The sequence below is a fragment of the Amblyomma mixtum genome, chromosome 1, assembly GCF_055824585.1.
Source record: "Amblyomma mixtum isolate Tamu chromosome 1, ASM5582458v1, whole genome shotgun sequence".
NCBI lineage: Eukaryota > Metazoa > Arthropoda > Arachnida > Ixodida > Ixodidae > Amblyomma > Amblyomma mixtum.
Window position 1 is genome coordinate 305,436,448 of NC_143012.1, and position 124,208 is coordinate 305,560,655.

The window sequence follows — 124,208 nt, forward strand, 5'->3', positions numbered from 1 at the left end:
TAATACAGTCGACGCGCATGCTCAGTTCAATGTGTTCAAACAAACACATTACTGCCATCTTTGTCACATCTTAGGAAACAAGAAAAAGTGTGCTTGGCGTTCATATACTTATGGAGTAATATCTGGTTGAATGCTCATGAAGTATTCCCTTTCATGGCGAAGCTAACTATACCGTCTTCGCCAAAAATAACCAAGCAACTGGATATTGCTCCTCAGAAGGGAGCCCTTGTACTCGTCTTTCTATAACTTTCGGACTTTGGAGGCATCGCGAGGGCTGCACTATACTCGTATATATACGGCTGAAAAGGAAGCCCCGTCGCATGGTTACTTTCGGCTGTGACGGTATCCTTAGTGGTCGAAACGGCAAGAAAGCAAAAAGAGAGATGAAAGCAACAAAAATAAAACAGAAAAAGCGCGCGCGCGTGTGTCTGTGTGTGTGTGTGTGCGCGGGGGGGGACTCACAGCTGACGTATAAAAAACAAACGCTGCATTTTCTCCAAGGGGTAGAAACCACACAACGCTGTGTGAGTACCGAATGGGAACTACGTGTCCACGTCAAGTCTGTTGAGCAACAAATAAATGGTCACACGCACAAACACAAAATGGTTAGGCATTTTTTGTATATAACCGCATTGCACACTCCAATTCCGTTTTACGTTTTAGTCCGTAAATAAAGAAGGCTACTTCCTTGCTGTGTTCCAAAGCTGTTCTAAAGCGATTTGCATATAAAGGGCCTCAGGGGGTTATGCACCTACAATAAGAATGGCAGAAATGGTCCCCGAGTGTACACTTCGCAAGAGAGCAGAGCCCATAGAAGCTCATGTATTCCACAGTGATTATGTACTTCTTTTTCTATACTTATTCCCCTTCCTCCAGGAGCACCTGATCGATAGCATTGCATCCTATCGAGACAACACTGAGCACCCACCAGGAAAGGGGTTGCCCCTACATGTTCTATGCATTCAAGAATATTTCAAAATCTCGGAACCGCTCCGTGTCACGCACTCGTGACCTCCTCAGCGCACCTCGTATAGCTTTCGCAGCGCTGCACGGTTTTCTCGGCGCATAGCAGATGCGTCTCTTCGCTGCTCTCCCTCCAGGCGTCCACGGGGCCAGGGAGACGAACAGCGGGGCTCGCCCAGCGTCGGCGCTACGTGTCCCGAAGGTACGCCGTAATGTACGCGCGTCGTGCCTGACTTGTTGACGGCGCGCCAGGAAGGACGACCTCTTCATCGCGGGTTTCCCGGGCCTCGCGACTCCGCGAAAGCGGAAGCAATGCTACCGCGCCGCTGATGGGAAGCTGCTCCAGAGGCGTCTATCACGGCCCAGCGCAAAGCCGCGCGCGAAATAAAGAGAGAAGCTGCAGAGGCGCGCCGCCCGTGTAAGCTTCTTCGTTATAGAAGGAAGCGAGCCTGTGTTGCCCTTTGCTCCCAGTCGGCAAAGGAGGGCAGTCTTTTTTGTCCGACGACGTGCTTCGGTACTCTTTTTCTTTCAATATACTTTCTTTCTATGACACGCTTTCTTTCAGTACAGCTCTTTCAGTGCTCTTTCTTTCAATACCATCTTTCGACATAAGCATTTTTCGAATTCATGCTATCAGTATCTTTCAGTATATATTTCTTCGAATATTATCTTTGTTCGGCTCTTTCCCTCAAACCATTTCTTTCCCTGTCAGTTACGCTTACGTGCCTAAACAATTTGTTGCCACACTATATACGGAACTGAGCTGCAGGAGTCCACGGTACGTACAGCACCTTGTGCAGCGAACTCTACACGTTGGCGCACGGGTGCAATGTATTGTGCGATGTCAGTGCACGTTAAATATCCGCAGGTGGTCGAAATTACTCCGGAGCCCTCCACTACGGCACCTCTTTCTCTCTCTTCTTTCACTCCCATCGTCTTCCCTTCTCTCACGGCGCAGTTGATGTATCCAGCGAGATATGTGACACAGTTACTGTGCCATTTATTTTCCACAATAAGCACTAATAGGTCTCTTCGCTTGTTCCTGCCGCTAACTTACACTTAGGTTCGTTTTCGCTTGCGTCATGGGAGTTTAACTGACTTTCAAGAAGACCACGGCTGTCGGCAATAAAAGCGCATTCTCTATGCAGTGATCTTTGACATTCAATTTCCTACACTTCTCTCGTTCCATATTTCTCTCCCCGAATCCCTTCCCCACGCAGACTAGCGGTCAGCGGATTCAGACGCCGGCTAAACTGTCTGTTTTTCAATTAAAGAGCTTGTCTCTCTCTATCGCTTAACCTATCGCTAGAAACAGCCTGCACGACTACCTGTAGCATTTAAGTAGTCTCAGCATATTCCGTATAAATAAAAAAATTGCCAGGACTGCAGATCAGTATCAACTTTCACTGCCCTATTTGTGCTGAAGTTCTCTGAAGTTGCTGTAATCTATTTATCCTGAGAATTGCGATAACGTGACAAAGGTGCGCCAAAAAAGATCGCTTTCAGCAAAGGAACTTATTTGGATGCATTCGGAAATGATGGGAACTATTCTCATGAGCTTCTCTCATAGCTGCAGTTTTCGCGTGCAGCCATGTCATGCCATGCCATGCAGCACAGTACAAGCCATGCAATACGCACACATCACGTTGTGTATAACAGTGAAATGAAGTGCACGGTTCTGAGATCAGCTATACGCTATGTAGATTTCATGACGTGTTATACCTACAAGACTTCCTGTGTATAGCTCCCAAAAAATTTGTTCTTGTTGCAGTGATTCCAGCTCATAACCTCTCTCCCTCCCCCCTCTCTCTTTCTATATATATACACCCGCTAGAAAACTGAATTTAAGCAATCTGCGTCAACTGCAGATATTCTAAGGGGAAGTTTGAACCGCACCAGACTTATTATAACTGGCTAGTACCGACACCACGATCGGATTATACAATACAATACAATACAATACAATACAATACAATACAATACAATACAATACAATACAATACAATACAATACAATACAATGCAATACAATACAATACAATACAATACAATACAAATACAATACAATACAATACAATACAATACAATACAATACATCTTTATTTTCCAGAAAACATCTGGATGGTCTCTTGGGCTAAAAGCTACACAAAAGCTTGACGAGGCCCAAGAGACCATTACAAGGCAGCAGCGTAATGAATAGATTGGAAAGTACATAAGTAGACAGTAATAAGGAAATAATAAAACAGTTACTGTGACAAGTAATAATGATGTCAATCACATAAAGCAGCCAGTAATCAACTGAAACCAAAATAAAACAACTGAAAAGCACATACGCGGAAACAACAAACAAAAATTAATGGATCTCAACTGCACGAAATAGGAATGTAATTGTTTTTTGTTCAAGCCCTCTGTGTGTCCATATTTGTTTAGTATTGTAGGGAGGTTATGGGTAAGTGACTGATATTTATAAAATGTACGAAAATGTAAAACAAATCGTACTGTGCGCTACACCGTTACTCTTCAATTATTGTTATTCGGTCCACTTTAACTTTTTTTGCAGTCACTGCTTAGCGAACTACGGCTTATCAATGCGGCTACATTGGAATAAGCCTCGCTGTGCATATACTTGGCGCGTTTAGTTAATTTGTTGGCTTTCATCATAATCACATATATGTGATTGATGTGTATGCATATTTGAGTATATTGCGCAATCCGCCGTTACAATGCGCTGTTTACCTACGTTTTCTTCTTACTTTTAATAGCGATCCTACACGAAAGTAGTGAAGCGATCCTTTACGACCTGTGGTTCTGATAAAGGCTGTCGCGCCAAAATCGCTGACCTATGGGGTGCCTACAGCATAGCAGGGCCAGCGCGCTCAGCCAAGTGCTTCCGCGCTTGCCAGTAGTTCACCCCCGTACCTCCGCATCACCAACAACATTCAGCGCGGTGATTGATGGCCGAAATTCTCCCGGGAAAACGCTCAAAGGCGTCCCGATCGGTGTTGCGCAAAGATTAGCGTGAAGGATTGCTCCCGCCGGCCTGGCCTCCACATCGACGAGGAGCACGCCTGCCCTCCGCCTCAGCGTTCGTTTAGTGCGGTTATAAGGCTGAGGCTGTCGTCACCCAGTCAGGAAAGCGAACCTAAAAAACGTGCACTGACCCTTCGCGGGTTGCCTTTAAAATGTATAGCGCTGCATGTTTACGTCCATATACGGGGTGTATTGCAAGTGACTGTTCAGCATCTAAAGAATTTTTAAGCGTGCCCACGTTGCATAAATGCGCCGAAACTACACGTCTGTGCGTCTGAAGGAAGACCAAGTTCATCTGAATCGGTATGCTCCCTCTGGGCAAGGGATGTAGGGACAAGCGGACGCCACGTATTAGATTACTGCCAGCTTAGATAACCATGCAGCTTCTCCCTCTCAGCAGGGAATTATGGGTACCTGTAAAATTCCAGTGCAAAACGTATAGCCTGCGGTTTCTTCGGGTGCCAGAGCGGACAACAAGTGAACGAATACCAAGTGATTGGACACCACGTGATCGGACAGCATGCTTACATCGACCACCAAGCGACTCAAGGACACTCGGAGTGAGGCGGTTCGGAAGTCTGCTGACTGTGGTGACCGTCGACGCAACCCGACAGCGGTAGCTGAAGGGCACTAGGAAGACTGATAAACTGATTGATTGACTGATTAAGTAAATCATATTGAGTACCGAGGCAACATGGCCGCCGCGAGAGACGAAGAAGAGAGCTTCAAATTAATTTCGGCCACCTGGGGTTCTTAAACGCGCGGAGAAACCTCATTATGAACGGATGTTTTCGCGTTTCGCCATTATCAAAATGGACTCTGAAGCCTAGGCCGGAATCGAACCTGCGGTACTAGGTCCACTAACATAATGCAGCAGCCATTAAGAGAGGCCCATGTTCATCATCATCGTGAGCCCGTGTGGCTCATGGTGATGATGATGGAAATCCTAATGCTAGTGTAATATTCCAACAATACGGCACTTGCACGCACACCAAGAAAGTTCAATATATCAGCTACAGACTACCTCGCAGAGGACAGCCATGCTAATTCGCAATAGCGCAGCCAAACACTTCGTTTTTATCAGCATAAATCTGAGATCTATACTCAACATTCTGCAACAGCGAGGTTCTCGGCGCTATTGTAGGCTTTAAAAGACGCTCCAGTATCTCTTGATGGCATGTGTCGATGTGTGTGTCCAAGACATTAACTTCACGTGCGTCTACTCACCGCGATGCGAGTGCCAGCCAGTGTGTGTGTGGACATCGCCCATGAAAACCATTGTATTATGCCATCATCAACCTTCATTCGCACTTTCCCTTTCCTCCCCTTCCCTTTCCCCAGTGTGGAGTAGCAGGCCAGGGCCATGTTTTATACCGGCCGACCTCTCCACCTTTTTCTCTCATTAAAATTCCTATCCCTCTCTTTAAAAGACGGTCGCGTGCCCTTCGCAATATGTGTGCACGATTTTTTTCTTCCAAATATGGAAGAACTTACATTCAGTTAAATTATGTGACAAATAATAAGCGACAGTAAATAATGCAAAGTATATTTCAGGAAGATGCGCTCGATGAAATTCACAGGTAGTCAGGCGACTTTATTACGCCGTATATATTTCGGTCATTGACATATTGGCAACGGCAGGAACGCCACCATACCACACCACACCGCCCCGCACCGCACCACTAAAACAACAAAAGTAATAATAATACTAGTTATTGTAATTATAACAACAGATCTAGCGTCCGAGTCGATGGCGGCAAAGAGGTAGTGTCCACCAAGTATCAAATGGTCGTCACTTATGTTAAAAGGAAATCAAACTAAGATAACAATGTAGAGGGTCAGTCAAAAGTTTCAAGGCCACAGGGTTTGCATTTGAGCAGCACAGTCGGGAGTTGAGATACCCTCGATGCTCAAAATATCTGTAGAGAGTACAAGAAGGATCATTCTACGCTCTGTGAACCTTGATAGATTTATCGGAATCTTAAGTGCCAGGATATGCCGACGAAAGGCGGACTATGTGGCCTGGGAAATTTTGACCAACCCTGTACGTAAACGCACGCAGCAGAAGATAAAAAAAAAAGAGTGAGAAAAAAAAAACGCTTCCTTAACTGGCGCCAAGTATAGCGGCTGCATTCGGAGACCCCGACAAATTCCCCGGCTAATTTCATTTCTTACCGCGCGGCCTCGCATTTGAGGAGCACTCATCGAAACGCACCAACAGTGCCGTCAACAATACAACCGGCGGGGACAATCGTGTGCCATCGTCATTGACAACAACATCGCGGAAGCAAGAGGTGGGCAGCTGTTTACGCATACGGGCTACCACGCTGCGCGCAACTTTCTACGCGCAGCGCAGATAGCGCGTCTTCATCGACCGAAAGGACACGCCCATGAGCGCGCGGTCGCCGAGAGAAAAGTTACTGCACGGCCATTTTCGCGCACGAGGAAACACTCTTAGCGCACTCGCGCTTTTGTTTGCAAACTGCCGGCGAGGGCCGCCCCGCGCACGCGTTATTATACTCCACGCCACGAATGCGTGCGTTGCGAGCCACGCAAGCGTGCGGGGAAAACTGTAGTAAGTAAAAAGAGCGGCCCAAAGGTTGCAACTGCACCGGGTTTGCGCTATGCTATTCAGGAACCGACCAAGAGGGGTATTTACGTGCCTACCCAATACACAGTAGTAGCCACAGAAAAGTCAGTCAGCTATGAAAGGGCACATACGCTTTGAAAGAAGGAACTTTCGATTGGAGTTCCCCCCTTGTTTTTTCTTCTTCCCATAAACGCGAATCGAGGGACGCAACTCCCTCCAGCGTATACAAAGGGTGCTCGCAGTGGCCACTCCAGCCGATTGGAGCGAGCCCTCCTCGCTACATTTGCATACGGAGTGCCATGCCGTATTTTTGTCGTTGTTTTCTAAGCTGTGGTCCGGTTTAGCAGAGAAGCGCGCGTCCTTTGGCAAAATAAGCCGGGGCAAACAGAAGGAGAATGGCTTCTACAAAAAGCTTAGTTTACGCAATTCCGCAGCGGCTATAACGCTTGCGTGCGCCGATTGTCAATGCAGGCTAGCTTTAAAAAGGTCAGCGGTGGTTTTCTTCTACTTGTTATCTTATTCAATTCAGACCAGCCTGTGTTCACGGCTAATAAGCCCAGCGCCTGAGAAGAACTTTTTTTCTTCTTCTTGTACTTGCAGCCGGTATATCATGAATAGCAGTAGCTTGTTTTTACGCTTCCATTACTGTACCGCATACTTAATATAGATTCGTTTCGAAGCCAAGAAGCTAACACTCACAAATGAAAAGATAGATTTAAGAAATTCTGCAGTGCACTCAGGTTGACTATAATTTTCAAGATATGAATACACGACACGAAAAGTGAATGGCGGTTGGTATTAGCGGTCTCGAGATTGAAAGGCCAAAGTCGAAAAAAAAAAAAAACGCATATCGAAGAAAAACACGAGAGAGAAACACATTTAGGGTGAATAAATCATTATGTACTGAACCGATTTGTTCACATGCGGAGCTTTGCGCACGAAACATGATCACCACGAAGCTTAGTAGACAAGAAATAGCGGCATAAAACTGATATCATGGTTTCCACGCACGACGTGGGTATTTCTGGCAACACGAAAACACCGTTCAGATTTCCTACTCTGGCCGCATCTGTACTGAAAAGCTTTTCTGCAATGTTCAGGGTTATAAAGGCAAAAGGACGTGAGATTAATGTCGCACTCTATTAACTATACTGTAGATGACCTTCTGACACTGAAACGCCTTGGATGTGCTCAGATCTGAGCCGAAGCCCAGAAATGTGCATGTCAAAAAATTTTGAAGGGATACGTTTGAGTTAGTAAAATGCAAAAGCCGCTTGTTTGTTAGTTACATTTATCACTTATTTTTAACTTCAGCGTTACAGGCGTTCCTGCTTCCGCCTAACGAACGGAAGCGTTCACCGTAGATGGAGCGGGAAAATAAAATTAGTCTTTTCCACAGACGTGAAAGGTTTGGCACTATGCGTGGGTTAAATACCGGGGTTAAATACTTGAAATGTAATATATGCCTCTGGGCTGCTGTTCAGTCAAACTACGCCTTTCTCCCTCTCTCTCTTCCTATTTCTACACGCATGACTGCTGTTTCGATGGAGGCGAAAATGCAAAGGGAGCACGTGTGATGTGCAGTGTTAGTGCATGTTAAAGATCCCCAGGTGGTCGAAATTATTCCGGAGCCCTCCATTACGGCGCCTTCTCCCCTCGTCCTTCTTTCACTACCACTACCAAGTGAGGCAGTTACTGAGTCTTTCTTTTCCTTATCACCAATTTTCATATTTTTTTCAACGTTCGAAGCCAGCCCTACATACAGGACTCACGCTGAACATCTGCGTACTTCAAGAAAATGCACGATACGAACGCCTGCGTGGATTTTGAGCAGCGAGATCTAGAACTGCATACGCATTTTCCTCATTTTACTTATTTCGGCGTCCTCATCAGAGATAAGGACACTGAAATCCCCAGGTTCGGCCGCGCTACGGGTAACGGGGCCGAAACGTCGTTCTTAATTTGAGCGATTCGTCGGCGCTAGGCACGGCCAAAAGCAGTTTCAGCTGAAACCACTGCACTACGAACATACGGATGAATCTATGCGTAGGTTGCGTCTACCGAAAAAAAAAGAGAGAAATGAATCAATAAATAAAAACAGCGAGAAATAAATTTAGGGGAGTAAAAATGAAAGAAATAAGGAAGGAAGGAACAAAGAAAGAGACTGAAGAAAGAAAGAAAGAAAGAAAGAAAGAAAGAAAGAAAGAAAGAAAGAAAGAAAGAAAGAAAGAAAGAAAGAAAGAAAGAAAGAAAGAAAGAAAGAAAGAAAGAAAGAAAGAAAGAAAGAAAGAAAGAAAGAAAGAAAGAAAGAAAGAAGGAAAGAAAGAAAGAAAGAAAGAAAGAAAGAGTGCGACATAACACGACAAATATAAACATTAGTCGACAGGAGGGTGACTACGCAGGTAATATATGCCAAGCGGGCACTCTATTTTTAGGAAATGGAGGCATCGTTCCCCCCCCCCCCCCTCCCCCCCGTGCAAGAAAGGCTCAGTTACCGCGGTAACAAAACGCGCAGAAAGCGGATCGTGCGGAAGAAATGCACTGCCTTCGCGCATTCCTGCGAAACGAGCCGTCTTGCATACGCATGTATATAGCGACCGAGCGCCCGGTATAAACACCCATATCGCGTGTCTCTCAGAAAGCACCTCGGCCGCAGGTTTTGCGGAAGGAGGTCTAAATAAGGCGTCATTACCGCGTCACGTAACACTTCGGTGCGCTGCTGCCGCAGATAAACACGCTTCGTCAGACTAGGCGTCATTATAGCCTACGCGCGTGCGCCTGCACTGCCGTAGAAACAGATCAAGCCACAGAGGGAAAATCCCAGGAGGGTTACGAGTGTGTATCGCGAATGTTTGAGCGTTCGCTATGGTGTGACAGCAAACAAAGAAGCCGGGCGCCGGACTGGGCGACGCTTGCACGAGCTCGTGCCCATCCTTGTCCGGTGGTGGGTTTCCTCTCCCCCTCTTTCCACTTTCTCCTCTCCCCTCAAAGTGAAGAGGGGGATATCCCTCCCACCATTTTTCCACCTTAAGTGGCACGTGGCGTCGCTTCGGGTGCCGCCAACTGGGGGGGGGGTTATTGGGGTTTAACGTCCCAAAGCGACTCAGGCTATGAGGGATTGGGGAATAAGCTAATAATAGCTAACGCTCTAAAACACAGAAAGGCTAAGCATAATAGGAAAATGAGAGAGGGAAAGAAATTAACGCAACATGCGATGAAGCAATTTCACGAATTTCAGAATATTCTTCCGAGAGGCGATTCGGTTCCTCTTAGCAGGACGAATACATAAGAGGTTGCGGAAACCAACAAACTGAAGGAGGTCCTCTAACCCATCGCTCCAGCACCAAATCACCAGGACACCAGCGCACTGAGGACGAGAGGGCAACGAGGTCGTGGATATCATATAGCTCGAGGACATGCAAACCGAGCAGGCTACACACAGACTCACGCCGCCCAACTAGACACGGCACCAACACCTACAGCCTACAACACCAGATCACAGTACTTTCGATCAATGCGTCAATCCCCCCACACCACACCCGCAGCAGAAGATTTCTTCTTTATTTTGAATTGTCACTACTACTGCTACTACTACTGCTTGGTTTGGTTTGGTTTACTGGGGTTTAACGTCCCAAAGCGACTCAGGCTTTGAGGGAAGCCGTAGTGGAGGGCTCCAAAAATTTCGACTACCTGAGGGCCTTTAACGTGCGCTGACATCGCACAGTACACGGGCCTCAGTAATTTCGCCTCCATCGAAATTCGGCCGCCGCGGCGGGGATCAAACCTGCGTCTTTCGGGTCAGCAGGCGAGCGCCGTAAGCACTGAGCCACCGCGGCGGGTCTTTTTCTTTTTTCATTCGTTTCTCTAGGTGTCTACCAAGAAGTGAGACAGTTACAGGTCATTTAATTTCCTCAAAACCAATTTTATATTTCCACGAGAAACGTTGTACCAACAGCTACAGAGGCGGAAGCCCGTCTTATTCTTCCGAGAGAGCGTTGTTAGCAAATTTTTCATAGCAAAGCCACTCGTCCTCCAATTTTTCATGATAGAGGAAGAGAGATAGAGAGAGAAAGAGAAGAACGGAAAGGCAGGGAGGTTAACCAGGCGATGCCCAGCGGGATACCCTACACGTGGGAATAAAGGGGGAAAAAAAGGAAAAAGATAGACTTCAAGAAACGCAGTGCGCAAATGGGGCCGCCTCCGACTACCCTTCCCTTACCTCATTTACCTCATACAAACGTCGTATCCATGAGTTGGCCATAAATCTGGCTCTGAATCCAACCAAAACCTACCCTAGCTTTGTCAAAGGGCTCGAATACAGAAATATGCGTGGTGTGTATCCGCCAACCGGACCAACCACAGAGAAATGGGTCATCCGACCAGACAGCGCCGGAGGGCCGAGGACAATCCGAGCCGCTGTTTCTCGCGAACACCGAGCATCGGCCACAGCTGTATTGACCGGAATCGCGCGCACGGACGCCACGAATATAGCACGCGTATATATATACGTGTATGCGCGGACAGGACCGGTGCTCTTCCCAGGAGCTGACTCCTCCTCCTCCTCCTCAATGCGGCGTTGAAAGCATCTCAGGCCGGCTTGGGCGTCGGCGGTGGGAGCACCGGTCAAGCTCCACATATCGATCAGAGAGGTGGATCGAACAAACGCGCTGACTCTCTCAGAGAGCCGCGGCCGGGCAACCTGCGAGCATCGCTCGACGGCGTGGTAGCAAGCAGCAGCAGCAGCGGCGGCCCAGGCTCGATCTTCTCGGCGCTCGGTTGATTGCGTTTGCGACGAGGGACGCGCGCCGGTTGTCCTCGGGGGATGTCCTGCCGGCGGCGAAATTGCGACTTCGCCCCTGTCTGCCGGCCTCCTCCTTGTTTCCTTTTTATTTTATTTGTGCGTGCGTGGCTGACGCCTCCCCCGGTCTCCCAGGGGCGTCGGGGAGGGAAGCAGCGAAGGAGAAGAGAGAAAGGAGCTATAAAAGAGAAATTAAAACTGCAGTGGGCGCTGGCGCCCCAGGCTTTTGTGCTCTGGCTTCGCTCGCTCGTTGTTTCAGGTGTTGCCTGTTACGCGCACTGCGTGCTCGTCAAAGCAATGCCACTGACCCCCGGCGCAGCACGAGGGAAAGAAGAAAAGGAAGAAGGAAAATGAATGAGAGAAGGAGAGACAGAAAGAGGGAGAATAACAAACGCGAAAGAAAGTGCGAAAGCAAGAAAAGATAATTAAAGAAAGAGAAAGAAATAAGGGATTAAAAAAAAGTGTAGACTAAGGAAAAAAAGAAAGACAGAGAGTGATAAAGCAGGAGAGGAGGAGAAAAAGACGAAGATTACGGGGACTGCGAGCCGCGCGCATAGCTCGAGGCCATTCCTTTGTCTCGCCGTCGGAGAGGGCGAAACTATGGGGCGGGAGATCTCTTTTCTGCGCGGGTAAGCAAGTGATCGCGGAGAACGCAACCCTCAGTGAAAGAAGCATATAAACGCGCTGCCTGAACGGAAACGTTCTAAGAAAATACATGCCGTTCTTTCTGTATGTAAGTTTAAGCTCGGAGTTTCTCGTCTTTGGTCCCTGCAGTTCCGCCATTGAAGTCCTTGATTTCTTTAAACTTAACCAATAGCATGACGCAAGGCTCTTTGGATGCTTCAATTTATTTTCCCGCACTGTACCGATGATATTAGAACAGCTTTTGAACGCTTTTACGTTCGAGAGCTCAGGCAAGTAAAGACGGCGGCTCGTTGAACGCAGTCGATATATCTTCTGAATTTCTGAAAGAAAGGCATCAAGAAAGAACTGCTGTCCTCTGAGAATCTTTAAAGCTCTTTTTTGGTGCTCGTTACCTAATCAGGAGCTGCCTCCGCCCGTTTCAATCCGCGACCTCATTACTGGGATACGCGATTGAACCGATCGAGTCATTGACCTCTTTTTCACACATTAAACGTTCCTTTCCTCCCTTTGATCTGTACAAAAGGACTACTGATTCGCGTAAAAACCAAAGAATGTTTTGACAGGTAACTTGTCAAAGGATAACCAGAGACTATGTGGCATAAAGAAAAAAGGAAAATAAAACTCAAACAACAGTTGCGGGTTTTTGACGTTTGAAAGCACCACCTTTGCCTTTGCCCTGAGGAACTCTGTGCAATGAACAGCTCCGGTTCGATTTCGATTACCACGTTCTCTTTTTTTTTTTTTTTTGCATGCATAGAGACCTCGGCACGCAAGCGCCTTTGCAGCCCTCCCTCTTCCCAGTCGATATGCGACCGGATATTGAACCGGCGACCTCCTGCTCGACAGCAGAACATCCGATTACAGCTAAATCGCCACACTGAGTAAAAGGAGGAGGCAGAATATATTTCGCTAGCTATTTGTAACTCTGCGCGTATCATGCTACAGATCTGTTACATATTTTTGACTTCGCCGTTCCCTCAGCAAGCGAGAGCGCTAAACTAAAAACCTTTTTTTTATGTGTGCGTGTGTGAAGCTGGAAGAACAACCTTTAATCAGGTTCACATGACGCTTTGTCCCATGAGGATATGCTCAGCACACAAAAGAGAACAATCTTTATTTGGCCATATTTGTTCTGTATGCCTCCCGAGCTGAGACAGAAGGGGGCAGGCAAAGCATGCCGCCTGAAGATGTGTATAGCCCGGCTTACACACTAGATTATCAATGACGGCCCGTCCACTAAATTTCGACTATAAAACTCATAACTCTTCAAATATATCAAACTTCGCCCAATGCAGAAAATCACAACTTAAAGTAATAATAAACCAACACAACAAAACGCACGCCACGAGACAGCAGAGCCTCACAAGGCTCACTACAACCAGATCATCCTGCCCACAGGAACATTCCCCAGCACAGCACTCATTTCCCACAGCCAGTAACCAAAAACTTGCACTCGAACCAACATTTCTGCCCACGTCCACGTCCGAGCAGTCAGTCTCCTTTTATGAACAAAAATTGGAGGATACACTTAAGCATGGGTTAGTCGGTTATTCCCGACTTTTCATTTATAGATCCCTGGGAATCCCCGTGCCCCTCCAGGCGCAGTGGTGCAGCGGTTAAGCGATGCGCCACTGCTCTGCGATGATGGTAGGTGCTTCCAACGGTGGGGCCTGTGAGACCCAGGTTCCTCTTCCCGAGCAATCTTTCCCGACAAATGATTAATTTAACTGTTTCCCGCCACGGTGGCCAGTTTCCTCACAGTCCGGTGGGCAGGTTTTGATGACGTCACAAGGTCACGTGACGTGACCCATTTGGCCTACCTAGGTTGCTTCCCCGGGAATTTTTTGCTCACAACGGCGACGACGGCGCCGATGACGACGATGGCTGTGGATTCTCTGCACAACGGGAGACTCAACGCTGTAGCGTTAAAAGATACCGTTCACTGATCGCAACCGCGCCATCATTCAATTCGACAATAACACTCACGCTAACCAAAATCATAGGAAGCTATAATACAAACACCCATATAATCAAATTCCATACCTGAACTACAAACAAAAACAATACAACTCGTAAATTTAGCAAAACACCAGAACAGTCATGTGAATTGCTCTTTCTAGGCAAAAGGTAAATCAACATCAACAAACAAACATAACGGGAGGTGAAGGGTAGAGAAGAAATTATATTTTTAGATTCTATTCCAGAAATGTTTAACGCAACAGTGTTAAAGGCCTCGTTACGCAGAAAATCCAACGTCGACGTTGTCGGCGTTGTAAGCGAAAAATCACGAGCCCGACTCTGGCAGGTGGCGCTCAGAGAGCAACCTGGAAGACAGGTGGTCCACCTGTGTCACGTGACCTTGCGGCGTCACCACAACCTGCCCGCCGGATAGTGAGGAAACCGTCCACTGGGGCAGACGGCAGTTAAATTAATGACTGGTCGCTCGGGAAGAGCAACCTGGGCCGCACAAGGCCCACCGCTGCGAGCACCTGCCATCGCAGAACAGTGGCGCATCACTTAACCGCTGCACCACTGCGCCATAAGGGGTGTGAGGACTCCCAGTGATCTATGAATGTAGAGTAGAAAAGGACCAATTCTGCATATGTGGGAATTAACCCATTACGCTATCGCGCCACACCCTTAAGGCGGAACTTAAGTGTCCCCCCCCCCCCCCCCCCAATTCTTTTATTTCAGACCTTCGCGACAGCCAGAAGAAGGATTGAAAAATGGACATGGTGGTAACTGACCCTCCGGAGCCTCTCAAAGCCTCTTCGAGACAACCCACCAGGAGTGGGCAGCCGAAGCTAGGGTCAGCAGCACCTCTGATATGTAACTAATTTAATGTCAAAAGCTAGGCCAACAAGAAATCTGCGTTCTCAATATTGCTGTTTTCTTTTCAAATATTCCCATAGAGTCCTGTCCCCTCAAACTGGGTTGGTTTGGTTTATGGGGTTTAACGTCCCAAAGCGACTCAGGCTATGAGAGACGCCGTAGTGGAGGGCTCCGGAAATTTCGACTACCTGGGGTTCTTTAACGTGCACTGACATCGCACAGTACACGGGCCTCTAAAATTTCTCCTCCAAAGAAATTCTAGCCACCGCGGCCGGGATCGAACCCGCGTCTTTTGGGTCAGCAGCCGAGAACCATAGCCACTGAGCCACCGCGGCGGCATGTCCCCTCAAACTGGTTTTGGCGCCGCTGTATGTAGTATATTATGTTTTATTTTTACTTTCTGCTATGTGAATTTTTGTTAGCTAGAGAGTTTCTTATTTTTTTATTGGTTTGAGTCCATTATACTTAAGTGGGGACTAAACAGCAACGCCCATACAGAGCTATTAGGAACATAATAAAACGGTTTTCAAAATGAACGCGGGACGTAAGGGTAATCTTCACACATAACGAAAAGGCGAATCATACCCGGTAATTCTGGACAAAAGCATTTTTGAGCGGCGTTTATGAACGCAATTTTTTCATATAATGTAAGATTTCACTATAAAAATCAATAAACCAGCAGATCACCCGACGGTAGTCTTCACACATAACGAAAAGGCGAATCATACCCAGTAATTCTGGACAAAAGCATTTTTGAGCGGCGTTTATGAACGCAATTTTTTCATATAATGTAAGATTTCACTATAAAAATCAATAAACCAGCAGATCACCCGACGGCAGTCTTGTATTTTTTTTTATTAACGTTTTTGCTGCCATCAAAAGCTTTCTCCGTTGGTTTTCTAAGGCAGTCTTAAATTTTCGATGGGATCGATGGAAACGCTGTGAAAGAAATATTTTGGTACATATCACAAGAATGGACGATTACCTTCGATATTTACATAAGAGTATCTTACAATTTTCCAATTTTCAAAATTTTTGTTCGAGAACGCTGGACATGAAAGGACAAAAGGGTAATCCTAAAAAAAAATAAATAAAAATCAGCATAACGGTTGTACACTCGCAGTACTCACACATCAAGCTGAAACTTGGAGGCTATACAAAGAAGCTCGAAATTTAATTCGAGATATTGCTTCAGCCTAAGAAAACAATTTTTTTAAGTGGAATACAATATAGTTTATTAGGCTGCTATACAGTTAATATACGGCTATTATACGGCTATTATGCGGTAAGAGACAGAAAGATGACGGCTTGGATTAGAGAACAAACTCGAGTTAACAGTATGCTCTCCGAAATCAAAAGGTGGATTAAAGAACTCGAGTTATCAATATCCTCTCAGAAATCAGGAAGAAGAAAAGGAGTTTGGCGGGAAATATCTATACAACGCGAAAAAAAAATGGATTCCACACGGGAAAGGCTTAGGTGTGGCAGGGCATGACAGCTGGCTAATGCATTATCATTGGGATAGGCCTTTGTCCTGCAGTGATGTAACGTGGATGGTGACAATGATTATGATTACGATGGTAGATACAAGATGGCTGACTGGATGCACTTTTCATGTAACTGACAGCACAGCTTTCTGAAGGGGCATATACGTAGGGCATCTGGTTAGATTAATTCGAACCTCACGTAGGTGTTACATGTATTTTAGGGTTACGTGTATTTTCTGCAGTCGCTTTAATGTGCGCTAATTTGTGACACTCGTAGCAAGAAGAAAGTGGGAGAACAGTGTTAAAAACACTGTCGCTGACGGCGATGAAAATAATACGTTTCAGTGAACCCTATAGGCCAAGAGTGCGATCATGGCCAGCGTTTCCGATGACTCTGCCGTCATCGTTGTGGCTTAGCGTCCTAGGTGGCGGCGTCTCGAGATCGACGATACGCAACAAGTGCTCAGTAGAAAGTCGAGATCGCCATAACCTAGTCTCAGACGTCTTCACTGTCGAAAACAGCGCAGACTTACACATACGTTGAAAGAGAAGGAACGCTCATTATCACGTTATTATTGTATCATTCGTATTTTTGTGGCGAGCCTCGGTCACATCATTCGCACTCTCATGTATCAACAAGCCGAGAGAAAATCCGACATATCTTTATTTCTAAAGCGATAGGCATACGCGAGACATTTCCAGGCGTAAACGTCATCGATATCGCGGTCCATACAGCTATCACTGTCAGTTCTCGCCGCGAAATTGCGCAAGCCAGACCCCTTCTTGTTTACTTTTCATTGCCAAATTCGATTTAAAGAAAAGGCGAAATACGATAGAACAGCGCAACGGAAGACGAGACAAGAGAAGGACAAACACCAGCGCTAATTCAGCGCTAATTCAACGCTAATTCCAGCGCCAATTCCAGCGCTAACACCGATAATTTCCATGTCATTTACGTTCTTCAGTTTCGGCATTATGACATTTTTAGCACTAGCGGGATACACCACTTCAAAACTGAAGTATGAAGCGAAAAAAAATAATGGCGTTTTAAATTTTAGTTGGCAGTAAACTGTCGGTCTCCCTGTCAAAAGACCGATAATAGTGCTCGGAGCTGCATGCTAGCCAAGAAATACTAACAATCTCGCGCACCGACATATTGTGCGATCATCGAGCAAGGTATCACGCATCTGTGCACGCGTCATGATTTTACGTACTTCAGCATGATCTCTTAGCACCCCTTCTGTCAGTATACAGTCATCCTCTGTCTCCCTTTACTATGTCCTAGGAGTAGTGGTTATGTGCCTGTCGTAACAGAAAACCTTAAAGAAGTCACCCCCTACGGATCACATCACCACGCTCTGACCAAAGAGATTGGAACCGTGTTCTTCACCTGGCCAATAAGAATGAGCGATCTGCGGCCATGTGACTAAGGTATGTATAGCCAGTGATCGTAGGCTATAGGGTCCTCTCAGTGCGTGTTGGTGCATGGGCGTTACGGCTACTGTTTCTTCTGAGCTCCAGGGCAGGCTTTCATATACGCAAGGGTACTAAGGTTTCGTACCCTTAAATACCGATGCGTTGAGTTGCAACGTCAAGCTTTGCACATTATTGCCCCCGCAAGAGTAAAGAAACGATGTCGCTCGCTTCGCCCACTCCGCACACAAGTTTCAATGTCGCCGCCGCATTCGAGCAACGTCGTCTCTCATGACGCGTAGATGCATGCGCAGCGTTCTGGGTTGCTGCGCTGTAGACAGAAAGGGTTTAGGTTATAGGAGGTGTAGTCAATCGCTTTGCGACAACGTTGCGCTGCTTAGGAGAGCGCTGTTTCCTTCTTTCACGGCCTTTTCGAGAACGTCTCATGCCCTCGAGGACCGGTGGTAATGGTTGCTCCTCTGGTCGCTCGAAGAAGAGAGGGCTGGTTAGAAGAAAAAAAAAAGGGGGGAAGGAATAGAGAGCGGCGAAAAGGTTTCTCGTCCCCGCATCTCGAGGAATTTCATCTCTGTCTGAAGAGGAGGCGGCTGCAGCAATAAGCCGAGAGGAGAGCGCGCGAGCGGCGCAGCGGAAGCAGTAAAAGTAAAAAAAAAAGGAAAACAGAATGTGGAGCGATTCACATCAGTCAAGCGGTGCGTGAGAAGAGCAGCTCAAGCTCGGCAGAGTGAGCTGCTCCTCTCCGCGAGCTGCAAAGTTCGCAGAATAAAGACGAGGAGGAGGAATGCAAAACCGAAAGAAAAAAAAAGCCAGCTACTAGAAGTTCGGGAAACGAATCAGAGCTATTCATAAATTTCGCCCTCCCTGTACCTCTCTTTATGCGCGAGCTGCAGGGGAGAAGACGAAGACGACGACGTCACTTCACCGTGAGGGCGACCTCTGCTGGAACTCTGGAGAGGGCTCTCCCGCGGCCCTTCTGCGCCGAGGATCGGGACTGTCGTAACCTCTTGCACAAGTCGCGAGACGAGACGACGTTCCTTATTTTCTTCTTTCTTATTTCTTGATAGGGAACGCCGCTTCTCGTCTTTCACCCTTCTTCATCTAGACGCCTGCGTGCTATCTTATTTTTTTTTTCGCTTCTTCAACTTGATAAAGAATCTCGCGATCCCGAGGGCTGCACGCGAAAAAAATACGCGCATTCCACGCGCACGCGCATGCACACGTGATCACACCTGTCTATACATATGCAGGGCAAGTCACTTACTTGGCGCTCACAACGTATGCACAAAGGACGAGCAGGAGCGTGGCGCAATTTGGAGATGAAGCGAGAGGGAGCCTGCGCTAGGAATTCGTGCGAACAAACGTGCGAACATTCCGCGCGACTCATGGACTCCGCAGAATGCCTTGCGCGTAACAGGTGTAAGATCACGTGCATGTCTCGCCTAGACGGCGCAATACATCCTGCTGGCGCCTACAGGTTAAGCTTCTTCTTACCCATTCAACGCCGACGCATAACCCGTTCCAAGCACGAGCCAGTCTCCGTGGAGAACGGGCGAGCCCTACAGAATATAATGAACTCAACAGGCCGTGCGTCAAGCGTGTGAGATCCTTATCTACACAGACTCAGCCGGCATTGTAAGCGCGCCAATCGTCACTAAAGTTAATGTTTACCTTAAGGCCAGTCGTAAATTACAGCCAACCGCACGTGAGCCTCGAGCAGGAAGGTGAAGGTGACGGCGCGCTGCTGCTGTTGCGACACTTTGCGCGGACTGGTGCCTGCAGCTCTGACGTATTGAGATTACGCTTTTTCACGTATGACTATACAGAAGAAAGCAGACCGCGTCTCGTCTTTAACTAAAGAAATAGGAAGAAGTTTCATGACTTCGGCCGCTTCTTTCTCCGCCTCGATAGCTTGGAAGATTCCGTTGGCACTTGACGGGATGGGACCGCCCCGGATGAGTGTTCCGATAAAGCTGCAGTGTGCGGCTTCCGAGATTAGCGTTATTCCCATCAATATAGTTTCGAAGTAGGTCAGGTTCACGTATGTGCTCATCCCTTGAGGGCGTGCCTGTCGCAATGAACGAACGAAGCAACGCTGGCGACTGAGACATCAACGACTGAGCACAGTTTTTTTTTTTCATCACAGTATCTTGCGCGCAACTGTGTCGGCATAAACTGGTCGCTCCAGTTCAGCAGCCCTTTTAGATAGAAGCCGGAACCTTGGGCTTTAGGCCTAATAAAGCAAGACGATTCCCCACTGCAGCGACCACTGCATAGCATGGCGGTCATCGTGCGACTAGCGGAACAGTAGCAAAGAGTTCGTTCACTTTTTTGAACGCATTAAGTTCACAGCAGCTGAGAGGAGTTACAATAACTCTCTCTTTTTGGCAATCCAGCGGTTTTGAAGACGCTTGCATGCCCTTCTCTTTAAACGTAATTGGCCTCTGTGTCGTTCGGGGATAGTTCGTAGAAGATTTCTGAAAGACCAAGTGGAAGGATAGGCTGAATACGGTAGTGAAAGCGCGTGTACTAGTGGAGAGCGATAACGCGCCAAGAAATTGTCAGAGGACGCCGCTGTGGCTGCAATCGTGAGCCGCTTGACTCTTTCTCCCTTCGATACATTCCCTGCAAGTGCTGGGCCCGCGTCTCGAGATTCACGGGTGATTACCCCGAGCTCTTTCCACAACTTTTCCGAGCGGACGGCGTGCCTCCAGCGAGCGTCCGAAAACACGCGACTCGATCGTCGCCATCTTGTTCAATCTCAGATTGTTTTGCTCGGCTCGGCCGTTAGCACGGGCGCCGCGAAGACAGCGACCATGTGGCGTGTGTGTAACAGCGAATGTACTACAGGCACGCAATACAGGCGCAGGCTAAATGATTGTGGTCACGTATACCGACTGTACGGCATCCGCGGAGGAAGGTTGAGTGGGGTCGGGTCTTAATGGGGCTAGAAGACCTGTGTATGCACGGATTCATATGGAGTACTTCGCGCATGACAAAGAAGAAAGGTCGATGAAAACATTAAGATGTTTTGTCCACAGAGATCAAGGAACGCTTCAAAGAAATCGAACTGTATTTTCGTTAAAGATATCCTTCTTGTGTGCAACACACCGACTCTTCCGAGACTGTAAAATGAGCGCAAGCAGAACGTAGTGAGCTCTTCAGTGGTTAAGTTCAGTATCACCATGTATGAACGTCTCGTTGAGCTTGTGCAAGGTGTCAAAAGCAGGAAACAAGATGCTATGCCGAGCCGTTTCCAGGGCCGCTCCTTGAAGAGGTTCTGAAAGGGTCTCTAATAAAGTTGCAGTATGCCTGGGACGTTAAAACACTCCACTTCACGAGTGTTGTCTACCAAGAACTTTTTTAATGCGCTTTGTAGAATCTAAGTCAAAATTTGTACTTCAGCGTCTTCGCGCCTTTCCCACTCCTCTCGACACTTTTTGCGCGCTGGAAAGTCGGCGCTCCTCCGCTGGCCTCACCTCCGGGGGCGGAGCTTCCTGATCTGGCGGAGCTACGCGGCTTATTGGCCACGGCCATTAAAGCTGTCCGTCGTCTGAAAGAATCTAACCAATAGCCATCTCTCGATTTCTACACGCAGAGGCGAGCGACGAAGGAAAGTGCGAACATGAAAAAGTCGCCTGGAAGGGTTCGCCAACTTTCGCGCGTGATTGTGGGTTCTCTGCTGCGTGTAGAAGTGCATTATCTGGCTCAGGAGCTCATGACAACACAATGCAGTGATTGAGTGAGTTGATGTGCTCTACTCAGAAGGTGTTTCGACCCTCGTTAAGTTGTTCTTCCATATCGCTTTCAGAAGCTGTTCAGCTATAGGCATGCATGAAAAGCGTACGTATAGAGCAACAACGGCACTCACGCTCTGAAAAATAGTACGACGTATTCTGCGGCGTCTTATACAGGAGAACTTTTCCAACTTTCGCACCGGTGGGACCAGTGCTGAATAATAGTGTTCCAAGGATGGTTTTGCTAATTTTTTCGAGTTTTCTTCGCCAAATAAATTGGCTGTCTCGCCGCCTTGGTTGAATAGCATTTATAGTTAGGGGCAAGTGAATCAGGTGAGCGATGGGCCGACTGGCGTAGAATGTGCTCTCCACGAACGTCGTCAGAAAATTTTTAGGAAGCGGCGCCTCGCTCACGCATCGCTGCTCCAGCTCCTTCGAGCTTCGTCTCGACGGCGCCCGCAACATGGCGCCGACAAGTATACGAGCTTCTTCGTAGACAGGCGCCGGCCAAATTGAGTTTGCAGACGGCAAATTCTCTCGGGTATACCACGAACTCAAGTCGGACTCGCCATCGAATTCGCTAGTTTCGGACGCACTTCGTTTGAAAACGTCTGGTCGCCGCCGCTACTTGCGCAACCTCGTGGCAGCAAAGCTTTCGAGTGCGCATTCTTGCTACATACCGAGTCAGGCTTCCCAAAGCTCGAGTTGTAAAGTTAATTCTAGGCGACTCTATCTTAATTTTTTTCTTTTCGTTGCAGCGGCAGACAGCGCTGCTCCGGACGCCTCTGGGTGCCGAAACACGGTCGAAACAGCCCTTTCGCTACCGCCACCGCCATGCGGTTTGCAAACAAGGCCGCCTTTCGTCGTCGAAATGGGCAAGTTGGGCAACTCCTCTAAGGCAGGAAAGAGCCTACTCGACCCGTAAGAGCCGAGTTAGGATGCCACCAAGTTTGAGGCGCAGAGGCCACAGTGACCGCCTGTGGCAGCCTGCATTGCGTAGACTGCCACAGCCTAAATAGTGTTAAATGCTCTTCCCTGTCGTTTCCACTTTACCTTTTCATGGCGCCTTATTCCCTTCATCCAATACACAGCGGTGAACACAATTGATTGATTGATTGATTGATTGATTGATTGATTGATTGATTGATTGATTGATTGATTGATTGATTGATTGATTGATTGATTGATTGATTGATTGATTGATTGATTGGTCTATCGATCGATCGATCGATTCATTCGGTTTTTCCTTACAGGTTTCTTAATTTTCCAGATAGGGACCATACCCAACAATTGTGGATAAAAAAATTTTTGAGCGGGAAACAGTTTATGAACGCATTTTTTTTTATATAATGTAAGATTTCGCTATAACAATCAATATATTCGCAGATCCCCGGGCAGCATTCTTGTATTTTTTTTTTCTATTAACGTTTTTGCTATTGTCAAGAGCGTTCCCCTTCGGTTTTCTGTGGCAGTCTCAACTGTTCGATGCGATCGACGGAAACACTTTAAAGGAAATATTTTTCTACATATCAGCAGAAAGGACCATTACCTTGAGTATTTCCATAACAGTGCCTTACAATTTTTTTTTTAAATTTTGTCTGTGAATCTTGGACATGACACACAAGGGATGACATATGAAAAATATATGAAGTGCGCGTTCAAAAAAGCCTTTTAACTGGCTTGCAATGATAGCGAAGGTTTAGCTAAATGTTTCCTCATTTACAGTGATCAGGAGAGCTTCCACTAAGCCGCAGACTTGATTACGATGCCTGAAAACGGCGGTTGCTCGATTATAGCATCGAAATACAATATTTGCAATTTATGCCGTGTAGCGCGATATTGGAGGCGGTGCATTCTTCAATGATGTAAAGTGTTCTCTGAGGCGCGTGTTGAAGCATTTTTCTGTTTGTGTGAAGTAGTGCTTGCCATATCAAAGCGGCATTTTATAAACGACCATCTTCTCGCAATTCTAGTACTGGATCTCCTGCGATGTTCTGCAGGACCTCTGACTGTTGCGCCCTTATTTTTCCAGGTTATTTCTTACGGCAGCTCAATCGTTGCCAATATTGTTTTCAGTTATGAACAATACCTGCACGTCAAACTTCAAACCCAGTTTTTTTCAATCGGTATGAGCCCAAATTTCCGTTTTACTGAAGAAAGGCTGACTTGGTGAAGAGCAAGCGACGACTCCGGCTTCAACTTGTTTCGCCCTCGCCCCTATCATATTGCCGCGAATCTTTGTAGCGTTTGTTTGTTGTTTTTATTTGTTCATGCTTCAAGGCTGCCGGCACACCGCTTCATCGGTTCGTTTGTGACGCAAGACGCGCCTAGAATTATGTCGATTGATCGCATCCAGGCGGAGCCGATTCTACTTTGTGCCAGAATGTTCTAGTAACTTCCCAAGCTTCATCTCGAATGTTCGCTATCAGCTTTAAAAAGAGCACGGCCGACAGCGGCGGGCATTCTATTCGACGACCGCCGAGCACGTTTGTTGCTACGCCGCCGCCGATTGATTCAGTTCTTTGCCGGCGCAAGTCAGCCCGAATAAAGAGTTTCGTTTCGAAGACGTTCTCGCTGTCTTCCTGTTCGCCGTACTGCAGCCGCAGTACCCCAGCAACCCCGTACCACCTCTAAACACGTGCACTTGGACTGCTGTGAGCGCGTGCTCAACACTGGCCTTACTATTTCCTCCTTGCTTACCCCCTGTGCTATGCACTACAGCTGTAGCAAGAAATATGGCCACGAGCAGGGATCTCTATCTGCAGATGTCTTCAGCTCGTTTTCTGCGAGCCTCGCGGACGGCACAGCTTCGCTTCCCTCCTACACCGAAGCATAGCGCCCGTCTTCGCACGCGAAAGACCGCCCGGCAACAAGTGAGCAGCTCGGCGAGCCTCTTTGCATTGTCGCGAGGCAACGAGCCATTACGCAGACCATGCACGACGAAGCGCGCACGGCCGTCTCTTCTGCTTAGGCTTGCGCAAACACAAACAGGCCCCTCTTCCGTCGCATGCCCAGCTCCGAGAGCGTGCTGCGGCAGCAGCTTCTCCCGGATAGGACAAACATCGCACGGACGGCGGCAATCGGAGCGCTCTGCTGCTGAGCCGCTGACTGCGCGCCCACGACGTCGGTCTCCGGGCTAACAACGTAATTTGTGTCCCGGGAGGCAAGATGCGTGCAATACCGGAGGGGGAAGAGAGAGAGTCCTGGCTCACTGTTTGCTCCCGCATTAGCGGCGAGCATGCCCATCGCACGGCTCAAAATCAGGCGGGAGCGTGCGCACGCCATCCCGATGCATGATGCGCTTTCCGTGTTGAAGGGGACGCCCTAAAGCCCCTTTGTCAGCTTTTTATGCGTGTTTTGTTTCTGTTTTGTTTCTGTGATGATGTGATCGATGCCTCTCCGCTCTTTGTGGTTTATGCTGGGTTTTATTCTGTACGCTGCAGGGCTTGTCACCCGGATGGAGGTAATATCAGTCTTTGAAGGGCCGTAGGAATGTGTTTGGCCGCGGGAACTTCGTGTTTTAACACAGCCGTCGACGAACAGAGTCGATCACACTTGTCTAGAGTGCTCGGACGATGTGCTGCGGAGCAAATAAACTGAAATCTTTTCGCAGCTGCTTCGCTAGCGGTAAGGTACTGGTGCTCGCGCGGTTCACGTCTCTATTCAGCATTATCAATGAAAGTCAATTCCTGCTTCGTAATTTCTCTTCATTCCCCCCGACCGGCACATTTCCAGCGCTCTAGACAAGTGTGATCGACTCTGTACAGTCTTTGTCAAAAATGTACAGCATAAGGGGTTTCCTTCCAAGCCGTGTAGCGCGGCTCTTTAGCACATCCGACAGTCCTAAGCCTGGGACGGCTGAGGACTTCATTTCTTCCTGCCTTCGTGAGATTACGGCCCCTGAGTATGCAAGAGAAGCCGCGCTGCAGGGCTCAGAAGTAGACCCCTTGGGCTGTATACTTTTGACAAAGACTGCACTTCAGTGCGTTCCCGTTTCCGGTCAGATGCCCCGAGGAGCGAAGTGGGGATGCGCGTCTGCAATACAATTGCGCATGCGCCGTAGGTTTCCGGCTGGTACAGCACTCGTGTCCATGCTTTGCTATAAACTCTTCCAATGTCCCCCCCCCCCCCCCCCTTTCTCCTCTCTTCCAACTCTGATTACGTAATGGCAGTTCTATCGCCTCAACAAGGACATGCCGTTTTAGCGAGGCAGAGTTTAGGATGGCAGTTGTGACGCCACTTGAAAGAGAACGCCACCACCGGCCAACTGCGAGTGTTTACGGGAATGTTCTCGAGAAGCAAGTACAGGTGTAGCGCAGCAAGTGGGAACACGATTTATCCGACGTCGGCAGCGTTGAACGTACTGCACACAACTGAGCCTCGGCACGTTTCAGCATGCAACCACAGTGCCGAGAAAGAAAGGAAGGGCTCGTAAACAAAAACACGGCAGCTTTGGCGAAAGATAGTTAGAGAGCGTGCTATGGGCGCATGAAAGGAACAGGAAATGCCCGTAGACTAGCTAGCACTGTTTTTCTATAGAAGGCAACAGACATCACAAGAAAAGCAGCAACATAGCTGGCCATTTTCAATAGAGTTTGGTTTGGTTTGGTTTATGGGGTTTAACGTCCCAAAGCGACTCAGGCTATGAGGGACGCCGTAGTGGAGGGCTCCGGAAATTTCGACCACCTGGGGTTCTTTAACGTGCACTGACATCGCACAGTACACGGGCCTCTAGAATTTCTCCTCCAAAGAAATTCAACCGCCGCGGCCGGTTTTGAATAGAGTGCTCAGACATGCTGTTCTATAGGAATGAACGACACGACGTTTGGAATTCAGCAGAATGGACAAATCAGTCTCACACTTAGTTCGGTAGCATCGTCGCTGCGAACGAAGGTACACTTGAATCACGAGTTCGATACCAACCTGTATACGCCCTATTACCAGGTGCGGCTTTGGAAATACAGCCCTGCTAGCTGCGAAGGTCTTCTCGCTTGCGGACATGCAAATTATTTAGGTCGCTCAACAGGTGCGCTTGCATAAGGCACACGCGGAAGCCTTCTTGAATGCTTGGCGTAACCAGTTGAATTCAAAGCTCGCCGCCGCTCTCTCGAAATAAGCTTGGTTTGATGAGAGATGTGGCTCCAGCTGGACCGGTTCAGCACTACTATGCTATCGGCGTGCGCTGACATGCACCTCAAGAGAATTTTGGCCTTGGTTTATGCTACATAGAGCCACCTTCATGCACACTCACACCGCGCACATGTCAATGGCCGAGGCTGAGCAATGGCATAGATTCACTCACATGGATTCACCTCACATAGATCTTGATCACTTCTGCGCTCTTTGTAGCGAGTATTGCTTCATATATGTTTAATGAATGATGTATCACCTGCTGGGAAACCCTGATGTGACTACAACCCCTTTTATGTTTGTTTGTATGTCTGTTCTTTTTATTGTTATGCATGTTCCCATCATCGCCGTTGTAAACCAAAATGCCCCCCCTTATGTAATGCCTTCGGGCCTTTAAGGGAAAAATAAATGAAATGAAATGAAATAGATGCAAAAGAACGAAGAGTGAAGAGAATCCTTGCAAGACACGACCCCCCCATTGAGTTCGTGTTCGGTTCAGCATGGAGCGTGTTCCTTGCGGTTGGAAACCGAACCACCGCGAATGGAACACCTCGTCATTCAACTCCAATTACAAGGTGGACATGAGTTCGCAGGATTCTTCTGGTGGCAGCGTCGTGGCTGTAATTCAAGGAGAAAACAGAAGAAGAAATTCCCCTCACGAGTCTTCGTTACACGGGGGCACTGCATTTTGAAGGGGACGCGGCAAAATGAAATGGCCAATTAGGTGAAGACTCATTGAAAGTGTACCCCTCCCCCTGTCCTTTCTACTGTCCCCTCACCACTTTCCTTTTACTTCTACTCTCTGCCTGCTATCCTTTACTTCGTTGCCCCAGCTCAGGTGCTTCCTGTCGCGATAGCAGATGCCGGGGCAGCAAACACTCTTTTACCTTCCATATCAAATGCAAAATAAATAACCACTTAATAATAATTAGGTCAAAATTTTTTATTTCTCAGCCTATTTTTGTTCGCAATCCTCGGCTCTCCATCTGTCTCGTGACGAAAAATTATAGCGAAATATGGAGTATAAATGTACAAAAAACAGTTGTTTTTTTCTGTGTCATGATTTTTTTTTTCATTCATTCATTTCAAAAGCCTCATCCTACATAATGGCGGGTCGTCAAAACTTGTGAGTGAAACCCGCTTCTGACGGTCCCGTTGTATCGCGGAGTCCGCGGCTTTCCAATGATGGAACACCGCCATCTTAGTATTACCATGAAGAGGAGATATCAGAGCTTCCGCTTGTTGCAATGCCGCCTTTATCTGACCAAAAGCAAAAGCGAACGAAGAAATAAACGAATTAATCAATTTTAATTTTTACAGGAATTCAAACACACACACAAAAAAAACTAAACAGAGAGCTCAGGTGAGTAAGAACCGCATATTAACTATCTGCTTCCGCTGATGAGAAACATGCAGACGGATGCCACTTGAAAGGTGAAAAACCGTGCTCTTGGGCGTTTGTACCTGAAAAGATAGCAGTAGATAACCGAGGTATCACTGGAAAAAAATTGGCGCACCTTTTCATTGCGCACTTCTTGGATAATGATAAAACTCGCTCCAATACATCAGTTCCTGATAATGCGGACGAAATCGTAAGAGAAAGCTTGTTTCTCGCACCCATCGGCACACATAAAATCTGGACATTATTCCTTTGAACAAAAGCAAGGCTTTAGACATTCATGGCACGCATTTTCAACCGGTGAAGTACGTACTGGAATTGACTGCCAGGACCATCACTTGCCCATTATATACAGGGTGTTTCGCCTAATACTTTACACAATATTTTAAAACAGGCCTTTGGAGCTAGCGCATTTTTCGGCATAGCATTGTCAGCGGTGTAGTACATCAGAATACAGCTACTGCGTGCTAACTACATGCCAGGCAGGTTAAATAATATTGAATACTTAACTTTTTAACTATTACTGCAAGGCACCTTAATTAAAGAGAGGCGTGTAACCCGTCGTAAGTAATATCCATTAATCTTTAGAATTTCGAAAACTCGGTTACCCTCGCTATTGTCGCCCAAAAAATTTTGGCTTCGTCGTGCCAAAACACATGCGCTTTCGAGAAGCTTTCAGGTAAAGCAACCTCTCCAGTGCACGTAACTCGTCGAAATAGGCAAAATTTGTTGGGCCACAGCGTCGAAGGTAGCCGCATTTTCGAAATTCTAAAAACTGATAAGACTATTACTTGCGGTGGGCTACACGCCACTCAGTAATTAAGGAGCCTAACAGTAACAGTTAAAGTTAACTATTCAATATTAGTTAACCAGCCTGCAAGTTAGGAAGTCTTAGCTGTATTCTGATGTACTACACCGCTGACAGTACAATGCCAAAAAAGAAAACCTTCTTCTAACTTAAAAAGTCTATTTTTAAAATTTGTATAAAGTCTTAGCATAAACAGCCGGTATAATATAGCGCTAGAGTTCTTTATATTCCCGATACAAAGGAGGTGACAAAAATTTATTGTCTAACTCCAGGTTAATATTAGTCCTCATTTTTTCTAAAGGCCCTGATATATATATATATTTTTTTATCGTGTAACAAGTTGTCCCTCAGTAATCACATTCTGTCGAACTTTGGATTTGGTTAAGGGCGGTCAACAGACACTGCGCTTGTATGAACTAAAGAAAACATACTTCTGAATATTAAAAGTAAAAGGGTTTTCATGCCGGGGCTCTTTATAAATTGCAGTGAGGCTTTTGAATGTTTAATCACAAAATTTTGATTACAAAGTCAGCGCTGTCCGGTATTCGTGGAACACACCTGCAGTAGTTAAAATCATACTTGAAAGAACAGACACAGTCTGTGTTCCTTGGCAGCAATCAGTCGGCTTATCTTCCTTTTTCGAGTGATGTACCTCAAGGAAGTTTTCTGGGCCCTCTTTTATTTGATTTTTATAGTAATGATAGTGCGAACATTTATAGAACAGCACATTTATATCAGTGCTGATGACAGCACTGCGTTGCTTTCGGTACGTGATATTAACATGCAATAATATGCTTTCAAAGCGTTCCTCGTGATCTAAGTCTAAACAAATTATCATTAATCAAAAAAAGAGACAAAGGTCATGATTTTTCGGTCTAGAAATAAGCCAAACAACGTACTAAGTACTATCACATTTGGAGGAAAACTTATTGATATTTTAGAAGATAATAAGATACCAGGCGAAACTTCTTCCTCGTACCTTACTTGAGATTTGCACATGAGTCACTTATGCAATAAGCTTTTTTCCGCCACAGGGGCATTGTCAGGATGCAGAACCTATCTTCCAGCGAACATTAAACTGCAGATTTAGAAAGCATTGTTTGCATCATATATTAATTATTACAGTCTAGTCTGGATTACCGCAGCTGAACACAATGCCTATAAATTAACTGTTTTGGGAAAGAAATTGGGCTATAATCGCTAGCATTCCATATTTGGCATCAACACGTACGTAATTTCAGAAATACCAATTGATAAAGACAGAACACGTGTGCAAGTGTCTTATTCTCTTTTTTCGTTCAAGATCAACAGCCCCGTCACAAGATGGTCGGCTAACGGCTGCTGGACAACATTAATTATTCTAGAGCCAAAGTTCTATTACTACATGTCTCTCAAGGTCAATCTTGATGCGCGCTTGACCTCGAGGCCCCGGAGCGCAGGTAAACCACGTGACTCGCCAAGAAGAGGCCCATCTGCGCACGCTAGCCGGCTTCGTCGCTATGGTACCACGTGAACAGGAGAGGTGTGTAACAGCTGCTACGTCGGCGGTTTCTTCTTCAGTTTCGCCATGGATGTGGCGCGCGCCGGACCGAGCGCGTCAACCCTTCGGCATCGCCGTAAAGCCGCCTCCGATCATCCAGTCGATACAGCTCGCCGACAAGGTGTACTGCTGAGGGGGAGCGAGCGAAACGAGCCGCTGAAACCGAGAAGCAACGAGAAGCTAGACTTGCGAAGCAATGGAACATTGCTTTCGCTCTGTGTAGCTATGTTCAGAAGAGGTAAACCTCACTATTTTTTTTTTTTTTATAAGGTCGGTCTGTCCGTGCGAGGTGCACTTGTGGCGATGCGTCGGCTACGGCGAAGGAAACTAGGGAAGTGAGGTTAACAAAATAAACATTGAATTGTCTACAGATAACAACAAAACAAGGCTGAAAACAAAGAGCAAAAGAATCTACACAGTTAAAAAAAAACAAAAAAAACAACAAAGAACTGCGAAAATAACGAGAAGGAACACTACGACCAATGAACTTCAACAATTTTGCGATTAAGCGCGAACTGAACAAAAGGGACCCAAGTTTACAATGTTGCAAAATAAGAGAAGGAAACTTCGGGTGGCTAGTCGCCACCCCGGCTCCGGATCGGGTGGTCGTAACTATGTGTTATGCTTTCCTTCTACTTAACTGATTGATAGTGAATTCAGTACTATGTAGTTCCTTTATTATGTGTTTAAAGATAACCTTTGTTGATGCTAATTTTTAGTCTCGAATCTAAAAGTTATGCATTATGAAATATATTGTGAAATTCGCTTTGTTATTTTCTATTATGTGATGCTCACTATCAAGTTTGTCCTCAAATTTGCTGCATACATAGAAACTCCATTTATTAACTTTATTGTTACCTAATTCAAGGTAACCTAAGATGCACTTTGCTTCTTTGCTTTTACGATTTGTAACATATATATTTTTATTGTTCTACCGTTTCTGGAAAGCCAAGTAAGGGTTTCGGAGGTCACGTCAAACTGCCTAGAGCAGTTTTTAGCCGTGAAAACCCTCCAGTCTGTTCCAGAACATAAAGGTGAATGAATGAAGAAAAAAAAAAAGTGGATTTCTCAGCTTTCACTTTTTCTGCGATTGCTATCACTCATCCCTTCGGCGTTTCGTAACGAATAACAGTAGAATAGTTCTGTTTTCTCGCGCATGAATCCTGAGACGTTGAGGAGTGCAGTAAAGCTCTCGATTTTTTTATACATTCGGGCAACAGTTTTTGACAGCTATTTTTAGACGAAATGTTTTCGTGTAAATACGCATGCTGTAATTTAACTTCTGTTTTCATGAGAGTTGGGCAACTAAAAAAAGGACTGTTAGCTTTATTGCATAAAACACGGCTTTGCGAACATTCTGACATAAAAGAAACTTGTGCACTTCTCCTCAATTATTTAACGCCTCAGCAATGACGTCTTTGGGAGACTACATGTTAAATATATTTACTTCACAACTATAGGAACTAGCTTGAAATAAAATGCAATTATAAAATATGTATAAAGTTTCATATATAGGCCAAACTGGGTTACATTTCATGCATAAATAAAAAAAATGGTTTTAACCGCCACGTCTCACCATAATGTCATGGCACCTTCATCCCTCTTTCCCCCCAGCCGCCAAGTATTACCTAGAGACGAGAAAGCTAGCCATTGTACTGGGAGTCACTCACCGCATGGTGGTGAAGTCTACGTGTATAAAGTTTAGCTGCCAGAAAAGAAAGATGGAAGCTTGTGGCTAAAGGAAGCTCAGACTGGGATGACTGACCACGGAGCGCTAAACAGATGAAGTGAGACGCATGCACGTAAGGAAGATATGGTACAGTCAGATGGCTATAGCAGGCGCTGTTCGCCATTGGACGAGGCACTTTCCTCGCACACATCCGGCGTCCACTGCATCACGTGCAAAATAAGCTCGCTGAGAACAAGTGAAGCGAGATGATGAATTGGGGGGAAACAGGATGACGAATGCCTTGAAATGAGTATTTTACGAACAAGGCTGCGAAGGGAGGTTCAGAAACGGCGACTTGAGTAAACAAGCGCATATATTTTATACTTGGTGCAAAATATAGAGAACTTGTGGTAGTGGCTTACGTGCACGTATTTATTTTTTCGGTTTTTTTTTTCGCTTTCTTGGGTTCGGTTAGGGAAAGGGAGAAAAAGGAATGCTGTGTACAAACACACGTTCGTGCATAACACCTGCGTGCATAGCACCTTTCGTAAAAGAACACGTCATTTCTATCCTCATGAACATGTAGATAGAAGTCGTCTTTACGTTGCGATGGATTCATTGGAAAGATACGCTATAATACTTCACAAAGAAATCGAACATATACATTGCTACAAAGTTTTTCCGGCGCAAGCAAAATGAAAGGTTCTGGTATACCATAAAAACTGAAATATTTTAAAATTCTGGAATCCTTTGACTTTAAGGTAAGGATACATAAACTTTTAACGTGAATATAACTGAAAATGAGATGACTGAAGACGAAGATGACTTGGTGATATAAGACAGAATATATTTACTTTGAAACGCAATATGGCAAGCGAATTGCGCCGCGGTTGAGGAGACCGCAGAAGATGGAGGATATATAAAACTTCGCTTAGTTATAACACCTGAGCAACTCCCCTGATTGTGCGCCCTGTTCACAGCGAGCAAAAGCGAATTCCACCGCAGCTACCAACCGCGCTACTTACTGTAAAGCGTCTCCCTGGTGGTACGAAGCTCATGCATTCTTAACAGCAAAGAAGCATCCACAGAGAAAACCGAGCACATGTCTTTAGACGTGCAATAGCGTGTGCATCTCTGCATCTATATAAACACTGGGAGAGCTATTTGCACGTATATGTGAGCCAGAAAGAGACCTCTTTCCCTCTCCTCCTCTCTCTGACACCGGAGCGGGAGATGGAACGCGCCGCAGTCATCGCGCTCGCTCTGACGCCATCGAAAAGGCCGCCGACCGAAAGACGACGAGTCAGGGATGATGAATAGGGCAAAGAGGTTGACGGATTGCTCGACGGGCCACCGCCTTGCGTTATAGCTTCGCGGCGCACTGTGAGACGACGACGGCAGCTCAGGAACGGATGCACCGCAGACACCTAAATGCGTAACGGGCCTCCCAAGTTGTATATACGTCTGTATACATGCGCACACTGTGCAGGAGGAGGAATGCCTGCACGCTGCTGCGACTAGAGAGATAAGGGAAGGCCCGGTGCTACTGCACCTCTCCCTTTTATTTTTTTATTTTTTGAACGAATGTCTGTTACGAGGAAATGGGTTCCTCTCTCGAAAGCAACTTCATCTCTTATTTCTTTTTTTCAGCGTGCTCCGTTTCTACAGGCGAACCGAGGCCCATTCTGGAGCCGCTGTGCATATAGAGTTTCATGCAGAAACTACGTGCACCTTTAAATGAAAAAACAAAGAAATAACACGAGAGATAAAAGAAAAGAATGCTTGCACTATGTGAGTGCGCTTTCAGCGACTCGATCTGGCCGTATAGAATGCGCACAAAGTTGGTTGGTCGTGGAATGAAGTCGGCTGAGTGCTTTGAATAGGAGCTCGGGTAAGAGCTCCGCAGGGACAGCGTGCGAGCTTTGAGACTCAACGTTTCTTTACTATAGTGTGCCACAGATGTTATGTAGGTACGGCGGAAGAACGCTGTAGAGTCAAGACTGCGTTTTAAACTGCGTGGTGCCTAGGTGTATCGACCGTTTGGACCGCGCAGCTCGCCTGTTGCGTATACGGGCTCGCTGTGTCTACTACGGCGGAGGATACGGTACAGCCAGAGCTTCTAACGTGGGACTTAAAGGAGAGGGACGACATCGAAAGTACCAGCCAAACGATAGGTTTCATTTTCTGCCCACAGAGACACCAGTTTGTATATAAAGTGACCTATCTGCGACATACAGTCGCGCGCAATCCGTATCCCACTTCCTTCACTTCACTAACATGCCATCCGAGGGCGTGCCGTTAGCGCATGCTTGTGCCACCGCGTGCGTATACTACTGAGAATTCAAATATGCCCCGAAAAGACAAATGGAAGGTCGTCTAGAATGGTAATTGTGTAACTTTAAGCGAAGGGATCTATAGTCGCATATGCGTAGGCAATGAACAGCAAATTGTATATGCAACGCGCTTCCGCGCAGTGTAACTGCATAAAAGGAGGAAGGAAAAAAAAAGGGGGAGAAGGAAAGAGCATTTTTATTTCTGAAAAAGTCCTTCCATACGTACAAAGTTTACGGGGCACGCGAGCTGCGGAAAACGTAAATTTCGTGGAAGCCTCTATAGATGTAACCTGAAATTAAAACCTCCAGCCCATGCTTTACGGTTGGAGGAAGTCTGCAGAACCCCTGTCATTTTCAGGCAATCTCTCCAAGCTACGCGGAAATAGCGATTTCCGGCTGTTCTTGTCTTCCGCAAACTTTTGACGCCAGGTGTTACGTAGCATAATTAAAGGCAAGCCTGAACCACCGGAATGCAGTATACATTTCTAAACCACTATGAAATAAAGGTTTGCACGTGGTGCAAATACGCATCGCCGCATGCAAACAAGCACTCTTGTTAGACTTTACTTTCAGCACTGTTAGCGCACTGGCTACGGAGGACACACCGCGGGAAGAGTAGCCGTGAAATGCAGGGCGCAAAGATTCTGTAAAAGGAAGAAAATAAGGATAACGATGGACACCGAACAAATAAACACATTTTCATAGTTTGAGGCACACGAAATTGTATGGATCCAAACCTCGCATAAGATATGCCTTAAAAAAAAAACGCACATCATACCGTTCACATTGAAAACTATACATGATGACGAGCATTATCATTACAAAACAACCGGATGCCAAGTGTAAACTTAGCTTTTTTCTTAGATAGAGAGTTGTTTGTAATAGATTTTATGTTATTCTTTATTGTACCTCCTACTTATTTTTGCTTGTTATGTATTTTTAATTGGTCGCCTTACTAAGCATGACATGCTTCTAGCTCTCATCCGAGGCAAATTAAGGCGATCATCATCTGGAAAACGCGGTGAACCTGAGGCCGAGCCGAGGCCAAACATAAAGCCGAACATTTACGAACCATTCGGAGCGGAAAACAATTGTTCCGGGTGCCCTAAAATGCGGGTGCCCTAAGTTTCCCTTTTTCGGTACGGAGGCCACGAGTTCAAATCGAATGGCAGGAAATTTTTTTAATCCAAATTTCTTGGCAAAAAAAATGCATATTTTGTTGCCGGACAAACATCAACAGAGCCAGAAAGACTTACCGCATCAATTTTTATCGGGAATAAAAGTTGGATGCGGAAGTCCTAGATTCCCTTTAAGGCTGAAGAAGAGACTGGGCTTTTCCAACCAGAGCCAGCCATCCAGAACACCAGGTTCCTCCCAGACCGCACCCAGACTCTTACGCCATTACGCGTGGGAATAAATAGCATCTGGCCACGCAACGATAGAGGGCTACGGAGACCTGTACAGCTTCCATTTCTGGCCCGACTTCGCCGGCGGCGGTCCGGTTAGGGCGGGACAAGAATGGCTTACTTTGGCCGTTTTTCCGGTGGTTGCCACCCGCAGCCTCCCGTGCGTTGACTTTACCTGTACGGCTATGAAATAACATCTGCCATGACCCAGGGGCAGAGAAAGCATCCTCGCGTTGTTTCTGCGAGTGGAAGCTGCACAGACATTCACCGTGCAGTAAGGGTTCTGTTTATTATCTTGAAGGAAAACCCTGCGGCACCATCTGTGTTCATCGATCTGCCAGGCTCTGCGTTAGCGCCGCATTGTGTCCGTATAAGATGCGGTATAGAAAGAGGACTAGGTAAACTATAGTAAGAAGTTGGATGACAAGAACCATTACGGTTGCCATTTTTTTTTTTCATGGCTGGTCCGTTTCCACAGAGCCAGCTCGAAAAGATCTCGGGCCAGCCAGCATATAGAAGTCTTGCATTCAAGACTACAGAAAAAGTTACCGATTCTCCACCCCGTACCCTGCCACCGTCCGTGACAGACTTTGAGAAGGTATGCAGTCAACCTTCTTGACGTTCTTGTTGTCCAGCCAGCTTTACCGACCAACCGCAAGTTAGGGCAAATTAGGGTATACATATAGCGTTCTTTTGAATTGAACTACGGGCTGCCGCCTCGTCGCATTTCCGTACGAACGAAGCACTGAGCACGTAAACCTCTGAGGTAAGGCGAGCTCAGGAAACCACCACATCATTATCCGAGTCGTTTACTCTAATACTGTAACAGTTGCTCTGGTAGCACCATGCATCAAGTGCACTTTTTAAAGTCTGTTTTGTTGCAAATCATACACGAATTGTAGACAGACATTAGTTGTAGACGTAGCAGCAGTTAATTATTTATAAATGTTTACATGAATGCGTATCAGAAGGTACATTCGTAGCGCTCGAAGAATTAGACTAATTACGGAGAGGATATGCACGATAACCAATGTGGTAAATGTGCCCTGGTGTCCTTGTGGTGTACAGCGATTAGCACGTACGCTTTCTAATCCAGCATTTGAGGCCCGGGGGATGCACGCTTCTCGATGGACGTGCTGTTGAGTTGTTGATCCAGAGAGAGACAGTGAGCGCTCCTTTTCTTTCTCAACAGCCTAGATCCTACCTCCGGCAATTCTCTGCCCGGCTTATCGCTGGGAAAGTGACCTTCATTACCAACAAAGTTTCCCTCATACAAATATCGCTTAAAGACCCGCGGCTGAATGCAGCAGCTCGCCGTATAGCGTTTTGTCTCTGAACGCAGGTTTGGAGGTTCAATACCCAGCCGCGGCGGCACACATATCAATGGGGATGACCGCCTGTGTACACTGAGATCACTAACTGGCCAACATACGTCGGGACCAGTATCTTCTCCCCAGAATACCTCGTAGTTCTACTACTACCACTACTACTGCACGTCAAAAAATCGAATATGATCGAATTCAGCAGTCACAAACGCCCGCATATAGCCCCGCCGCGGTGGCTCAGTAATTACGGCGCTCGGCTGCTGACCCAAAAGAAGCGCGTTCGATCCCGGCCGCGGCGGCCGAATTTCATCATCATCATCATCATCATCATCATTATCATTAGCCTGACTACGCCCACTGCAAGGCAAAGGCCTCTCCCATGCCTCTCCAATTAACACTGTCCTTCGCCAGTTGCGGAAAACCGTATTCCAGCAAATTTCTTAATCTCATCAGCACACCTAACTTTCCGCCGCCCCCTGCGACGCTTGCCTTCTCTTGGAATCCACTCCGTTACCCTTAAGGACCAGCGGTTATCTTGCCTTCGCATTACATGCCCTGCCCAAGCCCACTTATTCCTCTTGATTTCAACTAGGCCCGTGTACAGTGCGATGTCAGTGCACGTTAAAGAACCCTACACTCTTAGAACTAAAGGAGTGCAGAGGAGTGCCCAGAACACACTTTGAAGGAGTATTCGCTTGTCCCATATTCCACTCCTTTTTCCAGAATAAAATTACTCCCTCTGGACAAAGAGTGATCCAACACCTACTCAAGGAGTACTGTACTACTCCTGCAATAGAGTGGTCTGAATTTCCGGAGCCCTTCTCTACTGCGTCCCCCACAGCCTGAGTCGCTTTGGGACGTTAAACCCCAATAAACCAATAAGCCAAACAAACGCCGCATGGTAGAGGACTCGTTCGTCATTGCTGCTGTGTAACGCACAGCGATCTGGAACATTGCGTTTGTACTTTCAAGATGCAATTGAAAAAAAAAAAAAAGACGAAGATTACAGTTACACAGTGATAAGAGACCGCACAGGACAAATAAGCACTCGAGCTGCCCTTTTCTCTTCCATCCTTGCCTAACACCGCGCTCGTTCAGTCATCGTCTGCTACGCGATCAAACTATGTTCCAACTCGGCCAACAGTCCGCATCGCACAGTGACTTTCCAGAAAACGGCGCGCGGGGGCGCTGCAATTTCAGTGTGCATTAGGGGGTGAAGTAGAGTTGTTGCAACGATGTAGCCACAACCGCGTACACACGCGTCCGAAGTGGCGGCGAGCGCGGTAACACGCGTGGGAACGAGGAGAGGAGGAAAAGAGGGGGATGGACGCGAGAAGCAATCTTCGTAATTGGCCATCGTTGGCCGGGAGACGCCAAAGGGGGGCGCGCTTGAGCGCCGAGTGATTGGCCATTATCTTGAGTGCGCCCGGCGGCGGCGATGGAGGCGGATGGACGCGTTTGCTCGCGCGAGCGGATGCGACTCGGGCGATTGAGTACGTCGAACGACGTAGTGATACATTCCTGCATAAAATGCGCGGCTGAGACTGCTACAAAGGGCTGCCCGAGAATAGAATGTGATGCCGCGGAAAAGGAAAAAAAAAAAAAACGAACCGGTAACGAAAGTAATGCCTTGCATGAAACAACCCAGGACAACGAGCTCCTCATTTATTTACTCTTGTTTTCGTAATAGCTTAACGAGGGTCGCAATTCTGGCTATGCTGATGTTCATAAGAGGGTTCTCGTGCAGCTGCCACCCTCACCGTTCGATCACGTTCCACCTGACACTCGCGGTAATATAGGAAGTTCTATGTCCGCCACTACGGCCGAGTGTGGCGCTGGTGAACACTCTCAAGGTTAGGTTGCACGAAACATAAGTACCCCCGAAATTAAAAGACTGGATAGCTACCGTCACACATCAGTTGGCAGAGCACTGTACGTGGCATACGGAGGTCGTGGGTTAGGAATCCCCAGACGGAGTGCAGTTATTGTTTTTCTTCTTTCTAATCAACTATCTTTGAGCCATAAAATAATTACACAATCAGTTTCCCATTCATCAACACCGCAAATCAAAAGCAGTATAGAAACATTCCCATGTGCTTTCATTGGTTTCGGTGACCACAACGCGGTATATGCTACAGCATGACACGATCGATACAATACGATAAGATTCGTTGCGATTTGATAGTTTCAACTCTATCAAACAATGCGACACAATTCGAAACTATAGGATATATATATATATATATGGAACAATAGGTTACAATATGATTCGATATTATACAGTACGACGCGCTCTGTAATACAAAACGGTGCCGCGCTAAACGGCATGGTTTTTGATACAACACATATCTAAACAGGATATATGGAATTCGATTTATTTAGATTCCCGCTAGGTGGCGCCGCCCTGGTTAGCTGGCTGCCTACCGTGCTCCGTTTTCACCTGCCCCTGGCATAGTCCAGGGCTTCGCCCGCCCCTGGATTTCCTCTCCATCGATTCAGGAAGGCTTCCGAAGCACGTGGATACCATCGTCATCACGGCCCGCTGCCGAGCTGGCCCTCCAAGCGCCTCCAAAAGTCTGATGCGGCGCGGCGCCTCGCTAACCCTAACGCGCCGCGCCTGCACCTCTGCAATGCAGCGTCTGACGAAGCCCCTGCAGCCCAGACCCACTGATGCCGCCACCGCGCGGCCTACTCCAACCGCCCACGTCACCGCGCAAAATCCTGTTGCAACCAACACTGTGAGCGACGCTGGCAGCTCCGGATCGACGGCCGCGGCGCAGCCGGCAGCGTTCGTCGTCGCCGCAGCGTCCACTGCTAGCCAACTCCACGCTGTAAGGGACGCCAACACCTTTGGGCCCATAGACGCGTCGCAGCCGCCTGCTTTCGTCGACGCCGCCGGTGCCGCCGCGCCTACACCTGCCACATTACCCGCTGACACCAAGACCTGCAGCCCGGCACCAGCGTCGCAGATTGCGCCTCAGGCTGACGATTCGTCGGCAGACATGGACTTCATGGCGTCCCCGGTAGACGACACTCCATCCCCGGAAATCGGCTGGAGCACCATCGGTGCCAACCGTAAGCCTGCTTCCGCCACCCGACCCCGCTCCGAGCTCATCACTGTTGGAATACAACTCCCTCCTGGTACCCTCAATCCCAAGCTGCCTCTCTACGACGTGCTCGCCGCAGTCACCTCAGCTGCACAACTTTCCTCCAAGACTAGTGCCGACATCACCCTTCAGGCCAAGCCAGCCCAAAGCCTTGTGTTTTTAAAAACTCATTCTCCTCTCACCGCCCACCTCCTACTTTCGATCACGCACCTTCACCTTCACGGTAAGCCTGTCAGCATCAACACTTATTCCCCCCATCCTCCCATCTCATGCCTCGGCGTCATCCATAACGTCGGTGGCCACTTCTCTCCTGATGAGCTCATGCATGATCTAGAGTCTTTTAAAACAGATATTCTCGCTGCTCGCATGATGGGATCCACTCAATCAGTGCTCATTACGTTCGCTGGTACCGTCATCCCCCACTTTGTTTATTTCAAACGCGTTGCCTTCCGGTGCCGTCCTCATAAACCTAAGCCTCCCACCTGCACCCGTTGTCTCACTCTAGGCCACCGCGCCCACCAATGCCCCCAGCACAGCGTTCCGGCCAAGTGCCGTCGCTGTGCTGCTCCTCTACCCGCTGACCCTTCCGCTCATGTGTGTGCCCAGCCCTGGTGCGTTCATTGCAAGGTGAACACCCACCCCTCCCTCGACCCCACTTGCCCCTTTCTCCTTGCTAAACAACGCGAGTGTGCTAAAACTGCATACCTCCGACGCCTAGCTTTGCGCCGGGCCACTCAACCCGCCACCCCCTCCTCCTCCTTCTCTAATCATGAATCTCCATCAGCTCCGATCACGTCACCACCAGGCTCCTACGCCGCCATAGTTAAAGGATCCTCGGTGCCAGCGTCCCTCTCTTCCACTAAACCACCCTCTCCATCCTTGACTGACGAGAGACGCTCCTTCGACCTCCGGCTGGCAATGCTGGAACGCCAGCAGCGAGAGCAGCAGCGCATTTCCCACGATCTACAACAGCAGATACATGCCTTGACTCAAACCCTCCAGACAACCACCTCCTCTCTTACCTCCCAGCTTAGCAAGCTAAATGAGCACCTTGCCACGTTCACCACTCCTTCCTCCAGCGCCCAGGTCGCCCCTTTGGCTGACCTTGTAGAAACCACCACACAGGCCCATCACACTCGCTTGGTTCAGCTGGAAACTTCGGTTCTCCAGATCCTTACCACCCTCCAAGCACAATCCAAACAATTAGAATCCTTCACTTCTACGCTACAATCCCTGCATGAGTCACTGCCCCCGGCCAAAAAGAAGGAACGCGTACCATCGCGTTCCTCTCCACTATCATAATGGCGTTTGGCGAGGACCTCGAGATTGTGCAGTGGAACTGCCGAAATCTTTGCCACAATAAGACCCCCCTCCACCAGTATCTACTCACCCGTCCCTCTCTGCCTCATTTTCTCCTTCTCCAGGAGACCCGGACGGCCCGCAATGTCCCCGGCTACCGCGCCTACCATGCCACTACGGCCACACCACTTGCGTCTATTTATGTACGCAGCGACGTGCTCGTAGAGCAAATTGACATCCCCTCCACCCTCCTTAAATATTTAGTTGGTGTGGTTTATTACCACCCTTCTTCCCGCATCTCACTCGTCCTTTTGTCTTTTTATAACCCCCCTGTCACTTCCTCTTTATTCTCTGCTCTGGGTAAATTCCTTCACTCTCTTCCTTCTACCTCCCATATCCTCTTTGGTGGTGACTTTAATGCCCCTCACACATTCTGGGGCTACCCACAAACCCTCAAACCCGGCCGCCTCCTCCATTGTCTGTCCCAGGAACGCCACCTCACCCTTCTTAATACTCCTGGCTCTCCTACTCGAGCGGGCACTGCCTCACAACGCCCCACGACACCCGACCTCACTTTCTCTCGGGGTTCACTTTCCTTTCACTGGCAGGTGACAGCCGAAACTCTTCTAAGTGACCACTTTCTCATCCATATCACCGCTTCTCTTTCCCACATCCCTCGCTGTCATCCGGTTATTCACACTGACTGGCATGCTTTTCGCACTAATCTCGCCTCCGACTCCTTTCAGTCCTACGACGACTGGACGTCGCGCATCTCTGCAGCGCTCACGTCCAGTAGCCGTCGCGTTCGCTCTCGTTACCCAATCCAAGACCCAGATCCTCACCTTCTCCGTTTATGGCGTCGCCGTAAACGTCTTCAACGCTCCTTTCGCTCCCAACCACACAATGCCCAACTTTCCTCCCGGATCACTGCTCTGCGGGCCGAGATCGTCGCCCACTGCGCCTCCCTCGAGCACTCTCGTTGGAGTGCTCTTTGTGATGGCCTTGATTCTTCTTTGCACTCGCGATCCGCATGGTCTCTCTTTAAATCCCTCCTTGGCACTAAGCCTGCCCTTGCTCCCACTCTAGCTAAAGCCCTCACTCAGGGGACTCCCTCCGAAGTTTTTGATCAACTCGCCTCTCTCTACCTCCCGCCCCCTCTGGCACCCTCCTACCCGGTGTACTCAGGTGGACCTAACCCCGATCTGGACCAATGCTTCACTCTCCGGGAGCTCGAATCTGCTCTGGCTGCTAATGCTACACGCTCGGCTCCCGGTGAGGATGCCATTACATACACCACACTTCGTAACCTTCCTGACTGCGCCAAAGAATTCCTCCTCCAAACCTACAATGAGGCCTGGCAGAGCGGCTGCTTGCCGAGCTCCTGGACATCCTCCCTTATTTCTATGATTCCAAAGCCGGGCAAACCTCCCTCTCTCTCTAACCTCCGCCCAATCTCCCTGACGTCGTGCGTTGGTAAGACCCTTGAGCGAATGGCTCTGACTCGCCTCTCTGATTTTCTTAAAGCACGGGAGTCCTTCCCCCATTCTCTCATTGGCTTCCGACGCCGCGTCTGTGCACAGGACATGTTTCTGATTCTCCAGCAAACGTTTCTGTCCCCTACACCCACTAAAATTTACGCACTTGTGACCGTCGATGTTCGCAAGGCCTTTGACGGTGTTTGCCACGATCACATCCTTTCTCAACTCGCCTCTTTGGATTGTGGCTCCCGCATGTACTCCTATATCCGCTCATTCCTCTCTAAACGTGTGGCTCGCTTTCGAGTAGATACCCACTTGTCTAACCCACACCACCTCACCCGTGGCACTCCTCAAGGTGCTGTTCTCTCTCCTACCCTTTTCAATCTCGCTATGGCCCCTCTCGCCTCCCAGCTAGCTGAAATTCCCGACCTGCATCATATATTTTACGCCGATGACATCACACTCTGGTGTTCACCTGGCTCTCCCGGTCACGTACAGGACACCCTGCAACGTGGCCTAGATCTCATCGACTCCTTTCTCACCACCGCTGGCCTCTCTCCTGCTCCTGAGAAATCCGAGCTTCTCCTTCTCAACCATTCCTCCTACCAGCGCTCACACAACCACTTCGTCTCTCTCCACCTTTCTGGCTTTCCCATTCCTGTCGTCACACAGTGCAAAGTTCTTGGCTTCCCTATGCATGCGACTAAGAATGTGCAAGCCCTCCACCGCGCTGTCACCACCTGCCACTCTGTAACTCACCTCCTGCGGCGCGTGGTCACTCGACGCTCAGGTCTCCACGAGGCTCACGCGTGCCGAGTTGCCCACGCGCTGGCCCTCAACAAGGTCTTGTACTTTGCACCCTACGCTTCCTTCACTCAGACTCAACTTAACGCTCTCGAGACTGCCCTTGTGGGCCTCTACAAGGCAGCTCTCAACCTCCCTATCACTACCTCTACCACTAAGCTCTTTGCCACAGGCCTCTTCCATCCTCTTCGTTCTCTTCTCAGTCTCCATCGTGACTCGCAGCTTGCCCGGCTTTCCCTTACCCGTCAGGGTCAGTGGTTATTGACTCAAGCGGGTATCTCGCCCATTCCAATCTCCCCGTTTACCTCTCCTATTCCCACCCCCGCCCCCAATCTTCGTATCCTTCCCCTCCCGACCAACATGTCCCCCGTCCTGCACGCCGGACGTCGTCATGCGGCCGCGCAGCACCATTCCCCTCTCTTTGATACCCAGGGTGTAGCTTACACGGATGCCTCTTTCGTGGCTCCTCGAGGTTCCTGCGGCTACGCCCTGTACCATCCACACCTCCCTGCTCCTGAAACCCACACCAGCGGGCCGTATCTACACCCTCCAGACGCATTGTCCCTCGAGGTTCTCGCCATTGCGCATGCCCTCCAGTCATTTGCCCTCCTTCCCTCTCTCCAAGAGTACACAGTCTATTCAGACTCACAAGCCGCTATACACCACATACAGAAACGCACCCTGACCCCTTCTCTCCAACAGGAGGTCGAACGAGCGGTCTCCGCACTGCAGCCTTCCATCGTTTTCCTCCGCTGGGTCCCTGGACATTCAGGGATTGACGGCAATGAGCTGGCCCATCAGCTCGCCCGCGACACACTTTTCCGGGCACCGTTGATCCCCTGGCCCAAGCCCTCGGAGGACGGTGGGAGACTCACCCTTCGCCGCACCATAAAAGAGGTCTACCTTGAGCTCCGCCTCGACAAACGCCTTTACCCTCCCCCTCATCCATCACTCACGGTGCCGGAGTCTCGCCTTCTTCGGCACATTCAGATGAATGCAGTTATCACCCCGTCCCGCCTCTTCCTCTATCGCTATCGATCGGACCCTTCCTGTCCCAACTGCCCCTGTATCTATGCGGACCTGGCCCATTGCCTCTTCTATTGCCCGGCTGCTCAGCAGTCGGGTTCCTTCCCCCCACCCTCTCTATCCATCACCACCTGGCTCGACTGGCTTGGCGCTGAAGGGGAAGAAGAACAGCGGCTTCTGGTCGCCCAGGCGGTCGAAATGCTCGGCCTATAAATTTTGGTCGAATAAAAGTCTTTTACTACTACTACTACTACTACTATGGAATTCGAATGGGATGGAGAAATATTCGATATATCAGTATATAAAGATATCAGTAGATAAGCTAATGGCTAACTTAGAAACAATACGTTGCACACACGCCGGTGACGCGCTTCTAGCAGAGTCGTGACACTCGCCATTATGTTGGCAGCACGCCGCTCACTAGGCGCCGCTAGGCGCCGCTAGGCCTAACCTGCTTCGATTAAAAGCCGCAGTTGACGCTGCATTGGAACTATAGTCATTGCCTGTCATAAGATGTCTAATCCTGTTAATAGCGCACTATTAACCAAATAATGGCTCATTAATGTTAAAGTACAGTTGGTTTCCGCAACTCCTTCAGCAGCGAAGGGAGCGAATCACGTCAGGCAAGGGCCGCCGACAAAGCCAACCACCGAAGTTTGGCTTCACCGCATGGCAGCGACGTGGCGTTGAAAGCCAGTGCAAGAGGCCGAAGGCCACCCTCAAGAGCACCCCACCTTCGCCTCAATACTCGGTTTCACGGCGCTAGTGCAGATGCCCAATGCTGCGCAGCCGACCAGCCTCCGCGCGCGAAAAGTGATCGAAAAGCGCTGTTAGGAGAAGCGCTTCTTGCAGGGGCGCGGCTCGTCTGTCGATACATCGAGTTACCGGCGAAATTGGAGTTCGATATATAGTGCGAATTTCCTATACTTTTGCACAGGACTTTCATGGGAATAATCTGTGAATTTGACCCAGCCATTAATTCGAAATATTGGGGTTCGATATATCCGGGCTCGGCTGTATACAGTGGAGACTGCTTAACGGCCGCAGTTATAACGAACGCTCGCTGGTTAAGAAATGAGTGCGGCGCTATGGTAAAAATGTGTATAATTTTTTACTCATTTTCTACGGTTCGCAATGTCTAATTATTGAAACGTCCTCGCAGCCGCAGCAATATGACATTTATTTTTCTTTAATGAACACAATTCCGCGAGTTGAATTCATGGCCGCACTGGCAGCGCTTCAAGTACGAAAAGCGAACATGCCTCTTTACTGTAGTATGTGTTAAAACACCAGGATTAGCCTAAACCAATATGTTTTCACCCAATTACATTTCAAACTGCACAGAGGTGTGCTTTTGGGAGTTGGAAACAACCAGTCAAACACGAACTTGGAATGGATGGCTGCCCGTCGAGCAATTTAAATGAAGTTCCATCTCCAACAGTTCTTATGGCGCTTTTTCAAATGTCTATTCGCGAGTGGTAACACCATACCGAGCAGATGCGAAGCGCATTTTGGTAGATTCGACGGCGTGTGCTTGCTAATACTTAAAACAGCCCAAGCCAGGAGTGCACTGCGCTTTAGTAGCCGAATGCAATCATGCAAATGAGCCGTGTGTCAGCCGTTACAACGCTCCACTTAGAACGCAACAGTATAGAGCGGCACCGCTGTTGGAACTTGCACTTTAGAAAATGCGAAAGCGGTCTTTCGCTGCTGTTCTTCAATCACTGAAAAATGCTATTTCACTTCTCATGTATCGTTAAACGCGACCGGGCGTGCGCCCCCGAAGTCTCTTGGACACTGCACTGTGAGTGACGTTGATTAAACTCGATGTACAAATGACGTAGTTTAGACTTCTGTGATTCAATTTAGCTCCAGGCTTCTTTCATTTCCGAGAAGTTACGGGGTACAGGTAAAAAAAGAAGAAAATATAACGACATTGTTTGCAGTTTTTCGCGAGTGAGACACGTGCAGCTATATCGGGCACCAAAAAATAAGTAAACAAGTGTTGAGTATAACTTTTTGAAGGGAAAGCTTCTCTACGGGACCTCGGCCTTCAATCGCGGATCGTGCAAACTTGACCTTCAGCTGAGTTAGAGGTCAAACCATGAAAAACAAAAAATGAATCAATATCCATAACTGGGAGTAGAACCCGCGACTGCGCTAACATATCTCCTTTAAGGGCCGCTCAAGCCTTTAAGGGCCGCAACTTCAACCCTGGGTCCAGCCCTGCCCCGGCGAAATATCAAAGTTTCCAGTTTGATCCGGTCCGGTCCGGTGCGATCCGAACCCGTGGAGTGCTCTAATTGGAACTGCGTCTCAAATAAAACGAACAGCCGTGGCCGCACTGTACACGGATAGAGAGAACGAGGAGACACCGTAAACTCGTCTGCGTCGTGAAAAAACCAGCTCTTCCCACATGGGCGAAGACCGGGGACCGTCACCCAGTATCCGTGACATGCCCCATCCAACTGAAATAACGTTGTGGCCTTAAAAACAAATGAAAACGACAGCGTCGAAACTGTACAAACGGCCGGCCAGGTGAACACCAACGCGTTGCAAGATCAATCAGTTTGTGCGTGTGTTGAGCGAAGAAGCCGAAGGAGGAGCGTTCATGCAGTTGGCGATCAACCAATGGCAACGATTCGAGAAGTTTTGAATACCAGTCACGTGGTATGCTTTACTGGCCCAGCCGGTCACGTGTCACGCGTCGCCTGCCCGATCGGTTCTACAAATGCGCTGGTACGGTACTTTAAAAATTACGGGGTCGGTATAGCTAATGTATGCAATAAAAGGCCTGAATGACGCGTGCCTTGTTCGCCGAAAAAAGCAGGAAGGAACCCGTTCTCGACAGCTGCGCTGCCCACTCCGTACTGCCTTTGCTGTCTGCTGTGACTATGCTTTCCTTCCCAACGAATGCTACATGAAATACCAAGGACTGGACCTGAGCGCCACTCAGGCGCTCAAGGTGGCCTGTCAGCGGCAGTAATTCAGAGCACGCATGTATGCAGGCTAACAGCAACTGTATGCCATCACCATCCCTCATGTCGTTCTGTCTTTATCGGCTTGCCGTCACGCAACATCAACATCGCCCAAGCTATATACTCCGGCCCGCCAAATCGCCGTCTCCCAGCCTCGCAGAACTACCAGAAGTCTGTTTACGGCCGCGGCATCGGCCAGTATATACACTACCCATCCGGTTCACTCGTCCTCGTTTGGTCTCCTTCTCGTCAATTCCGGGCTATCCGAGAAACTCCTTCGCCACTACAGTGACCCTTACCGCGTGCTCCGTCAAGTGACCAGCGTAACTTACGACACCACCCCCCTTCTGTTCTCCGACACCGTCCACCCGCCCCAGGACCAACATCGTTCGTGTGGTTCGTCTCAAACCATGCCACTCACCTTCCACGGACTGCACTTAGCACCGGGGCGGTGCTCTTGCCGCCGGGCGTAGGCGTGTACAACGACGAGACTAAGTGCTGTGCGTGTGCGTGGAAGACGCCGAAGACGATGTGTTGTGTGGCGCTGGGCCCCTTTGTTGTTCGGTTCTTCGGCTGCCTCTCCCTGTGCATACCTTTGTTCTCCTTTTGCTAATGTATTTATTCTCGTTACATTACTATGCTCCTCAAAGTGCATCATACTCTCAGCATGCACCCGTACATTCGCTCTTCACCCTCGTGCGAGTGCAGTCTCAACGACTAGGTGCTGTAGCTTCTGTTTATATATATATATATGTATTCAGTAGGGGTTCCAATGGCCCAGTTTACTAGTTTAGGTACAGTATTACGACAAACGCGACTGTTCTTTTAACGTTTATTTTGCCAACAGTTTCGGGAATGGTATTCCCTTCGTCAGGGCAGGCTTACAATGCTGCCCTGACGGGTAAGCCTGCCCTGACGAAGGGAATACCATTCCCGAAACTGTTGGCAAAATAAACGTTAAAAGAACAGTCGCGTTTGTCGTAATACTGTACCTATATATATATATATATATATATACGAGGGGGTACCCAAAAGAAACCGGACTTATTTTTTTTAAACCGATTTATTCACATTTTAAGTACAGGGCTTTAAGCTCCCTCAAAGTACTCTCCACTTGCACTAATACACTTGTCTAATCTTTCATTCCACTTTTCAAAACATTTTTTAAATTCATCTTTTGGGATGCTTGACAGCGCCTCCGTCGTTTTTTTCTTTACTTCTGCAACATCAGCAAAACGCTTTCCTTTCATGTGTTTTTTCATTCTGGGGAACAAAAAAAATCACAGGGGGCAAGGTCCGGTGAGTATGGGGGGTGAGGAACAGGGGTCATACCATTTTTGGTCAAATATTGTCGTACAGACAAGGCTGAGTGAGCAGGGGCATTGTCATGGTGGAGAAACCAGTCACCCGACTGCCACAAATCAGGCCGCTTCCGCCGCACACTGTTGCGCAATCTTTTCAAAACTTCCAAGTAGAACGCCTGGTTAACTGTCTGACCCTGCGGAACAAACTCTGAATGCACGACTCCTCTCACGTCGAAAAAACAAATGAGCATTGTTTTGAGGTTTGATTTCACCTGACGAGCTTTCTTGGGGCGAGGCGAACTGGGAGTTTTCCACTGGCTTGATTGTTGCTTTGATTCAGGATCGTAAGCAAAGCACCAAGTTTCGTCACCTGTGATAATTTTTGAAAAAAGTTTGGATCATTTCGGGACTCTTCTTTCAAAGCACAACATGCTTCCACACGACCTTGTTTTTGTTCAGGAGTCAGCAGTCGTGGCACGAATTTGGCAGCCACCTTTTTCATTCCCAAATCTTCTGTCAAAATTCGCTGCACTGAACTCCAAGTCACTCCCGACAGCTCCACAATTTCTTCAATCGTGCGTCGTCGATCTTCGTTGATGATTGCACGAATTTTTTCAACATTTTCTTGTGTTCTGGCCGTGGAAGGACGACCAGAACGAGGTTGATCATCAATTGACATTTCACCATTTTTGAAACGGGAAAACCACTCAAACACTTGACTTTTCCCCATAGAATCATCCTTGTAAGCTGTTTTTAACATTTCAAAAGTTTCTGTTCCATTTTTTCCGAGCAGAAAGCAGAATTTCACCGCCGCACGCTGTTCACAAAAACCAGCCATTGAAAAAAACGACGCTCACAGAAAACAGTTATCACTGTGAACGCAGACGACACTACTACGTCTGACCTTCAGCGCTACCACTCGGCTGGCTGACTCTCGAATGTTCACTCTCTGCGCTCCTAGCGGCAAAACACGGTACTACGAAAGCGCTGCCCACCAAAAAATTAGTCCGGTTTCTTTTGGGTACCCCCTCGTACACATATATATATATATATATATATATATATATATATATATATATATATATATATATATATATATATATATATATATATATATATATATATATGAAAGAAGCCAACAGCCACAGAAACCAAGGGGCACAGGGGATTTTTTTTAATTAATTTATTTATTTTGTGGTGTTGATCAATTTAGAATATTACTGAACATGTTATCGCTTAAAGCTAATTGATTAGAAAAGCAGAAGAAAAAACAACCACTGCCGCCGGTGGGATCCGAACCCACGACCTCCGAATTACGCGTCCGGTGCTCTACCTCTGAGCTACGGCGACGGCTGTCAAATCTTCTGCTTTCGGGGGTATTTATGTTTACAAGTAACCTAACCTTGAGAGTGTTCATCAGCGCCACCCACGTTCATAAGCGGCGGACGTAGAACGTCCTGAGTTACCGCAGGTGTGACGTAGAACGTCATCGAACGGAGAGGGTGGAAGCTGCGTGAGAACCCTCTTATGCTTCCTATGGAGTCAAGGCTGCCAGAACCGAGGCCCTCGCTAAGCAATTAAGCAAACAAGGGAAGGGGTATGAGGGGCTCGTTATAAATATGAAAGAAGCCAACAGCCACAGAAACCAAGGGGCACAGGGGATTTTTTTTTAATTAATTTATTTATTTTGTGGTGTTGATCAATTTAGAATATTACTGAACATGTTATCGCTTAAAGCTAATTGATTAGAAAAGCAGAAGAAAAAACAACCACTGCCGCCGGTGGGATCCGAACCCACGACCTCCGAATTACGCGTCCGGTGCTCTACCTCTGAGCTACGGCGACGGCTGTCAAATCTTCTGCTTTCGGGGGTATTTATGTTTACAAGTAACCTAACCTTGAGAGTGTTCATCAGCGCCACCCACGTTCATAAGCGGCGGACGTAGAACGTCCTGAGTTACCGCAGGTGTGACGTAGAACGTCATCGAACGGAGAGGGTGGAAGCTGCGTGAGAACCCTCTTATGCTTCCTATGGAGTCAAGGCTGCCAGAACCGAGGCCCTCGCTAAGCAATTAAGCAAACAAGGGAAGGGGTATGAGGGGCTCGTTATAAATATGAAAGAAGCCAACAGCCACAGAAACCAAGGGGCACAGGGGATTTTTTTAATTAATTTATTTATTTTGTGGTGTTGATCAATTTAGAATATTACTGAACATGTTATCGCTTAAAGCTAATTGATTAGAAAAGCAGAAGAAAAAACAACCACTGCCGCCGGTGGGATCCGAACCCACGACCTCCGAATTACGCGTCCGGTGCTCTACCTCTGAGCTACGGCGACGGCTGTCAAATCTTCTGCTTTCGGGGGTATTTATGTTTACAAGTAACCTAACCTTGAGAGTGTTCATCAGCGCCACCCACGTTCATAAGCGGCGGACGTAGAACGTCCTGAGTTACCGCAGGTGTGACGTAGAACGTCATCGAACGGAGAGGGTGGAAGCTGCGTGAGAACCCTCTTATGCTTCCTATGGAGTCAAGGCTGCCAGAACCGAGGCCCTCGCTAAGCAATTAAGCAAACAAGGGAAGGGGTATGAGGGGCTCGTTATAAATATGAAAGAAGCCAACAGCCACAGAAACCAAGGGGCACAGGGGATTTTTTTTTAATTAATTTATTTATTTTGTGGTGTTGATCAATTTAGAATATTACTGAACATGTTATCGCTTAAAGCTAATTGATTAGAAAAGCAGAAGAAAAAACAACCACTGCCGCCGGTGGGATCCGAACCCACGACCTCCGAATTACGCGTCCGGTGCTCTACCTCTGAGCTACGGCGACGGCTGTCAAATCTTCTGCTTTCGGGGGTATTTATGTTTACAAGTAACCTAACCTTGAGAGTGTTCATCAGCGCCACCCACGTTCATAAGCGGCGGACGTAGAACGTCCTGAGTTACCGCAGGTGTGACGTAGAACGTCATCGAACGGAGAGGGTGGAAGCTGCGTGAGAACCCTCTTATGCTTCCTATGGAGTCAAGGCTGCCAGAACCGAGGCCCTCGCTAAGCAATTAAGCAAACAAGGGAAGGGGTATGAGGGGCTCGTTATAAATATGAAAGAAGCCAACAGCCACAGAAACCAAGGGGCACAGGGGATTTTTTTTAATTAATTTATTTATTTTGTGGTGTTGATCAATTTAGAATATTACTGAACATGTTATCGCTTAAAGCTAATTGATTAGAAAAGCAGAAGAAAAAACAACCACTGCCGCCGGTGGGATCCGAACCCACGACCTCCGAATTACGCGTCCGGTGCTCTACCTCTGAGCTACGGCGACGGCTGTCAAATCTTCTGCTTTCGGGGGTATTTATGTTTACAAGTAACCTAACCTTGAGAGTGTTCATCAGCGCCACCCACGTTCATAAGCGGCGGACGTAGAACGTCCTGAGTTACCGCAGGTGTGACGTAGAACGTCATCGAACGGAGAGGGTGGAAGCTGCGTGAGAACCCTCTTATGCTTCCTATGGAGTCAAGGCTGCCAGAACCGAGGCCCTCGCTAAGCAATTAAGCAAACAAGGGAAGGGGTATGAGGGGCTCGTTATAAATATGAAAGAAGCCAACAGCCACAGAAACCAAGGGGCACAGGGGATTTTTTTTTAATTAATTTATTTATTTTGTGGTGTTGATCAATTTAGAATATTACTGAACATGTTATCGCTTAAAGCTAATTGATTAGAAAAGCAGAAGAAAAAAAGCAGAAGAAAAAACAACCACTGCCGCCGGTGGGATCCGAACCCACGACCTCCGAATTACGCGTCCGGTGCTCTACCTCTGAGCTACGGCGACGGCTGTCAAATCTTCTGCTTTCGGGGGTATTTATGTTTACAAGTAACCTAACCTTGAGAGTGTTCATCAGCGCCACCCACGTTCATAAGCGGCGGACGTAGAACGTCCTGAGTTACCGCAGGTGTGACGTAGAACGTCATCGAACGGAGAGGGTGGAAGCTGCGTGAGAACCCTCTTATGCTTCCTATGGAGTCAAGGCTGCCAGAACCGAGGCCCTCGCTAAGCAATTAAGCAAACAAGGGAAGGGGTATGAGGGGCTCGTTATAAATATGAAAGAAGCCAACAGCCACAGAAACCAAGGGGCACAGGGGATTTTTTTTTAATTAATTTATTTATTTTGTGGTGTTGATCAATTTAGAATATTACTGAACATGTTATCGCTTAAAGCTAATTGATTAGAAAAGCAGAAGAAAAAACAACCACTGCCGCCGGTGGGATCCGAACCCACGACCTCCGAATTACGCGTCCGGTGCTCTACCTCTGAGCTACGGCGACGGCTGTCAAATCTTCTGCTTTCGGGGGTATTTATGTTTACAAGTAACCTAACCTTGAGAGTGTTCATCAGCGCCACCCACGTTCATAAGCGGCGGACGTAGAACGTCCTGAGTTACCGCAGGTGTGACGTAGAACGTCATCGAACGGAGAGGGTGGAAGCTGCGTGAGAACCCTCTTATGCTTCCTATGGAGTCAAGGCTGCCAGAACCGAGGCCCTCGCTAAGCAATTAAGCAAACAAGGGAAGGGGTATGAGGGGCTCGTTATAAATATGAAAGAAGCCAACAGCCACAGAAACCAAGGGGCACAGGGGATTTTTTTTTTAATTAATTTATTTATTTTGTGGTGTTGATCAATTTAGAATATTACTGAACATGTTATCGCTTAAAGCTAATTGATTAGAAAAGCAGAAGAAAAAACAACCACTGCCGCCGGTGGGATCCGAACCCACGACCTCCGAATTACGCGTCCGGTGCTCTACCTCTGAGCTACGGCGACGGCTGTCAAATCTTCTGCTTTCGGGGGTATTTATGTTTACAAGTAACCTAACCTTGAGAGTGTTCATCAGCGCCACCCACGTTCATAAGCGGCGGACGTAGAACGTCCTGAGTTACCGCAGGTGTGACGTAGAACGTCATCGAACGGAGAGGGTGGAAGCTGCGTGAGAACCCTCTTATGCTTCCTATGGAGTCAAGGCTGCCAGAACCGAGGCCCTCGCTAAGCAATTAAGCAAACAAGGGAAGGGGTATGAGGGGCTCGTTATAAATATGAAAGAAGCCAACAGCCACAGAAACCAAGGGGCACAGGGGATTTTTTTTTTTAATTAATTTATTTATTTTGTGGTGTTGATCAATTTAGAATATTACTGAACATGTTATCGCTTAAAGCTAATTGATTAGAAAAGCAGAAGAAAAAACAACCACTGCCGCCGGTGGGATCCGAACCCACGACCTCCGAATTACGCGTCCGGTGCTCTACCTCTGAGCTACGGCGACGGCTGTCAAATCTTCTGCTTTCGGGGGTATTTATGTTTACAAGTAACCTAACCTTGAGAGTGTTCATCAGCGCCACCCACGTTCATAAGCGGCGGACGTAGAACGTCCTGAGTTACCGCAGGTGTGACGTAGAACGTCATCGAACGGAGAGGGTGGAAGCTGCGTGAGAACCCTCTTATGCTTCCTATGGAGTCAAGGCTGCCAGAACCGAGGCCCTCGCTAAGCAATTAAGCAAACAAGGGAAGGGGTATGAGGGGCTCGTTATAAATATGAAAGAAGCCAACAGCCACAGAAACCAAGGGGCACAGGGGATTTTTTTTAATTAATTTATTTATTTTGTGGTGTTGATCAATTTAGAATATTACTGAACATGTTATCGCTTAAAGCTAATTGATTAGAAAAGCAGAAGAAAAAACAACCACTGCCGCCGGTGGGATCCGAACCCACGACCTCCGAATTACGCGTCCGGTGCTCTACCTCTGAGCTACGGCGACGGCTGTCAAATCTTCTGCTTTCGGGGGTATTTATGTTTACAAGTAACCTAACCTTGAGAGTGTTCATCAGCGCCACCCACGTTCATAAGCGGCGGACGTAGAACGTCCTGAGTTACCGCAGGTGTGACGTAGAACGTCATCGAACGGAGAGGGTGGAAGCTGCGTGAGAACCCTCTTATGCTTCCTATGGAGTCAAGGCTGCCAGAACCGAGGCCCTCGCTAAGCAATTAAGCAAACAAGGGAAGGGGTATGAGGGGCTCGTTATAAATATGAAAGAAGCCAACAGCCACAGAAACCAAGGGGCACAGGGGATTTTTTTTTTAATTAATTTATTTATTTTGTGGTGTTGATCAATTTAGAATATTACTGAACATGTTATCGCTTAAAGCTAATTGATTAGAAAAGCAGAAGAAAAAACAACCACTGCCGCCGGTGGGATCCGAACCCACGACCTCCGAATTACGCGTCCGGTGCTCTACCTCTGAGCTACGGCGACGGCTGTCAAATCTTCTGCTTTCGGGGGTATTTATGTTTACAAGTAACCTAACCTTGAGAGTGTTCATCAGCGCCACCCACGTTCATAAGCGGCGGACGTAGAACGTCCTGAGTTACCGCAGGTGTGACGTAGAACGTCATCGAACGGAGAGGGTGGAAGCTGCGTGAGAACCCTCTTATGCTTCCTATGGAGTCAAGGCTGCCAGAACCGAGGCCCTCGCTAAGCAATTAAGCAAACAAGGGAAGGGGTATGAGGGGCTCGTTATAAATATGAAAGAAGCCAACAGCCACAGAAACCAAGGGGCACAGGGGATTTTTTTTTTAATTAATTTATTTATTTTGTGGTGTTGATCAATTTAGAATATTACTGAACATGTTATCGCTTAAAGCTAATTGATTAGAAAAGCAGAAGAAAAAACAACCACTGCCGCCGGTGGGATCCGAACCCACGACCTCCGAATTACGCGTCCGGTGCTCTACCTCTGAGCTACGGCGACGGCTGTCAAATCTTCTGCTTTCGGGGGTATTTATGTTTACAAGTAACCTAACCTTGAGAGTGTTCATCAGCGCCACCCACGTTCATAAGCGGCGGACGTAGAACGTCCTGAGTTACCGCAGGTGTGACGTAGAACGTCATCGAACGGAGAGGGTGGAAGCTGCGTGAGAACCCTCTTATGCTTCCTATGGAGTCAAGGCTGCCAGAACCGAGGCCCTCGCTAAGCAATTAAGCAAACAAGGGAAGGGGTATGAGGGGCTCGTTATAAATATGAAAGAAGCCAACAGCCACAGAAACCAAGGGGCACAGGGGATTTTTTTTTAATTAATTTATTTATTTTGTGGTGTTGATCAATTTAGAATATTACTGAACATGTTATCGCTTAAAGCTAATTGATTAGAAAAGCAGAAGAAAAAACAACCACTGCCGCCGGTGGGATCCGAACCCACGACCTCCGAATTACGCGTCCGGTGCTCTACCTCTGAGCTACGGCGACGGCTGTCAAATCTTCTGCTTTCGGGGGTATTTATGTTTACAAGTAACCTAACCTTGAGAGTGTTCATCAGCGCCACCCACGTTCATAAGCGGCGGACGTAGAACGTCCTGAGTTACCGCAGGTGTGACGTAGAACGTCATCGAACGGAGAGGGTGGAAGCTGCGTGAGAACCCTCTTATGCTTCCTATGGAGTCAAGGCTGCCAGAACCGAGGCCCTCGCTAAGCAATTAAGCAAACAAGGGAAGGGGTATGAGGGGCTCGTTATAAATATGAAAGAAGCCAACAGCCACAGAAACCAAGGGGCACAGGGGATTTTTTTTTAATTAATTTATTTATTTTGTGGTGTTGATCAATTTAGAATATTACTGAACATGTTATCGCTTAAAGCTAATTGATTAGAAAAGCAGAAGAAAAAACAACCACTGCCGCCGGTGGGATCCGAACCCACGACCTCCGAATTACGCGTCCGGTGCTCTACCTCTGAGCTACGGCGACGGCTGTCAAATCTTCTGCTTTCGGGGGTATTTATGTTTACAAGTAACCTAACCTTGAGAGTGTTCATCAGCGCCACCCACGTTCATAAGCGGCGGACGTAGAACGTCCTGAGTTACCGCAGGTGTGACGTAGAACGTCATCGAACGGAGAGGGTGGAAGCTGCGTGAGAACCCTCTTATGCTTCCTATGGAGTCAAGGCTGCCAGAACCGAGGCCCTCGCTAAGCAATTAAGCAAACAAGGGAAGGGGTATGAGGGGCTCGTTATAAATATGAAAGAAGCCAACAGCCACAGAAACCAAGGGGCACAGGGGATTTTTTTTAATTAATTTATTTATTTTGTGGTGTTGATCAATTTAGAATATTACTGAACATGTTATCGCTTAAAGCTAATTGATTAGAAAAGCAGAAGAAAAAACAACCACTGCCGCCGGTGGGATCCGAACCCACGACCTCCGAATTACGCGTCCGGTGCTCTACCTCTGAGCTACGGCGACGGCTGTCAAATCTTCTGCTTTCGGGGGTATTTATGTTTACAAGTAACCTAACCTTGAGAGTGTTCATCAGCGCCACCCACGTTCATAAGCGGCGGACGTAGAACGTCCTGAGTTACCGCAGGTGTGACGTAGAACGTCATCGAACGGAGAGGGTGGAAGCTGCGTGAGAACCCTCTTATGCTTCCTATGGAGTCAAGGCTGCCAGAACCGAGGCCCTCGCTAAGCAATTAAGCAAACAAGGGAAGGGGTATGAGGGGCTCGTTATAAATATGAAAGAAGCCAACAGCCACAGAAACCAAGGGGCACAGGGGATTTTTTTTTAATTAATTTATTTATTTTGTGGTGTTGATCAATTTAGAATATTACTGAACATGTTATCGCTTAAAGCTAATTGATTAGAAAAGCAGAAGAAAAAACAACCACTGCCGCCGGTGGGATCCGAACCCACGACCTCCGAATTACGCGTCCGGTGCTCTACCTCTGAGCTACGGCGACGGCTGTCAAATCTTCTGCTTTCGGGGGTATTTATGTTTACAAGTAACCTAACCTTGAGAGTGTTCATCAGCGCCACCCACGTTCATAAGCGGCGGACGTAGAACGTCCTGAGTTACCGCAGGTGTGACGTAGAACGTCATCGAACGGAGAGGGTGGAAGCTGCGTGAGAACCCTCTTATGCTTCCTATGGAGTCAAGGCTGCCAGAACCGAGGCCCTCGCTAAGCAATTAAGCAAACAAGGGAAGGGGTATGAGGGGCTCGTTATAAATATGAAAGAAGCCAACAGCCACAGAAACCAAGGGGCACAGGGGATTTTTTTTAATTAATTTATTTATTTTGTGGTGTTGATCAATTTAGAATATTACTGAACATGTTATCGCTTAAAGCTAATTGATTAGAAAAGCAGAAGAAAAAACAACCACTGCCGCCGGTGGGATCCGAACCCACGACCTCCGAATTACGCGTCCGGTGCTCTACCTCTGAGCTACGGCGACGGCTGTCAAATCTTCTGCTTTCGGGGGTATTTATGTTTACAAGTAACCTAACCTTGAGAGTGTTCATCAGCGCCACCCACGTTCATAAGCGGCGGACGTAGAACGTCCTGAGTTACCGCAGGTGTGACGTAGAACGTCATCGAACGGAGAGGGTGGAAGCTGCGTGAGAACCCTCTTATGCTTCCTATGGAGTCAAGGCTGCCAGAACCGAGGCCCTCGCTAAGCAATTAAGCAAACAAGGGAAGGGGTATGAGGGGCTCGTTATAAATATGAAAGAAGCCAACAGCCACAGAAACCAAGGGGCACAGGGGATTTTTTTTAATTAATTTATTTATTTTGTGGTGTTGATCAATTTAGAATATTACTGAACATGTTATCGCTTAAAGCTAATTGATTAGAAAAGCAGAAGAAAAAACAACCACTGCCGCCGGTGGGATCCGAACCCACGACCTCCGAATTACGCGTCCGGTGCTCTACCTCTGAGCTACGGCGACGGCTGTCAAATCTTCTGCTTTCGGGGGTATTTATGTTTACAAGTAACCTAACCTTGAGAGTGTTCATCAGCGCCACCCACGTTCATAAGCGGCGGACGTAGAACGTCCTGAGTTACCGCAGGTGTGACGTAGAACGTCATCGAACGGAGAGGGTGGAAGCTGCGTGAGAACCCTCTTATGCTTCCTATGGAGTCAAGGCTGCCAGAACCGAGGCCCTCGCTAAGCAATTAAGCAAACAAGGGAAGGGGTATGAGGGGCTCGTTATAAATATGAAAGAAGCCAACAGCCACAGAAACCAAGGGGCACAGGGGATTTTTTTTTAATTAATTTATTTATTTTGTGGTGTTGATCAATTTAGAATATTACTGAACATGTTATCGCTTAAAGCTAATTGATTAGAAAAGCAGAAGAAAAAACAACCACTGCCGCCGGTGGGATCCGAACCCACGACCTCCGAATTACGCGTCCGGTGCTCTACCTCTGAGCTACGGCGACGGCTGTCAAATCTTCTGCTTTCGGGGGTATTTATGTTTACAAGTAACCTAACCTTGAGAGTGTTCATCAGCGCCACCCACGTTCATAAGCGGCGGACGTAGAACGTCCTGAGTTACCGCAGGTGTGACGTAGAACGTCATCGAACGGAGAGGGTGGAAGCTGCGTGAGAACCCTCTTATGCTTCCTATGGAGTCAAGGCTGCCAGAACCGAGGCCCTCGCTAAGCAATTAAGCAAACAAGGGAAGGGGTATGAGGGGCTCGTTATAAATATGAAAGAAGCCAACAGCCACAGAAACCAAGGGGCACAGGGGATTTTTTTTAATTAATTTATTTATTTTGTGGTGTTGATCAATTTAGAATATTACTGAACATGTTATCGCTTAAAGCTAATTGATTAGAAAAGCAGAAGAAAAAACAACCACTGCCGCCGGTGGGATCCGAACCCACGACCTCCGAATTACGCGTCCGGTGCTCTACCTCTGAGCTACGGCGACGGCTGTCAAATCTTCTGCTTTCGGGGGTATTTATGTTTACAAGTAACCTAACCTTGAGAGTGTTCATCAGCGCCACCCACGTTCATAAGCGGCGGACGTAGAACGTCCTGAGTTACCGCAGGTGTGACGTAGAACGTCATCGAACGGAGAGGGTGGAAGCGGCGTGAGAACCCTCTTATGCTTCCTATGGAGTCAAGGCTGCCAGAACCGAGGCCCTCGCTAAGCAATTAAGCAAACAAGGGAAGGGGTATGAGGGGCTCGTTATAAATATGAAAGAAGCCAACAGCCACAGAAACCAAGGGGCACAGGGGATTTTTTTTAATTAATTTATTTATTTTGTGGTGTTGATCAATTTAGAATATTACTGAACATGTTATCGCTTAAAGCTAATTGATTAGAAAAGCAGAAGAAAAAACAACCACTGCCGCCGGTGGGATCCGAACCCACGACCTCCGAATTACGCGTCCGGTGCTCTACCTCTGAGCTACGGCGACGGCTGTCAAATCTTCTGCTTTCGGGGGTATTTATGTTTACAAGTAACCTAACCTTGAGAGTGTTCATCAGCGCCACCCACGTTCATAAGCGGCGGACGTAGAACGTCCTGAGTTACCGCAGGTGTGACGTAGAACGTCATCGAACGGAGAGGGTGGAAGCTGCGTGAGAACCCTCTTATGCTTCCTATGGAGTCAAGGCTGCCAGAACCGAGGCCCTCGCTAAGCAATTAAGCAAACAAGGGAAGGGGTATGAGGGGCTCGTTATAAATATGAAAGAAGCCAACAGCCACAGAAACCAAGGGGCACAGGGGATTTTTTTTAATTAATTTATTTATTTTGTGGTGTTGATCAATTTAGAATATTACTGAACATGTTATCGCTTAAAGCTAATTGATTAGAAAAGCAGAAGAAAAAACAACCACTGCCGCCGGTGGGATCCGAACCCACGACCTCCGAATTACGCGTCCGGTGCTCTACCTCTGAGCTACGGCGACGGCTGTCAAATCTTCTGCTTTCGGGGGTATTTATGTTTACAAGTAACCTAACCTTGAGAGTGTTCATCAGCGCCACCCACGTTCATAAGCGGCGGACGTAGAACGTCCTGAGTTACCGCAGGTGTGACGTAGAACGTCATCGAACGGAGAGGGTGGAAGCTGCGTGAGAACCCTCTTATGCTTCCTATGGAGTCAAGGCTGCCAGAACCGAGGCCCTCGCTAAGCAATTAAGCAAACAAGGGAAGGGGTATGAGGGGCTCGTTATAAATATGAAAGAAGCCAACAGCCACAGAAACCAAGGGGCACAGGGGATTTTTTTTTTTTAATTAATTTATTTATTTTGTGGTGTTGATCAATTTAGAATATTACTGAACATGTTATCGCTTAAAGCTAATTGATTAGAAAAGCAGAAGAAAAAACAACCACTGCCGCCGGTGGGATCCGAACCCACGACCTCCGGTGCTCTACCTCTGAGCTCAGAGCTCTGAGCTCTACCTCTGAGCTCAGAGGTAGAGCACCGGACGCGTAATTCGGAGGTCGTGGGTTCGGATCCCACCGGCGGCAGTGGTTGTTTTTTCTTCTGCTTTTCTAATCAATTAGCTTTAAGCGATAACATGTTCAGTAATATTCTAAATTGATCAACACCACAAAATAAATAAATTAATTAAAAAAAAAATCCCCTGTGCCCCTTGGTTTCTGTGGCTGTTGGCTTCTTTCATATTTATAACGAGCCCCTCATACCCCTTCCCTTGTTTGCTTAATTGCTTAGCGAGGGCCTCGATTCTGGCAGCCTTGACTCCATAGGAAGCATAAGAGGGTTCTCACGCAGCTTCCACCCTCTCCGTTCGATGACGTTCTACGTCACACCTGCGGTAACTCAGGACGTTCTACGTCCGCCGCTTATGAACGTGGGTGGCGCTGATGAACACTCTCAAGGTTAGGTTACTTGTAAACATAAATACCCCCGAAAGCAGAAGATTTGACAGCCGTCGCCGTAGCTCAGAGGTAGAGCACCGGACGCGTAATTCGGAGGTCGTGGGTTCGGATCCCACCGGCGGCAGTGGTTGTTTTTTCTTCTGCTTTTCTAATCAATTAGCTTTAAGCGATAACATGTTCAGTAATATTCTAAATTGATCAACACCACAAAATAAATAAATTAATTAAAAAAAATCCCCTGTGCCCCTTGGTTTCTGTGGCTGTTGGCTTCTTTCATATTTATAACGAGCCCCTCATACCCCTTCCCTTGTTTGCTTAATTGCTTAGCGAGGGCCTCGGTTCTGGCAGCCTTGACTCCATAGGAAGCATAAGAGGGTTCTCACGCAGCTTCCACCCTCTCCGTTCGATGACGTTCTACGTCACACCTGCGGTAACTCAGGACGTTCTACGTCCGCCGCTTATGAACGTGGGTGGCGCTGATGAACACTCTCAAGGTTAGGTTACTTGTAAACATAAATACCCCCGAAAGCAGAAGATTTGACAGCCGTCGCCGTAGCTCAGAGGTAGAGCACCGGACGCGTAATTCGGAGGTCGTGGGTTCGGATCCCACCGGCGGCAGTGGTTGTTTTTTCTTCTGCTTTTCTAATCAATTAGCTTTAAGCGATAACATGTTCAGTAATATTCTAAATTGATCAACACCACAAAATAAATAAATTAATTAAAAAAAAATCCCCTGTGCCCCTTGGTTTCTGTGGCTGTTGGCTTCTTTCATATTTATAACGAGCCCCTCATACCCCTTCCCTTGTTTGCTTAATTGCTTAGCGAGGGCCTCGGTTCTGGCAGCCTTGACTCCATAGGAAGCATAAGAGGGTTCTCACGCAGCTTCCACCCTCTCCGTTCGATGACGTTCTACGTCACACCTGCGGTAACTCAGGACGTTCTACGTCCGCCGCTTATGAACGTGGGTGGCGCTGATGAACACTCTCAAGGTTAGGTTACTTGTAAACATAAATACCCCCGAAAGCAGAAGATTTGACAGCCGTCGCCGTAGCTCAGAGGTAGAGCACCGGACGCGTAATTCGGAGGTCGTGGGTTCGGATCCCACCGGCGGCAGTGGTTGTTTTTTCTTCTGCTTTTCTAATCAATTAGCTTTAAGCGATAACATGTTCAGTAATATTCTAAATTGATCAACACCACAAAATAAATAAATTAATTAAAAAAAATCCCCTGTGCCCCTTGGTTTCTGTGGCTGTTGGCTTCTTTCATATTTATAACGAGCCCCTCATACCCCTTCCCTTGTTTGCTTAATTGCTTAGCGAGGGCCTCGGTTCTGGCAGCCTTGACTCCATAGGAAGCATAAGAGGGTTCTCACGCAGCTTCCACCCTCTCCGTTCGATGACGTTCTACGTCACACCTGCGGTAACTCAGGACGTTCTACGTCCGCCGCTTATGAACGTGGGTGGCGCTGATGAACACTCTCAAGGTTAGGTTACTTGTAAACATAAATACCCCCGAAAGCAGAAGATTTGACAGCCGTCGCCGTAGCTCAGAGGTAGAGCACCGGCCGCGTAATTCGGAGGTCGTGGGTTCGGATCCCACCGGCGGCAGTGGTTGTTTTTTCTTCTGCTTTTCTAATCAATTAGCTTTAAGCGATAACATGTTCAGTAATATTCTAAATTGATCAACACCACAAAATAAATAAATTAATTAAAAAAAAAATCCCCTGTGCCCCTTGGTTTCTGTGGCTGTTGGCTTCTTTCATATTTATAACGAGCCCCTCATACCCCTTCCCTTGTTTGCTTAATTGCTTAGCGAGGGCCTCGGTTCTGGCAGCCTTGACTCCATAGGAAGCATAAGAGGGTTCTCACGCAGCTTCCACCCTCTCCGTTCGATGACGTTCTACGTCACACCTGCGGTAACTCAGGACGTTCTACGTCCGCCGCTTATGAACGTGGGTGGCGCTGATGAACACTCTCAAGGTTAGGTTACTTGTAAACATAAACACCCCCGAAAGCAGAAGATTTGACAGCCGTCGCCGTAGCTCAGAGGTAGAGCACCGGACGCGTAATTCGGAGGTCGTGGGTTCGGATCCCACCGGCGGCAGTGGTTGTTTTTTCTTCTGCTTTTCTAATCAATTAGCTTTAAGCGATAACATGTTCAGTAATATTCTAAATTGATCAACACCACAAAATAAATAAATTAATTAAAAAAAAAATCCCCTGTGCCCCTTGGTTTCTGTGGCTGTTGGCTTCTTTCATATTTATAACGAGCCCCTCATACCCCTTCCCTTGTTTGCTTAATTGCTTAGCGAGGGCCTCGGTTCTGGCAGCCTTGACTCCATAGGAAGCATAAGAGGGTTCTCACGCAGCTTCCACCCTCTCCGTTCGATGACGTTCTACGTCACACCTGCGGTAACTCAGGACGTTCTACGTCCGCCGCTTATGAACGTGGGTGGCGCTGATGAACACTCTCAAGGTTAGGTTACTTGTAAACATAAATACCCCCGAAAGCAGAAGATTTGACAGCCGTCGCCGTAGCTCAGAGGTAGAGCACCGGACGCGTAATTCGGAGGTCGTGGGTTCGGATCCCACCGGCGGCAGTGGTTGTTTTTTCTTCTGCTTTTCTAATCAATTAGCTTTAAGCGATAACATGTTCAGTAATATTCTAAATTGATCAACACCACAAAATAAATAAATTAATTAAAAAAAAAATCCCCTGTGCCCCTTGGTTTCTGTGGCTGTTGGCTTCTTTCATATTTATAACGAGCCCCTCATACCCCTTCCCTTGTTTGCTTAATTGCTTAGCGAGGGCCTCGGTTCTGGCAGCCTTGACTCCATAGGAAGCATAAGAGGGTTCTCACGCAGCTTCCACCCTCTCCGTTCGATGACGTTCTACGTCACACCTGCGGTAACTCAGGACGTTCTACGTCCGCCGCTTATGAACGTGGGTGGCGCTGATGAACACTCTCAAGGTTAGGTTACTTGTAAACATAAATACCCCCGAAAGCAGAAGATTTGACAGCCGTCGCCGTAGCTCAGAGGTAGAGCACCGGACGCGTAATTCGGAGGTCGTGGGTTCGGATCCCACCGGCGGCAGTGGTTGTTTTTTCTTCTGCTTTTCTAATCAATTAGCTTTAAGCGATAACATGTTCAGTAATATTCTAAATTGATCAACACCACAAAATAAATAAATTAATTAAAAAAAATCCCCTGTGCCCCTTGGTTTCTGTGGCTGTTGGCTTCTTTCATATTTATAACGAGCCCCTCATACCCCTTCCTATATATATATATATATATATATATATATATAGAGAGAGAGAGAGAGAGAGAGAGAGAGCGAAAGCTCTACTTCACGAAAAGCCTGCAAAAGCGGGACCATCACTGAAGCCTTGACCTTGCCCTTGACTAAATAGATAAATAAATATTGCCGCGACTGGGATCCGAACCCGTAGCTGCGCGAATAGATCGGCTTCGTTGGCCACTGCTCGAGAGCACTACGCTATCGCCGCAGCTGATGACGTGGTGTTAAGCTGCAACGCACTCTCGCGCTGTGCATTGCACATTGTAGTCTTCGTCGACTTCCATATGCGGCGCGAATAAATCAGATCAGCTTAGGCCGACACGATGGCTAAGTGGTTATGGCGCTCGGCTGCTGACCCGAAAGACACAGGTTATATCCCGGCCACGGCGGTCGAATTTCGATGAAGGCGAAATTCCAGAGGCCCGTGTACTGTGCGATGTCGTTGCACGTTAAAGAACTCCAGGCGGTAGAAATTTCCGGAGCCGTTCACTACGGCGTCCCTCAAAGCCTGAGTCGCTTTGGGACGTTAAACCCCCATAAACCAAACCAAACCAGATGAGCTTAACTGATGAGCAAAGCAATACCATGAGCCAACCACTCTTACGAAAATTTCATTAGACGGTCTAAAGACTGTGCACAGACTTTTGTCTATGAACCTAGAGGTTTTCCATAGAAAATCTATAGATTTATGGCCATAGGGAATACAAATGCAATAGGCAGCCATAGACCCATACTTTTAGAAGATTTTTTTTGCTATAGACAGTCTATAGACTATGAATAGACAAAAAAATACCTATAGGAAGGCAACAGAGTCACAGACAGCGTATAGACCATTTTTATAAGGGAAGGCTAAACACATGCTTTCGCAAGTCTACTCGGTTCAGCTACGTTCAGCTACTCGGTTCAGTAATTCAGTGCCTAAAGCACTGAATAATTTCTGGCATAGAGGGAAAAAAAACTATTTTCAGTGTAGCTCCATCAGTACACTACTTCACTACTTCAGCAAAAGCGGCGCCTTAATGTTTACGCAGCATTCCCGGTGCGCTATTTGCATCAGCGAGTTTCTGTATAGTAAGCCCATTTTGTACACATTGTGTGCTTAGCACAGCACAAGAAAGGGACCACCAGGTTTCATCACAGCCCATCTTTGTCCCTTATGCAAATCGCGGCTGTCGCTTCTTACCTCCGCAAGAGGGTGAGAAGTGCGGGATTTTATTTTATTTTTACTGCGTTCGTCGTACTGTCCTCTTTCAGGTAAAGAGGTGTGGTCTGTGTGTTTGTCCGGAGCCTTAACCCCCAAACGCCCCCCGTGGCTCAGTGCGGATCAGGACACCCTTGCGGGGAAGATGACTCCCCCGGAGCAGCCTCCGCTGGTTACACCTCCGGATTCTACCTGTAAAAATCAACCTGTAAAATCTACCTGTAAAAAAGCATCTCCAACATACGAGCCTATATCCATTGCCCACCAAGAGACCATGGCGAAATCCAGTTAAAAGAGTCAATGGAAAGGCGATCAATGTAAAAGGAAACTAAATATAGATAAAACCAATACTGCTAATGCAGATCTGTCGCTTCACTTCGTGCGATCACCTGCGCAATTTTTGTTGTTGTTGTTGTTATTGTGGTCCTGTTGAAAATGGAAAGGTCGAGGAGCGACGAAGTGAATGAAAAAGTGATGCACGCCACGCACAGAGTGCACGTTTTCCAAATCATCGTTATTGATCCGCGCTGCCGAGTCTCCATCATGTATGTCGCAACCAGTATAAAAAGATGATCGGTTCTGCACCGTCGGAACGAGAACTACAAACCATTCCCGGTGCGCTTGCGATAAAACTGACGTCGAAGGACAGAAGAATCATCTATATCGTTCAGCGCTCTTGTAAAACTGAACTGCGGAGTAGCTTAAGCCTAAAGAGATCGAAGGAGCCTTGGCCAGCATCTGCGCGTTGCGAGCTACAGGGAAAAGCACAAACAGCGGCACACGTGGGCATCATATCTGCGCGTGGCGCGTCTATTTTCGCTCGCTCCGCTGCACCCACACCCCCCGGTGAGTTCCCTCAATGGGCGATTAATTTGGTGCGTCCTGTTGCGACAGAGAGGTGCGCTTCTGCTCGTGGCGTGCGGAAGAAATGGGTCGCCGTGCTGCACCGGAAATGGCGTGATTGTAAGCTACGCCTAGCAGCACACGCTGCACGCTATATATGCGCCCCCTGTCGAGCATAGCGCGTGTATGCGGCTCTAAGCTCCAAACGTCTAGTACTTTGTCTCGCTAAACTGTTGCGGCAGTGTGTAAATTGACGTGAGTAATGTACACGGTACTTAAAGGTGCACTGAAGAGGAATCTGAACTCGTATTTTTACCGCTGGAACTCGATCTACGCGTTCCGAGCGTTCTTAGAAACCTAGAATTATTGCCCTGAGCGGCCGATTCCCCTAATTTAAATCGGATTAAACGTCCCGGCTCCTGCCTTTCTTTTTTTAAATTCCTCGCAGACGGTGCGAGGAGTAAGGCAACCTTTCAACCAGTCCCATGGCGGCTTGCCGCTCTGCCATCGGCGGAGTGATACGTAGTGATCGACGAAAGCAAAGAGTCCACGCGTACTTTTATTTCCGTGGGCCTAATTTGCAGCTATGCAGTCACTGACTAGATCTATTTATTCACGGAAACCTAAAAGAAAAAAATAAAAGCGAAAGCAAAGCCGTCACGCGACTGCCTGAAAGGCACTCCATGCGTTGGTCGACTCCTCCCACCGTCTACGGGGAATTAAAAAAAAAAAAAGCGCACTGCCTTTGACAAAAGATAATGCGCTGGAGGAAAGCTTACTCCTTGTTCCTTTCTGTTTAAAGTATGGGGTAAAAAAACGGGTACTTAACTGAAGTGAGGTAACTAAATGGGTAGTCAAGTACCTATATAGGTAGTTAAATACAAGGAAATGGAAACGTCATCTGTCTTGCTGCGGTGGACACCTGGGACGGTATGAGTTAAAAAAAAAAGAAACATCCTTAGAGAAAGAATTGCGATGCTTAGTAAAAGTGCAAAATAAAAAAAATTACACCCTTAAGGGAGCAACACTAATGAGGGCACCCTTTCCGCAATCTTCATTTTTTTTCTTGTTTGTTTTACGGGTGCGCTAAGCACGTCTACAGCATCAATGCATCCGTTTATACTTTCAAAGTACACGGCACATGAGGCTGTACAGGTGCTTTCGGGCTTTTTGAAGAACTTTGAAGTTATTCATCAAGCGTGCTTTTAATATTATATAAGATATTCAAGTTTCGCAATTAAAAATAGTTGTAGGTTTGACGCGTGCAGGCGTGACTGGTGTTTTCGCCACCATAATTTGCGAACTAACTGAATTATTTTAGCTCAGCTGCTAACCGCCACTAGCTACAGATCAAGGCTAGCTCAAAATGGCGTACATAAAATGCAGAGAAAGCATGCGGACGCGTTGTGTCAACTTTGTCACCTCTATAACCTTGTAAGACATTCCAGTGACTCATCAACCTGCATGGCTGTGTTCCTCTGACATAATTTCGTGACGCAGGTCTACCTAGCATCGTGTTACTGTGCGAGCGAGTTTGCTAGGCTTCGCTCGCTTGGAGATTTTCTTTTTTTAAATGTAATAGAATATAGGGCACCATGAACATTATGCAGACATCATAAATGCAACTCAACTGCAGATATGTGCATATAAGCCTTGCAAGACATATCTGGGAATCGTAATTACATATGGATATGCCGTAATTCTAGTGCACATTGAGACAGGCGGTCGGCAACTTCTCGTATGCAGGATTGTTCAGCTTCTTCCTAACAGTGCACGTACTACAAAAACGACCAGCGTCTTTTAAAGCAGTCGGTAGGCAAATGCCGACTAGTCTATGTGCAATACTAACCCTATAGACTGCCTATACACGATCTATAGATTCATGGCCGTACACATTTAGGAAACTTTTATCTATAGACAATCAATCGGCAAAGGGAAACCTCTACAGGAAGGTAACAGAGTCTATAAGAAATCTATAGAAAGTATATAGACCAGTTTTATAAGACTGCAGTTCAGAAGATCTCACAGAGGAAGGAGAGGAGTTGAACATGCATGGAAACATTAGGTTTGGACGAAATCCAAAAGTATGTATCAAGAGGCTCGCACCTAGCTCTTATCTAAACCACCCTGAGTCGCGACTGTTTAACTTCGTTACGCAAATCAAATCTCTCCCCTGTTTACGCAAGGTAGAAGAGTAGAAGGAAAGGCTGACGGAAGGAGCGCTCGCAATTTTGCAGGAGCCGTGCAAGAAGAGAAAGCAGTTCATCATGTCCAAGTTAAGTGCCAGCGCTTCCTGCTTTGTGATCTTGGCCAGCGCTACTGATGCACCGTTACGAGATTATGCGGCCGCGGAGATTGGCTGTGCGCTGCCGTGCGGCGAAGCTCCCCTTCGCGCTCGAAGAAGACCGCATCTGGCTTCCGCGTTTCCAGCAGCACACCACGTTGGCTGGAGAGGCAGCCATGCGTAACAGTACATCACGTCGGGACTAGAATTCTTTTCTTTTGTTCCCCATTTTACCGCAACCTTTCTCTTCACTCGAGGAAACTCACTTACTTTTTTTTTATTTTCTTGTCACTAGTAAGAAAACAGGAATGAAGCCATGTGGGCAGAATATCCTCCAGGCGGCATATCTGCATAAGCGACCTGACTGTGAACGACATCATCGCCATCATCATCATCAGCCTAACTATAATTCCACTGCAGGAAAAATGTCTTTCCCATATCCCTCCAGTTAGCCCTGTCCTCTGCGCCTGCTGCGGCCACCCTGTCTTTTCCCGTAAACTACCTTGTCTCATCCGCTAACCTGACTCTCTACTGCCCCCGGCTACATCTACCTTCGCTTGGAATCCCTGTCCCCATCCATTTCTTCGAGAACGTCATGGCAACGCATAGAATTCAACCGCCTCAGCCGTTACTCAAGTGTTGTAATTCCTCATCAGAGCCGTTCAGCGCGGTGGGAACTTCAGCTGGCGCCAAGTATTCCGTGTGAACTCAGCGTAATGACTTTAACTTGCTTTTTTTTTTTACAGCTGCACGCCAGCAACAGATTTGTTTTAATCTCTCACTACACCGTACGCCCTTGGGTAAGCTATAAATGGCTGCAGCCAATCAGAAAAGGTTCCGTGAACGACGTTGCTACGAAAAGAAAGGCACAGCATCTTTCTCACTGTGTGTGAGCACCTGCAAATTTGCCGTGAGGGAAACGTTTGAAAGCTTTTGATAAACCTTTGGCAGAGAGAGAGAGAATGTGCAGGTAAACATACACTCTAAACAGGAATACGCTTATATGGCAGTAAAAAGAGAGTAAGATGTCCTCTAATGCACTCCCCCTCATAAAAGGGCGTGCACTAGAGGGCAGTTTACTCCGTTTTTACTTCTTGTGTGTAATTGTGTGTAATTGTATGTAATTGTATGTAATTGTATGTAATTGTATGTAATTGTATGTAATTGTATTTAGGAAGCTGTGCTCACCTAGGCATGTCTCTGTGTGGCCGGCGCTCTTTAGTTGTTTCACTGACGATCCCGACTGGAACTCGCCAGTGCCTAATGTGATTCGCGCACAGGTGGAGAGGGAAATAAACAGGGAGACGGAGAAAGCAGCTTGCGGCCTGTTTTACACACAGTGTTTTACACAAAAGGGGGAAATAGTTTTTAAATGCGTTTTTTTTTTTTTGCTCAATTTAGGACACAGATCCGAAACAAGCGACCTCCACGCTCTGCCATTGTTCTCGTTGTTGTTGTGTATTGTTGTGTAGTTGTGGAGCTGAGTGGCCAGCTCCGGACTGACTCGTGGTGTCAGGACACTGGTTTTCCTTTTTTTTCTTTCAGACTTTTGTGCAGAGCTACCGACTTTTTATTTTTCTCCGTTTCGAATTTTAGAAAAACTTAATTATTATTGTTAAAAATTACAGTGGAATTTTCAAAAATATAGAGAAGAAATGTTCCGACCTAAACTGACAAGAAGAACAAGAAAAAGTAGCCTGCTTCGGAGTCATGCAGCCCCTACATTCTAGCACGGGGGAGTCCCCGATCCCTTGTCAATAGAGATTGGGGATCTGAGAGCACCCTGACTTAAACCCTAGTATGCGCACAACCGTCAACGAATCACGAAACTTAACTATAGTGTGCGAATAGCATTGGTGGTTCAAGTACCAAACCATAACGACTCTTCTTCGAATTAACTGTGCCTGTTTCCTTCCTTTCCAAACTAAGCTACTGTCCAATCATTATCCACGATTAATCTAATCTCATTTTACTTATTTCTAGTTTTTAATGAAACATAGGCTGCATGAAGGACAGACGACACAAGTAGACAGGACGAGCGCATACTTTCAACTAGCTTAGTGAAGCAATGCCTTATAATTTCCTCAACAACAATACGCATGCGCGCCAAGCACTCACCGAGCACTTAGCAGCGATGAAACTGGTGCATAGTTCCTTCGCACAGTTTTATGTTTTATTATGTCATACCAACTAGCCCCCCATCGTGCACGCCTGTGTTTCTACTTTTGTAATAACTGACTACACTGCTGCTGTTTTTAAACTTTTTCTGTGGCTGCAAGCATAACCTCGGAGCTCTCTACCGCGCCCTCTCTCAAATTGAAAGAAGAGTTTTGTATGGGGCACAGTATCTACTGTCGCCGTTTACTTCCTGTACAGTTCCGTATCATCCTCTCTTCTGCGTACGACCTGTTGCTGACGTGGTTGTTTTTCGCGTCCACGATGCGCCTCGTTCTTTCCCCGTAACCGCGCTTTACCCCCCCCCCCCCCCCCCCCCGTTCTTTTTTTTCCCCCGTTGCAGGTGTGACGAACTGCTCCGCACTTCCGAGAAGGGTCGGAGGAGGTGTCACAGCTGTGCGCACGTGTCGGCGCAGCCTTTGCACGCGCGCGAGCACACGTTGTCAACAAGAAAGATCACGACCTTCGAGGCACGCCGCAGCGCAGTCACGCAACGACACCGCCCCACCCTCGTTCCGGCGAGCAGTATATAATACTGTCAGTCGCGCTTTTTCACATAACGTGATCGTTGCACGCGTGGCTTGTTGTTGTTGTTGAAAACATTTATTGAGAAAAGTAAAAGAAAGTAAGAAAATGAAAGGTTACAGAACGGGTGGTGTCCTCATTTCAGGACCCCAGTGGCTATCGCTGCCGCCCGGGCGAACGGAGGCACGCGCAGCGAGGGTTCATCTCTTTCCTGGCTGAGCCACGATCAGGGGGCGTATTTTTCAGCTACGCTCTTTCCAACGCATTCTTTCGGCTCTCTAGCGCACTTGAAAGCTGCCACTGGATAACTTTTGTTGGAACTTTGTGTCAGTCTACTAAACCTTCATCGCAGAGGACAGCTGTGAAGGCGCTTTTGAAATTCTTGAAAGACTCAGGATTGAATTCAAGGCTGTAAATTTTAAGACATAAATGCCCATTGTATCCTGTTCGTTCAGGACTACGGACACGTGGAAAACTGACCTACCTTCCTGTCTAGAAAGCCCCTTTAAATTTCTATCTCTCCCTTCGCCCCCCTTCCAACGTGTAGGGTAGAATACTGGACGTCGCCATAGTTAACCTCTCTGCCTTTCCGTTCATCATTCCCTCCCTCTCTTTCTCTATTGTGTGAGTCTACCCCTTATCTAGAACACCACGCCAAGTCATCTTTCTAGTACTGTAATAAAAAAGTGGTGTGGGTTTAACGCAGTTAAACCGAATAGAAGTGCGAAAGCAGGTGCCCATTCTTCAAATGGAGGGGACGCTTCAGCTCCACCTTAAGGGTATGATGCGATAGCTTTAGTGGGTTAATGCCCACGTATGCAGAATTGATCCTTCTCTACTTATTATTCGTAGGTGGCGTCGAGCCCTCATACCACTACCAGCGCAGTGGCGCAGCGGTTAAGCGATGCGCCGCTGCATTGGCAGGTGGCTGTTTCTATCACAGCCACCGGGAGGGATTAATGTGCGACTCTTGTAGTAGCTCTTCTCGAGCAACCTCTCGCGCAGCTGGCGTGGCGCTGCTCCGAACTTACCCGAGCTTAGGCTTACCCGAGTTACGCGGGTAAGCTCGGGTAAGTTCAGAGCACAACACGACAAGATTCTTGCTCGGGGTTTGTACGTGGAGTAGTGCTTTCGTGCTAATAAAATAAATGAAACAATTGGTAGTTATCGCCATCTACCTATATAGAGAAAAAAGAAGAAGAAACATCGCGTAACAATGGGACACAGACTAGAAAACTATCCGACGCGGTGGCTCAGCGATGGAGGTAAAATAAAGAAGCACCCGCGTGGTGTGCTATCTCAGCACACGATAAAGAACCGCAGGTGGTCTAAATTAATCCGGAGCTCTCAAATACAGCGTCCCTCATAGCCCCCGCGTCGCCTCGGCACGTTAAACGACGCCGATTACGAAACAGAAACTGCAATTACAGACTAAAAAACAAGCATGATACGAGCGCTCGAAATACACACAAAAAAAAGAGCCTTGTGTACTACATGAAATATATCATATCAGAAGGGTGAGAAGCTGAGCGAGTTGATATACTTGCACGGCGTAACGAACAGTTCTATATATACTTATACAATGGTAGCTGCAGCTTAGTAGCAGCTGTCGTCACTTGTTTTGATAGCTGTCGTTATCTCCCATAGTCAATAACGCTGCACTCTTGCCCTGGAGAACGACAGTTTAGCCAAGGACGAGAATGCCAGTCACAGCACTTCATTGCTTAGGCGAGACAAGAGTGCAAAGGCTCGTGAAATTAGGCCCCCTATAGCGAAGTAGGCATTTATTTATATAAAACATTTTATGGTTATACCAGGCGTACTAGCTAAAGGTAATGGTCAGTATAGTCATGCGATATGAGCGACACGTTTATCAAAGATAGTCTTTAAAAACAGCTGGCTGCAATGTTTTCACCAAGGTACCATTTACACAGCTTTATTTACCGGCATTAAAAGAAAGATGTGACCAGCAGCTGGCCCATATCCATCGCCCAGTGAACACGCAAAGTACCATCAGATATAGTGCTCCAGAAAAAAAAAAACGCATTTTGTTCTCTGAGAAGTGTCTTGGGACGCTGAAACAGCACTGCTGTCACGGGGAAGCTTTTGTTATCGTGGGAGTTATCTTTTAAGGCCAGTAAAAAAACAACCTTCTGAAAACGGTACCTTGGTGCGAGCATTTCAGTCAGCTGTTTTTCAAGAAGGTCTACGACTTCTGAACAGACACTTTGTTCTTGAAGCCAATAATTAAAAATTAGATAATTAATATTTACCAATTAATTAAATTTGGAGAACGAAAAAAGTGCTGCAGACTAAGCCACGCGGCTCTCACCAGCTCTCGGTTTGTTTCACTGCGCTAGGACTCTCCGTCTTTTTTAAAAGCTTGATTAGGTTTAGTTGGTACACCTTGTATGCGAGACGGGCGACGAAGCGCGAAGTCGACGTGTTTTTTCCCACATTTGGGCCCTCCGCAAACACGCGCGGTTCTACAAAGCGACCGTGCGTGATGGGACGAGAACGTAGCTAAAGGGATTTCCCACCGCGACGCCATCATCGTGTGCATAGTGTGCACGGGAAAGCCGTGATCGTGGAGGTCGCGTGCTAAAGTTCTTACCGATATTCGGGCAAGAATTACGTGTTCGTAGCTCACGAGCAGCCAACCTCTCGATAAGTTGGCGCAAGCGTCAGCGGCAAACGAGTCTTCGTCGTATTACGACACCGATAACGCGGAAATAGCGGAGAGAGCGCCGCTGGTTCTTCTTTTTTTTTTAATTTTTGTTGTCACTTCTGCGCGTTCGGAAGCAGATGGGAAGAGATTATATGCGCCGGCCGACGTTGTAAAAGCGCTCCATCAGCAAGGGCGAGGTTGTAAATGTGGGGCTTTCCGTAAGAACCGCTGCAGCGCCAGGTGCGAAAAGCACGATAATCTTCAATCCTGTAATACGTTAATACACGTCATTCGACTCGTACGGCAGGGTGGGTGCAGACCTTACTATTGGGCGTTGTTGAGTGTTCAACACCGATTAAAATAAACTACACCGATAAATAAATAATGATAGGTATAACGTTAAGAGACAGGAAGAGGGCAGAGTCGGTCAGGGATCAAACAAGAGTTAATGATGATGAATTTTTATGGCGCAAGAGCTTCTGTGGCCAAAGAGCGCAAGGACACAAGGTTGTTTCCTCTGCTCAAGGAGGGGTCAAAGACCCATTTCCCGAGCAATTCACCCTAAAGAAGCCGAACACCATGCAGCGGAAAGCTTGTACCCATTGTATCACCGGTGCGTACCCGGCGGCACTGGGTATCGAACCCCACACCTCCCGCATGCAAGGCGGATGCTGAAATGACAAGGCCATCGCGAGTTAATGACATCCTAGTTGAAATCAAGAGGACGAAATTGGCTTGGTCAGGACATTTATTAATACGAAGGCAAGATAACCGATAGTCCGTAAGAACGGAAGCGTAGCAGGGGGCGGAAGGAAGTTAGGTGGAAGGATGGGATTAATAAGATTGTTGGGATAGGGTAGCCGCAGCTGGCACAGGTCAGTGTTAATTGGAGAGATATGGGGGAAGCCTTTGTCCTGCAGTAGGCGTAGTCAGGCTGTGGTGATGATGGAGTATTAGTGTACTATATTGGTGTATTAGATTAGTGTATTAGTGATGGTAGTATATTAGAAAACATGTTTCGACTTCCACCGCGTTAAACGCGTCCCCGCCAGCATGGCGCCTAGCTGATTTGATCACCGCTTAATGAGCAAACGGCCAGAAGGCATAGACACGTTCCGCTCGCCGACCAACTAGCCCTGGCACGACAGAACTAAGATTCACAGGGGGTTTCAGTTGTCGCCAAATAAAGTGTTCCTATCTCTCTCCTTCTTACACATATGAAGACTCCTTGGTGTTTTTGTAAGAGTGTTGCTAATGAACATGTTATGCTACCGAATGCGCTGGCTTTTTGAGTTTCTCTTCGTTCGTTCGCAAACAAGACTTCACAACTACACGGTCAACCGCGTCATAATGACTCGACTCCCTGAGTTGAGTTCGTCGATCAGAAAAGCAAGGCTAGTGTCATGTAAGCTTTGTACCTGATCACGAGAGTTAATACATGCAGCCAATACAGCTTGCCACTGGAATCTCCCGTTGAAAGCACAAATCTTAATCAAACTGTGTAAGATGCGCACGCTGAATTGGACCACTAAATGCATATCTAAACAATGCGCGACGCGAATGGTAAAGGAGGATGCGGAAATTTTTAAACCATTGAGATGAGCGAAACAATTAAAATCAGATAAAACACAAGAACGAAACAGCGAACATCCCTCAAAGGAATCTCTCCAGCCAATGGTGTCGATCGTTTGTCATGACATCGTAGTTAATTCGCTAGCATGACACTGCGATTGGCTGGCGGGAACCTCTGTGAAATGGGATCAACTGTGACGTCATCACAATTGGCCGGCGTCATTGGCTAGAGGGTCTCCTTTGACGGTTGCTAGTTCTTGAGCTGTATCCACGAAAATGAGTGAAGTTGTCGCCTTTATGGCGACAACTTCACTCATTGGAGTGAATACAACTTCACTTCACTCATCCCTCCCCCCTCCCTTTACCAGTGGAGAAGGAACGAGGGAGGGATTTTCGGAATTTGAGAACTCGTCGTAAAAATAAGCCTCCCTTAACCGAATGAAATCGCTACTCCGAGAAGGAAGTCCTGACTACATTCTCATCAGTCATGGTAAAGCATGCCTGGGCCATGGGGGTTGAGCGGTCCATGGGGCGGACCCCCTAGAAGAGGGAAGAGGTTTCACATTCAGTCAGAGGCTTTCAGTGTCATTCCACACGAGCTTTTTTTCTTCCCACAAATCGTTTTGTTTTTCAACCAGAAAAACCGAAGCTGATTCTTTTGACTCTATGTTTTCTTCACTGCATTTAATTTGAGAGCCATTTATTTCTACGTTTACTTTTTGTATTTTGCATCTGAGCCTTGTATTTATTGCTGTATTTTGTGTTACAACTTGTATTTAACATTTTTCAATTTTGCTAAACCTGTTCTCTTTTTTTTTTTCATATATTATGTATTCGCCCCTCCTGCTTGGGCCTACTGTAGGCCTGCAGTATGTTCTAAATAAAATAAATAAAATTCGCTTTCTTAACCGGTGTTTTGACTGCAAGCAATAGTCGATCCTCAGTACCTTTCATTGTTTAGATGAAGCTGCCGACGTGGGCCTGCTAGAGATACGATCCTATTCATTTGCTTCCTCTTAAAAAAAAGTCTCTCTCTTTTATCCTGAGTGATTCGTGGTTGCCATTCGCAACAGCCGATAAGCGGTCGTCAGCCGCGTTCAAGCGGCGCCCCAGGCAATTCTTTTCCGATGCCAAGGTCCTGCATTCGACTCTCGAAAAGCAATCACGTCGATCGCATTTCGCGACGCCCTAGGGTTCTAATGAAACGAGCACAACAGCCTTATTACACTGAAGCCCCGTCAATAAATACAGATTCTCGCTTGCTTTGCGTGATGCAGCAGCACCCGTTTGTTTTAAGAGCACAGGAACGCTTGTTTTCTCAAATCTGCCGTTTTGTTCTTAAATTTTTTCTCAGAGAAGCATGAAAAGAACGCAGTAATACCTTTCGGAGTTTCGCAAAGACTTTATCTCCTCAAAAGGACGCAAACTGAGCTTTTCGCTAAATTTAAGGAAACGCGATAACGTACTGACGAAAGAAATTCGGATAACTTACAGCCCACTTCTAAATTAGCATTTCTTTCCCCTACAATTAGGTCCTACCCATTGTGGGTCTTAAACAATCCCTTGACCTTCAATTATTTGCGGCTGGAGATCCTCCCGTGCATATAGCCATTTTGGAATTCGATATGGCCAGTACAAAGCTTATCAGAAAGCAAACGCCACACTTCCGCCAAAAGTATGATAGAGTGACTTTACTGATAAGGCTAACAAATTCCCTTGGCCTCGTTCACGTTTTTCTATCTTTTAAATATATATGCAGCGATGGGGATAGTGATTTCGCGATTTCCCTTCATGACTTCTCTCTCACTGCTTTATTTTTTTTTTCGTCTGAGAGCAGCCGGCGACAAATCTTGCCTGCAGGCATCCTAAGCAGGCAGACAAAAATCCTTATTCATCCATAATACCCGGCCATGTTGCAAGAGGGGCTGTAATTGGTTACTGAGTCGAAGACCTCTTGAAATTCCCATGTAAACTCTGGCGAGCTCGAAAGAGTTGCGCTCCTGCTACTCGGAGAACTCAACCGTCGCTGAGGAGTTCCTGTATCGTAGACCCAGTCAGTCAATCCTCCAGCAAAGCTTTCGCTCTCTTCATATCTGCTGAAAGCCGTCTAATGTACAGCCGGCCAAATCTTCAGCTGGCATCCGTGACGGCCGCGTTTTCCGTGCTCCTGCAGCTTATGACGATTCAAACTTGCGAAAATAAATTTCAAATCTAAGCACAGATTCACTAAGCCCGTGCTTAATATTGAGCTTTCCGCAAGCTCGCTTCGTTTCAAAGCGCAGGAGCGCAGAAGAAGCGTCCGTCACGGACGCAGCTAAAGGTCTGGCCAGCTGTATAAGCGTGAAAACAGCAGACAAAGCCACCGTGATAAGTGATCACCCTATTTTCCAGATGCGTCACGCTAAAGCTTCAGGTTCACGCACGTCAGATCGCATACACCAAAGTGCTTCCCATCACGTCGCTTGCTCTCTCATTTCTCAGGAAGTAACCGTTAGTCGGAACGGCGGCTGTCGCGTGCACTGTCTAAAATAAAGGCGGACTAATTGGATTCTGCGTTATGAAAGTTCAGTACGAAGCCCTACTCTCGAAGCGCTTCTCGGAGCGCAAGAGGCGCAGTTAAATAGAAATGAGCGAGCAGTTCGAATTCCACGGAGGGAGGCTTTCGGCTACCGGGAAACTTCCGTCGCGGGATGGACCGGAGCCTGTTGCGCCAAATTCATATAAAGAAAAGGAGGAAAGAAGAAAAAGGAGGATGAAACTGAATTCCTGAAAATGTAAGCGTGGTATTAGACTACAGCTAAGAAGGAGAGGATCAATTGCTTGAGGAGCGTTTTGACGATGAGGGTTACGGTAAAGGATAAGAAAAGGGGGAGAAGGGAAGAAGCGATAATTTGATACGTTAACCTAAAAATTAAAGTCGCTTCACTGAATAAAAAAAAAGTCGGTAGACACACTTCCGTCTGTCCCCGGGTGCACTGACACCGACCCGCACACACATGACACCAACCGGAACGCTGTACGACGAACGGTTGAATCACAATTTTGATACGAAAATCTGGGAAGACATACAATTTAAGGTACATAGGCTGTCGGTTCGAATACCTCTTGTGAGCTAGCCTTTAACTTGACTAGTACATGTAAGCTATATGCCATGAGAAAGTATATGACACCACCCGGAACACTGCAGGACAAACGGTTTCGTTATAATTTTGGTACAAATATCGGGAAACTGACGTCGCATAAAGGTCGGCCAGTGGCGAATACGCACAATAGGCGAACAACATGCTTGGGTAGTCTGAAGTGGCAGGGTTCGGCTTGCTGTGTGCGACATACGGCCGCTTTATGATGTCATCCTTTTTTTTTTTTTTGCCATCGCCTGGATTTTCTGTACCGTCTGCGAGTACACACACTAGCATACTAACACACTCTGCCGAATTTTCTCGTACTGGGGCTAGTAATGCTTTTGCATTACTAAACGAACAGACGCAGGACATAGGCTGGACATAGCGGTATCGGAGGGACCAGAGGATACTGGGCAGGAACTAAGGAAGGAAAGAATGACAGTAAGAGAATGGAAAGAATGAGGAAGGAAGGAAGGAAGGAAGGAAGGAAGGAAGGAAGGAAGGAAAAAAGGAAGGAAGGAAGGAAGGAAGGAAGGAAGGAAGGAAGGAAGGAAGGAAGGAAGGAAGGAAGGAAGGAAGGAAGGAAGGAAGGAAGGAAGGAAGGAAGGAAAAAAGGAAGGAAAGCAGGATGGAAATGAAGGAAGAAAGAAGAAAGGAAAGAAGTATGAGGGAAGGAAGGAAGGAAGTGGAGAAAGTAAAAGTAAAGAAGGAGGAAGAAAGGAAAGAAACAAAAAAGAATGAAGGAGGAAGGGAGACGGAAGAAAGCAAGGAAGAAAGAAGGAAAGAGAGAGTGAAAAGGATACGCAGATAGTAGTAGAGATAAGATCCAGATGCAAGCGATAGCTATACATGCAAATATCGACAGATACGAACATGAGTACCGTCAGAAGAAAAAGCTTATATTAACATAAGCAAGGCTACAGGTGCATGTGAGCGTATACACTTGCGCATTATACCGTGCTCGCGAAACACAAGGTGAAGTTCGTCGTAATCTTCGGTTCGCCCCGAAGCGCGCAGACTAATGAGCCCGTGGGAAGCGTAAGGTGGCGGGCGCGCGATAACACTGCGGGCCTCGTAAGAGACGCCGCGCAGCGTTCCGTTGCGAACACTACCACGCCCACAGCACAACACGGCGGCGGCAGGCGCGTCGCGTAACTGTGATTCGGCGAAGCGCATGACTCGGCGGCCGTCGTCGCGCGCGGTGCGTGAAAAGGAAGCGGTTGCGCAACCCCCAGGCATGCATGAAACCCTGTGACTGCGCGCTGTCGTCGCCGCTTATGCATTATGTCCGTGCTTCGCCTGCAGCACGACCGCCTTGAGGGACTGCGTCGCCCTGAACATCCCTGGCAAGGACTGCCGCTTCGCTGAAACCCAGCACTGACCTTAGCGCGGTGGCCGCTTCCATCGAAACAAGCGCCGTGCGCCCGTTTCCTGTTATTCGGCGACGAATTGAATTGCGTTACCTTCGGCTGGCTGTTTTCTCTTTATTCTCCTCCCCCTCCCCCCCTCCCCCCTCTCCCCGCATGCATCAGCACGCCCTCGTAAACTACCTTGATACAGTAACCCTCAAGCGTTGCTCGCTTTTTCAGAATTTGCGAACAAAGGGAATTAGAAATGGTCATGCATTACTCCCCAGCCGAGAGACACGCGATGCAGCAGAGATTTACACGTTCCTAGCGTGTTTACAACGTACTACAATGGCTAAATAGTAGATGATATATGAATTCTGGACGCGCTTGTCTTGTGTTCTTCGTTTGTGTCTCGCTAAATGTCGGGCATTTCCCCAATGGTAGCGCAATTAACCTTCGGTAGGTATGTCCAATAGCCCCTATTTCTGATATGTGAATGTTTGCAGCGATAGGCACAGTTGTTTGCAGCATGTTGAATGTTAAAATGTTAATTCGATAGCATCCCGGTGGTCGCCTTGCAAAAACCACCGGGTTTCTCCGTAACGAAATTTCCTGACTCTTCGAGAGGGTCGTGACGTTTAAATACTGTCAACTTTGAAAATGTGAGGACTAGAATGTTCGAGCACCTTCCATTGGCTTATCATATGACATTATACTAACCCTGTCCACTAATTCACCTTAATCCACCCCTAATCCCGCGATGCCACCTTAATCCACCCAGTGCCAACTAATCTACCGAAATTTCATTGGTCCTTTGGAATTCTGGGGGGCGGGCCAACTTCCAAAACGATATCACATTTTCTTTACGAACATGCCCAACAATTCTGGGCAAAAAGCATTTTTGAACGGGAACCAGTTTATGAACGCAATTTTTTCATATATTGTAAGATGTTACTATAACAATCAATATATCCGCAGATCTCCCGTCGGCAGGCTTGCATTTTTTTTTTTTTGCATTTAATGCTCTTGCTCTTGTCAAAAGCTTTCCCCATTTATTTTCTACAACCGTCTTAACTGCTCGATGCGAGTGATGGAAACGCTATAAAAGATAGATGTTGCTCCGCACCATAAGAATGGACCACTACCTTCAATATTTCCAAAACAATGCCTTATTCTCATATTCAAAATGTCTGTCCAAGTTTGTTGGACATGTGTGGCTAAGAGCCCGTGTGTTTTTTTATTATTGATAACATGTTCGTTAGCTTTTGACAGAAAACTTAAGCGTAGATTTAGGGCTTCATTACTGAGTGAGTGAGTGAGTGAGTGAGTGAGTGAGTGAGTGAGTGAGTGAGTGAGTGAGTGAGTGAGTGAGTGAGTGAGTGAGTGAGTGAGTGAGTGAGTGAGTGAGTGAGTGAGTGAGTGAGTGAGTGAGTGAGTGAGTGAGTGAGTGAGTGAGTGAGTGGCAAAAAATTCTTGCCTATTCTCTTCCGTTTTGATTTACTTTGACAATCGTCCCGCTGTAGGCGACATTTGGCACTCGGCGCTGCAAACGCTGGTGCTGTACAATGCAGTTAATTATTTTACATTTTAGAAAAGGACGGGTGGATCCGACCCCTGATTTTGAAGACAGCCAAAACTATATCATGACTCGAAAAGGACTTGAAACCCCAAACCCTTCTCTCCTCCTTTCCAAAATAAGTATAACAATTTCCGTGTGACGCTATTTTATTTTGTTTGCATGGTTATGCGTTTATATTGCTCCACCGTTCGTCTTTTGAAGTTTGGATTTGTTTTTTGTTGATTGTGCGCATTCTCTCATGGCTGCCAGTCAATCACATGTTTTATGTTTTCTTGGCGTCATAAAATGCAACCAACCAATGTTCACGGCGTAGGTATACTCACTCCTGCTCTGACTGCCAACCGACAGTTGGCAATATCTAGTAAATAAAGAAATGAATATAAATAGAACCGAATAAAAATAATGATTAACCTGCACCGGTCCAGCTCCAGTTATCGATTTCGTTCTCTCCCACGCTCATCGTCAGCGTTGTCTAGTAAGGAGAACAGCTGCTGGTAATGCATTCAAGACATAGGATATTTCGAGCCTCTGTTATGACGGCGTTGTCATTAGCTGGTCTTGTAGCTCGTTGTCAAGTTGTGGTCTGGCGAGCAGAAATTGGCTTATATCCTTCGGTTGGTTCCACTTTTTTTTTTTGCATTTCTGCCGACATGAGCTTGGTACGAATTACTACACGGGCTTGCATGCACAGGCAATTGTTCCGCAGCCTGCGGCTTGCGAAGCAACATGAGACGTCCACTAACGACGCGGCTGTACGCGAGCATTCCATTAATTATGAAAGGTGCTACGCGATGCAGTGTATACGCCAAGCAAACTCCTATGCTATAATGATAATGAACGATGACACCTTTCGCTGTAACACACGGAAGTGCGTGTAAATGATTTATCCAGAGCAGTAATTCTTGCAGGAGTGGGAAGAGAGAGAGATGCATTGGTACATTGGTTTTTGATGAAAGAAAAATGGAGCAGTATCTGTCTCACATATTCGGTGGGCACCTGAACTGCGCCGTAAGGGAAGGGATGAAGGTTGGAGTGAAAGAAGAAAGAGAGAAAGAGGTGCCGTAGTGAAGGTCACCGGTACGATTTCGACCACTGAGGATCTCTAACATGCACTGGCATCGCACAGCACACGGGCGCCTATTGTGTTGCGCTTCCATCGAAACGCGGCCGCCGCGGTCGGGTTTGAAGCCGGGAACTGCGGCTCAGTGTTACCAAAAGCCTGACGGCTTTTGGGACGAAACTTCTCAATGTGTCACAAGAATCGAACACGCAGATTCGAAGCGAAGATGGGACCAGGCTGAAAATTATATGGATCGGGCTTCTGGTGATGTGCTGTGTATCTGTCATGGTGGTTTGCAATACACATCATTCTGCACGTATAAGCGCGTCAGTTTGTGCAAATCTGCGAACGATTTTACTCTTTGGAACTCAGTTCCACGTACCGTAGGGGCAGTAAAATAAAAGTAAAGAAAAATCAAAAGCCTTTGCAGCTTAAAAATTAAATGAGGAAAACATTATGGCCAATAAAGTTTTCCTCTACTGCACAAGTTTATTAGACTGGTCCGCTCACACGGTTCATGATACGTAACTGCTCTCCTTTTTTTCTTCTTCCCACTTTTGCACCTTACTCGTCCCTTTCCTCACTAAGCGATCCAGGTGTCTATTCGCAGTGACAGTTCCTGCTCCTTTCTCCTTACAAGCACCTCCTCTTAACATCAACATATAACCAATTACTGTACACAACGACCAACCAAATTATAAGAAAGGGCGGCCACATTTAACGGATATCACGCGCAAGCTGCGCCGCACCGCCCGCCAATCAGCACGCAGTCCGGATTGCACACAGCGCCCATTTCAAGCTGCACCACGCGACGAGTCGCGGAATCGCGAAACGAAAGAGGACACTTAAGATATGCCGTTCAAGCTCTGGAGAAGACAGCGAGAAATAGATCAAGAGCTAGAAATAATGAAATCACAAAAATCTGCCCTCATTCTGATGGATACAGTGTGCGAAGGACGCTTTTAGAAGCCTCACTCGCCCAGAGGGTGAAGTTGCGCAAGCACGATACACGCGATGCCGCGGCGCCGTCTTAATTAAAGGAAGAAAAACAAAGAGAAGGCAGCCTTCGGATAGCAGACCACCGGGAGCGTGGTGTGTGTGTGCGCGCGTGTGTATATATATATATATATATATATATATATATATATATATATATATATATATATATATATATATATATATATATATATATATATTCGCACACACGCACGCACTCTGGCGGGGAACAGCAGGCACGCACCCATTCGATCAAGGCGAGTCAGGCACGCTTCGGGATTACGTGGATCGCGAGACCGAGCCATAAATCTGAGACACGTGCGCCATGATGAGCTGGCCATTACGAGAGCACTTTGGCGAGGAGAGCCGCTCTTCCACTCGAGGCCCCCTTCCGAAGACGCCGGTCGCGGCAACGCGTGACGGGAAAGCCAAGGCGGACCGCGAAGGCGCTGGCGTCGCTCTGTGGATTGTGCTGTCGGCCTGTCGGCTGCTGCGCTCTGTCGCGCTTATCAGTTGCATGCATTGGTGCGGACACTTGGAAGCCCTTTATAGCGATGAGTGGATGAACGACAGGGAGGGTTATTTTATCATTATCCCCGTCATTAGTATATTTAAATATCTCGCAGGAAAAACTTCAGAAAGAAGCAAACAAACATTTGAAAGAAGGAAAGTATAGGCGAACCCTTTTTTTGTTTTTTTTTTGTTTACTGTCACAATGGTGATGCTGATCGGAGTAAGCATTAGTCGCATTATCATTTTAGATGAAAGGCTGTGGACCCCGCCGCGGTGGCTCAGTGGTTACGGCGCTCGGCTGCTGGCCCGAAAGACGCGGGTTCGATCCCGGCCGCAACGGCTGAATTTCGATGAAGGCGAAATTCTAGAGGCCCATGTGCTGTGCGATGTCAGTGCACGTTAAAGAACCCCAGGTGGTCGAAATTTCCGGAGCCCTTCACTACGGCGTCCCTCATAGCCTGAGTTGCTTCGGGACGTTAAACCCCAATAAACCAAACCAGATGAAATGCTGTTTTATGCAAAGTAGTAGAAACAAAAAACACATGCCGCCAGTGCGATCCGAACTCACGACATCCGCATTACACGAAGCGCGCTCTACGAACCGGATGCAGCTAAGGTGGCGGCAGTCTCACCTTCCATTTTCAAGTGTATCTGTGTTTCGTGTAGCCTAACTTTGACAGCATTCGCCGGCGCCACTTACTGATCATAGCGGCCGACGTGAAACGTCCTGTCAAAACGCAGGCACCCCGTAAAGCGTGAGCAATCCAGGAGGTCGGCTGCTGAAAAAGCCTTCTCAACTCATTTAGACCCATCTACACGCTCACCACGTCCCTGTGAACACTTACTCCAAGATGTATTATCCTCAGAACTCCTACCACATCCATAGCAGCGTCTGACTCCGTTTTTCCTTACCTTACCGTGCACCTTTCAGTCCGGTAGATGACCGGGTACGTGTTCCACACGTCGCATGTCCTGGACGAATTCTTGGTTCTTTTTTTAGCCCGTTTATTTTTCTTCTGCTCCGTCGCATACAGCTCATCAACTGGCACGTGTTCTTCAATCGACATTTCTCTCTTTCCACCTCGCCTTAATAGACTGTGAGCTACGCCGCTGTCGACGGCTCCACATTAATTATACGGCCAACCGGGGGTTCTTGAACATGCACGGAAATTTTATTAACATGCGCGTTACAGCATTTCGCCTCCAATGAAGTGTGGCCGCCACGGCACAGATCACGTCCGCAAACTAGTGCTCAACGGCCAAACGCCTCAGCTGCTGATCCACCGGGGCAGGCTTCTACCTTAATGGATATTAGTCCAGGCTGGGCTATAAGTGAGCGTTACACAACACCGAGCTTGCCATGCAGGGTAGAAAATACGGGTCAAGGTCACGCTTCCGGCCGCCACGACAAGAGTATTGTTGCTTGGGGTGCCTGCCGTACAGCGGTAAGATCATCATTCAGCAGAAGACAAAGTTTCAGACAGTTATGCAGCTTTACTTCTCCAATCTCTTCCTTTCTCCCTTTCTCTTTTTTTCTTATTTCTTTAATCGAGACCATTTCTCGCAAATTTGCCAAAGGAGGCATAAGATACAGAAAGTGACTGACAAGAATATGCTACCCTGACACCATGCAGATAATATTTCGTGCACTACCGTATGGTTACGCAAGGCCACATGTAGAAACCATACCTCTCACCACAGTGCATGTAAGCAACAGCACCACTGCAATTCATATACTTTTCTACCCTTCGCACGGGAGGAGAGATTTTAACTTTCACACGCACGCTCATTTTGTCGCTAACCCTACTGCACCCCCCCCCCCCCCCCCCCCCCCCTGTACTACTTGCACACGCCCTGCAGGGAAAACAAGGTCCCGGCATGCAGGCCATGGAAATCATTATAACGGTATGCACACCATCATCAATAGCTGTGATATCCGTACTGCAGCATCTGTACGAGAAAAATTGCCGAACTCTTTTTCCGCGTGATAACCGCCCTTTAGGCCAACCTTAATTGTGAAGACCTTTTTAAATACATGCGTTTTGGCCTGCGGTATTCGCTTGGCGTGTCCCAGGTGCAGGTGGAGAGAAAAAAAATATTCCAAACCTCCTCTCCGCACCGTGAAGATCAAGTGGACAACGGAAACTGTCCCGTAATCCAAGCCATCTTCACTAGGTGGCCAGCAAGCTCAAGTAAAGTAATAGCGCTCTGAATCTAACCAGTGCTGCCTCCGCATCACGATTCTTGACACTTTATGTTCCTCGGGGGCTAAGTGAGCCCACTTGGTATAATGATGTCTTACAAATGATTGTGTACTCTACGCTCATTCATTTCTTTTTTTGACGCCGCCAGGTGATCGTCTGATACTGCTGCCGTATGAGATGTCAACGCCACATGTACCCCTGTCGGTCTCCTTGGCACAAGCGGACAGGAGGAGTGGAGTCCCGTTTAACGTCGACGAACAGTAATGTCATGTGCAACAATAAGAAAAGAAGCACGAAGCAAATATACATATGCAACAATGCAAGAAAGAGAGAATCAAACTTGATGACGCACCAGCAAAGGCAAGCTTAATGGACATATTACACATGAAACAAAAAATAAAACTGCACTGATCGCTGCTGTAGTGCACAAATATGGTTTGCAGCCGTCCTCAAAAAACTGTCGTTTTTTTAGCGTCTCAGCATTCGTGTTGCAGCACGCAATGGGATTTGGTAATGCTGCACAGAAGTAGCTGCAAAAGCCTGTACCGCCACTCAGCTAGCAAAATCAGATGGGGGATGTAGCCGGCGACCGAGGGGGAGGGCTCAGCTGTCTGGTATATACGACCGATGCTTGCGCAATATGAAAGACGCCGCTCCACTAATGCGGACGTGACTTAACGAGATATAGGGGACGCCATAGATTGCGACAGGGGAAGAAGAGCTACATACAGCTCGGGACGCCGAACAGACAGAAAGGGGACCGGGGGGACATGTTTAATGAAGAGCTCGTTTACTCAAGGGTGTGTGAAGAGTGATTTGCGGCACCGCTTCGGTCGCGGTTTCGTAACGGTGGTACGGGCTGGCGCGGGATGCCAGCAGCGTGAATTATATTGAATAGGAAGGATGTGCTTTGTGCCGAGGTGATTCGACGAGGTACGAGCGTACATCCATCGGGTCAGGTATATCAACGTGAACGTACGTGATTCTGTATTCCGGTGAGGCCGTCGCTGAAGGTGGTAATCACGTCTATGCAGCGAAGCACGTCGCTCACAAGACAGTCTAATGGGTTGTCGGTTTAAATGGCAAAAACAAAGCGGTAACGTTATCGCTATAATTGCGTACAAGTAATGCATACGAAAGAAGTCACCAGTCGTTGAAACCAAGTGTGGTGACGATGACGATTTGATTTTAAAGGCCGAAGAAAACGCCAAAGCGCGCCATGGCTAACAAGTTTTCCTTTTCGTTGTGCACAAAATGGCTTTGGCATATTTTCACAAGCATTTTCCCCCATAGAAGCGGACCACCGGGCCAGGGCGAAGCTTGTATGTATACGTTTTCAACAGTCGGGGGGAACCTGGTGCAGTGGGTATCGAATCTCGCACTTCCTACACACGAACCCAGGAAACTAAGTAAGAATGCGTGTTGATGCAACGATGTAAATGCAAGCAGAGGAGTCAAAGACAGCAGACGATACCACGACCTCCATAAGGGAATATCTTGGATTAGCCGGTCTATAACCGCATAGCAGCAAGGAGCGAGCACTTGCGACCGCACTGGGAGCATTTTTGATCAACACACTAGAAAGCGCGTTGATGGAGAAAGTTGTAGCACATTGAAAAACTGGTCCCGGTATACTCTGAGCGCAAAATAGGAAGTCTACGGTATGTTAGGGTAACGGAATGGATTCCATGTTAAGAAAATCGCAATTACGGGTGACCGAGAGTCAAGTGGTAAAACGAGATTAGGAAATTTGCTCGAAAATCGGCGGCCGCGGGTGGGGCTGACTGGAGACAAGTGGGAGAGGTATTTCTCCTGCAATGGGCGCGTGGTCTTTCTAAACACGATGATGATGATTATGCGCGGAAGAGTATGAGGAATCGGAACCACAGCAAACAACGCTCACAGCAGCCTCTCAAACAGCGAAGATCCACTGGCGCCTTGTGGGGTTTAAAATGGGGGAATAATTACGTACTCCCCGTTTAAGCGCGGCTGAGCCAGTTCAAAACCGCGCGGACCCCACCCCGTGGTCGCGTACGCTACTGAGTGCACGCCGACCACGGCGGGCCGTGCTCTACGGGAACAAAGGAACGACACAATGGCTGACACAAACAAGGCATTTATTGCTATAGCAACAATAACGCCAGCTAGCAACAAAATACACTGAGGAATCTAGGATGTCCGACTCACCAGCACGGCTACGAGCGAACGTCCGCCCACGGTAGGGCAAAGGGATAAACTCCGAGGCCCGACGGAACGAGCTGAGGGGAAGAAGTTTCCACACGAGGACGCCCGCGGCCAAGAGCGGAGCTTTGCGCGTGAACGTCCACACGCTATCCTGTCCCGGGGAGAAGAGACCCCGTAGCTCCCCGCGAGCGCGCAGCAAAACGCCATCCGTGGCGCTGGTGTCGCTGCGACGCGAGCGCCCTCCCCTGTTAGTGGAAAGTCACCGAACCGAGAGGAGTGCTTTGCGGAGGAGCTAACCACAGGGAACTAGCGCGTTGAGGGAAAGCGAACGCAGGGGACGAAAGCGTCCCCACATCCCCCCAACCTTAAATAGACCCACGCGCCTGCAAGTTACATGCTATGGAGGAGTCTCCTGGTCTTCATGCACTTGAGGCAGGTCGTGCAGCGGAGGTCACGCCGACAGAGTGCACGCAGTCTTCCGCGGTATTCCGAAGGCGGCGTGAAGGTCTCCGCTGGGGCGACTCGCATGGCCCGCGGAATATGTGCCCGCAGGCCCGCGAAGAGGAGGGCCGGTTGACCACTGCAGTCCAAGATTCCGCAGTAGTCGCCAGGGCAACAGCAGCCTGAGGTGGCTGCTGTCTGGTCTCGCCACGGCTGCCCCGGATGGATGCGGCGAACAGGATACAGGCCGCTCCGTCGCAGCAGGCGGCAGCGAGACGATGTGCACAGGACAGCAAGCCGCAGTGGCTCCAGATCTGTAAAATTTCCGAAACACACTCCGCATGCCTTTAACGTAGGTCACGGGAGGGGAAACGGCGTACACAAAGGCCTGGTGGCTCAATGCTCAACTCGCTAGCAAAACGTGTCGGGCGGCTGTGCAACGCAAAGTTCGAGTGAACAAAGCCCTTTCTTGAGTTGAACGAGAATGCTCAGTTCATGCGAGGTTAAAAAAAAACAGGCGGCCAGCAAAGTGCGCCCCCTCTCAACACCACGGTCCGGTGGTCGTGTCACTTTTGACAAGGTGCAGGCAGCTATGAATAGCCTTAGGCCTCACTACCACTGTGAAGGTCGACGACCCCCAACAAAAGAAAGACCCGAAACGGGTTTCGTGCGCGCAGCCGCGAGGAGACATCAGCGTTGTGGGGTGGTCCTCCCCGCTCACTGCACGAAGCAGCTGCTGAGTGATCGGCGCCCACCGTATCGGACGGTGTCGGAACGCCCGGTGCCGAGCTGCAATACCAGCGAGCTCGTTAAGGCACCCGTGGCCCCAGGCCACCCGGCTCCCAGAGCCGCGACTCCCAGAGTCGGAAAAGAGACAGCGAGAAAATATATACAGAAAACTCGGGACCACCCACGCGGCTTCCGTACTCACTCGCTTCGGGCTCGGCAACTCCGCGGGCGCTAGGCCTCGCGCTCCCTCGATGCGGACCAAGTGGTTCTTGAAGAAACTCCAGGAAGAAAACTTCACAAAAAAAAACATGCTGAGCATGTCGAAAAGTTCAAACATGCTGCAGCGCAATACACCTCGCACTCAAGAAAGCATGCCGCAGGTCCTAGCGATCAAAATTCACTCTAGGCCTAGCACTTGTCAAGTCCGGACAAAGAGCGTTCCTCGAACCGAACAGACTGTCGTCCAATGTTCCAAGAGCAGGCCCCACGTTGGGCGCCAGATGTGGGGTTTAAATGGGGGAGATAAATGCGTATTCCCCGTTTAAGCGCGGCTGACTCAGTTCAAAACCGCGCTGACCCCACCCCGTGGTCGCGTACGCTACTGAGCGCACGCCGACCACGGCGGGCCGTGCTCTGCGGGAACAAAGGAACGACACACTGGCTGACACAAACAAGGCATTTATTGCTATAACAACAATAACGCCAACTAGCAACAAAATACACTGAGGAATCTAGGATGTCCGACTCACCAGCACGGCTACGAGCGAACGTCCGCCCACGGTAGGGCAAAGGGATAAACTCCGAGGCCCGACGGAACGAGCTGAGGGGAAGAAGTTTCCACACGAGGACGCCCGCGGCCAAGAGCGGAGCTTTGCGCGTGAACGTCCAACACGCTTCCCGATGCGGAGCAGAAGAGAGCTAGCCTTCCCCTGCGCGCGAGCGACCAAACACGCCATCCGTGGCGCTGCTGTCGCTGCGACGCGAGCGCCCTCCCCTGTTAGCTAGAGTAACCAAACTAAAGGGAGTGCTTTTCGGGGGCAGCTAACAACAGTGGGGTGCAGTGCGGGAAAGTGAACGCAGGGGACGAAGGCGTCCCCACAGCCTATAGCACTAATAACCGTGGTGCCTGTTAGCCCGAACCTTTAGCCCTAACCGTAGCCCTAACCATGGCGTCTATAGCCCTAACAGGGACCCCCGCTCTCGGTCTGATCTTTATAACTCTTTACCCGAACACATTCATTCCTGCGAGTCGCGCGACGTGTATGACTCGCAGGTGTGAATGCGCCTCAACGTCGGCACAGACAGGGATGCAGCTGAAAACGGACAGTTTGCAAGTCCTCAGACTGGCAGCAGCGCATTCGGCACATTGCGATGCCTTTTGCGTAGAGATGACACTTTGCACGCACGTACGAGCGGGCATTCGCGACGACCACTGGCAGCAAGCATATATAATGACGCGTCCTTTGGCGCAACAGAAACATGGTTCAGGCGAGGACAGCTCAGCGTTCGACGAGGGATTTATTTCGAAGGCTGCAGGGGTTCTGTTCGTTTTTGCGGTATTTTAACACAAGGGGAATTTGCATATCACCCCATCGTAACGCGGCCGCCGCGTCCAGGAATCTGAACCGTGACCTCGAGATTAGCTGCACAACGACTTAGCCACTGACTCACTCTGGCGGAACGTGTGCAAGCTCAGTGCTCTTTGCTTTCTTGCACTTTCTTTCTTGCTCTTTGATTTCCTATGCATGCAGTTAGAACTTTTTTTTTTTTTTTTTGCGTGAGAAAAGAACGCGGATATACTTTTTCTTGCTTTCTCGGCGGCGTACAATGAGAGGGCAGCCGGCAGATACCGCCTTTAGGAATGAGATACCCACAGGCGCAAGGCTCGCTTTTCTGACACAGATGCGCTCAAGAAGGGTCCGTTACCATTCCCCGAGTACTGAGGCGCAGAAAGACCTCACCACGGCCGATGGAGCACAGACTCGAACCTTCGATTTGTTGACGCCAAGACCGTCGCTCTAAAGAGCCATGGGCCCTGTTGTATTTTCTTCGTCGACTGGCTCAGGCCACGATCACATCGGCGCCAGCATTCGATTCAAGGAGCAGATGCATCGCCAGATAGCGCGGTGCGTGTCGATCGAAGGGACTCTGAAATTCTCGTACCTGTCTAAGTTAAGTAGACGATCACGACGATGGTGACAGGGACTAAGCGGATACCCACAACGATTTTAAAGTGCGTCCTTAAGATTAAACCGACGCTGAAAACAAAGTGTGTGTGTGTGTGGGGGGGGGCACTTAAGATCCAGCGACTGAGGCCAACTGAAGTGGTTTTAGAATTCGATGAGTTTAAAAGGGCCGAATGTATGAAACAAGCAGGTAAGGCCTGCGAAATCATTTTGCGCTACCGTTTGAGATGGCGGCATAATCTCCGAATAAAGAGGCGTCGGCGTTGATGCTTCTCTGCAGTGCACAGCAACGGGCAGAGGCCCCGATAATGACGTCAAGTATGGCGGCGATACGTTTCCAGAGAAGAGACAGTTGTTCCATGGAAGAGAACCAGTGTCACGAAAGGTGAAGCTCAGGAAGCACTGTATGGCGGCATCGGTCGACGCACAGCAGCATGCAGGCGAAGGCAGCGGACATCTGAAATTTCGGCGATAATGACGTCACTACGAGTTTCGCCGTATTCTCTGATGCCGTGAGGATAAGTCTGAATATCGTCGCAATTTTAATGTACGATTATTTCGCCATTTTAAATGCTAGTGCAAAAATACTTTGCATGTTCTCCCTAGAAGCTTCATAGATTCGAATTGTTGAATAACGTCGAATTCTCAAAAAAAAAAAAAAAAAACAAGACAGCTTCCCTATGGCGCGATAGTCTTAATGGATCCCTTCGGCGGCCTGGGGTCCTGTTTGCGTATCACTACCCAGACACGGACACTATTCTTTCTTTTACCATCACACAACGATTAACATACTCTTACGAGTACAATGCGATAGCATAGAGATCTCTTCCGATCGGGTACTCCTTCTCTGTCGCCTAAGTTCCACCTAGACACAAATATATGCGGAATCGGCCATTCTCTACTCTGCCTTCATATATCGCAGGGAGTCCTCAAACCACTCCTTGCGCAGCGGTTAATGCTCCACTGCCCCGGCAGGTGGCTGTTTCAAATCTGCATCCACCGGTGGGGCTTGTGAGACGCAGGTTGCTCTTCGCTAGCAACGTCTCGCGATCTCATAATATAACTGCCACCTGCCGCGGTAAGCAGTTTGCGATGACGTCACAAGGTCACGTGACCTAGGAGACATATGGGCCTCCTGCTTTTTCGCTCACAGCGCTGACCACAACGCCAGATTTTTTTCAGAACGGGATCCTTAGCGCTGTCTCGTTAAAAAAAAAAAGGTTTAGGTTTATGGGGGTTTAACGTCACAAAGCGATCAAGGCTATGAGTGACGCCGTAGTGAAGGGCTCCGGAAATTTCGACTACCGGGGAATTTTTAACGTGAGCTGACACCCCACAGTACATGGGCCTCTAGAATTTCGCCTCCATCGAAATTCGACCGCCGGGTTCGGCATTTGCATTTGCATGGATCCCGCTGTTAAGGTCGAGTTATTGTATGCTTATGTATTTATGACTGCGGACACAGGGTAGGCTTTTAAGGTTAACTTTCTCCCGCTTCCTAATGTCCGGTGAAAGATGCTGCATATTTTCAAGGAAGCTGCAAAAGCGCTTCCTTGATATCATGTAGCGCGCGAACACATGATACGCATACAGAACTCACTGATATATATTATAATTTATTTTTCGAGCATAAAAAGAAACACAGCAAAATGGAATGAAGATAAAGAACTGCCGTGAACCTCAAGAGGCGCAACAGCATCTTCCTGCATGCATCATCAGCAGTGATGCGCAAACATTCCTGCGGTCAGGGGCGACGACATAACGATAGCTGAAATGCGATGGCTATAGTATTTCATCCTCTTACAAATCAGAGACTTTCATCAACTCTTTTTACGCACTCGCTGCTGGCGGCAGTGAACGTTTTGTACATACCCCAGCTATACATGCAAGCTTATTCTCGGAACGCACCCACATGTAGCAAAGCCCGTCCTGTGGCCTAGCGACAACCCGCAAGACCGGTAAGCCGCGACAGGCCGTATACGCAGTGCAGCTATCTCACTGTGTAGCTACCACACATCGAGTAGCTCCAGCATATCGATTAGAATTTAACGGAACTGAAGCGCAGCGCCCAGTATCGCGATGTGCGCGTTTCGCAAGCATTTCTTAAAACAAAACTCGTCCTTGTGTTTTCTGTCAATTCAAAGCACGCGATGGCGTATCCAATTTCTGAGAACGCCGATTAGCCGCTTCGGCATGTAGACCGTGTTCCTGCTGTCTAGACTGCAGTCCTTACTCAAGCGTGGACGCTTTTGCAATGCACTCTTAGTAGATTGGCGGCTACCTTTCGATATTTCAAGCTTCTCTTGGGCCGCCAGGCCATGATTCTGCGGCATGTTGCAGCTCTTATAATATGTATTTAAGTGCTCGCTCTGGCAGTTTACATGGACGCAGACATAAGATGCAAGACTGTGTTCATCGCACCGCTTACATCGCGCACTCATATTAACCTGGTAGCCCAGTTTTTCAAGTCATTAATCACGAAAAACCCTATGACATCGGGAATCGACCGCAATCCACGCCGTATCGAGTGGATTATATGGAAACACACCCGAAAAGACTGCGTACAAGCGCTACAAAGTGCTCAATATAGCACCAATATTTAAGTGTCGCTACGGTGGAGCACCTGCAGGCAGAATAGTTGCAAGCCTAACTCCACCAGTCTCTAAAACAACTCAACTCAACTAGCATGCGGCAGAGGAGTTTTAACGTGTTATCGAAAGTCATCAGACAGAAATGCGGTGAACGGCGAACTTTAAAGAACCTCAAATGTCGGCAGAAGTTCTTCGGAGCCCTCAATATGCACGGTTTATTGTCATATGTGTCATGCGTTATCATTCAGATCGTAAAAGTATACCGACCGATTCAAGTAGCTCAAAACAAATGTGAAATCCTGTTCATTGTAGAACATTCCACAGAGGCACCGCATTCAGGGCCCTTGTTTTGTTGACGTCTTTTTTGCGTCAAACCGAGATTGTTATAATCAAGAAACGCCAGGCTCGATTTTCAGTCTGCGTGGTTCTATTCAAATGTGAAAGAGAAGCGCACCTCATGGCAGGCTCGAGCAAGTACCCATTCCGTCCCCCCTACTTCTCTTTAAATTCATTATTCCCTGGTCGCAGATAAACTGCCACTTTTTCCAAGCACTTTACCCCTGAGAAATCCAAGCATCTCGCGCCCACTAGAAAACAAGCAGGACCGCAGCGATGCTGGGATTCGAACCTAGTACCTCCCACATAGGAGAAAGATACTCTATCACCAAGCCTCGCTGCGGAACAATCCATTCGTTCACTCCTAAACTCCGGATAAAGATTGGGCAGCCTGACTTCTGCTCCTTCTCCGTCTGTACAGCGAGTGGCGAAAAATTCCTTACCCGCAATAAACGCATGTACGCTAAGCACGCACTCCATCATAGAGTTTCTTAACTCCACGCGTGCCCCTCCACGTGCGAGGAGTTTCGAAACAATTCGCGCGATATGACACATATAACTTTCTCACATTCGTTCACAGAGTGCCCATTATTTGCATATGCGCGAGCACGCCTGTGGCAGAGCTGTCTGCGCGGGCTCGACGCGCATACATTTGGCGCTCGGTCTCCTCACTCGAGAAGCACGTGCCGTTACGATGACCTGGCTATACGCAGCGGTCACTGCTTGCGTTGCTCGACAGCCAGCGTTGTACGCGGGCGCCCCATAATGAGGACGATCGATCAAACGTGTTTGTCTTTGGGATGGTCAGCAGGCTGCACACGCACACAGTGCATATATGCGATTCCAATCGCGCGGCTCAGAGCGTGAGCGCGTGGACGCGCAACTAAAGGGTCACACCCCCTCCTGGAATACGATGTCTATACACGGTGGCGGCGTCGGCGTCAGAACTGAAGGCGTGCAGCACTCTTCGATCAAGCGGATGAGACTTTAGCAAACACAAAAGCCTAGCTGCTTCGCCTGCTGTGGCGAGTTCCCGAGGCAAAATGAGTGACAACGATATATAAAGCACCCTCAATCTGCTCCCCGCCTTCGCTAAACGGCAGCACATTCAGGCCTTCCGCAGCCGTAGACCTACCCCGCGCATGGTCCAGGTAAAAACTTGAAAATTGTGTTCCACTTATTTTAGGGAGACGTGGATCACAGTTCCAGATATATAGGTTGAACTTTTTTTGCGAAAAGTTCCAGCTACTAAGCGGAACTGTAGGTGTAACTATAAATGAAGAGTGCATGCGCTGCGCCACATGACCACAGGTGGCGCGCGCCCTTTTTGGACAGTAGGAGAAGTCGACAGTGCTCAACTTTCATTAGTCTGAAACTATTCGCGTGAACACCAAGTGTTGGCGTCACTGAGTCTTCTTTGAAACAGACATGACCGTCTTAATGCCGTAAGTACACTCGACGACCAGCAGATGAATAAGCGAGTTTTCGCCGACTGACAAACCGAGTGACAAACTACATACAAGCTTCTATGTAGTTACCGAGTAAAAAGAGTTTTGCAAGGGAACTAGGCTCCCAAAAGGAATTTCTGTAACATCGACGTAAAAAAAAGGCAAGCCATGCAGAGCCCTCTGCATTTGACAGAGCAGCGTTCTCAACCGGAGGACACTGCTGCTGCTACCTGTCACACTCAGTTTCAAACCGGAAATGATTTGGTGCACGACTGCCGCGTAGCCGGAGCGCAGTGCTGCGTCAGTTATTATTTCCAGCAGGCGTTCCAACTGGCTGTGCGTCTCACAGCAGCCCCTCGGTACGGGCAGAACCGCTGTAGAAGCTCTCCGAATTAATGAGCTTTTCGTGAGTTTTTCTGCTGTGCGAAAGAAACCAGCAGCTCCAATTTTCTCTTTCTTTCTTCCTTTCTTTCTTTCTTTCTTTCTTTCTTTCTTTCTTTCTTTCTTTCTTTCTTTCTTTCTTTCTTTTTCTTTCTTTCTTTTTCCTTTCCTTCTTTCTTTCGTCTCCTTCCTTCCTTCCTTCCTTGCTCCCGTCCTTCCTTCTTCCTCTCTTTCTTTCTTTCTTTCTTACTTTATTTTGAATCCTTCCCGCTTTCTTTTTGTGTCCTTATTTCTTTTCTGCATTTAACTTGCTCTTTAAATTAAGCAAATTTTACTTGAATTCTAATGTCCTTGCATGGTAGAGTAATTTTCTTAGTAATCGCTCCCAATATGCAACGCTTAATCAAAGTAACTGTTTTTACCCCTGTCTTATCCGGCGTCCCACAAGGCTCTATTCTCGACCCACTACTATTTCTAATCTACGTTAACGACCTTCCCACGAGAATCCGATCGCGCATGGGCTCTTTTGCACATGATTGTGTAATTTACCAGGAAATACCTAATCTTGATGATGAAATCAATCTCCAGTCGGACCTTTTCTAAGTTACTGCATGGTGTAAAGATTTGCCAATAATTCAAAATTAGAATAAGTGTAAAATGATGTATTTATCGCGAACTAACTCTCATGCCTGTTATAAAATACAGGGTACCCAGCAGGAGCTAGCTAGTAGCATCGTGAAAATACTTGATAAATAAATAATAAATAAATAAGGCTCCACCGAGAAGCAGCAGCCACAAGTGCGTAGCAGATCGACAAGAGACGGGGCACAACAGAGACGACTTCCCCGAGACCGAAAAAGAGACAACAGCCCCCGATGAAAGCAGATACCCGCTTGTTTGTCAGAATATCCGAGCGGCGATCATGTGACCGATGATCGAGTGTCCCTAGCGGCGCAGACGTCTACTCGATTTCACCGACAGCGCCCCAGCGGGGCTTGGGCACGATTTATCCGCAAAAGAAACTGGAGAAAGCGAAACACATAAAAAAAAAGTAGAAATGAGAGGGGGAATGGGGAAGGAGGGGGTGAGAGAAGTAGAGCAAGTCTCTCGAGGGCGTCTTCGTGGATCCGCGAGGTGGGAAAAAATAAACTGGCCGTCTTGGAGCGCCGACATGACACGACGCATCCGCTTCTATTCTGGACATTACGTAAGGAATAGAGTAAAAAAAAAAGAAACAAGATTGAGCAGCGAAGTGTACAGCTAACATTTTCTGCGTGTTATACATTTACCTCCGTGATGTCACACATTATTCCACTCCTGACAGCCAATGCTCGCTTTCCGCGGGCTACAAACCGGCCGGGGAGGCCCCACGTCGGAGAAGGAGGCGAAATGCTGAGGTTCCCTTCTACTGGGACTTCGGTGCACGTTCATCAATCCCAGGCTGTCGAAGTGAATCCCAAGCCTTCCACAATACCTGGGAGCCGACAGCGTTTGTAGATGGAGCTCAAAATCCGAAGGAGAGAAAAATGTACCCCAGCATTCTCCCCTGAACACCAGTTGCGGGTGAAATTAACAACGCGCATCCGTCCTTCTTCTTATTTGCAGATATACGCGCAACTGCACAGCTTGATGCAGCCCATCAGAGTACACTGGAAACACAACCGTAAAATATATTTTTGAGCTGCTGCTCATGCTGGAAGTGCTGCCCACGTTTATGACACTGCAGTGACTTTGTGGTCCAGTTGAGAAACTGCAGACCGCTGTGCGACTGCGGCATCATCTTCCTCCGACAGCTCTGAGCAAGCGAGAGAGGAGACGAAAAGCAAGACGGGAACGCTACCGAGAAGCGGATTCAGGCTGGGCTACTCCGTACTGAAGGGAAGAGAAGGAGTAAAAAAACTCACTGGACGGTTGTCACTGTGTAACGCGAGGTTCAGCAACAACTGTTGGGATACTTTCTTTTCACGATATATCGAGGTAAAGGAATTTGAGAGAGACGTGCAGACGTGCATAGCGTTAGGTCACTTACTTTTAGTTTTCAAAACGTACACTTTCTACAGCTATAGTAGGATGCAACTAAAAAAAAAAAGCAGTTGTCAACACTTGGCCACGGTCCGCGGCGTACTGTATTACTCCGCTAGCCAGTCACAAAAGTAAACGAAATCAGCTTTTTAATGTTTGACTATATCAAACAATCCACGTATCAAAATTCTAGACCTCATATTTTTTTTTATTCTGCTAAGCTTCTTGTTTACGTAACAAGAAACGTTTAAGCAACTGACTACTTTTTTGTCGTGGAGGAATTCTGTGCGCGGAGGCTGAATGAGGGCGGAGCTTCACTGCAGACTTAAGTTGCATCCAACTATAGCGCTCCTCTCCAGTCGACCGTTAGGCACGCGGCGCGTTTCACAGCAGCCGCCGCAGACTGACGGTGCTGCCACCCTGCGGTTGCGCATTCCTATGATTTCGCCATACGGGGTGGTTGGTGGCAATGGCCACCATGCTCGGCTTTTTTTCTTTATTTTTGTTTAACTGTGTTGCAAGTTGTCATTAAAATTCGCCATTTTCTTTCAATACAGTTCCTGCTTTTGAGCCACCAGTCTTCCAATCGCTTTTTGCTAACTTCCACCGCAGATTTATTTACATGACTTTTGTTATCTCTCTAAATCCTCTAAATCCTAAATCCTTTAAATCTCTAAATCCTAAAAAGTCACTTGACCAATGACAGGCTTTACCATTCAGCTCTAGTTCAGAGATGCAACTAGAAGCCGTCCGACTGGCCGAAGCCAGCGCCAAGAATCAAGACCTCTTGGCTTGTCGCCAAGACGGGGAGCCTAAAAAACTCCCCTTCTATCCATATGGGGCGACGACGGGTGCGCAACGTCGTCAGACATGGCATCGCGCACAACGCTATCGTCGCAGCATACTCCAGCACTTGGCCAACCCTGAGAAACTATATCGCCGTCCACATAGCGCATTCCGGAGAGTGGAGGCAGTGCTCCTTCGCCGAGCCCAGACCGGCCAGCTTCTATCCCCAGCGAAGTTGCACCTCATAAACCCGCGCTCATATCCGACTCCTCAGTGCCCGACGTGCCCTGCCAGAGGCACGGCCGAACATCTCCTGTGGAGCTGTCCTACTTTTGACGCAGTACGGGAGAGAGCACTCAAGTCCCTGGGCGGGCTTCGACCTGGAACCCTGCAGGAATGGGTCAGACGCACTCCGGCTCTGGCGAACTTTTCTTTCTTACTTCAAGGAAGATGAAGGGCCAGGCTATTACTTCGCGGAGCCGACCTCGGGACGACACTACATCGAGGAAGAAGCGGACACCGGTCCCCCACCCGCATTCCGACCTTCACCCCCACCCTCATCCCCCACCATTAAGCACTCCCCCACCCCAACCTCCATGAAGCACCTTAGCTCTGCCGCAAGGTATCACCCTACTAAATGCAGAAATAAAGACGTTTAAAAAAAAAACAAAAAAAATTCCCCTTTATGCTGGACAGTAAAAGTTTTGCAATCTAATCCAGACCTCGGTTTCGCATCCCGCAAACTTTTGTCCATGCATGACTGTACACAGCTTCGCGCCTCTGCTGCTCAGCAGAGGCACGGGCCCAGAAACCATTCGCAGTGTGGGAGGAAGCCTCATAGCTTTTGTGGGCCCGCGTCCATGCATACGCGGAAGTGATGAGACGCTTCTTTACGAAGTTCTGGTTAACGAAGCCAAAACCAGGGAAAACAGCCCGCGGCATTCAAAGAACTGTGCGCAAACTTCTACGCAAAGTTTCATGACTTCCGCTAAGCAACAGCTCGCACGATTGGAGCAAAATACGTTTTTAATTGCTCGAGCCCACACATACTCGTTGCTTCAAGGTAGAGGAAAATTCCCGAAGACAGAGATGAAGAGATATGAAAGCGATTACTTATTCTAGAACATATTAGAGGCACATGACGTCGTAAAACGCGTGATGTTAGGCGCATATTAATAAACCATAACTGAGTTATTACCATTTGAATCAGCTGCATTTGAAAATATGTAACCGGCTTAATTGTCACGCGCGCTGCACATCTCCCTGACGAGGATAGTTAGTAGCGCTCTTCGAGCCTTTAGTTATGCAATATTGCGTGGACCAGGTAAGAGGGAAAGAGAAACGGGGAGGGGACATGTATTTAAGGTCAAGCCAAGGCCCTACACGTGCTCTTACGCCAAGCAGTCGTATGTCAGTCATTTGTGGCGAAAATTGTCGAAAGGTCATCTCGAAGGAGACACTAAGGGATTCTCAAAATGAAACAGTCGTTCTTCGAGCAGTGATCAACTTCGCAACTGCAACATGCACTGTAATGACAGCAATTAAAGGATAATGCGTAAACTTCAGCTGATTCATTTTCCTCCGCGGATGCACAGAAGAGTCTAGAAAATTTAAACTTTCAGTTTATTTCCAGTCGCCTTTGATTTATATGTCTAACATTCTCGGACAAAAATTTTAAAAGTTGCAAAATTGTAAGAGACTGTTATGGAAACATTGAAGGGATTGGTCCATTCTTCTGATATGTCGGAAAATATTTATTTTGAACTGTTTCCATCGACTGCATCGGACAGCTAAGACTACCATAGAAAACCAATGGGGAACGCTTTTGCGATAGCGAAAACGTTAATAGAAAAAGAAAATATAAGACAGCCGTTGGGTGATCTGCGGGCATATTGATTGTTATTGTGAAATCTTACATTATATGAAAAAAATTGCATTCATAAACGGTTTCCCATTAAAAAACGTTTTGTCCAAAATTGTTGAGTATATGAGATTATCATAGTTATCTAGATTATCAGTTTTAGTTGTAGTTACACCCATTTAATACAAAGATTAACGAGTTTGAATTTATTAAAATTTAATAATGCAACATTACATTGCCATAATGTAGAGGTTTCTGTCTACAGCCCTTCGCACCATACTCCACTGACAGCGCAGATAACAGTTCAAGATTTAATAATCTATAACAACTCAAAACAGCAGTAACTATAGGGCATCTGCTAAAGTAAATCAATACTGACACCACGCATTCAGCATACAAGAAAAAACACAGGGACACCTAATTCCATTATTTGTTGGCAATCCATCGATAGTATTCGAAGTTGTTGATGCCTATGCCGGAAGTGGCTGTCGGGGCTTGTAAGACCTAGGTTACTCTTTCCGAGCTATTCCTGTACACCACCTGTAACGGCTGGCATGTAGTCCTGGTCCGGTGACGTCACGTCCCTCCAGCCAATGGGATTTCTCCGCTGTTGTGACGTCACTGACCGGTAGCCAATCAGTATTTCGTGGCTGACACAGGATGATCGCCGCCAGCTTTTAATGCGATGGCATTCGAATTGTCAAACCAAAACCCCGCCAATGTCCAGTGTTACAAAAATCGATTACAGGTCCAGAGAGGCCACGTGACTCTGTGACGTCGCCACAACATGTCCTCCTGGGCCACCCTGGTTGGTTGAGAAAGATAACATGACCTTCTGACGTCATTACAACATGCCCTGATTGGTAGAGAGAGGTCACGCGACCTCGTGACATCTTCACAATCTGCCCACCGTGGCAGCTGGCAATTAATGAAAGGTCACGTTACCTTGTGATGTCATCACAACCTGCCCATCGAGTTATGCGCAACCTACCTAATTACTAGACAGCAACATAGATAAATAAAAATTAAAAAAATCAGAAAAAAAATGATATATGCAAATTTTACAGCATAGCAGATATCTGCTACTGCAGCTGGTAGTCCGAATATGACGGTTCATCCCTTATAAAAATGGTCTATAGACAGTCTATAGACTTCTTATTGACGCTATTGACTTCCTATAGATATTGCTTTTTGTCTATTCATAGTCTATAAAATGTCTATGGGCAAAAAAGTCTACTAAAAGTGTATGGCCATAAATCTATAGATTGCCTATATACTGTCTATGGCATTTGTATTCCCTATGGAGTGTTCTCTAGGATTTGTCTATAGAGAGTCTATAGACTTTATATACAGATGTCTGTAGACACTCTATAGACTGTCTAAAACTTTTTTGTAAGGAATGGACTGACAATTTCAAAGAAAATGACGCGAACACATAGAATTTGCAACAGAAGCTGCGACAGATATTAAACCTAGTACTATCGAATTCCACTCGTGAGGTGACTTAAGCGTCCCCATTGCTTTCTTTGCTTGGTTGGGGCTTCTATGCTAGATCATAATATAAGCAGATACAAGAACAATGCAATGACAAGACAAGCGTTCCAACTACTCCCGTATGTGGTTGCTGCAAGTGAAAAGCAAATCGTGCCATTGGGTGTGCAAGAAATGGAGACTCTACTTCATTCGGAAAGGAAACAAACTGGCTGGACACTGTTATTTTGATTATTGAGGGATAAAAATAAATAATAGGTCAGTAGTTTGCCGTGTTAGCAGTTGCGGGCCACAGTCTGCCCTATAGTATTAGGTGAAACACTATGCATATTAGAAAACTACATAGCTCCTCAGGAAAAATCTGCAGCTATATTTATTGTTACGGCGAAGTCTTATGATAAACGAAAAAAAAAACTGCGTTCATAAAAAACTTCTCAAAAAATAATCTGCTAGTCCAGATTTTCTGGGTATGCTTTGGGAAACATGGGTGCTTAAAACATCAAAGCACCCCAGACACCGAAATTGAGAATGCAATGGAGTGCCTTGTTACTAAGGGCCTCCTCAATGGTGAACTTTCTTTTTACAGTGGTACACTTTTAATACGGTGTACTCCATAGAGAATATGCGAAGTTAGTTAAAGGCGCACAAAACTCCTTCCGACCAAATTAACACGGTGACACGCGCGGTATACGGCAACGGCAAAGCTTTGCGCCGGTATGAACACGTTAATTGGGAAAGCTTCGAAATGCACTTTCTATACCCTGTCTGTTTACCGTGAATAAAAGGTAACAATTCCCCCATTTACCAGGCCCTCACCGTGCCTCTTCATTTCCTATATAGCTCCTATATACTGGTGAGTGTTTTTTTTTTTTTGCTATCCCGCATTAAAACTGAAATTGTTTTTGGCAGCACTCGCTCATTTTCAGGTTCTTATACAAATGTGCCCATATTAAGCGGAGAACTTAGCCATCGAAACGGCTGTTTATATTCGTTTTCTGTATTCCTGAGCACTTCAAAACATTCTTGAAAGAAAGGTTAACTCGAGAAGTTCAGCGAAGAGCACGCTTTCATGCGCGCGTCCTCGATTTCGCTGAGGAGAAAACAGCGTCGCAGAAAGTGAACGTCAAATCACAAAGAAGAAGAAACGGCGTTTTTCCCTCCGAGATTCTATCTCGTCGCTATTAAGCAGGATGCACGTGTCGCGCGCGATAATGACCAAACTCGCGAGCACCAGAAAAAGAGACAAAGCCCGCAAATAGCACGAAAACTGGAAATCAATATACTTTATGGGCAGTAAAAAAACAAAGCGAGTAATCCATATATATAATTACTCCTCGCATGTTAATAGTTCCCCGAAACGCTGTGAAAGCTGCGAACATGTTCAACCAACAAGTGTAGCTGGGACGTCCACCAGAATTAGTTCACCGTCGTTTCCTCGTCTGCTCGCCGTCTGTTTGATGTGGCACCGGCAAGACCAGCAGTGAGAGAGACTCATCAGGCCTGAATGACGTCGTTATGGCCGAGAAAAAGAGTAACAGACGACCAATGCGATTCATTCGACAGAGTATGCTTTAGTATTACTGTTTCCACCCGAACGAAGCAACACCGACGGGTTCAGATCCGGAGAGCGGGTGGCGTGACCCAATCCACCAATCACCGTGGGCCACACCGCGCCCCTCCTCTCCCACCCCTCAACTCTGTTTAAGCTTAACTCCCACCGACTTGCCCTCTGTCCCCTTTCTGACTTTCCTCTCGCTCGTTTCTCTCTCCACTATGCCTCTTCTCCCCGAGGCTACACATGCTGGACGCCAACGCCGAACATGTTTTCCGCTAATTGAGGAAGTCTAAAAGAGTACAAAAATTAGAGGAACACTTCAGTCCGCCTTTAAGTGTACGAACAGAAAGTGTTAATAGCTCCCTCCAGCGGTCTCTCCACACAACACAGTCGCTGTCCTTTGTTCACATACACACATTTATCACAACACAGTTTCCACCATGGGCGTCCGGAAGGGGGGGGGGGGGGGGGGGGGGGGCAAGGGAAGCGGTTGCCCCCCCCCCCGGAAAAAGTTCTGCGGACGCGCTTGGTTTCCACACATGGTTTCCACATGGTTTCCACATACTTAAAATTTTTCACACTGAAATTTACGCCCATAATGTTGCTTCTATATTACACCGATTAGTACACGCTGCGCTACACACAATCACATGTCTGCAAAGGAGCGTTCCATCCGGACGTAAGTACCGCACTGAGACAACTGCTCGCATGCCATCGGTTGCGGCAGCGGCGTACATCACAACGCGGGGTCTTTCGGTGGTCGCCGCATGCCGACGCCACTATGCTGCGTCAAGCAAAGAGGATATGGTGTTGTTCCTCGACACAACGCCGAAGCCGCTTTTTCCACTGTTCGAGAGCCTAATCGCTTTAAAACACGATAACAAGCAAAACTTTCGGCGAAACTTTAACGCTAGCCGAGTGATTCCTGTAGAAGGACAAGCGCGCACGCCTCAGAAAGGACCAGGCACTCAACTCGCAGCCGAAATTTTGAGTTCAGGCTCATCGCAGCTTCTGTTCATTTGTTACAAAAGAAAATTTCACTTTTGAGCCCATTGCTCGTCCCGCTGCTTTCTTCCTTCGCCTCGCAAAGTCCTTCACTGACATCTTCATCTCTCAGGCTCTTCCCTTTTTTCTCTTTCACACAAGCTCTCTCATTTCCTCTATAATGCAGGAAGAGAGAGAGCGCTTTAATGAAAAGCAGAGATTTCAGCCGGCGTGAATATTCGCTGACATGCTACACAGCGCCGGGAACGGAATAGGTGAGTAAAGATGGAAGAAGGGTGCTAGAAAAGAGTGCGGTCATTCGAGAGGGCTGTAATGCAATAGTTCACTGCATAATGACTTATTTGGATGCGACCGAAGTCAAGTTCTGTGCGTGTACAGCGGGAGATCAAGGGTTCGGGAAATTTAGAGTTTGTCTAAAACACCAACAGCGATTAAACAGGAAAATAAGAATATCATTGCACGTGGCTGCTGTCCGTAGCAGCCTAAATGACCTAATATAGAGTCCACTGGGAGTGGCACTCGGGTGACTGACTGCATGTATTGTTCATAGCGAGCATGTTTGTTGGCGTACGCCGGACATTCGAAGAGAATATGAAGTACAGTATTAATTGAGCCGCAGTTGTCACAATACGGACTGTCTGCTTGCTTGAAACAGTATCGTAGACTGTTCGTAAATGCAACATTAAGGCGATGATAAATTGTTTCTAGATGACGCGGAAGCTCGAGTGGCAGTCTTGATTTGAGCTGTGGGTCGATGGAATGGCGAACGGGGTAACGATGACTTGGCAAGTTCCCGAGGCGGTTCTTTTCATCCTTGGTATACCGTTTGGCGAGTTTGGATGATCTGATTTTGTGAAGATGCGCTTATAGCTACGACGCTATAGACCTTTGCGGGCTTCTTCGTCTGCTCTCTCGTTGGCCAGGATGCCGCAGTGAGCTGGAATCCATTGCAAAATTATACAGTGGCCTTCAGCAACAGCCAAGTGGTGCAGGTATCCAATGTCATGGGAAATTGTCTGGTGATTTGTTCTCTTCAGTAGGTTGGACAAGGTTTGTAGCGCTCCTTGCGAGTCCATGAAGATTACCCAGCGTCCTGGGTTATGGCGCAAGATATTGGACACAGTTTCTTTTATTCTGTATAGCTCTGCTGTGGTGGAGGATGTCCTACGCTCTAGGCGCCATAAAAGCATTTGGCCTGATGGGGGCACATAAAGGCCGCATGATGAGGAATCGTGAGAAGTTGAGCCATCAATGAAGATGTATGTGTCTTGCAAATACTACTCAGCTAAGTAGATCATAGTCAAATGAAACCGTCCCCTGGTTAACATCCCCGCCTTTCCTTTTCTCTTTCTATGTGACATCACAATAAACAATTGTCTGCTGACGGTCCAATAGACTCAAGTCTATACACCGCTAACAGACAAACGTTTACTAAAAATGTAAGGCCATAGATTTACATAGTGTCTACAGAGAGATGTCTGCTGAAGTTATAAAAGTATGAGCACATAAATCTATGGGCTGGCACAGGCAATCAAAAGATGTCTACGGACCTTACTGACCGAAGTCTACAGGCTGAGAAAATTTTGTAAGGATAGATCCCATTTACACCCGCTACAACTCTTTCCCATAGGGGCCCGTTACCCCCGCCGAGTTCTGCAGCCTTCGTGTCACTAATGAATACCTGATTTTAGTGCGAAAACACTTCTAGCCGCACTCCCCGGGTTTTAGCGGTGTCTGTGTGAAGTGTCAGTGGACACCTGACCCAGTGACCCATTTTCCACTGGGTCAGTGGTCAACACCGACACCGGATTTTCTGGTGAACGAAACCTTTAACGCTATCGCGTTCTGAAATGAGGCTTGCGGGAGCTATTCCTTCTATACTGCTCGGGAAGAGCACCCCGGGTCTCGCAAGCCCCACCGGCGGCTGTGTTTGAGACAGCCACCTGCCGTTGCAGTGGCGCACGCTTAACCGCTGCGCCTGTAGTGGTACGAGGATTCGCTCCGAATGGGACAAATTTTGAGTAGTTGCATAGTCTTCAGTGGAATGGAATTGGAATAGAATACGAACTGGAATGGAATTAGAATTGGCATCGATTGGCGAATGAAAGGAGAATGCTATCACATTTACTCCGCATCAAACCAACTGATCGCCCCTAAAATTTTTGTGTCTCCGTTCGTCCCCACAAGTTGCACCTGCGCAAATGTCAGCCTGCCCTCCTCTCTTCATGTCCTTTTCATGGGGCAATCTCCTGCAGTACCTGATCACCATCTTTGGGGAGGAGACCTAACTCCCTCTTCCTCAAGACAACGGACCCGGACATGGGTCGCTTAAATAAATGTGTTTCTCTCTCTCTTTCTCTCTCTTCTCTTCATCTGTGCTTAAGCAGGGAACACATGTGCGACAACTTCGCCGACGCGCCGCACCGATCGTCGCGTGCGAACTGGCATTCCACTGCAAACAGGGACACACGGAGCGGTGAGCATCGCTGCGCCGCTCTACCCAAGCTCCGCCCACAACCGCTGTCACACTTCGCCGCCGTGCAGCGGTGCCTCAGAGCTACTTGTGATCGTGTACAAATATCCCAAGAAAAGACAAGATTGCCTTGTTATCAGAAAGTCTGCTCGAGCAGCGACAAAGCATGCCTGCTTATGTTGCGAGCTTTCGGCAACGGCACCGCTCGCGGGCGCTCCGGGCGACGAGCTCTGCTACTGCCTGGCTGCCGTGGTCGTCGCTAGGCCTATAGCCTCTTTCGGATCGAAACCGCAGCGGCCGGCGCTTCGGAAGTCGCCTGAGCTATAATAAAAGGCCTACTCCACACATCGCTCTACTGTCAACGGCATCATCTCACAATAAAGTAATAATATGGTCAATTTCCGCGACGCCTTCGGCAGCGAAGCGAGCGAGCGCCAGGCGAGCCGGACCCCAACGTCATGCCAGCGGCAGCTGCGGGGTGGTTGTGGAAAGAAGTTTGCTTGTATCGCAGTCGTTACCTTTAGCAGCAGCTCAGTATTGGTCAGCTATCCTCAAAAATGACATATTTTTCACATTTCTCATCCCAGGGTTTATTATTTAAGTCAAGAACACACTTTAGCTCGTTTTTATGACGCCGCCAGACGGGATCCAGGCTGGCCGGCCGGCCGGCATGCTCGGAGTACTTCACGTTCGCACAAGAAAGTACAAAACAGCCATGTACCAGAGAGGATGCTTCCTAGATTCGAGCAACGACAATATACTTGTGCAAAAGAGGATCTTTCGGCAACGACACCGGCTGCGGCAACGCCGGGCGACGAACTGCGCTCTGGTCCCGGCTGCCCTAGTCGTCGCTAGGCCTACTTGGTTTCGCGTTGGAACCGCAGCTGACGGCGCTTCGGAAGTCGCCTGTGCTATAATAAAATGCCTACTATTCACATCGCTTTACTTCGAACTCGTCCCATAATAAAAGATATGTTCGATTTCCACGACGCCTTCAGAAACGGAGCTAGCAGACGGCAGACGAACCACACCATGCAAGTAGCAGCAGCACTGAAGCGGCTGTGGGATGAAATTTGCTTGTATCGCCTTTTACGAGCAACTCGGTATTGACCAACGATCGTCAGAAATGATGTAATTTCGACATGCATCTATCCCTGGGCTTGCTAGAACGTGAACAAGCAATACCAGTGCGTTTTTCAGTCGCCGGTGGCCGGCATCAAAGCTGGCAGACCGTCCCGGCGGCATGGCTCGGCCCCGAGCGCCCTGAGCCTCTACGTCATCATGACGCTGCCGCTCTCCGCGCTTGCATTGGCTCCCGCATCCCGTCGTTGCGTTTGCCGCATGCGGCTCGTCGTTGGCATCCAGCAGGTTGGACGCATGCGACGAGCTGCGTTCGGTCGTTGCGACGACGGTCGCAACGACGCGCCGCAGCGAATCGCACGCACTTTTCGCACATGTGTCCCCGCCTTTACCATGCTCACCTGAGCGGACGCCCAGCGTCGGCAAACGGCCGGGCCAACGTCCCTACCTGTGCGACTAGCGCTGTAATAAAAGGGCTTCCATGGGAGCTCGCTTCCCCTGGATAACGGAGAAGCATCCGTTAATTTAAAAGCGCCGATGTTAGCCTCGAATAATATGTGGGCCCAAGGGCGTCCGCAGAATTTTTTGCAGGGGGGGGCCCATTGGTTGTTGGCGCCGGAGGGGGGGGGGGGTATATTCGTAGCGAAAAGGCACTATTTGCGGAGTAAATTTATTTATTTATATATAAATAAAAAATAAGTAAAATACACACATGAAAGAAAATTACAAGCAGCAAATTAAAGCGCGGATTGTAGAGATACATTGGAGTTTATCAACAAAGAAACAATTAAAATTAATAAAAATGCAAAAAGATACTATCAATACTCGAAGTGCTCAGTCTTACTGCATACGGGTTCTCGACTCACCCGAATTGATGACCAGCACACAGCGCAATATGTTCACAAACACGCAACTACAGTCACTCAGTCAGTCTTCCTTGAACAGCAACTGTAGGCGCCTCGGATTTTTCTGGGCGAATTGCGTAGTTACACGGGTGATAAATTCATTTCTGTGCTTCATTACACGCTCTCAGTGCACAGTCATCATATATATTGATTGGAAAAATGGTTGAACGAGTACGTTGAAAACAAAAGATGACTATATATACAACGAAAACTTATTTACAAGATAAATGCACGCTCGCAGCTTCATACACCTCGCTCCATCTTGCTCGCGCATCCGCACAGTCGAGCAACCGCACACACACTGCTCGCCGCTCGTCGTTTTCTCGTCCGCTGTCTTGGTTGTTCTCACCTTCGTTGACAACCCGCCACTAAAAACACCGAAGCACAAACACAGAGGCGCGCACACGTGCAAGGGCTTACTTGCCACAATAGAGAGTTTTAGAATAGCGTCGTGGCGAATAGGGTGACCCTATCCGCATGCGCTTAGCGTTAGGGGAACGGGTTCACGTTTTCTGTTTATAGAATAGGGTCGTGGATGGTCGCTTTGCGTTGTTTGAAGGCAGCGCCATAACGGCGGGAAAGAGAAGCTTCGAGAACAAATAAGTTAACATATAGGCTGTATTTTTTCATTGTGTAAATAAAACGACATGCAAACTGTTGCAATTACCAATTTCCACTTAGGAAATGGAAAAAATGATGCAAATATTTTTTTTTTTATAATGCGGACATGCTCAATCTGAGCCAAGACTATCCACACAGGAAGACCAAAATTGCAAACCTGTTTGTGGAGATCAGTAGTTCGAACCTCCCGCGCTCTCTGACGTCAGTCGTCGAGTACTCGCTAAGCCTAGCAGCTCTGTAAACAAGGAAGCAATCTAAAAATTAGGCGTGTTTTATCGCTTAAATTTTGTGGTTCAGGCAAGTTCAGCCAAAGCGAAAGCCTCGTTCGCCTTTAGTTTCCCGTGAGCGTGAGCCACAGAGTAGCGGCAACGACGAACGGTGTTGAAGCGAGAGGCCCCGCTTCGAGAGGCGCCGCCATGTTGACCCAACGTAAAGCGGCTTTGGGGCGCACGCTATTTCGCCGATTTAGCGTTAGCGTCGCCCGCTCACCCAAAGACCCAAGGGCCGATAGCGTTCTGCGCATGCGCAGTAGCGTCCCGCTATTCCCCTATGACCCAAAGCGATAGGGTGACGCTATACTAAAACTCTCTAATATCCACGAATGCGCACTTTTGGGGTGTAAGGAACGCCGCGCGACTTCCGAGGGGAAGGGACACCCGCAACTAATTCGGCCGGAAAATTTGTTTTTGTGCTTTTATGGGGTTCAGGGCCCCAAAACGACTCAGGCTATGAGGGACGGAGTAGTACAGAGTTTCGGATAATGTCGACCACCTGGGTCTCTTTACCATGCACTGACACGCACAGTACATGGGCGCTGTTGTGATTTGAGGCCCAGCCAGAGGTGACAGGCGAGCCAGGCAGGCGCCATCGGGCTGCGTTGACCAAAGGCGCTGGTTTTCGGAGAAGACGCAAGGAACGCTGGTGTGGGGGCGCCTCTGGAGACTGCGTCGCCGTGAACAAAAGCAGCTAATCCCCTTTGCCGAAGGTTCTGAAAGCGGCGCTTCTACCGCACCGAGCTCTCCCGTGGATCGGAGGAGACAGCGCGCGGCGGCGGCGCCAACTCGTCGCCCGCTTGCCCCTGAGCAGCCCGACAAAGCGGGGGTGGACACGGCTGATTTGTCCTTCCCCCCTCAAGAATTCATCGGTGGCCGGCGTACGAACGTATCCTGATTCTAGCGAGCGACCTGTGCCCTGTGCACTGTCTGCCTCCGTGTCGCTATCTCTCTAGAGATCAAAGAAACAGACACCCATCTCAAGACGGCTCGAAACACATGCTCGCCGGTGCCGCTGCATGTCTGCAACAGGTCGTCCTTCAGCAGAGCTGGCGGTGGCGTGGTTTGAAAACGGCGGAACGACGCGCGCCCGGACGCGGCATTTCGCAGATGTGACCAAGCGTCGAAGCGGGGCTGCTTTTACCCTTTTGGCTGAGCGCACCACCGCCCCTGGCGTGCGGCCATCACTCACGGTTCGAGTGAGTGATTTTCCAGGGGGGTGCAGCCGCCCCCCCTTGCCCCCCCCTCCGGACGCCCATGTGTGGGCCCCATGACAGGTCCATTACGAGAAGCAAAACGAGAAGGCACACCTACTGCGTGAAGGAATACCCTGTACTGCATTTCATGCAGTAGAGTAACCCAGGCGGAGCAACGATTAGCGTATAAGCTTTCTTATTTCGCCCCCGTAAGAAGAGTGCCATTTCGCAAGGACGCAGCTGATGCAGCCCTCACTATGACCCGCAGCTTTGGCAGGGCTGCGGTTAACTACACAGCGGTGAAGCATGTTACCAGCAGAGGATGGCATGACAAGAGCTGAGCACTTGATACTTCGTCGACGCGAAAACGCGCGCAGAAAAAAAAATCATGAAGCCCCGTCACGAGAAACCCGCCTGCGCGTATAACGAGATTCTGTGAGTGCAAGCGCGCTTCATTATGCGCGTGTCGCAAGCTGTGCAGCAGCCAAAGCAGGCATGAAAATGGCGCCCCATGCATCCTGGCGCTCTCGATGGTATATATACCCGTCTTCGCCTTCTGTCTTTCTTTTTTTTTTTTTCTCTCCTCTTCGCTTCTCGTCACCCTTTGCGCGATAGGTGCAGCTACAGCGTTGCGAACACGCGCGAGGCTCAAGGGCGTACAATCTCACGAAATATGCTACGCGTTTTCGCGGAACGAACGATTCGCCTAAACAGGCGCGTATGCATACGCGGGTGATTATACAGGCGCGCAGCCCGTGTACGAACAACGCCTCCTATACGAGCCGGTGTTGGTATACGTGTGCATAAGATACAGGCCTTCTTACGTTTTTGTTTCTCGTTGCATATATGGTTCTCGGCGCCTTTGATCTCTGGAACGCCGTTAGCTATTTCTCTCTGCAACCAGACGCATTTTCATGCTATGATTGGTACATCACTAGCGCATCAAGGATTTTTTCTCGATGCAGGCACAGGTAGCGGGTCGGAATCCAATCATGGTGTGGGGGTACAGCTCGTTCTCCTCCATAAACCGGTTGAGGCGGGTCTGAACTAGGTGTTCGATGAGGTTACCTACACAAGACATGAGCAAAATTGGCCTGAGGTTGCCGTCGTTTAAGAGGTGGGCGGCTTCGGGTCGCTCCTCTGTATCCGCTGGTAATCGAGTTTCACCATCACCACCACCACAGGGAGCGGGGCTTATGAAGGAAGAGGTTATGTGGAAAAGACAGGCGCGATAATTGTTTCACACTGCGCAGACGACTGAGCCTTGCCAAAGTGGCAATGAGGAAAAGGTTGAAAGGGGAAAAATGGGGCAGAGAGAAAGATGCGCCGTATACATGCTGCACATGGGAAAAAAAACAGCGCTTGCAGACAAAGGACCAGAACAAGACGGACACACAACAGCGCAGTTGTGTGTACGTCTTGTTCTGGTCCTTTGTCTGCAAGCGCTGTTTTTTTTCTCAAGATGTACCCCAACCAACTCGCCCAGCAACACACCTTGCTCTGCACATGGGGCCGGCAAAACCTTGTCGCGAGAACCGAAAAGGAAATATTACCATTGCTGCGGTATTATTACGACATTATTGAGAGCACAACGGCGATGGCACGAGCAATCCCAGACAAGTGACTGAATCAAATCCAATACAGCGTAACCTAGGAATAGAGTGAATGCACAGTGAACTTGAGCATGCACACATTTCTTGTTTGACACGCAGATACCAATACGCAAAAAAGTGTCTGGACGATTATATATGCTTTTCCTTAAGCGATTACTCATCGCAGCCGTTCCATGCCTTTTCTACTTCTGAATTTGCGATTGCTCCTCGTCTTCTTTTCGAAGCATACTCGCGGTGACATCAAGGCGTGTGGATCAGGTTGGCGGCTGGAATGGCTCTGCTTTGCATTGACACCACGGCGTACGGTCACATGATCGGCGGCTCAGATGACGTCATGGTGCTGGCCACGTGATGACCAGCGCCATGAGGCTGATCACATGGCCAGCCATGCTACTGGCGTGCTGTAAGACATTTAGTCGGTAGAGGTAACAGGCGACGTTCTCCTTCTACCAGCCACTCTTACCCATGGTGAACCCACACAGCGGAGGATGGCGGCGATCTCGACACAGGCTTTGGAAGCTTTGACAGTGCTTGCTTTCTCATTGCTTGAGACATTCGTCAGGGTGGTTACGTCACCATTTTAGAAGCTGAAAGTGAGGGCTCCGAAACGTGAGTCGAGAGCGACTAGAGTATCCATTGCTCTATAGTAGTCTGCAGTGAAGCTCCGTCCATATTCAGCCTCCGCGCACAGCATTCCTCCATGACGAAAAGTAGTCCGCTGCTTAAACGTTTCTTGTTACATAAAAAAAAAGAAGCATAGCACAAGAAAAAAAATATGAGCTCTAGAATTTTGATATGTGGATTGTTTGATCTAGTAAAACATTAAAAAGCTGATTTCGTTCACAGTTGTGATTGGCCAGCGGAGTAATACAGGACACCGCGGACCAGTATTAGCAACTGCTGTTTTTTTTTTTAAGTTGTATCCTACTATAGCAACCAGGGTCATCATCATCATCAGCCTGACTACGCCCATTGCAAGGCAAAGGTCTCTCCCATGTCTCCTGCCCTGTGACAGCCGCGGCCACCTATCCCTGTGGACTTCTAAACCTCATCCTGACTCGCTTTGGGACGTTAAACATCTCATCCGCCCACCTAACTTTTTGCCGCCCCTTTTTGCCACGCTTGCCTTCCCTTGGAATCCACTCCGTTACCCAGCGGTTACCTTGTCTTCGCATTACATGCCGTATCCAAGCCCATTTCTTCATCTTGATTTCGTTTAGGATGCCATTAAATCGCGTTTGTTCCTTCACCAACTCTGTCCGCTTCCAGCCTCTTAACGTTATACCTATCATTTTTCTTTCCACAGCTCGCTGCGTTGTCTTTAAGCTGAACACTTTTCGTTAGCCTCCAAGTTTATGCCCCATAGGTGAGTACCGGTAAGATACAAGTGTTGCATACGTTTCTCTTTAGGGATATTTGTAAATTGCCGTCCATGATCTTAGAGGACCTGACACATGTGCTCCACTCGATTCTTATTCTTCTAGTTATTTCCCTCTCATGATCTGGATCAGCGGTTACTACCTGCCGTAAGGAGACGTATTCTCTTACTACTTCCAGCAACTTGCTATCAATTGCGAACTGCTGTTCCCTTGCTAGACTGTTGAACATTACTTTGGTTTTCTGCATGTTAATTTTTAGACCCACCGTTCGGCTCTGCCTGTCTAACTCATTGATCATGCTTTGCAGTTAATGTCCTGAGTGACTTAGCAAGGAAATGTCACCAGCGAAGCGCCAATTATTTAGGTATTCTCCATTAACTCTTATCCCCGACTGTTCCCAATTAAGGCCTTGGAATACCTCCTGTAAACAGGCGGTGAATAGCATTGGTGAGATCGTGTCGCCCTGCATGACGCTCTTCCTTATTGGAATTGTATTGCTGACTTTATGGAGGACTATGGTAGCTGTGCAGTTGCTATAGATATAACTTCAGTACTTTCACATACGGCTCTTCTACACCCTGACTCCGCAATGTCTGCATGTCTGCTGAGGTTTCCACTGAGAAGCCAGGGTGCAGAAGCGGAATTTTTTTCGGATCGGATCGGGTTCAGCTCCGGGTTCAGCTCCGCAGCGACATTCTGTTCTAGTTTTAACCGGTTCAAACGCGTTCATGACCAAGAAAATTGTTCAATGCTTATGAGTTTTTAAATCAAACCAGAGGATGCTGTTTTCTATTTCTGTGCGACGCCTGTATAAAAACTAAAAAAGACAAAATTATTGAGGCGAAGTGTTTCTACTTGACGAACTTGAGTGCGCTTTTCGCGTCAGAAGGTCCAAGAATTTACAGCGAGAGTCGCACATTCAAGTCAACTAAACATTTTATGGCTTATTATTATGTCCGCGTATTTAATGCTGAGGAGCATTTTCTTCTTTATTTTTCAAGTTTAGTTGCCTCACGCGCCATCCCTATATGGAGAAACGGCTTTTGAATACAGCCAGGCCTAGATAAGACATGTGTCACGCTATTAAATAATAATGTAAGATGGGAATTACAGGGTGGAACAGCAAAACAGTACTATCTACGCGAGAAGGATACTTTTGCTCCAAGCAGCCGGTTCTGACACAACTGCTGCTAAAAAAAGGTAGGAGGGGGGGGGGGGGGGGGGGGGGAGAGAGAGAGAGGGGACAGCTAGCTGAACTAATTGGAGAAACTTGCAAAAATAATTCATCTTCCCTTACTTTCTTCTTGATTTGTCCTCCACAAGCAGCACACGCTGCATGTAATGGAGATCTCAGAACACCTTACACCCACAGACCATTCTAATGTACAACATGTCCAAGGAACAACAGCAGAAGCATGAAAAAGGCAGCTGGCAATTCAAAAGAGATGCACGAAGTTTTTCAGCTTTCTACTATCTGACCGGCAGCATCAATAAATTTTCTTAGCTTTTTTTTTGTTTGTTTTCATCTCTCGGGCAGACATTTTGCTTTCTTTTCCATTTTTTTTCCCCATCGCACCCAAAGTCCCGTGTCTCATCAGGTCATCGAGCATCACAAGAAAAGAAAAAAAAAGATTGTGTGTCGTGGCAAAAGGCGCCACACTGTCACGGGACACACGCACACACGAGTACGCAAAAAAAGAAAAGTTTCTCCAACAAGTGTCAAAAATAAAAGCTCTCGTGTACATAATTTAACATTTATACAAAAAATAATAATAAAAGGGAAAGGGAAACACAAAGACAGGTGTTTCCCGCCGCTAAGACTCTTCTGCTCAGCAAAAAGGTGGGGGCAGACCTGTGGCGACGGCAACAACGGCCAGCGGACGACCCCCACCTTGCGAACAGACGAGCAAAGATGCACGTATCCCGCCCCTCACCCCGACCTGGACAGGGCGCAAGCCACGACGCTCAGACGCTTACAAACAAAGGCAATTCTTAGCCCCTACCGATTATGTCTAATCACAAACGGTGAATATGACCCTGCATGCCCGCACTGCGGTGACGGGACGCACGCCACCCAAGACCATATTTTATGGGAATGCGCTAGCAAACCCCCTCCGACGATACTTTTGCCAGCTCCTTCAACTGAGGAATGGGACAGGCTCTTAGCCAGCTCAAGAAAAACAACCCAACTTGCCCTCATCACGCGAGCTCAAGAGGTCGCCCCCGACTGGAGGCCACCCTGGATTCGCCCCAGCCCCAACTAATCCCTTCCATTTTGTGGCAATAAAGTTGCAACCACCCCCAAGCAACCCCTCCAGTTGCAACCCCTCCAAGCAGTCAACAAGCAATACTTTTTTTTTCGCAAGGCCATTAGTTGATATGGGGTGCATTTGCAAGGGTTTTCCCTCAGTTCCGTTTGTCTATTAATCAGCATGAATAAGCTTATCCAGAAAAAGCGTCGAATAAGAGTATTATAAGGGTTTGAAATATGCCTAGAAGGTTTAGATAATCTAAGCTGCTGAGAGTTCGAATGAAAATTTTGCGAAACCTAGGAGTAATTAACGTAAATAGACTATTCATTCGCCAACATTGCAGCACGCTGTCGCGTTCCACTCCTAAAAGAGAAGCTTAACGTCCTCCAAATTGTTTTCGTGCTTAGCAATGCTAAACCACCAGCCATCTTTTTTTGTTCACCCTTTTCTTGCTTATAAATTGAATTTTTCACAGAATGTAGGCGTCTTTTGTCGTTAAAATGTGGCAATGTATCGCTACAGGCCAGCTTCCCTTTTCAGGGACGCATCTTCGCGATTCTAACGTATGGCATCCTATGACAACAGTTTCGGCGGACCGCGCGGTAGGTACGTTGTAAAAAGAAACATTGTCGCTGCTATACTGAACAACCTGGGCACATAAATACCCTGCGCAGTACACGTCCATTAGAAGTGGTCGTAAAGATAAAAAAATCTACCTCAAACATTGCTTGCTGGCGTGCTGGCTCTAATCAAGCGTCTTCATCTCGGCTACCGTTTGTTTAGAGTTACTGGAGAGCTCGGGGGAGATGACAGATACGGGCAGATCGTGTGTGGGCTTCGAGCCTTCGTTCTTTCTGCGGACAGTGCGTCCATACTGGCTATGGAGAGAAACGAACGGTTAGTAATTTTGCTCGTGGAAAAGAAAAATAAAAGCGAAATAATGTTTTAAGTTTTTCATTGCGGTTCGTACCTGCCAGGTCGAAGAAAATAATTAGGATTCCCGCTAGCGCGTGTGGGTATAAGGCAGTGGTACGGATGTGGCATTAAAGTGCACTCGGTTCACAGATTGCTTGTAAAATGAGCCGCTGCAGCTCGGTCAGCCGAAAAGCAGAACTAGAAAAAAAAAAGGAGCAGGCTCACTGTAGCGTCCGCTTATCTCACTTTTTCCCATGAATTTGATCCAGCGCTTGTTCAAAAGCTTCAACAATTCCACTTCCATGTCAACCCTATATGTGCCACCTGTATACCTACATATGCTCGCCGCGGTTAAAGCCCGTTCTTTCCTGCGCATTTCATGGAACTTCCTTAGCTGTCTTTACATAACTGCCGAGTTTCCGATGAGCAAAGATACTGACAAAAAAAAAGGGGGGGGGGGGGGAATAGAAGGTAAACATGAGTTAGTGAGAAAAAGTGTCTGGAGCATGCAGCGAGCATATATTACCCCATAACTCCTCACCCTGTGGCACAGGCGGAGTGCACAGCCATCCGAAGTGTAGCAGTGCGTCGTGTCGGCACTGTCGCCGGTTGTGTGGGGAGGAGGGACGAAAGGGGGGGGAGGCATTGTGCATAAGCGGGTACGCCGCGGGCTGGCGGCCTACGTCGCGACTCTGCGCATCAGACCGTCGCGCGATTTTCACGCCTCCCGGCCCTCGGCTCAGGTCGGCCGCTCGGCTCGCAAGCTGTGGTGTCGGCGGCTAAGCCATCACTTTGAGTGCCGACACAATGGCGCATCGCCGGGGATGCGTCTGCGCCGCGCACTGAGCCGGAATTGTCCACTCGGGCGTGCGACCTGTAACAGCGGGCCAGGCTCATCTGAATATGCCCCGAGTTATCCCCAGATATCAAAACGATGTTCAGAGGAAGATTCTCGTCCCATATATGAGCGTTATTATGCCGCGCTGTGTGCATTACCTCAATATGAAGGTTTGACTTTATTTGGACAGCACGGGGCGGCTTGTTGTCGAGGCCTGAGGTCGATGGGCTGACACAAAGCTTCTGACGAAACCACTGACAAAACACCTACACCTAACCATCGCTACATTTCAAGCGCAATAAAAATTGAATAAACTCATACACGTATACATTTGCAACGGGATGAAATGGTAGGCAAATGTGTACTCATTTATTTATTTATTTATTTTACGGGGTTTAGCATCCAAAAGCGACTCAGGCTCCGAAAATTTCGACCACCTGGTGTTCTTTAACGCGCACTGGCATCGCACGCAGGCGGTATTCACATGACGTCATCCGCAAGGGGCGCTAGCGGCCGGCGCGGCATTCGCCATGTTGGTGGTCGCGCGCGCGGCCGCCGCAGCCAGCCGCAGCGTTTGAATAGCTGGTGATGGGTGAAATGCGAGTGTATTTCGCGTCTCGCCGCACGTAATTTCTGTCCGACCCGAGCCGCCGCGTGACTGAGTGAATACTGCGTGAACTGTGCGAAGCAGAAAAGAGCGGGCACGCTCAGAAGGTTCTACTTTGTGAAAAGGTCGACCCCCCGTAGGAATGCGGAGGCACCGGCATGGTGTGCGACGTATACAAGACTGCTGCCGCACGTTGAATTCACCGGTATCGAGGCCCACCTTGTGCACGGCTTAAGTTTGCTGGCAGGCCAAGGAATTAAAGGATATAAACCTATGAGAGGGTGCAATTACTTGACAAGCGGGTGAGTCTAAGAGCCGTGCTGTGGGTGCCGACGTCCGCGGTGCCGACGGCCGAAGTGCCGTTTTTGAAGAGGTGAGTAATTCGAAGGGTCTGTTCACTTAGCTGTAGCTTAACTTGTCATCTCTACCTACTGAAAGTGACGTGTTACAACTGAATCTAGCGGAATGGCTGCACACTGCGTTGCTGCGAAAACGGTCTTGTGCATACGAAGCGCTACGTAGCTACAATCAAAACTGCAAAACATTCTCGCTGTGTCTGCCGTTCGTGCTGCGAGCGCATGGCAGTATTTGTTTGGCCGTTCTGTCGGGTAAGTAAGGCAGCTATGACGCTTTGCCTTTCTGCTGAAAGACCGTACGTCTGAAAAGCGTCAGCAGTTCGGACTACAGCTAGGCGCTTGAATTATCAATTTCTGCGGTGGCAGTTCTGGAATTTCGGTAATTAATCGTGCTGTTTATCCACAATGTGCCCTGCATGACTAGCTGACAGTTATCAACTGATATTAAAAGCTGCAAGTCGTGTACGTTCTTGCGTGCAGCGCAGCCAGCCAGTTTTGCTGCCGAGTTGAGGCAGCTCGGTTATATCACGACGCAGAAGAATTCTGCTGCAAACTTCATGCACAATACGCGCTCCACAAAGATAAGTGGTCGCTGACGTATTCAACAACGTACAAATATGTTACGGATCACTAACAGTTCAGGCCGGGTACCTCACGGCGCACCGTGACACTATAGTGACACTGCGCGAGCTGGCCTGAAACGACCGCAAACATGGCGCGCCTGCCGCGACGACGCTCGCGCCGTCTGGTAGCGCGGCCTCAGTGAATACCTCCTATAGCATCTCGCGTCCATCGGAATTTGACCACGGCGGCCGGGGTAGAACCCGCATCTTTCGCGTCAGCAGCCAAGCGCTATAACCACTGAGCCACCGCGGCGGCCACTTATTTATTTGGAATACTGCCAGTCTCTGGTTGAGACCTTAGCAGGTGGGCATTGCATGTATCACAGTTAGCAAAGGATAACATTTGTAAACATAGTTCTATGTTGAAACATAGTTAGAATGCACATAAACGTTCAATTATGAAAAATAAAAACGAATCACTTTCGTGAAAATGTGCTCAATATGATAAGGACGGGAGCTAAGTATGTTTACATTTTTTAAAGCAAAAATTCCTTATTCCCCTCCCATTCTTCGCAAATTCAGTCGAACACGGTCCCGGAATCATGACGAAGTTGACGACTTCAATGGGCTCCAAAACCGAAATTTCCTTCCGAACCAGCAGAATAACTATTACTCAATACTGAACTTTTTCGGCCGAAACCGAATTTTGAAAACTCACTTCGGTGTACTATTTATTACCAGTCTTTTTCTTTTCGGTTTAAACTGAAAAGTCCGACCCGTACACTTGTACGCCGCTTTTACATATATTAGTTCTTAACGACATTTTCCCTTCCCGCATGTCGTAAGGCAAACTCTTGAACAAAACATGAATTCATTTCGGAAGCCAATCAAGGGAGTATATAATCCCTCCCTTGTTCCTGAAGCAAGAACGGATACATTTACCAGAAGCGCTCCCTACGCCATCACACATGCTTGCTCGATATTGTGTGCGCATGCGGAAAGCAGGATGCAAGTAAACTCAGTTCCGCATGTGTACGCAACAGTCTAAGGGGCCTTTTTTGTTCTATTCTGTGTAAACAATGCACTCAGCGCCATACTTAACAAACGCTGTTTACCCTGAACGTGCCCATACCACCACATTCCAGCAATCATTTTTCTTAAAGACTGCCCGTGACTGGAATAACCTCCCTGCTGAAGTGGCCACCATCATGATTCACCGACTTTTCAAGAACACCATCGAGGAAGCCCATTCATCAATGTAATTTTTGTCCATTTTCTTATTAATGTATACTTTTTTTTTTGCCGTGTTATCCCCACCCCTCATGTAATGTCCCGAAAGGGACCTTTGAGGAATAATAAATAAATAAATAAAAGAGGCCTGAATTTTAGACATAGACGTCAGCATAACCCGCGTCAGTGCAACAAGCTCGTCTCACTTGAAAGCTGGCCGTAATAAGCATTGCTGGCTTACACAAAGAAGCTTCGATTGCAGCTCAAACAAGTCGAGATAAGATCCACTGTGCTCCACAAGGCTTCATCTACCACGATCTGTTTCTCGTAGCAAGTCCAGCTTCACGTGGTTCAACCAAAAAGAGCAAAACGTCGAGGCAGTGTATGAGTGTCGAGCGTTATATCGAACGAATATTGCGTCATTAGCTATCTTCGCTATATCCGGTACAAATTTTTCTTTACACCTGGATATCCACTTTTTTATGCCAATGTATACAGCGCAAGGAGACAAATCGTTTGCTGTAATGGGTGTTTCAAGTTTCAAGAAGTCACGGTTTGGGTAACCAAAGGTGCCGCGGTGGCTCAGTGGCTACGGCGCTCGGCTGCTGGCCCGAAAGACGCGGGTTCGATCCCGGCCGCGGCGGCTGAATTTCTTGAAGGCGAAATTCTAGAGGCCCGTGTGCTGTGCGATGTCAGTGCAAGAACCCCATGTGGTCGAAATTTCCGGAGCCCTTCACTACGGCGTCTCTCATAGCCTCAGCCGCTTTGGGACGTTAAACCCCAATAAACCAACCAAACCAACTAACCAAAGGTAGTCGGTGCGAATCCCTATTATAAGCTACGCTTTGATTCGACAAGCAATCGTATGCTCCCTAATGCGCTGAATCCTTTGATACCACTACGAACATCCTACGCCAGTTAGGTGGTCCACAATGTGTGTACCAATGGTACCACCCACCGGTCCCACTTGCATGGCCTTGTGTTTCATACTAACTCGACCTTGAGCAATGCAAGTATTAGAGCTAACGCTCTAAAAACCGCCAGCTTCGCACATAGGAATCGGTCGTGTTCTACAAGCACCGTATTCGCGCTCCCCCACGACACGTGTGACACCCGCCCTACAATAACAACAACGTTGCACATGGGTACAGTTCGCATGTTGTCCATCCACGTGTCGGTGGGGCTCATAAGCGAGATGGGAGAAAGAAGCTAAACGACGCAGAAGGGGGGGCTGGCCAGACAGCGACACTTCCCCCATCTCTCCTTCGCTTCGCGCGGCACACAAATGCACGTATTTTGCGCCGTTTCCGCTCGCGGGTTACACGTGTGGTAGTCAGCGTTGCTATGTTTGGCGCTCGATGCGAGATCGTCCCAACGGCACCCCACCGGCCATGCGCGCTACAGTAGTGTAGCAGCGCTAAAAATAGCGCCAATCAGCGCTCATTCACACCGGCTGCCGGGAAGCGAACGGAATATAGATGTGCCGTTTCCAGCTGCCAGCACAGTTTTAGCGGAGAAGCCGGCGTAGTTGGCGTCGCCGCCGGTATGCGCGGAAGAACCGGATTGATAGAGAGAGTCGTGACATCACACGTGGAGCTCTGGAATGAAAACTGATTTCAGTATTAGAAAAGCGGTAATTAGAAGTTAGCACCTTGACTCAAACGCCATTAGGACGTGTTAGTATATAAAGTAAACG

General features: G+C 47.9%; 1 protein-coding gene and 1 long non-coding RNA gene across 2 annotated transcripts; one reads left to right on the top strand and one right to left on the bottom strand.

Annotated features, from left to right (window-relative positions):
- Positions 1 to 39,506: 39,506 nt before the first annotated feature.
- On the top strand, positions 39,507 to 87,503 carry LOC149372287 (uncharacterized). Its single transcript, XM_089566739.1, has 2 exons — positions 39,507 to 40,194; positions 87,345 to 87,503. The coding sequence occupies exons 1-2, from the start codon at positions 39,699 to 39,701 to the stop codon at positions 87,458 to 87,460; spliced, it is 612 nt and encodes a 203-aa protein (XP_089422865.1). The 5' UTR covers positions 39,507 to 39,698; the 3' UTR covers positions 87,461 to 87,503.
- Positions 87,504 to 89,296: 1,793 nt separating this feature from the next.
- On the bottom strand, positions 89,297 to 92,126 carry LOC149372288 (uncharacterized). The gene is made up of 2 exons (XR_016292315.1): positions 91,300 to 92,126; positions 89,297 to 90,135 (listed from the first exon to the last, which is right to left on the bottom strand). It is a non-coding gene; the product is annotated as an uncharacterized LOC149372288 (long non-coding RNA).
- Positions 92,127 to 124,208: the final 32,082 nt, after the last annotated feature.

Coding starts and splice junctions, on each gene's coding strand:
- LOC149372287 (XM_089566739.1), top strand. CDS start 39,699: ATGCGGCGCGGCGCCTCGCTAACCCTAACGCGCCGCGCCTGCACCTCT. Junction 40,195..87,344: donor GAGCACCATCGGTGCCAACC/GTAAGCCTGCTT, acceptor TGACGCCGCCAG/GTGATCGTCTGATACTGCTG.